General features: G+C 37.2%; 2 protein-coding genes, 1 non-coding gene and 1 pseudogene across 13 annotated transcripts in view; 2 read left to right on the top strand and 2 right to left on the bottom strand.

The window, feature by feature from the left end:
- NBEAL1 (neurobeachin like 1) overlaps window positions 1–27,073 on the top strand; it is a 192,830-nt gene extending 165,757 nt beyond the window's left edge. For 5 of the 9 annotated variants that reach the window (XM_035007337.1, XM_035007333.1, XM_035007336.1 and 2 more), the window contains 8 exons: window positions 2,755–2,844; window positions 6,651–6,760; window positions 8,220–8,392; window positions 10,159–10,253; window positions 13,909–14,025; window positions 14,870–15,031; window positions 16,539–16,687; window positions 17,814–18,149. In XM_035007337.1, the coding sequence (XP_034863228.1) occupies window positions 2,755–2,844; window positions 6,651–6,760; window positions 8,220–8,392; window positions 10,159–10,253; window positions 13,909–14,025; window positions 14,870–15,031; window positions 16,539–16,687; window positions 17,814–18,090 (1,173 nt within the window). In that variant the 3' untranslated portion in view covers window positions 18,091–18,149. Of the gene's footprint in view, window positions 1–2,754; window positions 2,845–6,650; window positions 6,761–8,219; window positions 8,393–10,158; window positions 10,254–13,908; window positions 14,026–14,869; window positions 15,032–16,538; window positions 16,688–17,813; window positions 18,151–20,076 lie in introns of those variants that run through there. The other 4 variants (XM_035007342.1, XM_035007340.1, XM_035007339.1 and 1 more) reach the window with 2 other exon arrangements.
- Window positions 27,074–38,426: 11,353 nt separating this feature from the next.
- LOC118012711 lies at window positions 38,427–38,533 on the bottom strand. Its single transcript, XR_004679783.1, has one exon. It is a non-coding gene; the product is annotated as a U6 spliceosomal RNA (small nuclear RNA).
- A 4,891-nt stretch (window positions 38,534–43,424) lies between these two features.
- On the top strand, window positions 43,425–117,473 carry LOC118012125 (cytochrome P450 20A1). 3 transcript variants are annotated; one of them, XM_035007330.1, is made up of 13 exons: window positions 43,425–43,621; window positions 52,154–52,203; window positions 52,975–53,141; window positions 56,198–56,340; window positions 78,681–78,848; window positions 85,621–85,699; window positions 97,354–97,469; window positions 98,473–98,527; window positions 101,229–101,349; window positions 104,912–105,023; window positions 106,225–106,289; window positions 116,873–116,962; window positions 117,100–117,473. In XM_035007330.1, exons 1-13 carry the CDS (start codon window positions 43,550–43,552, stop codon window positions 117,248–117,250), a joined length of 1,389 nt encoding a protein of 462 aa, XP_034863221.1. In that variant the 5' UTR covers window positions 43,425–43,549; the 3' UTR covers window positions 117,251–117,473. The 3 variants fall into 3 exon arrangements, with proteins under 3 accessions (XP_034863221.1, XP_034863222.1, XP_034863223.1); XM_035007331.1 differs by lacking the exons at window positions 116,873–116,962; window positions 117,100–117,473 and adding an exon at window positions 116,539–116,659; XM_035007332.1 differs by lacking the exons at window positions 52,154–52,203; window positions 52,975–53,141; window positions 56,198–56,340 and having other exon boundaries at window positions 43,476–43,621.
- Window positions 112,741–113,282, bottom strand: LOC118012127 (annotated as a pseudogene).
- Window positions 117,474–123,730: the final 6,257 nt, after the last annotated feature.

The raw sequence follows: 123,730 nt of genomic DNA, 5'->3' as shown, positions 1-123,730 counted from the left end.
TACATATTGAAAGTACTTTTTTTAAATGTTTAAATATACATATTGAATTACTTTGGTTCAGCATGTGAATATGAAATGCATTTATACCTATAAATTTGGTTAAGACATAATATTCTTGGCAAGAAGAAAAAATGATGATAAAAAGTTATTAAGAATAGCTTGGAAAAGTGTGGAACAAGCAATAACTCTCATGCAATACAACAGACATTGGTAAACTTTTCTTAAAGGGCCAGATAGTAAATATTTTGGACTCTGTAGTCAAAAGGCAAAATCAAGAATGTTGTGTAGGTACATATGTAACCAGTTTAAATAGAACCATTTAAAAATGTAAAAACCATTCTTTGCTTACCCACAGCCTATAAAACAGGTGGTAGGCTGCACTTGTACCATAGGCCAAATTTGTCCAATCCTGCATTAGAGCATCATTATAATGTGTTTCTTAGGTTCAGTGTCATGGGAAATCTTTATAGAATTTTTTGATAATTTGGTATAAAAAAATTTTAGGACATTTCTATTATAGTTAGCTTTCTACTGAGTTTTATTCAAATGAATAATGTTGTAGTATCCTCTGTAGTAGTTTAATGTAAATGTTTTCCCATGTTTCTGAAAGTACTTCATAATTAATTCTTGCCGCTCCTTTCCTAGATTCATGTTTAGTGAGATATAGTTATTTAGTGTTTAACAATACAAACTCTTCAGAATCAGTTGTTTTCCCAAAGTATCTAAGTCAGTTGCCTGGAACTCAGCATACATAGAAACAGTGCTTAGAAATGATGACTAATTTGGGGCCCCTGGCTGGCTCAGTCAGTAAAACATGTGACTCTTGATCTTGGGATGGTGAGTTCAAATCCCACATTAGGTATAGAGCTTTTAGAAAGAAAGAAAAAAGAATTACGACTAATTCCTAGATGTGTTCTGGGTCCCCAAGACCATCCTCAGGTTTGGTGATTGCTAGAAGGACTCACAGTATTCAACATATAGTTGTACTCACAATTAAAGTTTTATTACAGTGAAAGGATACAAAACAACATCAGCAAAGGGCAAAGGCACATGAGGTGTAGTGTAGGGGAAACCAGGTACAAGCATCCAAGAATCCTTTCCCGGGAGAGTCACATAGGACATGCTTAATTCTCCCAGTAATGAAATGTGAAAACACATGTTTTTCTAACCAGGGAAGCTCATTGAGACTCAACACCTAGGGTTTTTATTGGGGGCTGGTCACATAGGCATCCTCTGCCTAGCACATTCCAAAATTCTAGACTCCCAGGAGAAAATAGGGTCTTCAGCATAAACCATGTTGTTTGCACAAATAGTCTAGGAATAGCGAACCACTTTTGTCATTGAGGACAAGTTTTATATCAGTGCAGGGAACTCTACCCACCAAGTTCCCAGATGCCAGCCAAGGGCCAACCTTGCAGGAAGGCCTTTCTGAGAGTTGTTTCGAGCCTGCTGTGTTTACTCTTTACTGCACATAGGGCAACCCATTATTTAACACATAATCTGATGGACATGTTGTACTATATTATGCAACAGTGATAAAATGATTTCATCATGTCTAATCATTTATGACATTGTTTTTATAGAATAATGCATTCCAAGTTCCATCTGCAGATTCAGTGACATTTGTCCCTTTGTACCTACCATGTCACAGGGTAGCTAGCTATTCCAAGGACCAGTATCTGGAGCAGGACAAAGAACATAATAGATATCCTGGGGTACTAATAATCTGTTAATCCCTTTTTGTTATCATAGGGGAAGGTATTTCCTCACTCATTCATAAGAAAAGAGAAGGCCTCTCTGTAGGTTATCTCTTCCTCATTGTTAAAATGGTGAAGAAAACAGAGGTAGCAGTTAAAGCAAAGGCCTAATAAGTGGATTTCTTCAAATGCCATGTTCATTTATGTTTGTTCGAATGGAAGTTCTCTTGATTCACAGAGTGAAGAGAAAAGATAGGGACTAATTTTATATGGTTTATAATTCATTATTTAATTATATAAGACTCTTAGAATAGCACCTGGCACATAGTATATACCCAATAATGTTAGGTTATTATTTATCTAATAAATGTGAGGTATAATATATGAACTATTGTTATATCAAAAAACTTAGTTCAAATCACTATTCTCTTTCATGTTGTAATAAGATAATGGCAGATATTTTCTGAGAACTGTATTTTCTGGCCCTATTGTTACAGCATTCAGGGATTGCCTCACTTAATGGAATAGATCTATGTTTTAAAAGTTAAACCCAAAAGGAAATTCTATAAAAAATATAGCCAGTTGTCGTATTTGACTTAATTGAGCAATATACTCTTATATGGTCTGTATTTTCTACTTTATATTCATGTCAGTATGGCAAGGGAAAAGGAAAGATTCTAAATCACTGGCTGTTTTAAATGGTTGATGCTCCTTGAAATCTGCATTTCTGTTTCACAGCAGAGTAGTAGAATACAAGAAAATGATGGGTTTTAGAAGTTTCAAGTATGCCACCCAAACATGGTACATAGTTCCTTTCCTACATTTTTTAGCCTTTTTTTAAAAATTAAAGTATATTTGACACACAGTGTTACATTAGTTTCAAGTGTACAGCATAGTGATTCTCCTTTTCGACATTTTAATTAACTGGTATGTTTTGGTAGAATAAAATGCTGTATCACAGGGTTCATTCTTATTTAAAGAAATAGAAGTTTTCAATAATTTAAACCTAATAAAGATAAGCAGAACCAGCCACTAAGCCTCTGTCTTTATTTTATAGGGAATTAGTGATGGCATTCCACTAATAAAGGCCATTGTCCCCAAAAATCAGTCTCGTTCTTTTATGTCTCAAGGCAGTCCTGAGTTACTGGTAAGTCGATTTATAGTTTTTTCACACTGCTACATCCAAATATATTACAACTACAAAAGAAATTGAGAAAATACATTTTTAAAGACTTCTTAAAAATAATAAAGAAGATTTTTATGGAATTATTTTGACAAATATAAAAATGTATTTTCTGTGGGTGCCTGAGTGGCACAGTCAGTTAAGCGTCTAGCTCTTGGTTTCCTCTCAGGTTGTGATGTCAGGGTCCTAAGACGGAGCCCAGCATAGGGCTCCACACTCATTGTGGAGTCAGCTTGAGATTCTCTCTCCCTCTCCCCCTCCTGCTCATGTGCTCTCTTGCTCTCTCAAATAAATAAATAATCTTTTAAAAAGAAATGTCTTTTAGATACATAGCTTTTATTTCAATTCCTTAACTGTAATTCTTTTTTTTTCTTTCAATAAATATGTCTGAATTTATTATTTGCTTTTGGTCAGTTTGTAGAACCAGAATTTTTTTTTTTAAGTTTTCATTTAAATTCCAGTTAGTTAACATACAGTGTAATATTAGTTTCAGGTGTACAATATAGTGATTCAGCACTTCCATGTATCACCCGGTGCTCATCAGAGCAGGTGCACTCCTTAACCCCCTCCCCACCCCCGGTCACCTGTTTAACCCATCTCCCCTCCCACCTCCCTTCTGGTAACCATCAGTTTGTTATCTATAATTAAGAGTCTGTTTCTTGGGCACCTGGGTGGCTCAGTTGGTTGGGCGACTGCCTTCGGCTCAGGTCATGATCCTGGAGTCCTTGGATCGAGTCCCGCATCGGGCTCCCTGCTCGGCGAGGAGCCTGCTTCTCCCTTTGTACCTTCCCCCTCTCGTGTGCTTTCTCTCTCTCTCATTCTCTATCTCTCAAATAAATAAATAAAATCTTAAAAAAAAAAAAAGTCTGTTTCCTGGTTTGCCACCCCCCGCTTTTCCTCTTCGTTCATTTGTTTTGTTTCTTAAATTCCACATGTGAGTGAAATCATATGGTATTTGTTTTTGACTGACTTATTTTGCTTAGCATAATACTGTCTATCTCCATCCATGTCACTGCAAACAGCAAGATTTTATTCCTTTTTATGGCTGAGTAATATTCCATTATGTATAGATGGATGGATGGATGGATGGATGGATGGATGGATAGACCGACAGACCACATCTTTATCCATTCATCAATTGATGGACACTTGGGCTGTTTCCCTAATTTGGCTATTGTAGTAATGCTGCTATAAATATTGGGATACATGTATCCCTTTAAATTAGTGCTGGTTATCAGTCTGTTCAAATTTTCTGTTTCTTCCGGTTTCAGCTTTGGCAATTTATGTGTTTCTAGGAATTTATCTGTTTCTTTCAGGTTGTACAGTTTGTTGGCATATAGTTTTTCATAATATTCTCTTATAATTGTATTTCTGTGGTGTTTGTTGTTATTTTTCCTCTCTCATTTGTGATTTTATTTATTTGAGTACTTTCTCTTTTTTTAAGATTTATTTATTATTTTAGAGAGAGCAAGCGAGCAAGGGGAGGGACAGAGGGAGAGGGAGACAATCTCCAGCAGACTCCCCACTGAGTGGGGAGCCAGATACGGGGCTTGATCTCACAATCCTGAGCCAAAATCAAGAGTTGGAAGTTTAACCAACTGAGCCACCCAGGCACACCTCTTTTCTTTTCAATTGAGTCTCTCTACAGGTTTATCAGCTGTATTATTTTTTTCAAATAACCAGCTCCTGGTTTCATTGATCTCTTGTATAATTTTTATTTATTTATTTATTTTTTAAAGATTTTTATTTATTTGAGAGAGAGAGAGAGAGCACATGAGAGGGGGGAGGGTCAGAGGGAGGAGCAGACTCCCTGCAGAGTGGGGAGCCCGATGCGGGACTCGATCCCGGGACTCCAGGATCATGACCTGAGCCGAAGGCAGTCGCTTAACCAACTGAGCCACCCAGGTGCCCCTATAATTTTTTTTTAGCTTATCATTTATTTCTGCTCAAATCTGTTATTTCATTCCTTCTGCTCACTTTAGGCTTCATTTGTTCTTTTTCTAGCTCCTTTAGGTATAAGGTTAGATTGAGATTTTCCTTGCTTTTTGAGGTAGGCCTCTGTTGCTGTATACTTCCCTCTTAGGACCACTTTTGCTGCATCCCCAAGGTTTTAGACCGTTGTGTTTTCATTTTCTTTTGTTTCCGTATATTTTATTTCTTCTTTTATTTCCTGGTTGACCCATTCATTGTTTAAGAGCCTGCTATTTAACCCCCATGTATGTGTGGTCTATTCCAGATTTTTTCCTTGAGGTTGACTTCTAGCTTCATAGTGTTATTCAAGTAGTTAACTGTAATTCTAAAGTTTATTTGGAATAATAAATATCTGAAAATACCAGAAAATTTTGTACAAGAAAAATAAGATGTAACATCATCTGTTACAATATATCATAAGGCAGTAAAAGAATGAAAATAAGAAATAATACAGAATTGATTAAGGTATACACTCAGGACTTGTTAGTGAGTGCTTTACGTGAATTTTGTAATTTAATCCACCTGACAATCCTGTGAGGTAGGCACTATTATTATTTCCCTTGTACAGATAAGAAATTAAAACTCAGAAGTAATTAATTTGCTCATAGTTGCAGAGCTAGCAAGTAAGGGATCTGGGACCCAGGCACACAGACCAAACCTAGGTCTGTCTTATTCTCATTTTGTCATGTACAAATTATAACAATAGAGTATAGCACAGGGAACAGTAGAGATTCCAGAATTAAACCTATTTTTCTAATTATGCATATTGTTTGCTTAGAAAAAAGGTCTAGAAAGATATATAAAAAAAAAAGTGCCTTTCAATGGTAGAATTCTTGTGATTTTCACCTTTAATACCTGTATTTCTTTAAGTTAATCTCTTTGGTAATCTTTTATAATCTATGGGGGGATCTTTTCATTTTTCAAAAGAATATTCACTGTAGGGGGCACCTGGGTGGCTCAGTTGGTTAAGCCTCTGACTCTTGATTTTGGCTCAGGTCATGATCTTAGGGTTGTGAGAGAAAGCCCTGCGTCAGGCTCCATGCTCAGAGGGGAGACTGCCTGGGATTCTCTCTCACTCTGCCCCTCCTCCCTGCACTCACTCGCTTGCTGTCTCTCAAATAAATAAATCTTTAAAAAAATATATTCACTATAACTGTCACTAAGAAGAGAGAGCTTCTTAATTTCTTTTAATGACTTTTAATGTCTTCTGACTGCCAACTAATAGATGCTAGTAAACTTTGAGAAATGAGGAAAATCATCTCACTAAAGAAAGATACAGAGGCGCCTGGGTAGCTCAGTCAGTTAAGCATCTGACAGTCTCAGGTCATGACCTTAGGATCCTGGGATTGAGCCCCACGTTGGGCTGTCCACTCAGTGGGGAGTCTGCTTGTCCCTCTCCCTTTGCCCCTCCCCCTGCTCATGCTCTTTCTCTCTCTGTCTCTCAAATAAATAAATAAAATCTTTAAAAAAAAAGATACATTGGACAACTTTTCTTGCCACGAGATATAAGATAAACTAAAAATAAAGATAAAAATAAAGAGCTTTTGACTTTATGCAGGGCACCTGGCTGGCTCAGTCAGTAGAACATACGATTTCAGGGTTGTGAGTTTGAGCCCCACTTTGGGTGGAGAGATTACCTAAAAATCTTAAAAAAAGAATTAATGAATTTTGTGCTTTAAGTACACAATCCCACATTATTCCTTAAATGATAAATGATAACATCATGTGAGCATTTGGTTATTTTGTGCTGCTTTCTTTAATCTTTTATTTCATTTTTGTCTTCATGTGTTCTTTTCCAGATAACAGTAAGCATGAATTACATTGTTGGAACCCATGGATGGCTGCCTTATGACAGAAACATTTCTAATTACTTTACATTCATCAAAGATCAAACTGTAACAAATCCAAAGTAAGTAAATGAACATTTAAAGCAAAACAGGTGCAGCTGGTACCTTATTGCCAGGAAAAACAACTAAATTGATTGGTGTCATCTTGAAAGTAATACAGTAGACCTGCAGATTTTCTTCCCTCTTTCCCTCTTCCTGACTTGAATACTGGCTTAAGAATAAAACAATTTCTATAATATCATTATAGAAACAGAAATTAGGGATACCTGGGTGACTCGGTTAAGTGTCTGCCTTTGGCTTGGGTCATGATCCCAGGGTCCTGGGATCGAGCCCTGCATCAGGCTCCTTGCTCAGCGGGGAGCCTGCTTTTCCCTCCACCTGCCGCTTCCCCTCTCCCCCTGCTTGTGCGTGCTCTCTCTGACAAATAAATAAAATCTGAAAAAAAAAAAAAAAAGAAACAAATTATTAGGAGTAGTTTTTAGGCTTGATTGTATTTTTGTTGTACAATGTTACTTATAAGTAAGCCTTGTGTGTTTTATATAAGAATTTATTATTGCCTTAGTTTATTTTTTAATTTTTAATTTTTTTAATTTTACTTTATTTTTTAAAGATTTTATTTATTTATTTATTTATTTATTTATTTATACCTTAGTTAATTGTTTAAATATCCAGAGGTTACATTTTAAATTAATGTTTCCCTTACTCTGAGTTGTTTTAGCTGTATGTTTATTAGGAGCAATGTCTTTTTTCCTTCTTATTCCCACATAGGCCTTAGTATTGTTGTGCTTGGCACAAAGCATACCTCCAGCAAATTAATATTGAATAATAAAATTCTAGAGCTGAACTGTCAGAATTGGCCCTCATTCTCTGTACACACACTGAAGCGCAATCACTTTTTATTTTTTTATGTTCAATTAGCCAACATATAGTACATCATTAGTTTTTGATGTAGTGTTCAACAATTCATTAGTTACATATGACTTCTTTGTGTCTTTCTGCAAAATCTAGATTGGCTGACTTCACGGGTATTTATTTAACTGGAAAGCAGATAAAACCCATATGCTTGCTTTGGTTTGAGTGAAAAATGATCTTCATGAATATTGTTAGATATACATTTATCTGCCTGTGCAGTAGATTCCTGGTTTCAGTTGATTTCCAGGTTTCCCTATCCTGTCATATCCTTATCTTGTCCTTTATACTTTGATACTACCATTTACAGAATTGACAATCTTCCTAAGTTGGCTTTGAAAGGCAAGATTTAAATCTTCTCCACACCTTCACCAGTCTCAACTTCTTTAGCTTAACCCTTGAGACTATTTGTTATGTATCTTTTTATATAATGAAAAATATGAATACGATTAATGTATTTTCTGAAAGTCGTTATCATTCATTAATGGACATTTCAAATTGAACAGTTGAACAGATTTATTTTTCTTTATTTTTCCGAGAGATTTAAAAAATAGTTGATATCAGTCTAAGTGGTCTTTTAAGGAAAAGTCTAATATTTAATTGTGTTTACAGAACTCAGCGTAGTATGAATGGTCCTTTTGCTCCAGGGCTGGAGATCACTTCTAAGCTATTCATAGTATCACATGATGCGAAGTTGCTTTTCAGTGCTGGACACTGGGATAATAGCATTCAAGTGATGTCACTTACAAAAGGCAAAATTATTTCACACAATATCAGACACATGGGTAAGTATTAACTTTTTTTCCCCAAAAAAGAAGTTTTCTCTGTTTCTTCTAACTACAAAAGTAGTACATGGTCCTATAAGGAGCATTAAAATTTACCTTCAGAGCTAAGTAAACTTTCTGATAGAGCAGTGTTATGAACATTATGCTTTATGAGTATTTAATGTATTTAGGTTATACTAAATACCATACAAATTAAATAGAGCTTCATAGTATCTGAACAATGTTAGGCTAAGTCTTTTTTTAAAAATTAGGTGATACAAGGTGCCTGGGTGGCTCAGGCAGTTGAGCATCCAACTCTTGATTTCTGCTCAGGTCATGATCCCAGGGTGGTGGGATGGAGCCCCACGTTGGTCTCCACAACTAGCAGGGAGTCTGCTTGAGATTCTCTTCCTCTCCCTTTACCCCCGCCTCTCTCTCAAGATAAATAAATCTTTAAAAAATAAAAATAAATAAAAATTGGTTGATACAAATAAGAATTTTAAGACAAATGGTATAAAAAAAAATCTGTCGTAGTTGAATAAGACATCACCTGCCCTATTAGTTAACAGTTAATCATGAGGGAGGTAAATTACTGAATGTAGTTTAACCTGGTGCTCCTTAGTGTTTCAGCCTTCAATATAAGAATAGAACATTGTGGGAGTGCCTGGGTGGCTCAGTAGGTTAAGCATCCAACTCCTGATTGCAGCTCAGGTCATGATATCAGGGTTGTGAGATCAGCCCTCGTCGGGCTCTGCACTGGGCTCCGCACTGGGCATGGAATCTGTTTAAGATTCTCTCTCTCTCTTTCTCTCTCTCCCTCTCCTCCTCTCCTTTGGTCCCTCCCCCCCCCACCCCCCCACTGGCTGTCTCTAAAAACAAAATAAAACATCCATCTTGTAGATTTTCCCCTAGTAAACCTATTAAGAAAGGGAAATGGAATCTGCTACTACTTCTATACTGGTGGCTCCTGAGATGCCACTTAGCTCAGGTTTTTACCGTTTAGCAAAAATGTTTTCCATATTGGGAATTTGTAGTGTATTTTGTACTATTTTGGTTAGGGGCACATATTCCACAGGATTGCGGTTCCTAATGGGAGTAGAACGTGAATGGAAATGAGAGAGTGAGAAAGCAGAGAAGCATATCAAAACTTCCTGGGGATCCATTCCAAGCCACCTAACCCACTGCCAGGACTCCAACCGACATTTCCCTGTCCCGTGTGTATTCTTCACTCTCAAAGCAGGGTGGCCTCAAAGAAAACTCTCCTACTTGAGTTTAATACTGCTGCTTTCCTGGGGCGCCTGGCTCAGGTGGTGGAGCATGTGACTCTTGATCTCAGGGTTGTTAAGTTTGAGCCCCACATTGGGTGTAGAGATTACTTAAAAATAAAATCTTTAACATATTTGTTTTTTTTTTTTAAGATTTTATTTATTTATTTTAGAGAGGGGGAAGGGTGGAGTGGCAGGGGGAGAGAGAGAATTCCAAGCATACCCCATGCTGAGCACAGAGCCCAGCTCAGAGCCTGCTCTCACAACTCTGAGATCACAACCTGAGCCAAAATTTGGGGTCGGGGCATATACACCCAGGCGCCCTAAAAATAAAATCTTAAAAAAAAAAAAATACTGCTTCTTTCCTGTGTCACACTTTTCCAGTGCTTTTTCCATTGCCATTTACATTTCTCCTGCTAAACAACTGATTGAGTAATAGAACATAAACTAAAATTGCCCTTATAGTTCTATTCCTGCAAAATGACACCATTTTCATTCTTTGTAATTCCTTTTTTCTTACAGATATTGTGACTTGTTTAGCTACAGATTACTGTGGAATACATTTGATTTCTGGTTCCAGAGACACTACATGTATGATATGGCAAATAACACAACAGGTAGTTACACATTGTCTTCCTTTCTGGTGGGACTACTAAAAATTACAGATTTATCATTTTTATCAACTGTATTGTACTCTCATTATAATGTTGCTTCAAGGAAGTGTCTTTTTTCTTTATGGCTTTTAGGTTTTCTACTTAGCTTAACAGGCTTTCTGCTCCTCCAAATTTATTAAAATAATTACCTAAAAATTTTCTTGTAATATTTTTCTTGCTTTTTTTTTTTTACATTTTAATCTTTAATCCATTGGTAATTAACTTTTCTATAATTTTTAATATAGAATAAGTATTAGATATATACTGTGTAGCTATATATGATAGAATATAGAGTATATAATATATATTTTATAATAATATAGAATATTAAAATATATGATTTTGTTTACTTCTGGGTGGAAAGTCATTTATGCAAGCATAAATGATTACCCACTGGATTGGATCTTTTTCTAGATTCCCCATATTTTTACACTTACCTATTTCTATGGCAACACCCAGATGTTTTTATTTTAGTAGTTTTAATATTTGGTAAAACTAATTTCTCACTGGGCGCCTGGGTGGCTCAGTTGGTTAAGCGACTGCCTTCAGCTCAGGTCATGATCCTGGAGTCCCGGGATCGAGTCCTGCATCGGGCTCCCTGCTTGGCAGGGAGTCTGCTTCTCCCTCTGACCCTCCTCCCTCTCATGCTCTCTGTCTCTAATTCTCTCTCTCTCTCAAATAAATAAATAAAATCTTTAAAAAAAAAACCAAACTAATTTCTCACTGTGTTGCCTTATAAAAAATGTTCTCAGCTATCTTATATTAGCGTTTATTCTTCCATACGAACTTTAAAAATATTTCAACCATATCTTCCTCAAAAATTCTATTTTAGTCTTGATGAAATTATATTTAATTTATGTGTTAATTTGGTATGGGTTGACATTTTTATAATCATGTCTTTCCAGAAATAGAAGATGTCTTTCCATATTTATTTCAGTTCTCTTTTTAATGTTCTTCAATAAAATCTTCTAGTAATTTTTTTCTATTAGGTTCTGTACTTTTTAATGTTTATTTCTAATTATCATAATATTTTGGTGGGATTTTTTAAAATCATTTTTACTTCTAATTGATTATGGTTACTGTAAAAAAAAACAAACTTTTGATTTCTATACAGTTATCTAATTGGTTTACCAAATCTTTTTATCCAGTTCTTACAATTATTAGTATTTCTTAGATTCTCCAAAAATAGATACACAGTCTTATGATGAAAATAAAGATGGATTTATCTTTTCCAGTATACTAATGATTTCATATTCTTACCTTGTTTCATTACTAGCTAATGCAGTAGGGTAAAAAAATTATAGTGAGCATCCCTGTCTTATGTCTGATTTTGATGAAAGTGCCTTCACTGTTGTGCTATTTAGTGTACCATTTGCTGTTGTATTGCACTACACATTGTTGTTGGGTTGTGTTTTTTTATATTTAAGTAGTTAGCTTCTGTTTTTTTTTTTTTTTCCCTTTGGTAGCTTTTTAGTAAAATTTCAGTACAAAAATACTACAGTTTTGCATTTGTGTTATTATTCTCTTCTGATGTCTTTCTCACAGCATCTTTTTTTGGGGGGGGAACAATTTAAAAGTTGTAGGGGCACCTGGCTGGCTCAGTCAGTAGAGCATGCAACTCTTGATCTTGGGGTTGTGAGTTGGAGCTCCACTTTGGGTATAGATTACTTAAAAATAAAATCTTAAAAAAGAAAAGGTTATAGATATTATGTTCCTTTACCCCTAAACACTTCAGTGTGTATTTTCTAAGAACAAGTCTTTTTTATATATAACCAGAGTTCAGTTATCAAAATCAGAGCACTTAACATTTATACAATATACAATACAAATTATCTAATCCACAGTTCATGTTCTGATTTTGTCAGTAGTTCCCATAATGTCCTTTTCAGCTGTTTTTCAGTTTCTCTTCCTTTTTTTTTATTCATAGCTTTTCTCTTTTTCTTAATGTATTATGTTGAAAAGTCTCCTAGGTTTGAACCAGTCTTGAATTCCTATAATAAACCCATATAATTCACGACATATTATATTTTACTACAGAATTATATTTGCTAGTACTATATTTCTCTACTCAGATGTGAAATAAATCTGTATTTGTTCTGTCTTTGCCATGTTTAGTGTAGGGATATGCAAACTTTATAAAATGATTTTGAGAAGGGTCCATCTTTCTCTGTAATTTGAAATGCTCAAATATTATAGGAATTACCTGATTTTTATAAATTAGAGTGCACGAAGCATTCAGACTGACAATCTTAGAGGAAGACAAATGTGTCCCAGATAGGAGTATTGATGGGAATTCATCTACATTATATAGCACAGGTAAATGTTATCTACCTATCCAGAGTTATCTAGGATAATTATAAACAAATACCATGGCAACTACTCATTCTATATCATAGAAAGTAATGTACAAACAAAACATGCTAAAAACAGGTGAAGACAACAACTCAAGTGTAGAGAGATTCCCTGCGATAAAATTGTGCTATTAGAAGAACATAAGAATATCAATCAGTAAAACAGGCTTAAGCACCTCAAAGATGAAATTATATAGTGGCATAGTAAGATGAAAAGGAGAGGTGCCTGGGTGGCTCAGTTGGTTTAGCGTCTGCCTTCAGCTCAGGTCATGATCCCAGGATTCTGGGATTGAGCCCCGTGTCAGGATCCCTGCTCAGTGGAGAGTCTGCTTCTCCTTCTCCCTCTGCCCCTGCTCGTGCTCTCTCACTCACTCTCTCTCAAATAAATTAAAAAAAAAAAAAAAAAAGATGAAAAGGAGTGTCACCTGGGTGGCTCAGTAGGCCAAGGGACTGACTCTTGATTTTGGCTCAGGTCGTGGTCTCCGAGTTGTGGGATGGAGCCCTGCGTCCATATCCACACTTAGTGGAGAGTCTGCTTCTCTCCCTCCTTCTGCCCCTCCCCCCCACTCGCTCATGCATGTGTGCTCTCTTTCTCTCTAAAGTAAAAATAAATCTTAAGATGAAAAGAATGATTGCAGAAGAATCAAACCAGTATTAAAACCAATACCATTATAAATATAATAAACGCAAAAGTAGAAACAGTAAGCAACAGATTTGGTGTGGCTGAATATCAAATTATTAATATGAAATAAAGATTTAAAAGAATTAAGTTCTATAAAATAAGTCACAGAAATACAGCATAGGGAACATAGCTAATATATTATAACAACATTGTATGGTGACAGATGATAACTACACTTACCGTGGTCAGCATTGCGTAATTTATAGAATTGTTGAATCATTGTTGTATACCTGACATTTTATGTCAACCAAAAAAAAAAAAGTATTCACAGAAAGAATATGAAGTTTGTTTGTAGTAAAGGAAGAGCAAATCTGTAGATGAAAAGGGCAAATAATATATACCTGTTAGAATTAATCCAAAGCAATCAACTTTGGAACTATTCAGATTAAGTTTTAGAGCTTCAGAAGACTGAGAATAATTTGAGAATCCAAGGAGGAACATAAGAATGAGTCCTGTTATGAATAGATGCTGTGGTAAGAACTAGTTGCAATGTTACTTTGTGATTAGACAATTTAAATATAGTATAAACCTTTTTGCAGAAAATAGCCTACTAGAAAATTAACCTTTGCTTCTCTTTTAACATTAGGGAGGTGTTCCTGTGGGCTTAGCATCTAAACCCTTTCAGATTCTGTATGGACACACTGATGAGGTATTGAGTGTCGGCATCAGCACTGAACTAGACATGGCAGTGTCAGGATCAAGGGTAAGATTTCACCTTTAAGAAATGCTAATTTTCAGGGCGCCTGGGTGGCTCAGTCGGTTAAACATCCGACTCTTGATTTCGGCTCAGGTCATGATCTCAGGGTCATGAGATTGAGCCCCACTTTGGGCTCCATGCTCAGCAGGGAGTCTGCTTGAGATTCTCTCTCTCCGTCCGCCCCTCTGCCCCCCACTCTCTCTCTCTCTAAATATAAATAAATCTTAAAAAAAATGCTAATTTTTTCTACAAATCAAGAAATAATATATTTAAATATTTTCATGCTTTGGAGGCACATGTGTTAAAATTAGAATGATAAATTTTTTTCTAGGGGCACTGGTAAAAGTATAGGAATTCTTTATTGTTTGTGTAGAACTTTGCAGAAGTAGCATAACACAGAAAGAAGAAACTTAAAGAGACTGGATTCTAATTTGGTATTTTACTGGTCTTATTAGTTAAGGAAAGAGGGCATCTTATGAAATAAAATACTATTTCAAGGGATGCCTGGATGGCTCAGTTGGTTAAGCATCTGCCTTTGGCTCAGGTCATGATCCCGGGGTCCTGGGATCAAGTCTCGCATCCAGCTCCTCACTCAGTGGGGAGCCTGCTTCTCCCTCTGCCTGCTGCTCCCCCTGCTTGTACTCTCTCTCTCTGACAAATAAATAGATGAAATCTTTAAGAAAATAAAAATAAAATAGAATACTATTTCAGATTTCAAGGTTGGAATTTTTCCTAAGATACATGTGTCCTTGGTAGAATAATCATTTTCTGAGTTCCTTTCCCATATTTATTTATGTGGCCTTCTTTTTTGTTGTTCTCTTTTTCATATTCTAATATTATCTCTGTGTAGGATGGCACTGTGATTATACATACCATTCAGAAAGGTCAATACATGAGGACTTTACGGCCACCTTGTGAGAGTTCTCTGCTCCTGACTATTCCTAATTTGGCTGTATCTTGGGAAGGACATATTGTCATCTATTCCAGCATTGAAGAAAACACCAATCTCAAGGTATTATATATAACAGTTACATGCAGTAGGGCTAGACTATAAGCCATCTTTTCCTTTCTATATTATACTGTATATTTGAGGCATTTTGATGAAGAACACCATTTTTTTGACAAGGGTATTTTCCTTTTATCTTTCAGTTTGTTCATTCCTTATCATTAAATGGACGCCTATCACAGTCTTGGCCTCATGTTTATATTTTGTTTTAGGGATTTCTATTGACCTATATAATAAGTGATTTCAAAAAGAATTTCTGGTTATGTGGGACTTCAGAAGCTTAAGTGGAAATTATAACCAAATTAAATTCTTCTTATACATGCTGGGTATAAATAAGCCATGAATTATGTTCTCTTTCTTTCCATGATAAAGCTTTTTAAAAATTAGAGCATCAGTGGGGCACCTGGGTGGCTCGGTTGGTTAAGGTCATGATCCTGGGGTTCTGGGATCGAGCCCCAAGTTGGGCTTCCTACTCAGCAGGGAGTCTGCTTGTCCCTCTCCTTCTGCCCCTCACCCAGCTTATGCTCCCTCTGTGTTATCTCTCCCTCTCTAAAATAAATAAATAAATAAAATCTTTAAAAATTTTTTTAAATAAATAAAATAAATAAAAATTAGAGAATTGGGGGGCCTGGGCGGCTCAGTCAGTTAAGCATCCGACTCTTGATTTTAGCTCAGGTCATGATCTCAGGGTCGTGGGATTGAACCCTGCATTGGATTTCCCCGCTGAGTGGGGAGTCTGCTGGGGATTCTCTCTCTCTGTCTTTCTCTCTCTGCCCCTCTCCCGCTTGCGTGCCCATGACACGCGCGTTCTCTCTCTCTCTCTCTCAAAAAAAATTAATCCTTAAAAAAAATTTAACAGAATCTTGGCTGGCTCAATTGATAGAGCATGAGGCTTATGAGTTTAAGTCCCACATTGGGCATAGAGATAACTTAAAATAAATTTAAAAATTTACAAAGAACTGTAGCTTTAAAAAAAGTTGAGAATCTTTTTGTTCTGTGTTAAGAATGTGGGGTTTAAAAAAATATATTGTGGGGCGCCTGGGTGGCTCAGATGGTTAAGCGTCTGCCTTCGGCTCAGGTCATGATCCTAGGGTCCTGGGATCGAGTCCCGCATCGGGCTCCCTGCTCAGCGGGAAGCCTGCTTCTCCCTCTGCCTCTCTCTCTCTCTGTCTCTTATGAATAAATAAAATCTTTAAAATATATATATATATATATTGTGAGGTTTTTTAGACTGGATGAGATTTTCATTCTTTTGGAGAGATGAGAGTCCCTGTTTAGTATTTATTTACTTGGCAATTATTTATTTAAATATTTTCTTAAAATATATAATTTCTTCTCATTTAAAATCACTTTAATAATATTGTCTACACACTTTCTCTTTAAACGTAACTGTATGTTTATTCCAAAATTTTAAATCCAGTATTTTTTCTGTTATAGTCACAGTTTTAATTGTCAGTATTAAAACTCCATTTTCATTTGAGATCATTAAATTTTCTTCACCTAATCTTTATAGGATAAGAATGCATTACATCTGTTTTCCGTAAATGGCAAGTATCTAGGGTCCCAAGTCCTGACAGAACAAGTATCGGATATTTGTATCACTGGAGAACATATTATCATGGGCAGCTTACAAGGCTTCCTGTCCATAAGAGATCTCCACAGGTAAATAATAAGAATCATTGAAGTCTCACTTAAGAAAAGGTGGTAATAGGGGCAACTCATTGGCTCACTGAGTGGAGCATGCAACTCTTGGTCTTCAGCCGAGTAGAAATCAGCAATCAAAGATTTCTAATCTTCTGGTTTATCATTTATTATGAACATGTCATTTTTGGCAACTCTGAAAAAAATTTGGGAAGCTGAAGTATTTCTGGATAAGTAAATGAAATATAGATGTACATTTTTAAAATGTATAAAATTTTATGTTATGTGTATTTTACCACAGTAAAATTTTAAAAGCCAGAAAAAGAATTTTCATGGTGCCAAACCTGGATTATGGATTTGGAAATTTGTTCAATTATAGTTTGAATTTTTACAAACTACAGTTAGGGCTTAAAACTTTTTTTAAATTGTGGTAAAACAAACTAAAGTATTTTTAAGGCTAATGTACCTGTTCATGATTGTGTATATGTATTTGTAAAATTGGTTGGGAGTCTTGTTATTTAAACCAATGAAGGAAAAGGATTTTCTTTTATGGTATTGTTAAGAGAATCCCAGATCAGTGGTAAGGAAAAAAAAAAGAATGCCAGATTCTAAAATTGAATGAGATCTTTTAGCAGGTTAGTCCAAACATAGTGTGTACATCAGAGGATTCTTTGTTTTCTAATCCTAAAAGCCATGGACATTTTCCATAATTGAGTATTATGTCATGTTTTTATATCATATTTTTAAATATTTATTATTTTATGTATTTATATATTACATCTTCTAAGACAAGGCAGATAGAACAGTTTTATCAACCTTACCCCCCAACATGAACACACTTTTTGAACTTTTGCCCTTTTTGTCCTACTGTCACTTTTTAATCAACAAGGTAAAAATCATTTAGTGAGAGATCATATATATGGTTAGAAGAAAAACAGATGTTGAGAATAGAAAAAAAAATGTATTTTAAGTAATGCTATTATGTGGGCCCTTGTGTGAGCCATTCAGGCTTCCTGAATCTAAGTTACACATCTGTAAAATTAGAATGCAGAATCAGATGATCATTAGGTTATCTTCCAAGTACAAAATTCTCTGAATCTATTATGTATCCATGTAATTATGTGTGTGTGTTTTATTTCTCTTCTAGTTTGAATCTCAGCATGAACCCATTAGCCATGCGAATGCCTATCCACTGTGTTTGTGTAACCAAAGAATACAGCCATATTCTTGTAGGATTAGAAGATGGCAAGTTGATTGTAGTGGGTGTTGGCAAGCCAGCTGAGGTAAAACATAGCATCAAGAACTTCTTTTCCCATACTATTGGGGATTCCTTTGGTTCTCCTTTGTTCCAGCTGAATCAGAAGTCTCCATTATGGATGAACAAATTAAAAACCAGGTTTGATTTTTCAAAGGGCAGTAAATGAAAAGGGGATAAAGCTAGTATTCAAGAGTGATGTTTTTATGATATAATTGAAAGCACACATTTGGAGTTTCTATCACTCTATATGAATAAGAAAGTTCTTTTATTATCTATCTTTTATTATCTATCTTTCCAAATCTAGATTCAAGACACTACTTGGATTTTTAATACATAAAAGCCTTTATAAAAAATGAAATACAGACTCAAACAATAAAACTATGTATTTTACTTTCAACAAAAATACCAGAATTAGCAGAACAAATATGCTAATTCTCAATGAGTTTCCGGTACTTACTATAGATTTGCCAGTGGTTTATCAGTTACTGAATATTCAGATAACCTAAATCTGATGTTGTTCCTTCAAAAACTTAGTGGCTATATTCCAAGTAATTTAGTGATTCTTTTAGAAATTTCTTTTATTACATAGAGTCAAATTAAGCATTATAAAGTTGTATTGATACCGTCAGTCTTTTCTGAGAAATCTAAAATACGGCCTCTGTTGGAATTGTTTCCAGAGAAGACACTAGTGAATAACACATTGTCACTGGTTTTAATAAATCTACCAAGGAGATATTTTAAGATTTTGTTAGTTCTTATTCTCTTTTTCTCTGTTTCTTATTCTCTTATTCACCTTTGGATGTATCAGCTGGAAGTATGGGTCTACTTTATTATGTAATTGAATACTTAGAATCTTGCATAATTAAAATATAATTGTATATGACAGTATCAAAATTAAATCAAGATTTAGGTATGAAAAAATTTCTATTTCAATATCTGAATTTATCTAAAAGATCAAAATCTTGATTAACATGTATTTTAAATCATGTATCAGTTTTATGTATTACATTCTCAGCACAAAATTTGTATTTATAAATAAGATCGTAAAGTGGTAATAGATTAATGGAAATAATGTTTCCGGAAATACATCTGGAAATGAAAATGCATAACAAGCATGCCAAAGTGTCTGTGCATGAGGCTTGATTTTTTTATCCCTTCAATAAATGTACCTTAGAGAAGGGTAAATATTGAAAAAGGGTGGCAGATGAATTGCCATTAAAAAGTAGATTGCTTGTGTTCCCTCTCTCTCTGTGTCTCTATCAAATAAATAAAAAATCTTAAAAAAAAAAAGTAGATTGCACTTGGGAAAGTAATTCTGACATCATAATCATATGCTTAGACAGAAATGTTTCCCACATGGGTTCTTTTTTTGCCCTGCCTAGAAGTGTAAGCACTTTTAGAGGGGCATTTATTCACCAATTGGATTAATATTTAATTAATAATTATTATATGCTGAGAAGTGTGCTAGGTGGTATAAATTAATGGTGGACAAAATGTGATTCTTACCTTCAGAGACCTTAGGCTATTCTTGTTTTCTAAATTACATTTTATCATTCTATTGTTAAATATTATTTTTTGAAATTCTTATATCAAAATATCCTAAAATTTTTTTCTCTTCATCTGAACATAATTTTACTTTCTTCTTATCCTTGTGATAAGCATTAATATTATTTTAAATACAAGAGGAGAAAATCCTCAAACTTAAGTGTCTTATTAGCTAAAGTATAATTTCAGAAGATTATTTTAATGAAGTGAAATATATTTTTATTTTTTAACCTTTTTTTATGATGTTCAGTTGGCCAACATCATTAGTTTTTGATGTAGTGTTCAATGATTCATTAGTTGCATATAACACCCAGTTTCGTTAATTTATAAAGAAAGGGACTCTGGTAATTTGGACAAACTGGGACATTTAATTTTAAAATTAACACTTCGGCATTAGACTCTCAATTGAAAGACAACCAACATAGAGAAGCCTTTCTTTAATTATTATTAATCAAGAATCACTAAAATGTTAATTATTCTGCTAACAAAATTTATATTCTGCATTCTACAAAATCAGTGTCTTGCATATCAATTTCACGTATTCTTTTTTTTCTTTCTTTTTTCTTAATAACATCTATTCTTCATTTCTCTGGATTACTTTAAACAGATGCGTTCAGGTCAGCTTTCTCGAAAATTGTGGGGATCTAGCAAGCGACTCAGCCAGATTTCAGCTGGAGAAACTGAATATAATACTCAAGATTCCAAGTGATTACTATTTCCATCTTCTGTCATGGATAAATGAAACTTGATTTATTGCTTTGTCACTTTAACCACATCTCTCAACTATCTGAAATATATCAGGGCTTTTATCACTGAAAATCATTTAGCGATTACCAAAATTCAGTGTGCCATGTGTGTATAAAGACACAGGTTGTATTATTATCCACTTTAAAAATTTCTGGTTAACAATGAATCCAATCTTACTAGTTCTTGATCTACATCAAGGTGGATTTGAGAAAATACAATTGAATTAGATTTGTGGTTCATTCCTAAAGATCATTAGAGCCATTGGGGGAAAAAACTTCCAAAAATGAAGAAGTTGGATATAATTCCATTATTATTCTAAACACCAAAATTTAAGGTATTTCTAAGAAGAGTACAGATGATGGGACAGTTGAGAGACATGGCTTTTAATGTATTCTTTAGTTAATCATTTTCCTATTTACTGACCACCATATTTAAAAATATATAAGCTTATTTATGGAACTCCTGATTGGGGTAATATTTTAAAGGCATCTGTTGCACACTTGGATTTTCAAAACTCAGTGTAAATTCCAGGTTTTCATGATAAGTTGAATATAAGACAGTTGAAACCGGTACATTGGGTCATTCCACTACTACTTAGCTTATTACTAAAGAGAGCTTACTGAAATACATTATTATGCTTAAATAATAAAGGTTAAGTAGGAATAAGAGAAACTAGAGATATATTTTGCAGATGTATTTCATTAGTAGTATAATTAAGGAAAAATGCTGATTATGATTTTGACAGGTGGACCCTTTAAGTATTAGCATTTGCAACACAATTTATATCTGCCAAGTTCAAATTTTCTTGGCTTATTCTTTACTAAGCAAATACTTTATCTTTCCCCATAATTAGAAATGTTAGCAATGATACCCAAATACATTAACATTTTTACCTACAACTTCCATGTGATTGATAAATGAAAAGATATGCATCACTTAAACTAGTCATTTAGATACAGTAATTTTTAAAAACATTTCTATTTCATGTTATGTATAACTTTTAAGATAATTTTATTATACATAGTTAAGTATTACATATGCTTAATGTTCAATATTTTAAAGTAAAAAGCTGATAGATTTATTTTGGAATTCAAAGAGATTGTTAAACCTAGTGCTTTTATAAGGTCATCTTTTGAGTTAGGTCAGAGAGCTTTTACAACTACAAGTGTCCTTAAACTGAGATTCCATGGGTTTGGGGGAATTTATGAATCCCCTGAAATTGTGTGGAAATTCCATGTGTTAACTGTATTTTTTTCAGAAGTGAGTATGTGGCTTTCATAAAGGGGTCTGTGATCAGAAGGAAAAAAAAAGACTTCTCACAGTAATAGTTGCTTATAAAATAATAATATTCCTTTTTATTCCACATAGATTTCCTTACATCTGGTTGTCTTCTCAATGGCATCTTTAAGAAACTTTCCCTCTGTAATTCTTCTCTTCAGTTGTCCACAGTATCCAATACCATTCTCTTTATAATCCTATGAGTGAGTAAAAAAAATTAAGAGAAGTACAGGGTTCAGTTTAGGGAAGCTTTTTGAATAGATGTGATCTGTTTGAGTCAGGACTAATAACTTATAGAAGAATTTTTCCTTCCAATTATTTAAAATCCCCTGTTTTGTTCAGTAAAAAAAACCAAACAGTTATGTTTTAGGTAAATAACACTGAAATAAACTGGTGCAGCAAGTGTAAAATGGAGCATATGTAAATGTAAAGATTTCCTTTTTAAGGACTTCAGAAATTTGTGATGAAAATGTCTCAAAACAAGTCAATAGAGATAATTATGATTTATTGAGATTTGTTGCTTCTATTTAATTCTATTTCTGTTTTTTATATTACATTTTTTAGGAGGTTTCAAGTCATCAGAACCAACATGATTGACTTTTGGTATTTTAAATGTTGATTTTTAAAAAAAACTTTTCTGAATCAAAATTTTGGAAATTTTTCTTTTGCTTACTTATCCAGAGATTTTGGTATAAGGATGCCTTATTTTTAAGATTACTTAATACTGGCTTTGGAATTATTTTGGATGGATGCTTACAAATTACAAAGAAGTTTAACTTATCAGGGCAAAATTCCTAAATTTATGGTGTTTTACTTTGCTGCTCTTTAGATGGAAGAACTGAACAAGCAGTATTCATTTTATAGCACAAATAGAAGACCCTTTGTTCACAGTAAAATAAATATCCTACCTAGACTAACAGTAGATGCTCAGAACTGTGGAATTCTTCCTATATTACTTTTTCCAAAAAGTAAAAACCAAAAATGTAAGATTTTCAGGGAAATCTGAGAATACTAGCATTAGTCTAGAGGAATGGAACTTGAGTTTATCTATTAAAGTAAGCAAATATAGTAGAACCATTAGCTGAAAAATATAAGCCTCTTTTAAACGGTGTAGCCCACTAAATTAAAAATGACTAGATAAAATCACTGGAAAGATATACTTTGGGGGATTCTGGTGTATTTAGATGTTATCCGTAGAAGATGTTTCTATTTATATAATGGGATAAATGAACAACAGTATGATTAGAATGGAATAACAGGTGATTTCAGTTGATCAGTGTAATAACTTAGTATAATAACTTAGCTGCTATGAAGTTTGTTATGTAAAGAAATTTTCATCTGCTTTTGTTTCTTGACACTGGTGATGATGGAAATAAAAAATCTGGTGATGGGTAGAGATTTATACTAGGATAATGATTTTGCTCTTACAAAGTGAGGTCTCAAGTATTAAAACATAACAATAGCTGTGTTCATTTAGAGAATAAAGAACCAGTTTTTCACTCTCCAATCAGTATTCTGTTATAATTAGAATTGGAGGAGAGAAGAAAAAATAGATCAGGGCATGGAAATTAGAAAAATATAAGATGAAAGTAAAGCTTGTCCAGTTGGCTTACATTAAGCCTGTGAAGCTCGTGTCAGCTATTAATAAGTTTCTATCTATTAGTTTCCATTAGGTCACAGTGCTTTTTTAGGTCACATCCTTTTTGTAGGGGAGAAAATGCCGGGTATTCATGTCATTAGCAAGGAATGTCAGTGAGGCTTCCTTTTTTTACTCAATGTAAGGCATATAACAATTATCCTTAAAGAACTGGTATTGAAAATCAGTTTTATGCATCTGAAGGGAGTAAGTGTATCCTCATAATTAATTAGAATTTAGATTTGAAAGTTGAATCTTAACCTAAGATTGTTTATATTTTACTCGAATAAGAATAGGCAGAGAAAATTTTAACTTGAATACCAGATTTTTATTTAATGATGATAGACACATGGCCTTTGCCTTTAGGTATATTTTTATTGTTGTTACTAAAGAAATCACTAATGGAAATCTTTTAAATTTAAAGAGGTTAGCCCCTTTTATAAATATTTACATTTATAAAAATGAGTAGCATTGTTTTTATTACCCTTCCAATAAAAAGATGCAAGTGCATGAACTATATTAAATATAAATATTAAATAATATATATATAACATGTACTATCATAGGGTGTGTGTGTGAATGAGTGAAGGTTGGTCTCTTCAAATACATTAATACAATTGTCTTCCATAAATAAGTTCTTAAACCTGTCTGTGGGATACAATTTTTGACTGATAAAAATGCATATGTATTCTTTTTCTTTTCTAAATCGAATCTGTTGTTTTCCTCTATCACCCAGACTGCTAGCTTGTCCTAATTATTGTTAATCAGCTGACTCTGTTCTTTCCAAGTGGCCAATCTTAAATATTTTTATTACTCCCAACAAATATCCATTCTCAATATTCTTTTTAACCAAATTCCTTTATCATATATATGCAACATTTGTTTTGCTTTAAATTTAACCCCATCCAGAGCATTGTTCTGAAGAGCTTTCCTATATCAGAGTCCTGGTGTGCTTCTTCTGATGACATTACTGCAACAACAAATATAATGTTATCACTCATCATTTCAATATTATTAAAATGTTGGCCACAACTTCTTTAATTTGAATCTAGCATTTCTAAGCCAGTGTTTCTTAAAATTGAGATTGCAGATCAGACTTGTCCATGAAGTTCTATAAATATACAGAAGTCTAGGCACTACTCTGGACTTTCTGAATTTCTTTACTTAGTATAAAAAAAATTGTCTCAGAATTCTTATATTAAGTCTTAAAATATTTTCCACTATGGAAATTATATCCATTTTTATAAATCAGATTGCTTATTCACAGACATATATGAAAATAGGTTTAATCATTATCCTTGGAGACATTTTTCTAAAATTTGCTTGGAATGGCTTTCTTTGTTTTGCTTGCCACTGAAACAACCAAATTTCCTTTTCAGTTGCATTATTATTATAACTTTCTTCAGACCTTTCACATTTGAATATTATAACTAACATTTGCTTCCAAAAAAGTGTGTTTGCTTTTATTACTTCCTAGTGAGTCAGTGAGTATTTGCATATTTGAATTAAGTAACATTTTAAAGTATTAATAAAAAGCATGAGTTACAAATGCTAGGTTTAAAAATAGAATTAGGTCTTTCATAGCCTTGAAGGTAGTAATCAATAGAATTTTTCTAATTAAAAAGCATTGGATATATTCCCTAAGTACTTCTGATGACTTCTCAATATGGAAATAATCTTTAATTTTTTCATATAAAAAGTCCTAGTATTACAGAAAATAAAGGATTAACATTTAAAATATTTAGGCCTGTATTGGAAATGATGTAATTTTCTATGTTAAAAATATAAAGCCATCCTACATATAGGAGTTATGTGATTTTCTTCAGTTTAAGAACCCTGTCTAAAAGTGGCTATGTTATCATAAACTTTTGGGCTAGATTGTATAATTCATCAGACATATCTTAGATTATCTCACTGACATTTGTCACATGTGGGTGATTTCTAAACACATTACAAGATTTGGACTTATGAAGCTAATGGCTGTAGTGAAAAATAAAAGGACAGATATACAACTGTATTTACTTTTATCTTAATGCCTATAATCTTATAAACTGAAAATTCAAGGGAAAAGAACAAATAGAAAGTCACTAATCTAGTATCTGTTTTCTGTGGTATAGATTTTTAATGTTTCCCTGGAAACTTATTTTGCAAATATTACCATAACAACAGCACAGTTCTGTCACTGAATTACCCATTCATCTTTCAAAGTTGACTGTTAGTGGAGTTTTGGGTGTGTTTGTGTGTGTTTTTCCACTTATAATATGATGGCTGTCTCATTTAAAATTTAAACCTATTTTTGAATGTACAAATGATTAGTTACTTGTAATACTACAATGTAGCACTGTAATTTAAGAATAAAAAATTTAGGTAGGGTTGAAAAATAAAATTATATTTTTTTGATTAAAATATAAACTTTTTTAAAAAGCCTTATTCCAATTGGACCTTTTAAAATTTTATTTTGGTAATAATATATTTCAAAATAATAGATATTAAAACCAGAGGTTCTCTGGTAGCCAGGGTACTAACTAGTTAATGTTAAAATGCTATTTTTGATGTTTCTTCCTTTGGAAACATTTCATACACTATCCAAACAATGTGTTTTAAGATTTAGTGGGCTCAACCTATACAACAAATGCCCGTCTTGAATTTTGGAGGAAAAAAACTTACCTGTGATTGGCATTATTTTGCTCTTCAGAATGTTAAAATCATATTAATCAATAAACACTTTAGAAGTGGTTCTGGTAAGGAGATATTGTTAGACCTAACTGAAAAAAAATCAACCTCTTAATTTCTTATATAGGGATTAAAGAAAATAACTTTATTTCTTCCTTTGGGATTTTGATTGCTTTTAAAAGTATCATAGTTTCTACCTTCTTCTGAAATTATGATATATTACACTAGATCTTGCTGTCAAAGATCTTTTACATTTTAGACTTTTTTTCCCCCTCTTCTAGCATTTTACTGCTCTCTGTGATTCAAAAATACTATCACCAAAAATATTTGTGGATACTGTTTATTTTATAATTAGCTTTCTGTAAGAAAAATTGTTAGCAAACTGTATGGCTGGTCTGTTCTCTTCAGAAACTCCTAAGGAGTATCGTTTTCCTTCCCCCAGTTGTTTGCTTTTATATACTTGGAGCAAAAAATTTAGCAAAAAATCAGAGATTTAGCTAGACATTTTCTATCAGGTGCACTGCTAGAGAAATGAATCCATTAAGACAAAAAAATATCAAACACACATGATTTGTCTCTTACGTCAGTTTTTCTGGGACCCAGATTAAATAGGAACATTTCAGTGTTATCATAGAGGGTGACAATGACTTGAATGCATGTGAACACACATAGAGGATAGCTGAAAATTCAGAATTACTTGTTTAAAAAAAATACTTGCAAATTGTGCTGCTACTTAAATATTTAAGGAATTCAAAAGTAGTTATCATAAAACGTTCCTGCTCATTTATTCTGATGGAATTGACATGAAAAAGAGAATATTAAGTCTTATTTATATCTAATTATTGACTGTGCAAACTGTGACTCAATGAATATTTGTATGCCAAAAAATGGTCTTAAAGTTGAGAAAATTTTAGATTTAATAAAGATGTGTAAATAATTTTGATTAGTCTTCTCATTATAATGAAGTTACTGTTAATTTGGTGCAATACGTTCTTTCCTTCCTCATCTTTTTAAGATTAAATATATAAGATGTATGTTTTGTTTTATTACATTGGGTGTCTTAAAATTTTTCACTGTGTGTATATGAGCTAATATTTGATTTGTTTCTGTATAGCATGATCGAAGATAATTGAGAATTTTGCACTTTTTTTAGTCCTTTGGAAATTTGTATTCTAACAGTTTTGAAGAATGTACGTTTATTTTGTACATAATACATTAGCTTTGTATATGAAAATGGGTTTAAATCAAATAAAAAAATGATGTTACTTTCTTCAGTTGATTTGTAATTCTCACTTCATAGTCTGATTAGAATTTAGCCTTGGCTAAGTTATTTGAGTAAGCAAGAGATTAAATACAGTTTTTGTTAAGCAGCAAATTGATCACTGTTTTCGTATGAGAATTTCTTCTTCAGCCCTGTGTGTACAAGATAAATGTTAGGTTAATTGACCAGTTTTTGTCATATTATATAACAACAGATATTAAGCCTTTGGTTTCTTAAGCCACCTCAGAAACAGGTTACATTTCTCCCCTCGAAATGATCGTAAGCCAGAGATATCCATTTGTAATTCATTGAATAATACATTAAGCTGGGCTTTTTTTTTTTAAACTTTTCTTTCCTTTCACATAATTAAAATCTTTTATTCATCAACTTTTGACAGTCTAAATGTTGACCTAATCCTTCTGTGTTTGTTAAGGTTAATAAATCCTAATCCATAATAAAACAGAATCCAGGCTCTGTTCCAGGTTCTTTCTAAGTACTTTTGTTTAGATCCAGAGTAACAACACTGCAGAAATGAACATTAACCTTTTTCTAGCCTGATACCATCTGTATATGATGCTACACTTTTATTGAAGACAGTGCTAGAATTGGAAATTTCCTCATTAATTTCATCTGGTGAGATTTCACAATCACAGGACAAAGCCAGGTCAGTAAAAGGCTTAATTAAGACTGCCTTGCTAAAAAAAAAGACTTCCTTGCTTTTGTGAAACCCATCCATAACACCATACCAAGCAGTATATTAATTTCTAGTGGTTTTTTTTCTTAAGACAACCTTCATTCTTGGGGCGCTTGGGTGGCTCAGTAGGTTAAGCAGCTGCCTTTGGCTCAGGTCATGATCCCAGGGTCCTGGCATCGAGCCCCCCATCCAGCTCCCTGCTCGGTGGGGAACCTGCTTCTCCTTCTCCCTCTGCCTGCCGCTTGCCCTGCTTGTGCTGTCAAATAAATAAAATCTTAAAAAAAAAAAAATCAGAACAAAGAAATGAGGGATCATTGCCCTGTGAGTGTAAATTGTAGGCCTGGCATATTGTTAATCAGAGCAGACATAGACAGTCATCTGAAGAATGATGAGATGTAGCAGGATGGTTGTTAGGTAAGTTGTGATTCATAAGATCATAAACCAAAAATTTTTTTAAAAAGGAAATATACCAGGGGCGCCTGGGTGGCTCAGTTGGATAAGCGACTGCCTTCGGCTCAGGTCATGATCTTGGAGTCCTGGGATCGAGTCCCACATCGGGCTCCCTGCTCAGCAAGGGGTCTGCTTCTCCCTCTGACCCTCTTCCCTCTTGTGCTCTCTGTCTCTCATTCTCTCTCTCAAATAAATAAATAAAATCTTTAAAAAAAAAAGAAAAAGGAAATATACCATTGTAAAACACAATTTTAATTTCACTTTAATGAAAGGCCAATTGACATATTGGTTATAAGGATCCAGATTATTTCTACATGTTTAAATGTTGGGTAACAAGTATGGGGTTCTTCATAAAAATGTACTAAAAGGTTAATAATAAATTATAAATTATTAAAGAAGGGACTATGTGATACATATTATGCTATGGAAACAATTTAAAATACAGAGAAATCTTATTCAAGGAGCTCAGTGCTTAGATTATCTTTCACAAGAAATCTCTATACTTGGCAAGGAATAATCTTAATAAGAGGGGCAAAGTAAGTTTCTTTGAAGTGAATAGCTGATACCTTGAATCTAATTACTTTTACTATGAAATAGTATTTAACTGATGGATATTATTGATCACAACATTAGATAACTTGCCTCTTCTCCCTTTATGTCATTTCATTTAAAGGGTGATTATACCACATTCCTGTTGCTGCTGTAACAAATTAGCACAAATTTAGTGGTTTAAAATGACATAAATTCCCCCTTACAATTCTGGAGGTCAGAAATTCGAAATCAATTTCACTGAGCTAAGGTCTAAATGTCCAGCAGGGCTGATTTCTGGAGGCTCTGTGGGGAAAATCTGTTTCCTTGTCTTTTTCAGCTTCTCGTGGTCATCTGTGTCCCTTGGTTTATGGTCACTTTCTCCATCTTGAAAGCGTATCACCTTAACCTCTGCTTCCATTCATCTCATTGCCACCTTCTCTGCTTCTGACTCCTCCTGCATCCCTCCTATTAGGCCTATTGTGATTATATTGAGCTCACATGGATAATCCAAATTGATCTTCCCCATTTCAAGATTCTTAGCATAATTGCCTCTATAAAATTGACTTTATTTTACCATGTAAGATAACATTCACAAATTCCAGAGATTAGGGTGTGGACATATTTGGGTACCATTATTCAGTCTGACACTGTAATGAACACAAAAAGCCAATAGTACATACCAGTTTGCATTCTTTCCTCTTTTGTTACCTGAGCCAAATTATTTCCTTACAAAATGATATAACTAGTTTAACTTTGCAGTTAGTGTTCTTATGCAGTAAAATGGAGATTTGAAATGGGAATGTGTATCATTTATGAAACATTTTGTTTTTAGCTAGTAAGCCAGCAAGTTAACCAGCGTGAAAAGGTGTTTGTTAAAGAAAATCTGAGGGGTTTTTTTAAAGATTTTATTTATTTATTTATTTGGCAGAGAGAGCACAAGCAAAGGAAGCGACAGGCAGAGGGAGAGGGAGAACCAGGCTCCTGATGCAGGGATTGATTCCAGGACCCTGGGATCATGACCTGAGCCAAAGGCTGACACTTAACTGACTGAGCCACCCAGGCAACCCAGAAAATCTGAGTTCTATCAGTATCCAAAAGGCAGAATTTAATTTTGAGTATTTTAAAAGATATGAACTATTTGGGATGCCTGGGTGGCTCAGTCAGTTAAGCATCCAACTCCTGGTTTGGTTCAGGGTCATGATCTCATGGGTCATGAGATCAAGCCCCACATCAGGCTCCACACTCAGCAGGGAGTCTGCTTGAGGATACTCTCCCTCTGCTCCTTCCCCCACTCTCGCTCCCTCTCTCTCACTCAAATCTTTAAAAAATATAAATGATATGAACTATTTTACTTCTAGGTTTTTGGAATCTGAAGTAAGTAAAATAGTGATCAACTACAAGGAGCTCTTACCATTTAACATTTGCCATAGTTGGTTCTGTTTGCACAGATCTTTGAAAAGACTACACACTTTAGGGATGATGGATTGAATACAAGTAACTGTATTTAGTTTTGCTCCATATTAAAATTCTCTCAGAACAATAGTAAACGCATAAGCCAACAAGGGCGAAAAGAAAATAGAGAAGATAAGCAATAAATTTTGGCAAGTGGAGCCACTTGGCCAGCTCAGTTGGTGGAGCATGCAACTCTTGATTTCAGGGTTGTAAATTCAAGCCCCATGTTGGGTGTAGATTGCTTAAAAATAAACTCTTTAAAAATTTTTGGAAAAGTAGAAAATTAACGGATGAATAATAAAGCAGACCCAAATGGATGAATCTGGATTACAGAGTGCCTAAGATAATGATAGGTATCCAAAATCCAAATCTCTCCACATGCTCTCCAAGAAACCATACAGTTAAACAAGAACAAATAAAACCTCAAAAAGCCCATGACTTCAAGATACTAGAAGGCAGCACTACAAACTTCAAGTTCCTTAAAAATAGAAATTAAAAAAAAAATTTCAGCAGAGTCATCTCTTAAGTCTCTACAGTAATCCTTTGTGGAGAACAAAGAGTCCAGAAAAATTGAGAGAGAGTAGGTAATTAGAGGACCTAGGATTGGGCTAAAAACAAGACTCCTGGAAAAGGCGCCTGGGTGGTTCAGTCGGTTAAGGGTCTGCCTCTGGCTCAGGTCCCAGGGTCCTGGGATCGAGTCCCACGTCAGGCTCCCTGCTCGGCAGGGAGTCTGCTTCTCCCTCTGCCTCTGCCTGCCGCTCTGCCTTCTTGTGCTCTCTCTATCTCTCTGTCAAATAAATAAATAAAATCTTTAAAAAAAAAAAAAAAGACTCTCGGAAAGAGAAAGCTCATCCAAAGTGCAAAAATATTGAAAAAGAATTTCAGTGGATCAGAATACTGTATACAAAAAACTGGACTTTCTGTGAAAGTTGATGTAGCAATCTCAGAAGTTACTGCTTCTTGAGTATGAAAATGTGGTCACTCTGGAGATTGAATGGTGAAGGAAAAAAACAAAAGGGAAATTTAGGATTTAGGATCCTGCATGCAATAAAGAAATAAAAATATTGAAAGACATGTTATCCTACCCCCAACTCTCAGCCAACAAATAGTATAAAATTTTTTAATTTTGAAACAAAATTTTTTAAATTTGTTCATTAGCTATTATGAACAAAATTTTTAAATTTGTTCATTAGCTATCATGAACAAAGACACAAAATTCCTTAGGAGAATATTAGAAGATCAATTCTAGCAATGTGCAAAAAAGATAACATCCTCCCCAAGTGTGGTTCATCTCATGAATTTAAGATTGCACTAAGATTTAAAGTCGCCTGTTCAAAAATTCTCAGCAGACTAAATACAGGAAGGAACTTCTTAATGAAGTATTTATGAAAAAATATATAACAATATTTAATGGTAAAAGACGGAATTATTTCTCCCTAAGATTAGGAACATGGCAAGAATACCCATTCTCACTACTTATGTCAACATTTTACTGGAGGTGCTAGCTACTGCAACAAGGTAGGAAAAAAGAAACAAAAAACAGTATATATTTTGGGAAGGAAACAGTAAAAGTCCTCTTTTGCAGTTAACATAATGTATATGTATAAAAATCCTAAGATTTCTACACAAACTACTAGAATGATTGAGCCTAGCAAAGTCATAGGATACAAGGATGATATTAAAAAATGGGTTGTATTCCTATATAGTAATGAAGAATTAAAATTCAAAAAAGACAATTTACAATAGCATGGAAAGTATGACATACTTAAGGATCAACGCAATAAAATATTTGTAGGACATGTACACTGAAGCTATAAAATATGGCTGGAAAATTTGAAGAAAATTTAAATCAATGTAGATTTGAAGAAACTGAAAAACCTATTGTAAATTTTATAGGGAAATGCAAAGGACCCAGAATAGCCAAAACAATTTGAAAAAGGACAAAGTTGGAAGACTTATACTCTCTGATTTCAAGATTCACTATAGCACTATGGTAATCTAGACATTGTAGTATTAGCATAAATATAGACACGTAGAGGGGCACCTGGGTGGCTCAGTTGGTTGAGTGGCCAACTCTTGATTTTGGCTCAGGTCATGATCTCAGGGTCCTGAGATCGAGCTCTGTGTCGGGCTCCACACTCAGTGGGGAGTCTGCTTGAGGATCCTCTCTCTCCCTTTACCCCTCCCCCCGCTCTCTCTCTAAAATAAATCTCTCTCTCTTTTTTTAAGATTTTATTTATTTGACACAGAGAGTACAAGCAGGGGGAGTGGCAGAGGGAGAAGCAGGCTCCCCAGTGATCAAGGAGCCCAATGTGGGACTCGATCCCAAGACCCTGGGATCATGACCTGAGCTGAAGGCAGCCGCTTAACTGACTCAGCCACCCAGGCACCCATAAATAAATCTTAAAATAAAAAAAAAACATGTAGATGAACGGAATAATATAGAAGCCCTTTAGATATATCCATACATAATATGATGAATTAGTTGTCTACAAATGTGTCAAAATAATTCAGTGGGGGGTGCCTGGGTGGCTCAGTCGTTAAGCATCTGCCTTGGGCTCAGGTCATGATCCCAGGGTCCTGGGATCGAGCCCCACATCGGGCTCCCTGCTCGGCGGGAAGCCTGCTTCTCCCTCTGCCACTCCCCCTGCTTGTGTTCCCTCTCTCATTGTATCTCTCTCTTCAAATAAATAAATAAAATCTTTAAAAAATAATAATAATAATTCAGTGGGGAAAAGAAGTCTTTTCAACAGATGGTGCTGGAACTAGTTATCCATATAGAATAAAAAATCTCTCACCTTTACCTTACAAATTAATTTGAAGTGAATGATAGACCTAAATGTCAAACCTACAACTGTAAACTAGATGAAATCATAAGAATACATTTCACAATCTTATGTTACAGCTGAAGAATCTGAGTTTAGGAAAGTTGAATCTTTTGTAATGAGCTGCAAGAAAACCTGTCTGACCTTTGCCCTGGAAGGAGACTTATACTGATAAGTAAGCAAACCTGCCTTCTCTTCCAAAGGAAGACTATCTTTACCTTCTAATGTTGTTGCTGTACAAACATCATTGAAAAGATATGTCCAGAACAAAATGGCAGTTAATACCTTTCTTGTAAAGACTCAGTGTGCTGATACTACCCATCATCGATTTTAGGTCTTGTTAGACCATCAGGTCTTAAGGACCACAGGGCAGAGGCAAGTGGCATAAGCAAGCAGCCTTGATCCCCAAAGTATCCACTATTGTAGTACCAGTACCCCTTCCTCAGCTGACATTTTATTTTATAGGTGATCCTGTATGACGAGATGGAGAAGGAATAAAAAGCCTTTAAGCCTGATTTACAGATGAGATGGCTCAGTATATGGGTAAAGCCAAAAATGGGTAGCAGGTGAATTGAAACCTTACTTATGGGTGGTCTTGAAAGACAATGGCAAGGGAAAACCATCTCAATGAACAGATCTTCAGTGGTGCACCTTGTCATTCACTTTGTGTAGAAAGAGAAGAGGCCTTAGGATTGAATAGATATGGAATCATGGGCAGCGATGAAAGGCCTGGTCAGCTGGTTAGAGGCATGAATGGGGAAAAATTTTAAGATTAAGGACAAAAATGTCTGCGTTAGAGGTATGTAGATGGACACACGGGAGTGGGAAAGAAGTGTTAAATCTTTGAGTCACATATTAACACTAAGAGCACACCCGCCATGGAAGAGGCATTGAACAATCAAGTGGACAAAACAACCATTCCAGTTAAAGTCAGGTAGCCCATGCACTGGCCACTCCAGCGCTGGCACAATGGGTACATGAAAGAAGTAGCCACAATGATAGAAATGGAGGCTATACATGGGTTCAACAGCATGAACTCTCCATTTACGAAGGCTGGTCTAGCTATTGCCACCACTGAATGTCCAACTTATCAGCAACAAAGAGCAATGCTTAGCACTCAATATCATTCCTCAAAGAGCTCAATGGGCCACTTGCTGGCAAGTTGTTATTTTAGGTCCTTTCAATTCTGGAAGAGCTACAGATGCATTCTCATAGGGACAGACATGTATTTTATATATTTTTACCTTTTCTGTCTACAGGACTTCAGCCAGCACCATTGTTTTAAGGGCCATGGAGTATGTGATTCCCTGGCATTCCCTCTCTCGCTGTGTCTCTCTCTGTCAAATAAATAAATAAAATCTTTAAAAAAAGAAAAAAAAGACTAACCACCACCAAGCAAGCCCCGGGACTTGGTAGCTGAGTAAAAGGAATCTAGCAGGGATAGAAGAGAAAGATTATGAGTATCAGTGGTGGCCCTGAGACAAACTGCAGAGGCTAACTTTTCCCTACTAAGTTTTCCCTCAGGAACAGAGCAAGGTGGGTGCTTTAAAAAAGGCCCAGCAATATCTAACCCTCATGGGTAATTCTCATTCCAGAACTCCTCACTAGTTTGGCCAGGGAGTTGCTGGGCCTGCATCATAGTTCCATTTCCTTCTTGTATCTTAAACTCCATCTCAGAATCTGCTGATGCCATGTGCAACAACCCTATACCACGGGAACTCTAGAAACTTTATCAGTATGACAGACTCCTAAATAATTTTTGTGAGATTTATCTCCCACCTTCTGGCATGCATTATTTTACTTAGGCATCCAGGAAACTTCTACTTCATGCTCCCTAGGTCCCAATAGTATAATGCCATCAAAATAATGAACAAGATGTTGTATGGAATTTCATAATAAAAAGTAAGAAACTTTATTTTACTATGTCACAGAGGAGGACTGACATAGCCCTAGGATAAAATACTAAAGGTATAATGTTATCTCTACTAGGTAAAGGCAAACTGTATCTGATTGCCCTTATTCATTAGAAATGAGAAAAAATTTTGCACCCACCCAACAGATAAGTTAATGGGGATAATAATTACCACGTGGATGAAAGTCCAAGCAGGAAAGAGATGACATACTGAAATTGAGTGATTTATTTTTTTTTAAAGATTTATTTATTTTAGAGAGAGAGAGAGCAAGCGAGTGCATGGGGCAGAGGGAGAGGGGGAGCAGACTCCCCGCTGAGTGCGGACTGCATCTCACAACCCTGAGATCATGACTGAGCTGAAAACAAGAGTCCCACACTTAACCAACTGTGCCATTCAGGCGCCCCCTGAAACTGAGTAATTTAAAGATTTATGAAGATGTGGGAAGGGTTTAAGGTATCAGTAGCAACAGAGGTGAGCTGTTACCAATCCTGGGCCTAAAGTGATAAGAGGAAGAACTCCAATTCCTAGAAAGGGTATCTACACAGAGAAGGCCTATGACAGGAGCTGTGGCCAACAGTGAGTCCACAACATGAAAGCCAGGAGAATGAATATCTTGAGTTTACTTTCCTGTCATCCTCTTATCTTATGCTACTATTTCTGATTGGCCAAACTTAACCAGAAGTCAGAGGGCTAGGGAACCCACTGAATATCCTTCTATATAGACAGTATTACCTGTAGACCAGAGCAAGGCAAGACCCACCTTGGGTCCCATGCTTGAAAAATATCCACATATCATGAATCCATTAAAAAAAATATATATTGGGGCGCCTGGGTGGCTCAGTCGTTAAGCGTCTGCCTTCAGCTCAGGTCATGATCCCGGGGTCCTGGGATGCAGCCCTGTGTCTCGGGCTCCCTGCTCCGCGGGAAGCCTGCTTCTCCCTCTCCCACTCCCACGCCCCCCTGCTTGTGTTCCCTCTCTGTCTCTCTGTGTCTCTCTGTCAAATAAATAAATATAATCTTTTAAAAAATATTAAAGAACACATGGATAAATCAGGATTTGTGCTATCAGGATTTAGTGGTCAGGATTTAGTGGTATTTGTACAGTGAAACTAAACTTTCAACATCCACTCTCATAGTGAATACTGCTCAGGCTTTTGGGAAATACTTCACATCTCATGTCTCTTATCTTTGAAATAAAATGTGGGTGCATCTAAATGCTATAAAGTTTGTAGGTTGTGCTCCTGCTAAAGTTGGAGAAGAATATATGAGTGGAAAGAGGATTTGAGCAAGCAGATAAAATAGATAAATTAATTTGTCAAGTCTTTGTTCTCGGTAGCATAAACACAATAGATTCTTGCATAATGAAGTATCATTTCCCAGCAGCGTTGAGCAATCATTTTCCTCTTCTCTTTGGGTTCCAATTAATGAACTAGAAGCACTCAAGAATTATTGTGGTGACCACAATGATTACAACAGGCAGCTTAGGAACAATTTTCTATATTAAACTATTCTTACGTTTTAAATAGTATAGATGCAGATCTAGACATAATATAAGCAAAATGTGGTACCAGTTCTTTATATTACTGCACAGATACAGTTATTGCTTTGAGAAATGGTGAAAAATCACAATGTGAGTGATACAACTGTTATGAAGAATTTAAACTATTTTATAATATTTCCTGCAATAAAAATATTACCATTTGCAATAATTCCATTACAGTCTAATACAATAGGTAAAATTCATGGTTCATTTCTGAATCTAAATATTACTTTTAAAATTTTATTGATAGGGACACCTGGGTGGCTCAGTCGATTAAGCATCTGCCTTCAGCTCAGGTCATGATCTCCAGGTCCTGGGATCGAGCCCAATGTCAGGCTCCCAGCTCAGTGGGGGGTCGGTCTGCTTCTCCCTCTCCCTCTGACTCTCCCCGCTTGTGCTCCCTCACACTCTCTCTCTCAACATGAATAAAATATTTTGAAAAATAAAATAAAATTTTATTGATAATTCCAGTTGCTATTGACTCAACAGAGCAAAATTTCTCCAATTTAAAAGAACTAGGGGCACCTGGGTGGCTCAGTCGTTAAGCGTCTGCCTTCAGCTCAGGTCATGATCCCAGGCTCCTGGGATAGAGTCCCGCATCGGGCTCCCTACTTCCCGGGAAGCCTGCTTCTCCCTCTTCCTCTGCCATTCCCCCCATTTATGCTCTCTGGCTCGCTCTCTGTCAAATAAATAAAATTTTAAAAATAAACAAATAAATAAACAAATGAATTTAAAAACTATCCTTTCTATGAATTATGCCTCAATAAACCTGAAAAGATTATTTTAAAAAAATCTATCCAAGAAATACTATGACCCAAGGCAGGCTAATTTGGCATTAGTGCCAATAGAACAGAAAAGATGTGAAATCTTGATTATAAAAATAGGGATATTGCTGAAATGAAGGGAATAAAATTAATTTTATAGAATAAATAATTTATGAATTATGTGTCTATATGTGTCTATATTTTGGTTTTTCCCCAAACAAAATGAGTGTTTATAGAACATTCAGACATGTGCAATAGTTATGTTAAGCTGTTTTTGTTAGTTTATTGACTTTCAACCATAAAAACCATAGCTTTACATATGTTTTAATTTTGTCATTATGAAGGTATATTTTTAGGGCAGAAAGATAGAATATCATTTATGTAACAGTTTGTTAACTTCCTTTGTGAGTTGTAAGTATTTTGACATGTCAACAAAATCCATACCAACATCCCCATCCCCCTAAACCTGTAGACTTCTTTCCTCTACAGCAGGAGCCCATAAGCCTTTTCCTATAAAGGACCAGATAATAAATATTTTTAGGCTTTGAGAGCCATATGGTCTCGGTCACAATGACTCAGTTCTGCCATTGTAGCATGAAAGCAGCCATAGACAATACATAAATAAATGAGCATAGTGTCTTCCCATAAAACTTGATTTAGAAAGATAGATGGGGCCCCACAATCCTTAGTTTGTTGACCCCTGTAAAACACTATGCCAGGATATATCTGGCATCTCAACTAGAATGTCTTGGCCAGTACTGAATCCAGGCTTCAGTTAACCAAATAAGCACATTCAGATCCAATATCAGGTGCTCAAGCTAACACTAAAATCTCATATCCTGAATGAATGAAACTATATAAATATACTTGGCCCTTACTAGCCTTTATTTATTTATTTTTTTAAGTTTTTACTTAAAAAAACTTAAGGTTACTTAAGTAATCTCTACACCCTACACCCAATGTGGGGCTCGAACTCATGACCCTGAGATCAGGAGTTGCATGCTCTTCTGAGTCAGTCAAATGCCCCTGTTTTATTCTTTTTAAACAGATATACCTAGAATCCACCCCAATACATGCTTCCTAGGTTCTCTCTGACACAAGATCTTACCCTTTGTTTGATGCATAAGCCAGTGTTCTGCCCCAGGTTCAGACAAAAGGGGGTGCACTGTGTGTAGAGAATTTTATTATTTTTTTAAAACATGGAATACTTCACGAATTTGAGTGTCATCCTTGCTCAATGGCCATGTTAATTTTCTCTGTATCGCTCCAATTTTAGTATACATGCTCCCGAAGCAAGCAAGTGTAGAGAATTTTAAAGCAATAATAAACCAACTAAATGTCTTCTGCTTTTTTTTTTTTCTAAGATTTTGTTTATTTATTCATGAGAGACAGAGAGAGAGAGAGAGAGAGAGGCAGAGGGAGAAGCAGGCTCCCAAAGAGCAGGGAGCCCCATGCGGGACTCGATCCCAGGACCCCGGGATCATGACCCGAGCCGAAGGCAGACGCTTAACCATCTGAGCCACCCAGGTGCCCTGTCTTCTGCTTTTTATTATCACAATGTGCTGGCAATTGTAAAAATGTCGGTAATAAAGTCCTCCATTCTGCTGGGGGTGCTCCATCAGCAGCCTCTTTTTCTTGAAATGCCACTGTTAGGTTATTTCCTCTAGGAACTGAACAGGCATTTCTCTTCATGGGTCATGAGGAGTTTAATTTTCTTTATGGGCCTGGAGATAACGAGGGGAAATCGAGTTCTTCTTCAGGATAATAGGCAGTCCCTTGTGATATAACTGACCCAAGAGAAGTTTCTGAAAGACTTTTCTGTGAGAAAAGGTAGCTTCCTTGACAACAGGACAGATAGTGAGGTTCAGAGGAACTTGGGGTTTGGGCTGTGTCTTGCACTGACCAAATGTCCTGATCTCAGAGTTCTATTCCTTTTCCAACAGTGTTCTAACTTTAGAATAAGAGACTTTGACACTGTTGTGCTTTTAAGTAGGAATTGAAACTCTACAACCTGTACAATTAGATTTTGGGGACTTACATTCAGCCATATCAGTCCTGCAGCTGCACAAGATAAGAAATCCTTTTGAGAGCACCATAGAAGGTTTCCGGTTCTTCATCTCTATCTTATTTTGAGAATTCATGGCCTTAAGTTTCTTTTTCCCCTTTCATAAGATCTGTAATGCAGTTAGAAAGAGCCATCCACTTCACAGTCTTTTGGAATCCCTACTGTTGTCATCAAGAGTTATGTGACCACCCAAAGTTTTATCCCCTACCTGAATTCCATCCCATGCCACCATCAGTGATAATCTGAATAATCTTGTTGCCATTGCATTCCACAGACTATCAAGGGCGGATGTCTGTCATTCATGAGGTTGCCAGATATGTGTTTAACCTGGCCCAGGATTGATGTTTCAAGGGGCCATTCTTGTTTTGAAAACAGTATTTAACTCAGATGGTTCAAAAGATTTTAATGAAGGAACTATATACAGAGGTGTGAGCAAGGTTAAGAGACAACAAGGGATGCTGAAATATCCAGAGACTAGCAGCAGGGGAAACCATTATCAATCCTAGATCTGAAGGGTCAAGGGGAGAAAATAATAGTACTGTTGCTCAGAGAGGGCTGGAGGATCACAGGAGGAGACTACCTCAAAAGCTGTAGGCAGAGAGGGATATGGCGCCTGCGGGATAACATGGCTCAGAGCTGAGTGAGGAGCAAAAAGGAAGCTTCTAAACCTGCTTTCTTCTCAGCCTCAACGTACTGATGCTTCTTATAGGTGGAACCCAACTGGAGGCAAGTTTATAAGGGAGACCAGTTGGTGTAGTCTGCAGGAATTAGCTCCAAGTCACAATACAGGACAAAGAATGCAGAGAATGCTCTGAGGATATGTGGGAGGGTGGAGAGTGGTGAACAATCAGCAAAAAGATGTTTCCATTTCTAATTCTTTCTTTTCAGTAAAAGAGAAAGAGGACCTAATTGAGATGTGAAGGTGAGGTAACAGACCATTAAATATAAAATAAACATGGGGCGCCTGGTTGGCTCAGTCGGTTAAGGGTCTGCCTTCGGCTCAGGTCATTATCTCGGAGTCCTGGGATTGAACCCCACGTCAGGCTCCCTGCTCAGCTGGGAGTCTGCTTCTCCCTCTCTCTCTGCCTGCCATTCCCCCTGCTTATACTCTCTCTCTCTGTCAAATAAATAAATAAAATCTTAAAAATATATGTATATAAAATAAACATAGTCGTATATATATAAAATCCTAGTTAATCTTATTTTTATATGATTTTTGGCCTGTCCAAAGTACTGCAAAAAAATAATGTTGCTATAAAACAAATAATGTTGCTATAAAAATGTCCCATCTTACTATTTTTGTGAAAAAGTTTTCTTAGGGCTTACATGTATTAAAACAAAAAACAGGAACAGTTGATATTGAATCATGGCTAATATTAGCAACAAACAATATTCACTCATAAATACATGAACTAATTGAAAAAGGGCCCATCCATCTGGAGAGATGCATTTCCAATAGAATTTTACTTACATTTACTACTTTATCAAATTTTGTTATTATTTTTTTTTTTACCAATTGTCTAACAAAATTGTAATGACAACTTGATCCTGAAGAAATATTTAAGAGTTTTAAGGGGTGCCTGGATGGCTCAGTTAAGAGTCTGTCTTAGGCTCAGGTCCATGATCCCAGGGTTCTGGGATCTCTGCTCAGTGGGGAGTCTGCTTCTCCCTCTCCTTCTGCCTGCAGCTCTGCCTGCTTGTGTTCTCTCTCTGTCAACTAAATAAATAAAATCTTAAAAAAAAAAGAGTTTTAAAATTTTAAATATTTTATATTTTAAAATATTTTATTCAAAAGTTTAAATCTTTAAAAAGTATTTCCTAAGAGTTTTAAAACACGAGTTTAGGGGCACCTGGGTGGCTTAGTTGGTTAAGTGACTGCCTTCGGCTCAGGTCATGATCCTGGAGTTCCCGGATCGAGTCCCACATTGGGCTCCCTGCTTAGCTCCCTGCTTAGCTCCCTCCCTCTGACCCTCCTCCCTCTCATGCTCTCTCTCGCAAATAAATAAAATCTTAAAAAAAAATAAAATAAAATAAAACATGAGTTTAAAGTCACAGAATTGAAGTGTATTTTAAAATTCAAAATGTATACATGTTGAGAACTATGACTGGTGATGAAAAAATTACTTTAAAGAATAAACATACTTTAGGATAAAACTCTGTAGGATAAGTGAAATGGAAATAAGTTCAAAAAAAGGAACCGTGGGGGGAAAAAATGAAAGAAAAAGGAGCCATGGAAAATTTCCAGCTCTTCACAAAGAATGTGTTTATTTAAAAAATGTTTGATGATAGTCATCACATCACTATAGTATTTAAATTCCTTTTTATACATTTAAAAGAGATATAATTTTAAAATGTGAATATTTATAATATACTGGAAATTTAATCCTTTAAAGTCAAGATAAAAATTTTAGATGTCAACACCAAAATGTGTGAAAGCATACACATGGTTTCACAAAATATTTTTAGGTAGTATCTGGGCAAAAGTTTGAACACAAGAGGAGGTAGTTACATAGTTTTAGAGACTCAATCTCTAAAATATTGTGTGTCTTGCTCAGCCTCTGTAATCTTTGTCTCTTTTCACAGACCCTCAAAGTTCAGAGGGTCTGTGGCAATATAAAGGTTAATTTCGAACCTAAAGGGGAGTCCAGATATCCTTGAATATTAGTGTCTAGGATTACTGTTACTTAACTCTACTAGGCATTTAAAAAATCTGATGTTTACTGTTTTGAAAACCTATTTGGAATATGATTTACAGGGGAAATGTCTTTAAAATTCCAAAGAAGATATTTAAAAATGAACGATGGAAACACATCTATACACAGGGAACTAGAGTTAAAAGTACAATTTCTGCCAAATGAAATATCACATAGCAACATTTTGTTCCATTTGCTATAGATGCCAAAAGAGTTGGCATTTTCAGTGAGAGATGTTTCATGCTTAAGCAGTAAGTCATTTATCATAGATGTTCTAAAATGCAATCTCGAATGATTTCTCTTACCGAATTGCTGCCTTTGTGTGTATGTGAGACAGAGTGAGAGAGAGAGACAGACTTTATACCGTTAAAACTATGAAATCTGTACTTTTAGGAGCGTTCACTAAATGGAGCACCAGTAAGTAATGGGCCTTGCTTTACATTATCCATAATCAAAACTTGAATCATGTGACAGAGAAGAGGGATCTTAGGGTTATGCTCAGAACAACCAGTGCTAAATACTAACGAGCATTTTGCCAGGAGCTGTGCTAAGTACTTTTCATAAAATATCCGATTTATTTCTGCGGGCAACTCTGTGTGGTATTATTTCCATTGTTTTACACGAAGGAGATGGAAGCTTAGAAATTTCAATTTCCTGCAACTCTAGCGGAAGTTACCCATCACTGAACAGTTCACTGCCTTCACTCATGAGAAAAAGTGTCGAGGAATCACATTTATTAGCACATCAAATATAATTCTTTCGCGAAACAAGGAGCATCTAACAGCGCTTGACTCTGACATTTCCCAGCCCAGGTTAGCTTGGGTCAGTGGTTCTCCCTGAGGTCAACAGCTTTGTTAAATAAAACACATACCCCTCTCGCTCCCAGAGTCCGAGTCCGTAGGTCTAGGATACGGTAGAGAAATCAGCGTTTCTAGCAAGTTCCCCGGCGCTGCTATTGGTGCCGTTGTTCCGGGGGCCACACTGCGAGAATCTCTGGTTTACGGGTTTTTTGTTTTTTACAGATTTTATTTACTTATTTGAGAAAGAGCATGGGGGGGGGGTCAAGGGAGAAGCAGACTCCCTGCTGAGCAGAAAAGCCCCACGCGGGACTCGATCCTAGTACTCCACGATCATGACCTGAGCCGGAGGCAGTCGCTTAACCGGCTGAGGCACCCAGGCGCCCCTGGTTTACGGGTTTTAATCTTAAATCCACTGGGAAAGTGTTGGTCAGGGCAGAGCGATGGTAACCGCTAACGTGTTTTAGGAGCCCGGACTCCGCTTTCCCCTGCGGCTCCGACCCCAAGGCCTGGGGACGCGCCATGATGCCGCGTCGGCCGTCACCTCCGCCCTGGGGTGCGTCCCCAGCCTCGCCGCCCAGCCTCGGCGCTCCATTGCTCTCCCCGCCAGCCCCGCCTGTCCCGGCCCCGCCCCCGGCGGCCCATTGGCTCGCAGGTCCACCGGGCGCCTCCGCGCACACGCCCATTCCGCAGAACTGGCCAGGCTGAGGCGCTGCTCCCCGAGCGCGGGATCCGAGACGTGGCTCCCGGGCGGAAGAACCATGTTGGACTTCGCGATCTTCGCCGTTACCTTCCTGCTGGCGTTGGTGGCAGCGGTGCTCTACCTCTACCCGGTAACCGCCGTCTCGGCCTCTGGGGCTCTGCCCGCTGCCCCAGCCTTTGTGTTTCCCGCACCCACGTCGCTCTGCACGCAGTGGGCCGCAGGGGGTGGGCCGGAGGGGAGGGTTCCCGCCCTCGCTCCGGCTCCCGCTACGCGCGGGGGCCGCTCGCGAGCAAGTGACGCTTAGCGGGCGCGCGCGCGCGCGGGCGGCGCTGGGAAGCGAGCGGCGCGGGCTGCTCCACGACCCCTCGGGCGCCGCGAGCTCCAAGGCCCGTGGCCGCCTGGGTTCTTAGTGCCCTGCTCCCGGAATTGCCACGCCTCTGTTACAGCCTGCGCGAAATGTACTTTGGGTGGTTTTTTGGCAATAACTGTGCCAAACCCAAATTATATTTTCCAGTGTGTCTGGGAGGAAACTTGAGGATGCTCCTCTCCTTTGTCCTTTCCCGAGGATTCTCCCAGCATTTTTTTGCGGCTTCTGCCTTCCCATCCATCTTTTCATCTGTTCATGACTGAAATCCAGAGTCCTTAAGGTCCAGACCGGTCTTGCTCTTCGCAGGGCCTCAGAAGCAAATGGAGCCGTGGAGTGAGCATTGCCGTGGGTTAGTGCGTGAGCTTGACGTAGCAGCTGGGCTTCAGCTCTGAATCTCGTTCTAGCCTCCTTTCTCTGCTTGCCTTTGTCAGCCTCAGAGGGTGATTCTGAGAAAGAAAGGAGCTAGTAGGTGAGCAATCCTCTCTTCGCCTGTCTACAAAACGAGGGGGTGTTTTTGTGGAAAAAGTTGTAAAGTAACGGAACACGCCAAAACATCACTGATAATGACCTAACACCTTCTTAAATGTCCTTTTCAGAGCTGGTAAACAGATCAGATTGGGATATTGTAACTACACAATCCGGAACATCCGGTATCTTTTTTTTTTCCTGAGAAACGAGACGTTTAATGGTTCCAGATCTTGAGTTTTTTATAATCTTTAAGTGAGACTGTCCTTTGATTAGTTAATAGAAGGCAACACTGTTCATTTCAACCAAATACGTGTGCCAAGTATGGTTCCATGTACTGGGAATACAGCAGTGACAGCCAGGCAGGAAACTCCTGACTGAATGTATATTCTGGTGAGAGGAAATAGGTAATCTAAACCAGAAACACAAATGGTATTTTAGTATTAAGCATTATGGAGCAAAATAAAGTTGGTAACAGGTAGGGTTGTTACTTTAAAGTAGGACGGTCAGTTTTCCAGAGTGGCCACACTACCTTGCATTCCCACCAGCAGCGCCAAAGGGTTCCCTTTTCTCCACATCCTTGCCAACACTTCTTTCTTGTGTAGAACTACCCTATGATCCAGTAATTGCACTACTGGGTATTTACTCCCAAAATGCAAAAACACTAGTTAAGGGGTGTACATGCATCTCTATTCTATAGCAGCATTATTTATAATAGCCAATTTATGGAAGCAGCACAGGTGTCTGTCAATAGATGAATAGATAAAGAGGATGTATATACACACGAATACTATTCAGCCACAAAAAAGAATGAAATCTTGCCATTTGCAATGACATGGGTGAAGCCAGAGGGTATAATGCTAAGTGAAAGAAGTCAGAGAAAGACATACCATGTGATTTCACTTATATGTGGAATTTAAGAAACAAAGCAAAAAAAGAGAAAAGGAAAAGAGGAAGGCAAACTAAGAAACAGACTCTTAACTATAGAGAACAAACTGATAGTTACCAGAAGGGAGATGGGCAGGGGGATGGGTGAGATAGGTGATGGGGATTAAGGAGTGCACTTGTCTTGATGAACACCAAGTGTTGCACAGAAGTGTTGAATCACTATATGGTATACCTGAAACTAATGTTACACCGTAGGTTAATTATACTGGAGTTAAAAGAAAAAGTAGGATGGTCAAGAGATAAGGAGAAATTTGAGTGGAGACCTGAAGGGGATGAGGGAACAAGCCATTCAGGTATCTGAGAAAACATTCCAGACAAAGGGAATAGCAAATGCACATCTTCAGGGGGAACCATACTAGTGTGTTCCAGGAAAACAAGAAGACTAGTGTGGCTGGAGTGGAGTGAGGAAGAGACTAGTCAGTTAAAATCAGAATGATGGGGAGGGAGGGCAGATTTTTGTGGCAGGCCGGTCTATGGACTTGGCTTTTATTCTGAGGTAAGCCACTGGAGGGTTTCAACAGAAGAGTGACATTTTAAATGTAAGGGAATTAAAATTTAGTTTTACTAGTTAAATTTTATTTTTTATTTATTTATTTTTTTTTTAAAGATTTTATTTATTTATTTGAGAGAGAGAGAATGAGAGACAGCATGAGAGGGGGGAGGGTCAGAGGGACAAGCAGGCTTCCCACCGAGCAGGGAGCCTGACGTGGGACTCGATCCCGGGACTCCAGGATCATGACCTGAGCTGAAGGCAGTCGCTCAACCAACTGAGCCACCCAGGCGCCCTACTAGTTAAATTTTAAAAGAATCATTTTGACTGCTATGTTAAGACGAGACTTAGGGGCCTGGGGCAAGGGTAGAAGTGGGCAGAGTAGTTTGGCTGTTATAATAATTTTGGTGAGATAAGGAGCTGGCTTGGACCAAGGTAGGGGTAGCAGAGTGGTAACAGAGATAGAGGTAACAGAGGAGCAATGAGGGGAATGTTTCATTTGGAGCATAGCCAGTTCATCCACGGTAACAGGAAAGAGGGCGGAATATATGGGCACACATGTAGGCAGATGGTAGTGTGGTGTGGAAGTTATCTCCTGATTGTTTTCATTTTTTCAGTGGAATAGAAGCAAGATTATCAGTTAATGGTGAGGATAGGGGATTTAAAGAGAGAGAAGGAGCAAAATAGCCATCTAGAAGATTATGGAGTGGACTAGGGAAGTGTATGACTTCCAGGCAGCTCACTTGAGGTTCATGAAATTAAAATAAGACTCTTCAGCGTGGTTGTGTTTTTTTCTTCAGCTGTGTGGGTTCAGGGGCAGTTGATCACATGTTGGATTTAATTAGAATTGGTGTTTGGCTATGATACCAGGATACAGGGCGAAGTAATGTTTCTAATGACAGACCATGGAATCTGAGCTGGGTAAAGTGGAAAATGAATATATGAGTGGGTGATTTAAAAGTACTTTTGGGGTAAAAATAGTTTTTGGAGTGAAGATACTAAAAATAAAATAGTGAGAAGGAAAGATGGGAGGTGCTTGGAGATTCGGATGCTTGATGTTAAAACTCTGGAGATGTTGAAGTTTTTGGTCATGTCAACCCTGCACCCATCCTTTCTTCTTCTTTTTCTTTCTTTTTTTTTTTTTTTTCCCCTGAATGTACCTTTTCTTAAACTAAGATTGTAGAATTACAAAATTCCTTCAACCTTGGAACCTTAAGTAGGATGCCGTCAAATGGACTGATTTTAGTCCTTAGGGAGACAATGCGTGTTGCTGCCTATTTAAATACAGTTCAGCTGGAGCCCCAAGAGTGTCCGTGTACTGCCTTGCTGTCCAGATGCCTCCTTCCTGAGCCACCGGGAGAAGTGGGCACCTGAGCAGGGACCTTCAGGTGACTTAATTTGGTTCACCATTGCCTACTCAGTTGAAGAACGGGATTTCATTCTTGAAGAAACTCGCGGAAGGGCATGTTTCTCACAGGTTCACATACCAATTTCTACAAAAATGTCCTTGGTGCAGCTTATGCCAGGTTATTATGGAGATTGTTCTTGAGTATTGCATGACGGCTACGAAGTTGGAACAGGCAAGCCATGAGTGTGAAAGCTTTAATTTATCTGCCTCATTTATTTTTTATTTTTGTAGCCATAGTGTCTATTTTCCTATTTTCTGACCACTGAAGTTTTCTGATGTCTGTCTTAAACCTGAGTTGATGTGTGATGGGAGCAGCTGGACGTTTAAGATATTTTCGTGATTCTCTTTTTTTTTTTTAAACTCCCCCCTTTTTGTATATGTAGTGCTGAAACGTGGTCTAATGGTTTAACAAGGAAGGAGAAAGAAGGACCTTAATTTCTGAATGGAGAAGTCTCTCTCTTTGTGGAAAAGTTGTTCTAGACTGTTATCAAAAGTTTGTGTTGTTGCATCTGACTTTAAGATCCAAAAAAAAAATTTTTTTTTTTGCTACATTGTGCCTTTTCTCCTGCAATTGTAAGCGAACACAATGCTAGTACCTGTTTACACTGTGAAGTGGATATTGTTACAGAGAACACACCCGAGGCTTTCTCACTGTTAAGGAAATAATGCCCTTGTGAATGTATGCTCTATGGAGAAACCCCTGTAGTTTTACCTGCTGACGCTGTCTGTCTTGTTGAAGAATAAATTTTGGATGTTTTTTTCCTCCCCACCGCCAAAAAAAATCTAACGTATGACCATGGGAATGTTGCTCAGGTAAGGTAGAGGCTTGAGTAGGGGAGAGATGGATCAGGGAAAGAGGATAAACTTCTGTAGGAATAGGAGTGCGGGATGAGGGAAGACCTGGGGATGGTAGTCCTGGCCTTTGTGTGGTGTCTAATATAAATAAGGAAAAAGGTCATAATAACATTGTGGATAGTCTCAAGGCAGATGGTAGGGTGAGGCTCTGAATTGGGGAGATTGAAGTTTTGCAGGGTCTTGTCCGGGTGCATGCCAATTTGGGGATCCCTCTCATCGTTTTGGCTCTTTGAGAGATGTGGATGTCGTAAAGGGCAGGAGAACATTTTACCTGGCGTTCTGGGGTTCACTCTTCATTTTTGCTGATGAAGTGTAGATAGAGGTTGATATAGGAGCCATTTTATCCAGAGTATATACAGATTTCTAAGGCTCCCTCTTCCGGTTTGCTGATGGAGTTGTAGAAGGCAGTATTAGGCTAGCGGGGAAGGATTGTACGTAGTATTTCCACATTGTTAGAGTTTATTCACTCCTGCCTATCAGTAGTTTTTTTTCCAAATATTTCAACATTTCTGTCATAACACTACTTTGTGAAGCTGTCCAAATATTCAAAGGCATCAGTTGCATTTTCTTTCCCATGAACATATCCATTCTGGAGCTTTCCATCATCCTTTCCCAGTTGGTACTGGTTACAATCTCCTTCAGTTTAGCTCTTGTCCTTTACTATCATTGTGGGTATTCTCTTCACCTGTGTTGTATACTCTATTTCCTATTTCACTACTGTATATGCTGCAGCACATCAATTTCCAGAAGCTTCCTAAGGACGTGTGCATGGAAAATACATCTTATGAAACCTAGCTTGTTTGAAAATCTTTCTGTTCAAGCTTTACACTTCAATACTAGTTTGGCTTGGTATAAAATTCTAGGTGGGAAATAATTTTCCCTTAGAATTATAGGGACTACCACCCTCCCATCCTGTTTTTCCTGAGTCTGGAATCTCGAAGTCTCCTTTTAGAAGCTTGGTAATCACAGGAATGGAGAAAGACACCTAAGGTGTCTCAGGGATCTGTACACCAACTTTTCAAGAATTGTTAGAGTCTGTCTTGCCTTGTGTCTTATTTTTTTTTTATTAAGATTTTATTTATTTGAGAGAGAGAGAATGAGAGACAGAGAGCACGAGAGGGAAGAGGGTCAGAGGGAGAAGCAGACCCCTTGCTGAGCAGAGAGCCCAATGCGGGACTCGATCCCGGGACTCCAGGATCATGACCTGAGCCGAAGGCAGTCATTTAACCAACTGAGCCACCCAGGCACCCCGTCTTGCCTTGTGTCTTATCCTGTCTTTTGGTTACTGAGAACAAATCTGATTGCTTTTTTGTAGGAATTCTCCTTTCTCCTCTGCAGACCCCCAGAGGAGGCCTCTCAACTATGTCAGTTAATCACTTCTCCAACAGCTTAACACTTCCAAAAAAAGTGTTGAATTGTTCCTCTCCCATTCTCTTTATCCTTGTTTTCTCCTTTTTTATTTCTTCACTTTCATTTAGTGGGATTTCAGGAGGAAGAGATAGTTGATGAATGTTATCAGTCTATCATGTTTGAAGAGAAATCAAGAAGCTTGTTTTGTTTTGTTTTAAAGATTGTATTTATTTATTTGACAGAGAGAGACACAGCGAGAGAGGGAACACAAGCAGGGGGAATGGGAGAGGGAGAAGCAGGCTTCCCGCCGAGCAGGGAGCCCGACGTGGGGCTCGATCCCAGGACCCTGGGATCATGACCTGAGCCGAAGGCAGACGCTTAACGACTGAGCCACCCAGGCACCCCAAGAAGCTTGTTATGTCATTAATAATTTTAGCCAGGGGGAAAAGTAGGATTTTTTTTTTTCTACCACTGACTTTATCTTTCTAATTATGGAGTTCCTTCCATCCTTTCCCTACTATTTATAAAATTAAACTTGACAAGTTTCCGTCATTGATGAGACTGTAGGACAGAATACAGTGTAGATTTAATTATCAGTTAAATACAAGTTACACATACTGTTATCTAGGTAGCATTCTTGTAGCATTTAACAGAAACAATAAAACTCTTCAGTTAGTACCATTCAATCTAGTATTTCTCTTTTGGCATACATACCCCAAAGGAGGAAAAAAGTAAAATTGTATAAAGATTTTTATAGTACTACTTATATTAATGAAAAAACAAAAGAAAGAAAATAAGTAGCCCATAATGATGTAATGTATGGTGATTAACATAACAATAAAAAATTTTTTAAAAATAGCCCAGATGTTTATAGCAGTATAGTAGGAAAATGATTAAGCAATTTCAGCTACATGATGGTAGCCTTTAAATGTTCAAGTATGTTGAATCAGCAGCACCTGGGTGTAGCAGTTGGTTAAGTGTCTGTTGGTTTTGGCTCAGGTCATGATCTCAGGGTTGTGAGATCGAGCCCCACATCAGGCTGCATGCTCAGTGTGGAGTATGCTTGAGATTCTCTCTCTCCTTCCCTCTCCTCCTCTGTGTGCATGCATGCATGTGCCCTCTCTCGCTCTCAAAATAAATACATCTTTAAAAAAAATATATGTTGGAGCGCGTGGGTGGCTCAGTCGGTTAAGCGGCTACCTTCGGCTCGGGTCATGATCCCAGGGTCCTGGGATCGAGCCCCATGTCGGGCTCCTTGCTCAATGGGGAGCCTGCTTCTCCCTCTCTCTCTCTCTGCCTCTGTCTCTCTGTGTCAAATAAAGAAATAAAATCTTTTAAATAAATAAAAATATGTTGATTCACTATGTTGTACACATGAAACTAATATAACACTATGTTAACTGTACTGGAATTAAAATTTTAAAAAAGAAACATTTTCCTTTCATTAAGATATAAAAAAATAAAATAAATGCTCAAATAAGGAAATACTTATTCATTTACTTATATAATGTTAATTAGGTAAAAAAGGGCAGAATGCCAGATAGGTAAACTCTGATTAGTATTAGTCAAAATTACTGACAAAATTCAGAATTGATTCTGGAGTAAATATTTTAGGTTATTTTCTCTGTAAATATTTAGTTTATTTAAAAATTATTTTCTAAAAATCCTATTATAAGAATAGTATGATTGTCATAAAGTTAAATAAAAAATAACACTGATCCCAAACACAGCAACTGTAAACCCAGTACAAAATTGTTAAATATTAAAATTCCCCAAACTTTTCCCCAGTTCATTTCTTTTTTTTTTTTTTTTTTAATTTTTATTTATTTGACAGAGAGAGAGACAGCGAGAGAGGGAACACAAGCAGGGGGAGTGGGAGAGGGAGAAGCAGGCTTCCCGCCGAGCAGGGAGCCCGATGCAGGGCTCGATCCCAGGACGCTGGGATCATGACCTGAGCCCAAGGCAGATGCTTAACGACTGAGCCACCCAGGCACCCCTCCCCAGTTCATTTGTTAGAGGTTGTTACTTGAACAATTTGCTATGAATTATTTTGTTATTTGTTTGTATGCCACACATCTCTCTGACAATAATGACTACATTAAAGCAAAAGATGAGTATCATATTGTATTTTGGTAAATTCTTTGACTAGGAAGAGGAGAACTATTTTAGGAATGAATCTGTTGTAAGCATGACATTGATTTTTTTTTTAATTTTACTTATTTATTTATTTTTAAAGATTTTATTTATTTGAGAGAGAGAATGAGAGAGAGAGAGCATGAGAGGAGGGAGGGTTAGAGGGAGAAGCAGACTCCCCGCTGAGCAGGGAGCCTGATGTGGGACTCGATCCCAGGACTCCAGGATCATGACCTGAGCCGAAGGCAGTCGCTTAACCAACTGAACCACCCAGGCGCCCCGATTTTTTTTTTTTAAACTAAGACAGATGGGACCATTTATAGACTCAGAAAAACAATAAAAATGGTGCTTAATTATGTATTGGTTGATGTAGAATGGATGTTAAATTTTTCGGCTTGTTAATTGACACAGGAAGGGTATTAAAATTATTCTTTTATTATTCTTTTAAATTCAATGAACCCAGTTTTTGTATTTTAATACAGAAAGCATTCTTGAGATTCAACGAAATTGGAAAGCCATCACTTAAGGTCTTGTAGATGTCTTGGCAAAACATATGATTTATGGGATATACGATTATGTATCATATACTAAATTATGTATTATATACTAAATCATTATACTAAACTATTTTTAAATTTCTCCTAAGGCTTCTAGACAAGCTGCAGGAATTCCGGGGATTACTCCAACTGAAGAAAAGTGAGTAGTTATTTTTTGGGGAATTCAGTAGAGTTAACTCTTAATTTTTGGTATTAAAACTAAAACCTATTTTTAGATTACAGAGGTTATTTAATTCCATTGTGTACTCTAAATTTATCTCTGGGCATATAGCCTGAACTTTGTTAAGAACAGAAAAGAGGGCTGTATAAATAAAAAAACTTTAATTGCTTTTGGGGTATCTGGCTGGTTCAGTCAGTAGAGCATCCAACTCTTGATCTCGGGGTTGTGAGTTTGAGCCCCACGTTAGGTGTAGAGATTACTTATGAATAAATAAATAATAAAAGGTTAAAACACACACATAAATCTCGAAAAAGTTTGTTTTCACTTTCTCTAGCCAGAGAGTATTAAAAATGGAAAGATAAGATAGAAGGAAAGAAGAAAAGAATGCCATAGCTGATCTGATATTTTAAATTAGCCTATGATGATGTTCATTGCCTTCTCAGAATGAGATGTTGCAAAAATTAGATCGTTTTCCATTGTCTGAGTCAGATGTTCCTTGTGTATCTTTCTTACTTGGCTTGAACTGTTATAAATCCTTAAAATATCAGACAAATCCATATCTGAATATAACCACAGAAACGAGAAGTCAAATTTAATTAAGTTTGGGATTTTGCAGTAATTTGTATTCCATGCACCTCTGCTCTCTTCTGTTGACACAGTTAATTCAGAATCAACTATTATTTTTCTGATTCTTCAAGTTAAATCTCTTATTTTTCCAAGTTATTTTGTCAAATGTTGCTCTTTTCTCAGGGATGGTAATCTTCCAGATATTGTGAACAGTGGAAGTTTGCACGAGTTCCTGGTTAATTTGCATGAGAGATATGGGCCTGTGGTCTCTTTCTGGTTTGGCAGGCGCCTTGTGGTTAGTTTGGGCACCGTTGATGTACTAAAGCAGCATATCAACCCCAATAAGACATGTAAGTTTAATTATTTTTCTAATTAGCTGATCCTTATCTTTTAAGAATAAACGTCTGGGGACGCCTGGGTGGCTCAGATGGTTAAGCATCTGCCTTCGGCACAGGTCATGATCCCAGGGTCCTGGGATCGAGCCCCACATTGGGCTCTGTGCTCAGCAGGGAGCCTGCTTCTCCCTCTCCCTCTGCCTGCCTGCCTACTTGTGATCTCTCTCTCTCTCTGTCAAATAAATAAATAAAATCTTAAAAAAAAAAAAAGAATAAACGTCTGTTAGGAAGAGCCATACGTTGTTCATGGGTAAGAATAGCTAACATTTATTGAATGCTTTATATTATGTGCCAGGCATTATGCTAAGGTCTTTATAATTATTACCTCATTTAAGGCATAGTATTGTAAAATGATTATTTTTTCCTTCAATTTATAGGTATATTGTAATGTAAATTCCAAGAATGTAAATTCCAACAGAATTTTTTTGGAAAAAATAGTTCCAGGGTGGTTCTGTAATAGTAAAGGTACCTGAGCAGTCAGGAAACATCTAGAAAAGAATATTAATGAGGGAATACTTGTACCATCAGGTAGAGCAATGTGCTATAAATCTAGATTAATTTAAAGGCTCTTGTACTGTGATAAGGCTAGACAGATTGATGGAATAGAGTAGATAATCCAGTAGACAAACCAAGTATACATGATAAAGAGAGCATTTTATGATAAAGGGGAAAAGTAATACATGGTTTTGGAAAACTGGTTAGCTATTTGGAAAAAATAAATCTGCATCCCTGCCTTACTCTTTACATCAAAATAAAGTCCAAATGATTAAATTTGAAGTCATAAAAGTATTAGAAGAAAACATGGTGAAGTATTAAATTGGGGGTGGGTGTTGATAAACCTTTTCTTACCATAACTTGAGATCTAGGGGCCATCAAGCACAAGACAGGTAAAGCTGTCTACATAAAAACGAGAAATTTCAGTACAATAAAAAACACCTTGAAAAGGGATGAAAAAGAGAGAGGTGGGAAAATGTTGGCCACATATTACTACACATGATGTGTAGTAGTTGATTACTGTATTTCTATAACATAAAGGTACCATGACAAAGTTTATAAGAGAAATGGGGAAATTATTTACTACCCATATATAAAGTAAATAAAAACTAGTGAGAAAATAAAAATAAAATGCAGTTGTAGAAAAATGGGCAAAAACAAGTTAATTAAGAAAGAAGAAATAAAAATGCCCAGTAAGCAAATGAAGATTTCAGCCTCATTAGTAATTAGTGGGATGCAAATAAAAATGAGAGTTTTACCTATCTGACTGGAAGAGATGGAAAATATTGGCAAAACTCATTGTTGATGAGGGAATGGAGAAACGTGGGATGTAAATATTTTACAAACCTGGGAGAGAAGGTTGACAGGATCTTTGACTTAGTGATATCATAAGGAAGTTATAAATTGATATTCATGTGAATGAGAAAAGACATATTAGTATTATTTACAATAAAAATTTGAAGCAAACTTAAATGTTTTTCAGTGGCTGAGTAAAAATATATTCAGGCTTTAATATGATGACACAGATTTATTTTGTTTATCAAATATGCCTACTGTATGCCAACACTGTTATAAGCCATTTATACATATTAACTTACTTAATCCTTAGGACAACCTTATGAAATAGATATTAGTGAAAACTGAGATACAAAGAGAGTAAGTCATTGGCCCAAGGTTGCACAACTAATTAGTGATGGAGCTAGGACTTGAAGGTAGACAGTCTGGCCTAAGTTTGTGCTCTTAATCACTAAGTTTTCCACAACATGGAAGCATGGCTCTGTCAGGAAATACACGGATGAGTAAAACCAGACATGGTCTCTGCTTCTGTGGAGTTTATAGTGTAATTTGGGGAGTAAGGGAAGCATGTAAACATTATTTAAATGCTCATGCTAATGCACTGGTAAAGTGCGCTGAAAGAAGGGATTGTATTCTTTGCAAAATTTGACATACGTTTTGTCTGTCTCTGTTAAGTAATGTTGACAGCTGTAAAAAATCTTGAAAATGTTTAGCGGTAATCTCTGTAGTGACATTTAGATGAATTTTATTTTCTTTCTATTTTACTGTTGTTTTAATTTTTTTTTTTTTTTTAAGATTTTGTTTATTTATTTGACAGAGATAGAGAGCAAGCACAAGCAGACAGAACAGCAGGCAGGGGGAGAGGGAGAAGCAGGCTCTCTGCTGAGCAGGGAGCCCGATGTGGGGCTCCATCCCAGGACCCTGGGATCATGACCCGAGCCGAAGGCAGCCGCTTAACTGACTGAGCCACACAGGTGCCCCAGCGTTGTTTTAATTGTTAATGTTAATTGTTAAATTGTTAATTTAATGACAATGTATTTTTTGTATGAAAACAACAGTCATTAAAGAAACACTTAAAAAATGGAAGAAGAAGAAAGAACAAATTTCTGAACTCGGCTAAATAATTTTAACTGTAATACTTGACCATTACACACAAACAACAATTTTGCTTTAAAATCAGTGGAATGAGGGCGCCTGGGTGGCTCAGTTGGTTAAGCGACTGCCTTCGGCTCAGGTCATGATCCTGGAGTCCCGGGATCGAGTCCCACATCAGGCTCCCTGCTCAGAAGCAGGGAGTCTGCTTCTCCCTCTGGCCCTCCTCCCTCTCATGCTGTCTCTCATTCTCTCTCTCGCAAATAAATAAAATCTTAAAAAAACAAAAAATTAAAAAAAAATTAAAAAATAAAAATAAAATCAGTGGAATGAGCTTTTTATAAAGTCAAAGATATTGTTGTCATGTAGGTAGGAAATTTATGTAAGTATTAATGATTTATAGTGCAATTACCAATCAGGATATTGTATTCTTGCCAATTTTTATTGCCTCTTGAACTGTTCATACATAGGAAAAATAGTGAGGGGAGTTGGGAAGAAAGTTGCCATGCTCTCAGCTGCAACCCCCTACCTCCCTGATCTGTTTTTCTGCTAGAGTTTTTATTGTTGTTGTTTTGTTTGTTTTCTGAGTGATTACTTTGACTCAGAAATGTTTAATTTGTCTGTTTCAGCGGACCCTTTTGAAACCATGCTTAAGTCATTATTAAGGTATCAATCTAGTGGTGCAAATGTGAGTGAAAACCACACAAGGAAAAAATTATATGAAAGTGGTGTGACTAATTCTCTGCAGAGTAATTTTGCTCTCCTGCTGAAGGTAAGGTGGTAAGTTTGGCCCAGAATTCTATAATACAGATAAAGGTATATCTTTGACTATTAGTGTATCTTGTCTTTGGTACTTTTTTTCTTACTTGTCTTTTTTTTTTTTAGATTTATTTATTTATTTTAGCGGGGGGAGTATGCATGGCAAGGGGGAGGGGTGGAGGGAGAGAATCTCAAGGAGACTCCTTGCAGAGCATGGATTCCCACTGCCAGGCTTGATGACCTGAGCCTAAATCAAGAGTCAGATGCTCAACTGACTGAGCCACCCAGGCACCCCTCTCACTTGTCTTTCCAAGCTGATTTTTATTCTCCTGAAGTTCTGAAACAAAACAACAACAGAAATCTTAACACCTATACTCCCTGTGTAAGTTGGAATGATGGGATTACTGGGCGTTTTCATAGACAGACTGAGTCGTACTGGGAGAGGGACCTGACATTTTTAAGAAGTCCCACAAATTATATACAAAGATTGAGAACAATACTAATCCATACTATTTTCCTTTTGACCCTAAAGATCCGTGGCTGAGCCCTGTGTGCTACCTGACAGTTCTGTGTGTCCCAATAGGACTGTTCCAAACCTTCACCCTTACTTTAGTATTGCCAGTCCTAACCAACCCCTTTCCTTGTTATAGGTGGCCTTGCCTCCTGCTTTGCTGAGACCAGAGTCCCTTACCTGTAAACTTCCCCACCAACAAACTGTATCCCTCTCAATCTTTTGTTCTTACTTCTCATTTTAAATCTTAAAGAATCCTTTCTTCTGTCCAAAACTAATCCATCCATTTGTGCCCTTTAAAAATAATGGAATTTATAAAATTAATACATGGTTGCTGTAGAAAACACGGAAAATCTAACTTTAAAAAATCATCCATAATTTCACTATAGATGTATATATGGATGAAATCATACTGTATGTACAATTTTATATGCTTTTTCACTTTAAAACATATCATAGGGGCACCCGGGTGGCTCATTTGGTTAAGCAGCCGACTCTTGATTTCTGCTCAGGTCATGATCTCAGGGTCCTGGGATTGAGCCCTGCATTGGGCTCCACACTCAATGGGGAGTCTGCTTGAGGATTCTCCCCCTCCCTCTCCCTCTGCCCCTTCCCCTGCTCGTGCTCTCTCTTTCTTTCTCTAAAAATAAATAAATCTTTTAAAAAATGTATCAGAAACATTTTATCATGTCATTAAAACTTTTCCAAAAATAACTAAAATTATGCTTACTTTTTTTCTGATAGTCATTTATAAACTATGGAAAAATTAGGGAAGTCTTAAGGAAAAAATAAACATTTTTAATGCTATTACTCAGTGATAACCATGTTTAACATTTTATTTTATTTTATTTTTTTAAGATTTATTTATTTGACAGAGAGAGACACAGCAAGAGAGGGAACACAAGCAGGGGGAGCGACAGAGAGAGAAGCAGACTCCATGCTGAGCAGGGAGCCGGATGCAGGGCTGGATCCCAGGACCCTGGGATCATGACCTGAGCCGAAGGCAGACACTTAACAACTGAGCCACCCAGGCGCCCCCATGTTTAACATTTTAAAATCCTTCCTATCATTTTTAGTCTTTTACGTACATGTAGAATTTTAGTCAGCATCATACTATATGGATAGTTACAGACTCTGTACCTTTTTTTTTTTTTTTAGATTTTATTTTTAAGTAATCTCTACACCCAGCATGGGGCTTGAACTTACAACCCTGAGATCAAGAGTTACATGCTCCACCATCTGAGCCACCCAGGCGCCCCTATTCAATGCAGTTTTAAAGAACATTTGTGATTTAGCTTGCCTGCTTTTCCAGTCTCATTTCCCATTCTTGTTTGCTTATACTGTAGCCACACTGGTTTTCTTTTCTATACCTTGTTCTTTCCCATCTCAAGACCTCTGTATATGCTGTTCCCAGTACTTGGATTGCCAGTTCTAACCACCCACACACCTAGTAAATGCATGTTCATCTTTCAGCTCTTAGTTTGAATGTCACTTCCCCAGGGAAGTTGTCTCTGATCATTGCACTGTCCCTAGGTAGGTCCCCTTTTAGTTGCTGTCATAATAGTCTGTACTTAACCCATCACAACACTTTTCACTTGTTAATTACATTTTGTGTAATTCTTTGAATGTCTGTGCCCTAAATTGTATGCTCCATAAAGGGAGGGTCTATTTTAATTATGTCTGTATACTTGGCTCTTGGTGTAGAATAGACCCTCAGTAAATATAAGTCTAGCTCTTTTCTTCCAAGAAACATTTTTCTCATCTTGCCTGGCTAACTCCTCCTCTAGTCCCCAGTTTAGTTACGTACCCTTCTCTGTGCACCTTCTCTAACCTACAGTAACAACCTGAACATATTTATATGACAAAATTAAATGGATTTTTTTCTCTCTCTCCCTTCTTCGATTGTGTTTTCCATCTACTTTTTCCTAATATACGTGCCTCACGCGAAGTTACTTATTTTGTTGTATGTTTAATGAAGTTCATTGGAAATAGCATTATTTTATAGTATGAAGATTACGCTTGGGCACGAAGCTTTGAATCTTGCTTCTGCCATTTAGTATCTGCATGATTGTGTGTTACTTAGCCTTTGTGAGCTTTCATTTCCTCATCTCAATAACATCTACATTACAAATTTGCTGTGGGGATTATGTGAGACAATGATGTTAAATACCTAACAACAGGTCTTAGGACACAATAGCTACTCAAGAAATACCTCTCCTTTTTTTTTTCTTTTTTTTTTTGCTTGAGAAGTAGATTTTCCTATCGCTTCTCGGCCTTTTGGCTAAGATCAAGTGGAGAAGTAGATTTTCCTACCATTTGTTTGTTGTTCATCCTCCTCCCCAATTCTTCTGTTCTCTTAACATTTCTCCTTGCTTATGTTTTTCCTGCTTTTCTGAAACACTTCCTTTTTAATGTTTCCAACTTTCATAATGCATTCCCTCTTTTATGTGAGTTGTTTTTGTTTGTTTGTTTGTTTTAGTAAGCTCTATGCCCAACATGGGCTTGAACTCATGACCCGAAGATTGGGGTTTTATAGTTGATGGGCCTATATCTGTCTCATTTGGAGGGTTATATAGAAGTCTTTTCTGTTCTGTAGAGTTTAAATCCACATTCACTCCCAAGAGCACAAACACACCCCACTTATTCTTGCATTACATAAAGTAAATCACTTTTAAAATCATGGAAAATTTAAAGGAATAACTGTAGAATAGTATAATGACCATCCATGTCCTTATCACCAAATTTTAATAGTTATCAAATTAGACTCAATCTTACTTTATCTCTGCCCGTACTTACCTCCCTTATCTTCTCTCTGGATTATTTTAAAGCAAATTCCAGACATCATACCAATGAGGACATGCTTTTTAAATGGCCTAGCAGTGTAACTTTTTTGAGTCATAGAATACCTGATAGTTGTTAAGAGAATGTATTATTGACTCTTAGCCACTTTTTAAAAATAACATTTGATAAATGCTTAATGCCATTTTTTCCTTATCAGAGTTTTAATTGAAAATCACACTTCCTAATCAAGACTTGAGACTGGCTTGCTGAGTTTACTGGAAGCATTAATTAATACATTGGCTCCTCTCTGGACAGTTTTCCTCCTAAAAACAGACCAAACAAGGCCTTTAACCATGGCTGGATATTGATTAGTCTCTCTCCTTCCAGTTCCTATTTCTTCAGGGCCCTCAAGAGACTTATATACCAAATCTGCACCCTCTCATTGTTCTCATTCCTGTTTGGTGTCTCAAGGTTCTGTATTGGCTGTGTTCACATCATGGTCTCTAAGCCTGTCAGGCTGCCTGCTTGGGTTGTCATGGCTCTTCTGTCATCCCTCATTATCCTCCCTGGAAACAGTTATGTTGCCTTTCTCTAAGCATTCACCAGTCAGAATCTTCTTTTCTGTTCTGTTTAAACACGTAACATTTGTCAGTAAGCAACATCTTTTTGTATTTAATTGTATATCTCCAAGGAGTTTTGCCCATTTCTCTTTTGCTTTCATTGATAGAAATACCTTTTTCTTTTTAGTAATATTTATTGTTAAGAGCCTTAATTATTCTTTCTTCTCTGCATCAAACTAAGTAATTCTAACTTTTTAATCTTTTATCATAGGCTCTATTTCCCAAGCTTTCACTCTTTTGTGTTGTTGCTTTGTATTCCAGATTTTTCTCCTCCTGCCCAATTAAAGGCAAATCAAGATAGAAAATTATTTCCCAATTTTCACATTTCTTGCCGTCATATTTTTAAGTTTTGGTTCATAGATTGGGTCCAAATGTAAGAAATGTGTTTCAGGTTTATATTGTCAATCCCATAGTACAAGCCAGTTACTTAGCTTAGGCATTAGTCAGAAATATCAGCTAAATGTTGAATCAGGAAGAACATGATTGAATAGTGCTGCTCTCAGAGCACCTTCCTCCTTCCTACCGAGAGTTTTCTTTGAGAGAATAGTGCTATTACCAGAGTTATCACCACAAAATAAGTTGTACCCTTCATATTGACATAATAAACTTTTTGCCTTTTTTTGGTTTTTTGTTCAGATCTGAGTTCTGTGTTCTGATTCTTCTCTAATCCTCTCAAACCTCGTCCTCTGACTTCTCGCTCCTTCCTGTCCTGGCCATCTCTGCTCCAAGGCTGTGTGTAAACCTCCACTTTAACTCTGTGAGTGTAACTTCTCTCTTCTCTATGCTAAAACCCCATATTCTCCTGTTACTTCTGGGAACAATTCTGATTTAACAAGTATTTCTGGATTTTAGGATTTAGGACTGTTGTCCAGAATCCTCTTGACAGCTTAGTAATAGTTAATAGCGAAAATTATTGAGTTTGTTGGTTTAATAGCTTGTATGGACTCATTTAAGCCTCACAACAATTTGTGAATAAGTATTGTTATTTGCCCCTTTTTACAGGTGGTTAAATTAACTAGTCCAGGGTCATACAGCTAGTAAAGACTAGGACCAGGATACCATCCCAGTCTGGCACATTTTTTCTCTAGCTCGGTTCTGCTACCCTGGGATGTAGTTTTGCTTGGCTAGTTTTTTTCCTTTCTTTTTTCAAAATCTTTTTTAAGCTTGTGGTCACAATAATACCCTAGTGTAAGGTGGGAATTGAAAATCGTTTGCTTCTCGAAAGTTCTAATAAGTTCACAATAATTACCTAGGGGCACCTGGGTGGCTCAGTCATTAAGCGTCTGCCTTCGGCTCACGTCATGATCCCAGGGTCCTGGGATCGAGCCCCGCATCCGGCTCCCTGCTCCGCGGGAAGCCTACTTCTCCCTCTGCCCCTCCCTCTGCTTGTGTTCCCTCTCTCACTGTGTCTCTCTCTGTCAAATAAATAAATAAAATCTTTTTAAAAAAATTACCTAAAGATTTTTTTCAAAAAGAACGTTTGTATTCTTTCTGAACAGCTGATATAAACTCTAAAATCTTCTCTCTTAAATTGTAAGTCTGCCTCCAGGTGCACTTTTATCTCAAGCCTTATTTTTCTGTAATATAATTAATTTTATGTTAGTTGAAATTGGTTTGATATTTTAATATGAACATTCTGAAAAAGTCTAAATTATATTGTATCCTTATTCATGACACATGATAAGATTGATAGTATACATTTTTCAGGTCTTTATAGTTTGTATATCAAAGATATGTATATCATAGATAGTCTTTATAGCTTATGTATCATATAAATATAGTTGGTGAAAGAATAGTCTAGCATAGACACATTCCTGTCATTCAGCCACTGGGTAATTCTGTCGTACATGTAAATGCACATCTGCCACACATGAAAAAATTGGAAGGGATTGTCTTAAAAAAAGCAGTCTATTAGGAATGAAAGGATTTATCACAGAGTTAGACATTACCAGCGGTAATAAGTCAGTATGTAACACTGAACTATCAAATGAAGCTCATCAACAGGTAGTTAGAATTTTCACCAACTATAAACTGGTCAAGATTCACAAATTAGAAGAGATTCACATAATCCTCTAGCAGATGTACTAGATATGTGCCTAGAGAAAAATCCTGCATAAGTCTTTTGTAATATTTGCATTGTTTTATAGAGGACTGTGCAAACAAGTAGATGAAGCCATGGGCAAATCGCTATACAGTAATGTGATACAAGGGACAGTATTCATAACAAAATTTTTGTGGCTGAAAGAGAAAGGAAAAAAGAAAAAAAGACTTTACCAGCACTTAATCTGTTAGTTATATAATCAGCAGTAATCTGATACTGTGGGGAGATAGTCACAATTCAAATCTCTGATAAGTAACACATTGTCCTAATAGGTTTGAGGATACCATTTGGGTCCCAAATTTGGTGTTCAGAAATACCATGTATAGCTGTTTTTTTCTTTAATGTGTAATGTCTCATATAAGAAGGCTCACCAGAAAACTGCCTACCTATCACTCAAAACTGAGGAAAGATACACCCTGGATTTCATTTAAAAACCAGCTGTGTATAAAAGCTTTTATACACTATTAAGAAATATAAGCTCCAAAAGAAAAATGACTGAAGTGAACATGCAGAAGAAAACGTGTAAATGGCCTTTAAATATTTGAAGCTTGTCTAAACCCTACCAATAATTAACAGAATAATCCAATTAAAGCAATGTTGAGATATTTTTTACGTGTTAGGCTGACAGGTTTTTTAAAGATTTTTTTTTTTTAAGATTTTATTTATTTATTTGACAGAGACAGCGAGAGCAGGAACACAAGCAGGGGGAGTGGGAGAGGGAGAAGCAGGCTTCCCACTGAGCAGGGAGCCCGATGTGGGACTCGATCCCAGGACTCTGGGATCATAACCTGAGCCGAAGGCAGACGCTTAACGACTGAGCCACCAGGCGACCTGACAGGTTTTTTAAAATGACGATAGCTGGTGCTATCAGAGGTATGGGAAATGGACACTTTGATATTGCTGATAAGACTCTAAATTGATAAGTGCTTTCTGCAGGGCAGCATGGCAATATATATCAAAAGCTTAAAAAATGACTACTATTTAACTCAGCAATTTCATATCTAAGGGAAGCCAGTTGGAAATACATGTATGTACAAAGACGACTACTGAAGCATTGTTTATTAGCAGAAATTGGAAAATACTTAAATGTCCAATAGTAGAGGATTATTTAAATGATAGTGAATCCATAAAATGGATTGGAATAAAAACATTAAAAAGATGGCAGAGACATTTATTTATTAATTATTAATATAGGGGGATGATTTTAAGATGTACTAGTTTGCTGGGGCTGGCATAACTAAGTATCTCAAACTTGGTGGCTTAAACAAGAGAAATTTATTGTCTCACAGTTCTGGAAGCTAGAAATCCAAGATCAAGGGGTCAGCAGGGCTGGTTCCTTCTGAGGGCTGTGAAGCAAAATCTGTTCCATGCCAACTTCCTTGGTTTCTCGTGGTTTGCTGGCAATCTTTGGTGTTCCTTGGCTTGTAGATGTATCACTCCATTCTCTGCCTTCATGTTTGGAAGGAGGTCTCTGTGTGTGTGTTTGTGTGTGTGTGTCCGTCCCCTTTTTATAAGGACACAGTCATATTGGACTAAGGCCCACCCTAATGGATTCATTTTAACTTGATCATCTGTAAAGACCCCATTGCCCAAAAAGGTCACATTCACATGTACTGGGACTTAAGACTGTAAGATCGTTTTTGGGGATAAATTTCAACCCATAACATAATGGCAAGTGAAAAAACCAGCATACAAAACAGTTTGTATAGTATCATTACATTTTCCAAAATAGATCTATATACACACATATATGCACACATATAGATGGATGGATGTACATATAGAAAAACTAATGAAAAGTTATATACAAAAATGTTGTAAGTTATCTTCATCTGGGTTGAATTTAGGGTGATTTAAATTAATTTCTGTATTTTCATTTATATTACTTGATTTTCTTTTCCATTGACCTGTATTACTGTATAATTCAAAAAAACTATGAACTACTCACCTGTCAGTTATAGTCTGAATATTTGAATTTTCATTAGGAACAACGCTTAGTAATCCATTGAATAATTAAAACCAAAACTCAGTTTATTGAATTTTCTCTAAGAACAAAGCCTTTTATTCATGGACTTTTTAGGACTATATGTTTGGTTTCTTTGATTCTTCTGGAAGCTGCTAATATGCAGTAATTGATTTGGGGAGAATTATGTTTCCTGCTGGTGTTACTGCATTATTCAGTATTTTTCATCAGATTTTTTTTTTCTTTTTAAAAAATCAAAAACCGTTCTTTGTTTTATAAAGTGAAAGATCTGATGTTCAATGACTTTACATATATGGTCATGACATACATTACTAGTAAGACAGAATTGAATGTTTAAAGAAGTATCTAATAACTTTTTTTAAAGATTTTTAAATTTATTCATTTGAGAGAGAGAGATTGAGAAAACAAGTGGGGTGAGGGGCAGAGGGAGAAGCAGACTCCCTGCTGAGCAGGGAGCCCAATGCGGGACTTGATCCCAGGACCCTGGGATCGTGACCTGAGCTGAGGGCAGAGGCTTAACAGACTGAGCCACCCAAGTGCCCCAGTATCTAATAACTTTTGAGAGAGTTCTTACTCTCTGTCAGAAACATAACTTATTCTTTGTAGTAGAGACAGGACAGTCATTTTGAAAAAGAGAGTTGGTTATATTCACTAAATATTTATTGAGCACCTAAGGTTTGCTGGATACTGCTAGGTGCTAAGATTACCAGTATAAAGAGCTGCCCTCAAGAAGGTTAATGTCTAGGGGCGCCTGGGTGGCTCAGTTGTTAAGCGTCTGCCTTCGGCTCAGGTCATGATCCCAGGGTCCTGGGATCGAGCCCCGCATCGGGCTCCCTGCTCGGCGGGAAGCCTGCTTCTCCCTTTCCCCCTCCCCCTGCTTGTGTTCCCTCTCTCGCTGTCAAATATAAATAAAATCTTAAAAAAAAAAAAGGTTAATGTCTAGTGGTTATCAAGTACTGGGTCTTTAACTAAATAATTAGTGATACTACATAAAAGCATTCCTTTTGTTAAATGTTGGAACCAGTCTCAACTCTGAGTTTCTGACAGCAAACTTTTTACCACTTTGTATTTGTCTTACTACTAAATCTACTCTTGGCCCACATCCTGACCCTTAATCTCAGAAAAACCTTCTTTTTTTTTTTTTTTTAAAGATTTTATTTATTTAGGGCACCTGGGTGGCTCAGTTGTTAAGCGTCGGCTCAGGTCATGATCCCAGGGTCCTGGGATTGAGTCCCACATCGGGCTCCCTGCTCAGGAGGAAGCCTTGTTCTCCCACTCCCCCTGTTTGGGTTCCCTCTTTCACCGTCTCTCTCTCTCTGTCAAAAAATAAAAATAAAATCTAAAAAAAAAAATTTATTTATTTATTTGAGAGAGAAAGAGCATGAACAGGGGAAAGGGTAGAGGGAGAGGGACAAGCAAACTCCCCACTGAGCATGGAGCCCAGCTCGGGGCTCAGTTCCAGGACCCCAAGATCATGACTGAGCTAAAGTCAGACGCTTACTGAGCCACCCTTTTTTTAAAAGATTTATATATTTGAGAGAGAGTGCACCTTGGGGGAGGGACAAGGAGAGACAGAATCTTAAGCAGACTCCCCACTGAGTGCAGAGCCCGATGCTGGGCTCACTCTCACCACCCTGAGATCATGACCTGAGCCAAAATCAGGAGTCCCGACACTTAACCCACTGAGCCACCCAGGTGCCCCACACTTTCTGTTTTTGAATTTCACCAATCTTGTGGTTTTAGTTTCCCTCTTACCTAACAAGAACATAGTTGGTTACTCTATGGATATACTTTCTTACCTTTTTTACTTACATAGAGGCATAGTGGTTGATAGCACGGGCTCTTCATCAGACAGCCTGGGTTAGAATAGGAATTCTGTGATTTTTGTTGTGTAGCCTTGGGCATCTTACTTTTTTCCTGACGCATTTCCTCATTTGTAAAATGAGTCTAATGATTACTTGTCAGGTGCCTGGGTGGCTCAGATGGTTAAGCGTCTGCCTTCGGCTCAGGTCATGATCCCAGGGTCCTGGAATCGAGCCCCACGTCGGGCTCCCTGCTCCTTGGGAGCCTGCTTCTCCCTCTGCCTCTCTCTCTCTCTCTCTGTCTCTCATGAATAAATAAAATCTTTAAAAAAAAATAATGGTTACTTGTCTCGTAGTATTAAGGATTAAATGAATTCATACATTAGAAGATGCTGCTGGGGTGCCTGAGGTGGCTCAGTTGGTTGAGCATCTGACTCTTGGTTTCAGCTGGGGTTGTGATATCATGGGTTGTGGGATTGAGCCCCCCATTAGGCTGTGTGTTCAGCAGGGAGTCTGCTTGGGATTCTCTCTCTCCCCCTCCCTCTGTCCCCCCAACCCCCATGCACATGTGTGCTTGCTCACTCTCTAAAATAAATAAATAAATCTTAAAAAAAAAAAAAAGATGCCTCCCGATAGTTTTTCAGAGTGGTTTTACCATTTACAGTCTAACAGCAGTGTGTAAGAGTTCCACTTTTTCTGCGTCTTCCCTGTTCTTTGGTATTGGTAGATGTATAGAGGTTTCTCACTGTGATTTTAATTTGTATTTTCCTGATGGCTAATAAAAATGAACATTCTTTTCATTTGTTGGATATTCACTTTGATGTAGCATTATTTCACGTCTTTTGCCTATTTTTCTTTGGGGTTTTCTCTATTTTTATTTTTAAGAGGTTTTTAAAATTTCCAAATTAGAGAACTTCATTGGCTATATTAATTATCTTCCTCTGTGGCTTGGCTTTATATGCTCTTAAACTTATGTTTTGATGAGCAGATACTAATTTTAGTGTAGTTCAACTTATTATTGTTTTGCCTTTATGGTTACTGCATTTGTGTCCTATGTAAGGTATCTTTATTTATTCTAATGTTACGAAGATATTTAAGTTTTGTTTGAGACTTGTTCTGAGAATCATCCTTCTTCTATTGTGCTGTAATGTTACCTTTATCATAAACCAGGTGATTGTGTATGTCACTTGATTTATGTAAAGTTATCTTCATGTATAATGGAAACTTGTAAGTGTCCCTTCCACTTATTTTGGTCTTTAGTTTTTCTTAATAATAATTTTTTTTTTCTTTTCAGTGTAAAGGTCTTGTACATTTTTAATTAAATTTACTTCTAGATATTTGGTGGGGTTTTGATGCTATCATAAATGGTAATGTTTTTAAATTTCGTTTTTTGTTTTTTGCAGATATATACAATTGATTTTTACATATTGACCTGGTAGTCATTAACCTTGCTAGATTTCCTTCTTAACTCTAATGGTTTATCCTAGTGTCTGAAATTAATGGACAGTTTTTATTTCTTTTCCAATTCTAATACCTTTTCTTTTCTTGTTTTATTGCCAAACATTCTGTTATATTTTTAATGTCTTTAGGCTCTGGAGTACCTTCCCCAAGAAAAACTTGGTTAGTGTTTCTAAAGGTCTTTATCATTATGGGTCCAATCAGGAGAGAGAAAGCACATAATTACTTAAATAGGGGAAGTTTAATATAAAGAATTATTGGGACGCCTGGGTGGCTCAGTTGGTTAAGCATATGCCTTTGGCTCAGGTCATGATCCTGGGGTCCTGGGATCGAGTCCCACATCGGGAATCCCTGCTCAGCAGGGAGTCGCTTCTCTCTCTGCCTGCTTCTCCCTCTGCCTACCACTCCCCCTGCTTGTGCTCTCTCTCTCTCTCTGACAAATAAATAAAATTTTTTAAAAATATATATATATAAAGAATTATTAAGTATAACAGGATTGGAGAGTGAGAGATTGACTAGTCAGAAGTAAAGAGAACTCTAAAGAATTTAGGAATAGCAGGTATAAGGAGCAGTCATCAGTTCTAGGGCTGAGAGGGCCCAAGAAAGATCCCATGTCCTGAGGACTGAGATTCAGACTGTTGGAGGGGGCACAGCTGTGGATGGCAGCTCTTGAAATTAGATTCTTTATCGTTCTCAGAGTTTGTTCTTGCTATTTGTTGTGGGATATTGATGCTTGCTTATTTAATGTCTTTCCTGAACTGTTTTTGTAAGGTCTGTATTCTCATGTGTGGCCACTGAAGCATGTTTTGTTAGATTAATGGTCAGCTGGTGTTTTGACAGATTTACCTTAAACACTTGACAAAAGAAAAGTAAAAAGAAAAAATACTCTTCTACTATTTGTAGATTGGCTTTGCCTTTGGGCCTTCCTTTAACACTTGTCTGGGCCTTTTATAAATCCACCTTAGCTTTTACTTCCTACTTCTTTGGAGCCAAAAGACCTGGCATATGTGAAAGTTTATTCTTCTCAGGCCTTCTCTGAGCATGTATCCTGCTCTTTGGTATGTGTGTGGCTTTCTTAATTCCCTGGTATATGGAGAAACTTTAAAAAGATTCCCACATTTATCTCTTTGCCTAATCTCTTCCTTCCAGGCTTCTTGGCCTGTTTATTGCTTGTTCTAAGTGTTGTTTCTTGCCCCAGCTGCTGTGGCCAATATCTGTGCCTTTCAACGTTTTTGGCAGAAGCCACCCAAGACGTGTCCTGGGAACACTCTGGGAATGTTGGGTTGTGCAAAACAAAGGGAGGCCTTTGCACCAGTCCGTGATGGGAGCTGCCAAGCAGGTTGAGACTCATAACTACAATTCTTGGAGAATAATGTCTTTATTTCTTCCTGGCACTCTGCACCAGGAATATGGACTGCTATTCTCACAGCTGCTGCCTACCTGGGGTTTGGGGATGGTAGGCAGGTTGTTTAAAATGCCACAGTGCTTACTTGCCACAAAGTAGCAGCTTCTTTCTTCTTCAAGCTTTCCTCTGGCTGTTGTAAGTTTTTTACTGCATTATAGAGTTTGTTGGAAGCTGATTCTGACAACTTTAGCCAGCTCATTACTTGCTTTTGGAGAAGGAGAGAGTCTTGGGATTCTCTACTCCATTTTCAGTGACCGTTTTGGTGACCAGTGGTGATGAAGCTTTTAATAACACTCGAAAGATGTCAGGTTTCTGCAATGCTGTTGGCTTTTGGCCACCATGCTACTACTGAGCTGGGGGGAGAAGAGAGCTGGAAATAACCTTGAGTTAAAACATCACAGACTCCACTGTTTTACCGAGGTTCAATTGCTGTTGAATAGACACTTCTCAGTGGGCACTGGGTTTTGGTTAACTGCCAACATGTTACAACATGTTTGGTTGGTTTGCATGTGTTTGCATTATGTTATTTTATTTATTTTATTTTTTTAAAGATTTTTATTTATTTGAGAGAGAGAGCATGAGAGAGGGGAGGGTCAGAGGGAGAAGCAGACTCCCTGCGGAGCAGGAAGCCCGATGTGGGACTTGATCCCAGGACTCCAGGATCATGACCTGAGCCGAAGGCAGTTGCCTAACCAATTGAGCCACCCAGGTTCCCCTGTGTGCATTATTTTAGAGGGAGAGCAATATCACTGAGGCCCTCATTCCACCATTCTGGAAGTCAGTCTCTCTTCTGGAACATTTTGAAAGAGAATAGTAGGAGTTAAGATGGCAGAGGAGTAAAGGGACCCTAGGCTTGCCTTGTCCCTCAAACATAGTTAGATAAATACAAAATCATTTTGAACACCCAAGAAATTGATCTGAGGACTGAGACAGCAAAACTGCACAACTGGAGGTAGAAAAAACCACCATATCATGTAAGGTAGGAGCTGTGGAGAGTTGGTTTGAGGGAGGGAAGAGCTGCAGGTACTGCAAAGCAGAGGGAGCCCTGATCATGGAGAGAGGAACAAGAGAGAAAGGACAGAGAGAAAGTGAAAGCACATGCAGGGAACTGCACAAGAGAAACTCTTTCCTCAAAACCATTGACTGGGAAAGAGAAAGGAGCTGAACACTGCAAGTTTTATAGACAGTGAAGAGCAGAGTCTGACATTCAGAGGTCTGTGCCATCATTACCAGGGGCATGCCTGGTGGGCTTAGCAGTGCTAAGAATACACTAGAGACTCCTTACTGCAGAGATAAAAGAACTAAAAACTAGTCAGGCCGAAATAAAAAATGCTATAACCAAGATGCAAAACTGACTGAATGTAGTGATAACAAGCATGGATGAAGCAGATGAACAAATCAGTGATATGGAAGATAAAATTATGGAAAGTAACAAAGCTGAAAAAAAGAGGGAAAGAAAGGTATTGTATCAAGAATGTAGACTTAGGGAACTCAGCAACTCCTTAAAGTGTAATAACATTCATATAATAGGAGTCCCAGGAGAAAGAAGAAGAAGCAGAAGGTTTATTTGGGGAAATTATAGCTGAAAGCTTCCCTAATCTGAGGAAGGAAACAGACGTTGAAATCCAAGAAGCACAGAGAACTCCAATTAAATTCAACAAAAGCCAGCCATCGCCAAGACATACCATAGTCAAATTCATAAAATACACAGACAAAGGAAAGAATCCTGAAAGCAGCAAGGGAAAAAAAAGTCCTTAACCTCTAAGGGAAGACAGATCAAGTTCACAGCAGATCTCTCCACAGAAACTTGGCAGGCCAGATGAAAGTGGCATGATATATTCAACATGCTGAATGGGGAAAATGTGCAGCCAAGACTACTTTCTCCAGCAAGGCTATCATTCAGAAGAGAAGGAGAGAGAGTTTACCAGAGAAAAAATACTAAAGGAGTTTGTAACCACTACACCAGTCCTGCAAGAAATATTAAAGGGGACTCTGGGGGAAAAAAAGACCAAAAGCAACAAAGACTAGAAATGAACAGAGAACATCACCACAAACACCAACCTTACAGGTAACACGATGGTGCTAAATTCATATCTTTCAGTAATCACTCTGTAAAAGGACTAATGCTCCAATCAAAAGACATAGGGTATCAGAATGGATTTTAAAAAAAGACCCATCTATATGCTGCCTATAAGAGACTCATTTTAGACCTAAAGACATCTGCAGATTGCAAGTGAGGAGATAGAGAACCATTTATCATGCTAATGGATGCTGAAAGAAAACCAGAGTAGCCATATTTATATCAGACAAAGTAGATTTTATTTTATTTATTTATTTTTTTTAAAAAAGATTTTATTTATTTATTTGAGAGAGAATGAGAGAGAGAACACATGAGAGGGGATAGGGTCAGAGGACGAAGCAGACTCCCTGCCGAGCAGGGAGCCCGATGCGGGACTCGATCCAGGGACTCCAGGATCATGACCTGAGCCGAAGGCAGTCGCTTAACCAACTGAGCCACCCAGGCACCCGACAAAGTAGATTTTAAACCAAAGACTGTAACAAGAGATGGAGAAGGGTATTATATAGTAATTAAGGGGTCTATCCATCAGGAAGATCTAACAATTGTAAATATTTATGTCCCCAACTTGGGAGCACCCAAATATATAAATCAGTTACAAACAAAGAAACTCATTGATAGGGGCACCTGGATGGCTCAGTCAGTTAAGCGTCTGCCTTCAGCTCAGGTCATGATCCCACATCGGGCTCCTTGCTCAGCGAGGAGCCTGCTTCTCTCTCTCCCTCTGCCTGCCACTCCTCTTACTTGTGTTCTCTCTCTCTCTCTGTCAAATAAATAAATAAAATCTGGATAATAATACAATAATAGTAGGGGACTTTAACACCCCACTTACAGCAATGGACAGATCATCTAAGTAGAAAATCAACAAGGAAAAATGGCTTTGAGTGGTACACTGGACCACATGGACTTAACGTATATTCATAACATTTCATCCTAAAGTGGAATACACATTCTTTTCGAGTGCACATGGAACATTTTCCAATATAGAGCACATACTGGGTCACAGATCAGCCCTTAAGAAGTACAAAAAGATTGAGATCATACCATGCATATTTTCAGACCACAATGCTATGAAACTTGAAGTCAACCACAAGAAAAAATTTGGAACGACCACAAATACATGGAGATTAAAGAACATCCTACTGGAGAATGAATTGGTTAATTAGAAATTAAAGAAGAAATACAAAAATACATGGAAGCAAATGAAAATGAAAACAGGACAGTCTGAAACCTTTGGGATACTGCAAAGGCAGTCCAAAGAGGGAAGTATATTGCAATACAGAGCTAACTCAAGAAGCAAGAAAAGTCTCAAATATATAGCCTAACCTTACACCGTAAGGAGCTAGAAAAGGAACAGCAAATAAAGCCTAAAGCCAGCAGAAGAAGGGAAATAATAAAGATTAGAGCAAAATTCAATGATATAGAAATCAAAAACCAGTAGAACAGATCAACAAAACTAAGTGTTGGTTTTTTGAAAGAGTTAATAAAATTGATAACCCCCTAGCCAGACTTATTAAAAAAAGAGAGAGAGAGAGAGGACCCAAATAAAAAATCATGAATGAAAGAGATACAACCAACACCATAGAAATACAAATAATCAAAGGAGAATATTATGGAAAATTATAGGCCAAAAAACTGGGCAATTTGGAACTACCAAAACTGAAACAGAAATAGAAAATTTGAACAGACCCATAACCAGCAGAGAAATGGAATCAGTAATCAAAAATCTCCCAACAAACAAAAGTCCAGGGCCAGATGACTTCCCAGGGGAATTCTACCAGACATTTAAAGAAGAGTTAAAACCTATTCTTCTCAGGTGCCTGGGTGGCTCAGTCGTTAAGCATCTGCCTTCATCTCAGGTCATGGTCCCAGGGTCCTGGGATCGAGTCCCACATCAGGCTCCCTGCTCGGTGGGAAGCCTGCTTCTCCCTCTCCCACTCCCCCTGCTTGTGTTCCCGCTCTCGCTGTGTCTCTCTCTGTCAAATAAAATCTTAAAAAAAAAAAAAAAAACCCTATTCTCAAACTTTTTCAAAAAATTGAAATGGAAAACTTCCAAACTCATTCTGAGGCCAGCATTATTTTGATTCCAAAACTGGACAAAGACCCCAGTAAAAAGGGTAATTGCTGGCCAATATCCCTGATGAACATGGATGCAAAAATTCTCAATGAGATACTAACAAATAAAATCCAATAGTACATTAGAAGAATTATTCATCACGACCAAGTGGGGTTTATTCCTGGGCTGCTAGGGTGGTTCAGTATTTGCGAATCAATCAACGTGATACACCACATTAGTGAAAGAAAGGGTAAGAACCACATGATCTCCTCAGTAGATGCAGAAAAACTTGACAAATAGAGCATCTATTCTTTTTTTTAAGATTTATTTATTTACTCATTTGAGAGAATGAGAGAGAGAGAGCACATGGCGGGGGGAGGGTCAAAGGGAGAAGCAGACTCCCCACTGAGCAGGGAGCCCAGTGCGGGACTCGATCCCGGGAGTCCAGGATCATGACCTGAGCCGAAGGCAGTCGCCCAACCATCTGAGCCACCCACACGCCCTACAGCGTCTATTCTTGATAAAAACCCTCAACAAGTATGGAACATACCTCAACATCATAAAAGCCATATATGAAAGACCCACATCAAATATCCTCAATGGGGAAAAACTGAGAGCTTTTCCTTTATGGTCAGGAACTATACAGGGATTTCCACTCTCACCATTACTATTCACCTTAGTACTGGAAGTCTTAGCCTCAGTAGTCAGACAACAAAAAGAAATAAAAGGCATTCAGATCAGTAAGGAAGAAGTCAAATTTTCACTGTTTGCAGATGACATGATACTGTATGGAGAAAACCTGAAAGACTCCACCAAAAAATTGCTAGAACTAATACATGAATTCAGCAGAGTCACAAGCTATAAAATCAATGTACTGAAATCTGTTGCATTTCTATACACCAATAATGAAGCAGCAGAAAAAAAAATCAAGGAATCAATTCCATTTACAATTGCACCAAAAACAATAAGATACCTAGGAATAACCTAACCAAAGAGGTAAAAGATCTGTACTCTGAAAAGCATAGAATATTTATGAAAGAAATGGAAGCGCTCAGAAAGAAATGGGAAAAAATTCCGTGCTCATGGATTGGAAGAACAAACATTGCTAAAATGTCTATACTACCCAAAGCAGTCTACACATTCAATGCAATCCCTATCAAAATACCACCAACATTTTTCACAGAGCTAGAACAAATAATCGTAAAGTTTGTTTGGAAGCACAAAAGACCCCGAATAGCCAAAGCAGTCCTGAAAAAGAAAAGCAAAGTGAAGCATCAGGATTCCAGACTTCAAGCTATATTACAAAGCTGTAATCAACAAGAGAGTGTGATACTGGCAGAAAAACAGATACATAGATCAATGGGACAGAATAGAAAACCCAGAAATGGACTCACAACTGTATGGTCAACTATTTTTTTTTTTTTTAAAGATTGCATTTATTTATTTGACACAGAGAGACACAGTGAGAGAGGGAACACAAGCAGGGGGAGTGGGAGAGGGAGAAGCAGGCTTCCCGCTGAGCAGGGAACCCGATGCAGGGCTCAATCCCAGGACACTGGGATCATGACCTGAGCCAAAGGCAGGCGCCTAATGACTGAGCCACCCAGGGGCCCCTAAACTAATCTTTGACAAAGCAGGAAAAAATATCCAATGGGAGAAAGAATGTCTCTTTAATAAATAGGGTTGGAAAAACTGGACAGCGACATGCAGAAGAATGAAACTGGACCACTTTCCTACACCATACACAAAAATAAATTAAAAATGGATAAGAGACCTAATTGTGAGACGGGGAATCCATCAAAATCCTAGAGGAGGGGTGCCTGGGTGGCTCAGTCGTTAAGCATCTGCCTTCGACTCAGGTCATGATCCCAGGGTCCTGGAATCGAGCCCCGCATCAGGTCTCTGCTCAGCGGAAAGCCTGCTTCTCCCTCTCCCACACCCCCTGCTTGTGTTCCCTCTCTTGCTGTCTCTCTCTCTGTCAAATAAATAAAATCTTAAAAAAAAAAAAATCCTAGAGGAGAACACAGGCAGCAACCTCTTTAACTTTGGCTGTACCAACTTCCTATAAGACACGCCATTGGAGGCAAGGGAAATAAAAGCAGAAATCAACTATTGGGACTTCATCAGGATAAAAAGCTTCTGCCCAGCGAAGGAAACAGTCATCAAAACTAAAAGGCTGCCTATAGAATGGGAGAAGATATTTGCAAATGACATATCTGATAATGGGTTAATATCCAAAATCTATAATGAACTCATCAAACTCAACACCCAAAAAACAAGTAATCCAGTTAAGAAATGGGCAGAAGACATCAATAGACATTCTTCCAAAGAAGACATCCAGATGGCTAACAGACACATGAAAAAATGCTAAACATCACTCATCATCAGGAAATACAAATCAAAACCACAATGAGATACCACCTCACACCTGTCATAATGGCTAAAATTAACAACACAGTAAAAAACAGATGTTGGTGAGGATGTGGAGAAAGGGGACCCCTCTTACACTGTTGGTGGGAATGCAAACTGGTGCAGCCATTCTGGAAAACAATATGGAGGTTCCTCAAAAAGTTAAAAATAGAAGTACCCTACGATCCAGCAATTACACTTCTAGATATTTACCCAAAGGATACAAAAACAAAGATTTGAAGGGGTACATGCATCCCGATGCTTATAGCAGCAATATCAATGATAGCCAAATTACAGAAAGAGCCGAAATGCCCATTGACTGATGAATGGATAAAAAAGAAGTGGTGTATACACACACACACACACACACACACTGGAATATTACAAAGCCATTAAAAAATGAAATCTTGCCATTTGTATTGACATGGGTGGAGCTAGAGTGTATTATTCTAAGTGAAATAAGTCAGAGAAAGACAAATACCATATGATTTTACTCATGTGGAATTTAGGAAACAAAACAGATGAACATGTGGGAAGGGTGGAAAAAGAGGAGGAGGAGGGAGGCAAAGCATAAGAGACATTTTTTTAAAGAGAGAGCATGAGCTGGGGGCGGGGGCAGCAGGAGAAGGAGAGGGAGAGAAGCAGACTCCCCACTGAGCGTGGAGCCTGACTTGGATTGATCTCACGACCCTGAGGTTATGACCTGAGCCGAATTCAAGAGTCAGATACTTAACCAATGGAGCAACCCAGGCACCCCAAGAGACTCTTAGCAATAAAGAACAAACTGAGGGTTGATGGAGGGAGGTGGATGGAGGATGGGCTAAATAGGTGACAGGTATTAAGAAGGGAACTTGTTATGATAAGCACTGGGTGTTAATGTAAGTGATGAATCACTAAATTCTATTCCTGAAACCAATATTACACCATATGGTAATTAACTAGAATTTAAATAGAAATTTGGAAGAAACAAAAAAGAAAGAATGTAATAGGATGCATAAACATAACAATAAATTTTCAGAGTTGTGATAGTGGCATGTGTAGTCAACAAAATAGATAATGTCCAGAAAAAATCCCAAGTTCTTAATGGGAATCCGTGTATGATGAGTGGCATTTCAAATCAGTGGAAAAAAGACATGTACTTAAGTGTGAGACAACAATGGAAGCATTTTGAAAATTAAGTGAACAAATAAATCAATGGAATGCACACTTTATACCAAAGTAAATTCTCCTTTAAATGTAAGGATCAAGGTAAAGGCTTGGCATTGACATGTGATACTTGGAATAAATTTAAAAAAATGGCTCAACACTAAGATCATAAATTATGAGTGTGTAGCTTTGTCACATGGTGTTTGGCCTGACAACTTACTTAAAAAGGATTAGATATTCAGGAGTAGACTGAGTGATGAAGAAGGTAAGGTCTGGCACTTTAGTATCTTAGTGGGTGAACACTTAACACTCAGTTGGGTTTCCCAGTTCTATGCTGGAATCTGAGATGGTTGCAAGTTACATACTTTTGCTAGAGTTTTGAGATAAAATCCCATGTTTATTAAGGAAAATAATGTTTTCTGAAGCAAAAGAACTTTGATATGTGACAAAGGAAATCTTACGGGTTTATTTTATATCTATTAATATGTTTTATTTTTTCTTACAAGAAAGCTTGTTTACTGCCAATATTTACCTTCCACATTTGGAACTTACATGGTTATCTATATTCAAACTTAAATTAGCTCTTCTAATTTTGCCAAGAAATAGCCTCACTTTAATGGTTTGTTTCCAAAATCTTTTTTCACCTTTTAGTATAAAGTTATGTGAACTTCAGTAATAACTATAGAATTCTAAGTTTTTAAAGTATCTGGGATTATTTTGTTCATAACCTGAAAGTAATTTTAAATTATGTAATTATGTTCTGTTTTAATCATTATCTTCCTGTTTTCTTCATACTTCACCCATCTCAAAGAGTTTCCTTAAGGTATATTAACTGGTTCGGTGGCGCTTGGGTGACTCAGTCAGTTAAGCGTCTGCCTTTGGCTCAGGTCATGATCCCAGAGTCCTGGGATCAAGCCCCACATCAGGCTCCCAGCTCAGCAGCGAGCCTGCTTCTGCCTGTAGCTCCCCCTGCTTGTGTTCTCTCTTTCTCTGTCAAATGAATAAATAAAATTTTTAAAATAAAATAAAAAAGTATATTAACTGGTTCAACTCATTAATCTTGATACTATGGAATTATTAAAACTTCTCTTTCTCAAAAAAAAAAGTATTCCAGATACGTCACTTTAAATTGGTATAAACCTATGTAGTGTGATTCTTTTCATTTTGAACATTTATTTTCTGAATCATAACACTTAATTTTAATCCTTTATACTGTGACAAAATTTCCATGGATTTGATATGGGAAGGGAACTTAAATTTAAGTATATTACCTCACAAAACCTTTCCTCCATATGACATGGGTATAATTATCCCTATCACCCCAGCCACACAAGGTATATGTCATCTGCTTTTACCTGTTGAGACACCTGAACCTTGGAAGAGTCAGGCAAATTGCTCAAAGTCACATTGCTTCTGAGTGACAGAGCTAGAAGGAAAACCAAGGGTTTTCTGACTCCAAAGCTTTTGATCTCTTTACTACCCATTGTTTTTATTCCATAAGGAATTTAATAAATATTTGTTGAATGAAGGAATGACAGAGACTGAGAGGTTTCTGTCATTGAAGCATGTGTAAGATTTTACATACTCATGTTTATTGATTACCGTATCACAGGCACTGTGATGAATCTTTATTTTTTATTTATTACTATTTATTATATATATTTAAATTTTAGAACTTTTTTTATTTTTAATTAGAGAATAGATTTTAGTCTCTTAATTTCTTTTAGGTTTAAGGTTTTTCCAGCTCTTGAACTTTTAATTTATCTTTTTTGTTTTTATTATTGTGGTAGTTGTTTTGTTTTGCAAATCAACCCTTTGATAGAATCTGAACCAGAACCATTGAGGGTATAACTATACGCGAAGCCAGTGTTAGCCAAATTAAGTAAACACCTGATTGTTTACTTTGATTAGAGTTGAACTGTGAAATTAATCTGCTTGCTGAATTTTTCCAAGATTTAGCAAGAAGAAATAATAAATCGTTGTGATTTTCTGTTCTCTTTCAGCTTTCAGAAGAATTATTAGATAAATGGCTCTCCTACCCAGAGTCCCAGCATGTACCCCTCGGCCAGCATATGCTTGGTTTTGCTATGAAGTCTGTTACACAGATGGTAATGGGTAGTACATTTGAAGATGACCAGGAAGTCATTCACTTCCAGAAGAATCATGGCACGGTAAGTCTTGGGACAAGTTTAAAATGATTCTTTCATCAAATTGGATAGTTTAATAATGTAGGCTTTACCTTTCAAGAAGAAGATTTAGGATCTTGTAGTGTAGAATTTCCTTGTTTTGGGCTAAAATAGCAGTGCAAGCAAAGATAATTATATTTCTAAAAAATGTAAGAATTACTTTTTTTAAGCAATTTTTGAAATTTAAAAAGCATCTAAATTTCCTAAAGAAGTTTCCCCTTAATACTTACCAAGTATGTTATAAAATAATACTGAATTCTAGAATAAAGAGAAAAACTAATAGAACTAGGCTATGTCCCATATAGAAAGAAGTTAAAGCCAGTGGAACATTAAAATGTTAATGAAATGAATATGATTTAAAGAAAGCCTAATTCAGTCTAAAATTGATTTACTTTTTTTTCTAGATTCACATATGGAATTTATTTTATTCTCTATTTTTATCAGTTTCAGTATTAATTTACTTAATCCCAATATTAATTTATTTGGTTCAAATAATACTTGGGTCATTTTGCTGCATTTTGGGTCTCTGAGAAATTATTCCTTACTTTATACAAATCTACAAAAAACATTTTGGTTAAATAATCAAGATAATGTGTTTAGAACAAAAATCACTAGAAACTGTGGCTTAACACTCTGTTATTGTTTAATATACTTTTCCCCATTAAAATGGTTTATTTACATATGTCTGATGATTACAAAATATTTTTTTTTTTTTTTTAAGATTTTATTTATTTATTTGACAGAGACAGTGAGAGAGGGAACACAAGCAGGGGGAGTGGGAGAGGGAGAAGCAGGCTTCCCGCAGAGCAGGGAGCCCGATGCGGGGCTCGATCCCAGGACATGGAATCATGACCTGAGCCAAAAGCAGACGCTTAACAACTGAGCCACCCAGGCACCCCCAAAATACATGTTTCTTATCAACATATTCAGGAGTGTAAAAATAAAGGTGGAAAAATCACTCTAAAATGAAGAGAAAGAACATACCAGCATAAAAACATACAGAATAGGTCATCCTGGAAATAATACTGGATGTCTTTTTTTTTAAAAAATGCTATCTTGGGACGCCTGAGTGGCATTCACTTCCTAGACTAAACTAGTCTATGTACCCAGGCAAAATAAATTGGTTAAGGAATTCCTAAAATGTCTTCATATTTTAACAAAGAATCAACTCTTGACTCAGTTATTGTTGTCTGATTTTTTGTGCATGTTGACAAGATAGCATTTTTTTTAAAGATTTTGTATTTATTTGTCAGAGAGAGAGAGCACAAAGCAGGGGGAGCGGCAGGCAGAGGGAGAAGCAGGTTCCCCACTGAGCAGGGAGCCCAATGTGGGACTCGATTTTAGGCCCCTGGGATCAAGACCTGAGCCGAAGGCAGACGCTTAACTGACTGAGCCACTCAGGCATCCCAAGATAGCATTTTTTAAAAAAGACATCCAGTATTATTTCCAGGATGACCTATTCTATATGTTTTTATGCTGGTATTTTCTTTCTCTTCATTTTTCATTCTTTCCTTAGAACTGCAAAATGGAAATAATTTCAAACTTAGAGAAAAGTTGCAACTAGTATAAGGAACTCCCATATATCTTTTACCCAAGTTCATCATTTGTTTACATTTTGCCCCCCTTGCTTTTGTCATTAATTATCTACCTCTTTATCTGTCTGTCTTTTCATTGCTCCCACCCTTACCTGAACCATTTGAGAGAGAAGTAGACATTTTGCCTTTTTTCCACCTAAATACTTCAGTCTGTATTTCCTAAAAACAAGGGTATTCTTTTTTTTTTTTTTAAGATTTTATTTATTTATTTGACAGAGAGAGACACAGCGAGAGAGGGAACACAAGCAGGGGGAGTGGGAGAGGGAGAAGCAGGCCTCCCTCAGAGCAGGGAGCCCGATGCGGGGCTCGATCCCAGGACCCTGGGATCATGACCTGAGCCGAAGGCAGACGCTTAACAGTAGATCCACCCAGGCACCCCAACAAGGGTATTATCTTATATAGTGACAACACAGTTTTCAAACTTGGGAAATTGAACATTCATACAATACTGTTATCCACAGCCCATATTCAGATTTCTTCACTTTCAGTGGTCAGACCTCTTTAATGTGGAATAGTTCCTCAGTTTTTCTTTGTTTTTTGACCTTGACATTTTTCAGAAAACACAGGCCGGTTATTTTGTGCAGTGTCTCTCAATTTGGGTTTGAGTAGATTCAAATTATGTATTTTTGGAATCTGGTATTCTCTTAACAATACTAGAAGTTGTCAAAGGGAAGTTTCCAGACCATAAACATGACTTAAATTCCTTCTTCAAATGATGTTTTAATGTCTGAAGCACCATAGTGTTGCTGTTGTCCTATCATGCCACCAGGAATAATAACCAATTTATGCATGCAGAGGCAATGACAACTGCATCATGACTACTGCTTGGTTGACAACAGTTGAGATGCCATCACTTGTAGGACGTATACTGAGTTCACAGGTGTCAAACTGAAAAACGTACTCCTCACATATAGTTGTATACTCTGTTTCTGGAATGCGCTCTGAAAACTTGTCCCAATTATTTTCCCACCAACATTAGTGTGCTCGTTCCCTGACATTTAGAGTTATTGATCCTTTAAATATTTGCCTATGTAATAAGTCAAAAATTGTATTTCATGATTATAATTTTATTTTTTATTGTTTACAAGGTTAAACATCATTTAATATTTTTATCGAACATTTGTGTTTCAATTTGTGTTATGTGGGATACTTTCATATGTTCTTTGCCATATTTCTATTGATGTGTTTTTTAGTAATCAGAAAGAGCTCTTTATTTTTTTTTTATTTTGTCTTTATTTTTTTTATTTTTTTAAAGATTTATTTATTCATTTGAGAGAGCGAGAATGAGAGAGAGTACATGAGAGGGGGGAGGGTCAGAGGGAGAAGCAGGCTCCTTGCTGAGCAGGGAGCCCGATGCGGGACTCGATCCCGGGACTCCAGGATCATGACCTGAGCCGAAGGCAGTCGCTTAACCAACTGAGCCACCCAGGCGCCCAATTTTGTCTTTATTTTTTAAAGTAACAGGGGCGCCTGGGAGTCTGCTTCTCCCTCTGACCCTCCCCCTCTCATGCTCTCTCTCTCTCTCTCTCATTCTCTCTCTCAAATAAATAAATAAAATCTTTAAATAAATAAATAAATAAATAAAGTAACCTATACACCCAACGTGGGGCTTGAACTCATGACCCGAGATCAAGAGTTGCATGCTCTACTGACTAAGCCAGCCAGATGCCCTAAGAGCTCTTTATTTTTATCTCAGTTTTCATTTATAGGGCTTTAAAAAAAGAAAGGCTTTATTTTTTATAGCAGTTTTGGGTTTATAATAAAATTGAGAGGAAAGGGGTGCCTGGGTGGCTCAGTTGGTTAAGCAGCCAACTCTTGATTTCAGCTCAGGTCAGGATTGTGAGATTGAGCCCCATATTGGGCTCCATGTTGAGTGTGGAGCCTGCTTAGAATTCTCTTTCTCCCTTTCCCTCAAAAAAAAAAAAAGGGAAGGAGGAAGATACAGAGATTTCATATACCCCTTTCATTTACCCTGTGCTTCCACAAATGCATAGCCTTCACCATTATTGACATCACTTACCAAAATTGTGCATTTTTTTCCAAGGATGAACCTATATTGACATATCATAATTACCCCAAGGGTTCACAGTTGGTATTGTACATTCAGTGGGTTTGGACAAATGTATAATAACATATATCTATCATTATAATGTCATACAAAGGATTTTCACTGCCCTAAAAATCCTCTGTCTATTCATCTCATGCCTCCTCTTTCTGGCAAGCACTGACCTTTTTTAAAGATTTTTTTTTTTTTTGAAGATTTTGTTTATTTATTTGACAGAGAGAGAGATAGCGAGAGCAGGAACACAAGCAGGGGGAGTGGGAGAGGGAGAAGCAGGCTTCCCACCGAGCAGGGAGCCTGATGTGGGGCTCGATCCCAGAACCTGGGATCATGACCTGAGCTGAAGGCAGACCCTTAACGACTAAGCCACCCAGGCGCCCAAGCACTGCCCTTTTTATTGTATCCTTAGTTTTGCCTTTTCTAGAATGTCATATAGTTGGAATCATTCAGTATGTAAACTCCTCAGATTGGTTTATTTTTCACTTATATTTAAGCTTCATCCATGTCTTTTCATGGCTTGATAGCTCATTTCTTTTAGCACTGAATAGTATTGCATTGTCTGGATGTACCACAGCTCATCCATTCATCTACTAAAGGACATCTTGGTTGCTTCCCAGTTTTGGCAGTTATGAACAAAGCTGCAGTGAACAGCTGTGTGCAGGTTTTTGTGTGGACATAAGTTTCCAGCTCCTTTGGGTAAATACCAAGAGGTGTGATTGCTGGTAAGAGTATGTTTAATTTTGTAAGAAACGGTTTTTGAGGATTCTATTGATGTATCCTCTGGCTCAGAGGTTCTTTACTAAGCTGTGACCAGTGTACTAATAAGCCTACAAAAGGCATTCATTTCTGCTACAGTGTTTTTTATCTCTAACATTTCTTTCTGGTGGTTAGGATTTCCATCTCTCTGCCTACATTGCCTATCTGTTCTTGCATGCTGTGTGCTTTATCCTTTACCTAAGGATCCTTTAGAACCCTTAGCAGCATATTAAGCAGAGTTGTTTTAAATTCCTGGGGGCGCCTGGGTGGCTTAGTCAGTTGGGCATCTGACTCTTGGTATTGGCTCGGGTCATGGTCTTGGGTTGTGAGAGCAAGCCCCACGTCAGGCTCCGTGCTGGGCGTGGAGCCTGCTTGAGATTCTCTTTCTCCCTCTGCCCGTCCTCCCAACTTCCCCCCCACCCCCTCTCGCATGCTCTAAATTAATTAATTAATTAGTTCTTCATCTGATAATTCCAATGTCCCCTCCATATATTGTTCTAATACTTGCTCTGTTTCTTCAAATTGTATTTTTTACCTTTTGGTATCCCTTGTAATTTTTTTATTGATCCCTGGACAAACTGGGTAAAAGAAACTGGTGTAAATACGCCTTTAGTAATGTGATGGTGAGGTGTGAGGAAAGGGGAAGCATCCCACAGTCCTATGATTAGGTGTCAGTCTTTTAGTGAGCCTGTGCCTCTGGATCGTGAACTTCATAAGTGTTTCTCAGTTTTTTTTTCCCCTCCCCATTTGGGTGGGACAGGATGGCTTCCTTCTTCCTTCTTCCACATGAAACGCTAGCCCTGACTGGAGTTGGCTATTTCCCTTCTCCTAGGCAGTTAGGCTCTGACAAAACCCCAGCAGGTTAGGCTCTGAGGGCAGGCCTTGTTAAGAACAGAGTGCTCTGGTTTATTTCAAATTAGGTCCTTTTTCAAGGAAATTTTTTTCAAGCTTCCCTGCTAGAAGCCCAAGGGGGAGTTTCTTCATTATTTACTGTGGGAACCTGGTTGAGCTCTTAAAGGTAAATCTCACAATATTTTTGGGGGCGGGGGTTGGGACTATGATTGGGTCTCCCTGGAGTTTTTAATTCTCAGAGTTGTGTATACTGAACCTCCAGCTATTTGTTAATTACAGATTAGGTTTTCCTACCCCAGGACTGGTTCCTGAGGTGGTTTCTGCTTGTGGGTCTCTGCTTAGGTAAGAGGTAACTCCCTGATTTCACCTGTCTCTTTAATCTGGGGCCCTTTCCTGTCTTCCTGTTTTCCCTAGTTTCTTTAAACCCTGGGTCCTCTCCTGTCTTAGGGTCCAAGAAGAGTTGTTGATTTTTCAGTCTGTTCAGCTTTTTTTCATTGGAATGGAGTTGCTAAATGAATTCAGCTTTCTCATCATTAATTTATGCCTTCTGCTCTGTGTCATGCTTAGAAACTCCTTTCCCGGGGCTCCTGGGTGGCTCAGTCAGTTAAGCATCTGCACAGGTAATGATCTTGGGGTCCTGGGATTGAGCCCCACATTGGACTCCCTGCTCAGTGGGGTGGTCTGCTTCTCCCTCGCCCTCTGCCCCTCCCCCCCACTCATGCGCACTCACTCGCTCTCTCAAATAAATAAATAAAATCTTAAAAAAAAAAAGAAACTCCTTTCCTGCTTTAGGGGTATTCCTAATATAAACATTTACTATACATTTCACAGTAATTTTAATAGTTTAATTTTTCACATTTAAAAAATGTGTAAGGTATCTTTGTAAGGTAAGAGTTAAGGACTCTTACTATTAATAATTATTCAAATATTTAGCATTGATTAATGAGTGTTATATTCTTTCCCTACATTCTTTCACAACTTTTAAATAAGCTAAAGTTTTTTTCAGGGGCTAATTATCTAGTTTTGAAACAACTGGAAGCCTGTTTTATTGTATACTATCTCTATACCCTAGACTAATTTTTAACCTTTTTTCTGGTTCTCAGCCAGTGCTTATCAGTATCACAGGTGAAGTAAAAATTTGGATTTCCCTGTGAATTTTATTCATCCACTGGTGCTGTTATAGTAAAAAATTGAAAATTGACTCTATTGCCACGTCCTTTTCTTCCCCATTCCTACATCTTTTAAAGAAAAGAAACTTTTGACTTTCTAGTTATAATTAGTTTTAAAGTGCCCTGACTGAAATTATTAAAATATACTTGCACTCTATCCTCTGAGACTATGGAGTAAATCATTATGCAGGCCACTTAAAAGGGAGAACTTAATTATCAGATCTGTTGGTAAGATAGGAATTTCTCAATTATTGGCTTAGATTGCTTGGTATTACTTAGAAAGTCTACTTTACTAGATAATAAGTATGTTTTCCTATTTTCAGGTTTGGTCTGAGATTGGCAAAGGCTTTTTAGATGGATCGCTTGATAAAAGTACAACTCGGAAAAAACAATATGAAGATGGTAAGTTTTGCTACTCTTAAATTATAGTAAGGATATGTGCCCCAATTTTAATAAGGTTATCTGTGAATCATGAAATTATAGGTCATGTATATTTTCTATCTTTATGTTTTTCTCCTACATTTCCTATAATAAAGGTTCTTCTTAAAAGAGAGGAAAAAGCAGTACATCAATGAAACTCTAGTATTCACTATAGAATGAGGCTGGTATAGCCTACAGGAAAATGTTAGGGTGCAATCCTGGGAAAGCAATTTGATAACACATATTAAGAGTCATAAATAATGGGGGTGCCTGGGTGGCTCAGTCCATTGAGTGGCTGCCTTCAGCTCAGGTCATGATCCCAGGGTCCTGGGATCAAGCCCCACATCGGGCTCCCTGTGGGCAGCCTGCTTCTCCCTCTCCACCATTTGTGCTCTCTTTTGTTCTATCTCTCTTGCTCTCAAATAAATAATTTTTTTAAAAGAGTGCTTTAAAAAAAAGAGTCATAAATAATGGATAAAATTATCTAAGAGAAGACAAAAATCATGAATATTTTTTTGTAGTGCTGTTTCTATAAATAGAAAATCAGAAGCAATCGAAATGTCCAACAATATAGGAATTGCTAAATCATACCAGCTTAAATATTATATAGATATTTGTAAAAAATGTAGGAACATAAAAATTCTTGCTATTATAACATTGAGTAAAAATATTCTCTGGTGCCTGGGTGGCTCAGTCGGTTAAGTGTCTGCCTTCGGCTCAGGTCATGATCCCAGGGTCCTGGGATTGAGCCCCACATCAGGCTCCCTATTCAGCAGGGAGCCTGCTTCTCCCTCTCGCTCTGTCTCTCTGTGCTCTCTCTGTCTCTGTCTCTCTCTCAAATGAATAAATAAAATATGTGAAAACATATTTTCAGGGGTGCCTGGGTGGCTCAGCTATTAAGCATCTGCCTTTGGCTCAGGTCATGATCCCACGGTCCTGGGATCGAGCCCCGCATCGGGCTCCCTGCTCAGCAGGAAGCCTGCTTCTCCCTCTCCCACTCCCCCTGCTTGTGTTCCCTCTCTCGCTGTGTCTCTCTCTGTCAAATAAATAAATAAAATCTTAGAAAAACACAACATATATTTTCAAAATTTGCGGGCATTGGTTACAACTTTATAAAATCTACACAGAAAAATAGTAATTTTAGTTTAAGATAGCTCCACAGAATTATTCTTTCTTTTTTTTTTTGGTTGTATATCTTCTGTCAGTAAGTTAATGATTATTATGCTTTAATACCTTTATTTTGAGCTGCTTCAATTCTTTTTTTGGAAGTAGGGTAAATTAAAATACATGGGCTGTGTTGGAACAGTGGATTATTTTCCATATATAATAGTGTTGCTTCCTATTACTGTCATCCTTCATTCCTTAAATAAATGTTTGTGGCCTCTATGTGCTAGGCACTATTTTATTTTGTGTGCAGGAGACAAAATTCCCTGCCCTCATGGGGCTTACAATTCTAGTGATTCCCTTGATGTCCAGCATAAGTCCAAAAAAGCCAATGCACTCTGGTTTTTATTGCCATTGTGATTATCTTGATGGATGCATTAGGACTAACTCCCCTTAATAAAAAATGTATTTCACAAATACTGGTTCAATTAATCCAAAATGAAAATTAATAATTTATGTTCTGTGATTCTAATAAAAGTAGATTATCTAACATGATATGTTTCTCGGGTTGTAACATTGGCATAAATCAAATTTTTATTGAAAATGATTCTTTTTTCATATTTATGTGAGTAGGAAGCCATGGCTGGATCAGTGCATCCTTTGATAATGTGAGTCATTCTTAACCTGGTCTGTACATTAAAGTCACCTTCAGAACTTAAAACAAAAAAAACTGAAGATCAGGCCCCACCGTAAACCAGTTTATTCAGAGTCTAATAGAGAGGCGCCTTGGGCATCAGATATTTCTATGAAAGCTGTGCAGATTATTCTGATGTACTTGTAGGGTTGAGAATGTACAGCAATAGTTACCAAGCTTTGCTACACACTGAATCTTTTAAGAAATATGGGGGTGCCTGGCTGGTGCAGTCAGAAGAGCATGTGACTCTTGATCTCAGGGTCATGAGTTCCAGTCCCATGCTGGGTGTAGAGATTACTAAAAAAAATTAAACTATAAAAAAATAATAAATATTGACATCAGGCTTCCATTCCTAAACATTTGGATTTAATTTGTATGAGGTGTGACTCGTACTTTATGATTTCTTTTTTTTTGAGAGCGAAAGTTGGGGGTGGGGCAGAAGGAGAGAAAGAGAATCTTAAGCAGACTCCATGCCCAGTGTGGAGCCCAGTGCAGGGCTGGATCTCACAGTCCTCAGATCATGACCCAAGCTGAAATCAAGAGTCAGATGCATAACTGGCTGAGCCATCCAGGTGCCCCTACTTTACAATTTCTTTAAAAAAGCTTCCTAGGTGATTCTAATCTGTAGCAAAATTGGGAACCACTGCATCACAGTGTTAATAATTTTTCATTTTAATCACTAATGTGTTACATTCATGCAATTCTATAACTAGTGAGTATCTATAATATTCTGGTATGTTTTTGGTGCTGGGGAGATGTCGATAAACAAAACAAACAAAAATTATAGTGGAAAGCAGCAGACAATAATAAGTAAACCGAATAGTGGTTTTTTTTTTTTTTTAAAGATTTTATTCATTCATTTGCCAGAGAGAGAGAGAGGAAGAGTACAAGCAGGGGGAGTGGCAGGCAGAGGGAGAAGCAGCCTCCTTGCTAAGCAAGGAGCCTGATGTGGGACTCGATCCAGGATCCTAAGATCATGACCCAAGCCGAAGGCAGACGCCCAACCATCTGAGCCACCCAGGCACCCCCAAATAGTGTTTTAAAAGATGGAAAGTGCCTATGGAGAAAATTAAATCAGGAAGGGAGATAGGGTGTGCTAGGGATGGGGAGGTTGCAATTTTGAATAAGGTTATTAGGAAGGGCCTCACTAAGATGAGGTGACTTATGAGATAACACTTGCAAGAGATAAGGAAATCATTCAATGCAGATCATGTGGCTATCCACACGTCCAAAGGAAGAAGATTCTATGTAGAGGGAAAGTAATTGCAGAGTCCTGGAGGTGGGAACTTTTTTGCAGGAGTCGTCAGTCAGAAGAGGAATAGAAGAGATGAGGCCAGAAAGACTGGGGAGGAGGGACAGATTTTGTCTGGCTTGTATCTCATTGTATGACTAGGTTGTTACTGTGAGATAGGAAGCCACTGGAAGATTTTAGCTGTTATAATCTGAGTTATTTTTTTTTAAGATTTTATTTTTAAGTAATTTCTACATCCAATGTGGGGCTCAAACTTACAACCCTGAGATCAAGACTTGTATGCTCTACTGACTGAGCCAGCCAGGCACCCTAATCTTAGTTACGTTTTTAATGGGTCACTCTGGCTGCTGTGATAGATTATAGGCACCTAGAGCAGAACAGTGAGACTAATTTAGGGGCTGTTGCAATGAACCAGGCAAGAGAAAAAATGTGACTTGGACTAGGTGGTAGGCAGCAGAAAATAGAGAATGAAAAAAAAAAAGGAATAGTAATTTTGTATTTTGAAGTTAGAACACAGACATTAGCTGACAGGTTAGTTGTATGGTATAAGAGAGAAGGAGACACCAAGGTTTCACGCCTGAGTATTTGGAAAATGAGGTTGTTAGGGAGATAGGACAGACTTGGGAAAATCCAGTTTTGCTGGTGAAGATCAAGAGTTCATTTGTAGATATGTTTAATAGACTTCGATGTCTAAGTGGAGATGCTAAATTGGTTGTTAGATATATGAATCTGGAGTTCAGGGGAAAGTCCCGACTGGAAATATAAATGTGGAGTGTTTAGTCCATAGATTGTATTTAAAGCCTTGAGACTAGTGACCATCAAGGTAATGAATATAAATAGAAAGAGAAAAGAGGTCCAGCAGGGGAGGAGCAAGATGGGGGAGGAGTAGGAGACCTAAATTTCATCTGGTCCCAGGAATTCAGCTAGATAGGGATCAAAGCATTCTGAACACCTACGAACTCAACAGGAGATCGAAGGAAAGAATAGCAGCAACTCTCTGAACAGAAAAGCGACCACTTTCTGGAAGGTAGGACGTGCAGAGAAGTAAATCTGAGGCAATATTCAGGAAGATAGATAGTGGGGGAGGGGGCCTCCATCAGCCGCTACAGGCAAGTGATAGAGCAGCGGAGCACAAAATTGGAAATTTTGGTAGTCGACTCTGCTGAGGGATGTTGCTCCAGTGGCTGAGTGGGGGGGTGGAACCCTCGCTGGGACAGTGTGGTCTCAGGACCCTCGGGGTCACAGAAAATCCGAGGGTGCCTGAGTGCAGCAGAGCTCCCAGGTATCAGAGCGGGGAAGCCGGCTGTAGAGACGGAGCTGAGGAGTGGGCCCTCAGCTCGGGGTTGCCATAAACTGTGATCTGCGGCACAGTCGGGCCACTGCTCTTCCAGCAGGGACCCAACAAGCGGCAGATCCGGGGAGACTCCCCTACCTTCCCCGGGAGGAGTGGCACAGGAGTGCACTGCAGGGATCTGCCGGGTTTGGAGACTCCAAACGGGGTCGTGTGTCAGAGATAGAAATGCTTGGTCACAGGTGGGTGAGCACGGAGTGTGGCCGGAGACCGGGGAGACAGGAGTGATCGACTGCTTTTCTCTGGGGGTGCACTGAGGAGTGGGGCCCCAAGTTCTCGGCTCCTCTGGGTCAGAGATTGGGAGGCCTCCATTTTCACTCTCGTCCTCCAAAGCTGTACGGAGCTTGCAGGGAACAAAAGCTCCCGAGAGCAAAGCCGAGCAGATTACTTACCCGGACTGGCAAGGGTGGGGCAATTCCGCCTCTGGCAAAGACATCTGAGAACCACCACAACTGGCCCCTCGCCCAGAAGATCAGCAAGAACAGCCAGCCAAGACCAAGTCTACCGATCAATGAGACCGGCAGAACTCCAGCGCTAGGGGAATACAGCACATAGAATTTATGGCTTTTTTTCCATGATTCTTTAGTCTTTCAAAGTTAATTTTTTTAATTTTCTTTTTTTACTTAAAAATTTTTCTTTTTCCTTTTGTTAACCAACATCTTGTCAATCCCTTTTTTAAAATATCTTTTTTATTTTTCATTTTTAGAGTCATATTCTATCTCTTCATAGTAGTTAACCTTATTTTTGGTATATATATATAAGTTGTTCTCGCTTTAAAATTTTGGGATACAGTTTCTTCTAACAGACCAAAATATACCCTAAATCTCTATAGTGAATGGCTTTATTCTAGTCTCCTGTCTGATCACATTCTCCCCCACCTTTTTTTTTTCAATCCTCTTCTTTCTTTTTTCAACCAACTTCTTATCAATTCCTTTTATAAAATCTTTCCTAATTTTCATCTTTACAATCATATTCCATCCTTCATCATATTTACCCTTATTTTTGTACATATATAAGTTTTCTTTCTTTAAAATTTGGGGAGGCACTTTATTCTAACAGACCAAAATATGCCCAAAATCTAGTGTGTGGCACTGATCTGTGCACCAGCCTGATCATATTTGATCATATTCTGTTTTTTTTGTTTGTTTGTTTTTATCTTTTTCTGTTTCTTTTTTCTTTCTTTCCCTTTCTTTTCCCCTGGTTTCAGGTCTCTTCTGAATTGTTTAGTGTATATTTTTCTGGGGTCATTGTTACCCTGTTAGCATTTTGTTCTCTCATTCATCTACTCTGGACAAAATGACAGGACAGAAAAAATCACCTCAAAAAAAGAACAAGAGGCAGTACCGACTGCCAGGGACCTACTCAATACAGACATTAGTATGATGTTGGAACTAGAGTTCAGAATGATGATTTTAAAGATAGCTGGGCTTGAAAAAAGTGTGGAAGATATTAGAGAAACCCCTTCTGGAGAAATAAAAGAACTAAAAAATCTAACCAAGTCGAAATCAAAAAGGCTATTAATGAGGTGCAATCACAAATGGAGGCTCTAACTGCTAGGATAAATGAGGCAGAAGAAAGAATTAGTGATATAGAAGACCAAATGATGGAAAATAAAGAAGCTGAGGAAAAGAGAGATAAACAACTACTGGATCACAAGGGCAGAGTTCGAGAGATAAGTGATACCATAAGACAAAACAACATTAGAATAATTGGGATCCCAGAAGAAGAAGAAAGAGGAGAGGGGCAGAACGTATATTGGAACAAATTATAGCAGAGAACTTCCCTAATTTGGGGAAAGAAACAGGCATCAAAATCCAGGAGGCACAGAGAACCCCTCTCAAAATCAATAAAAATAGGTCAACACCCCAACATCTAATAGTAAAACTTACGAGTTTCAGAGACAAAGAGAAAATCCTGAAAGCAGCTCAGGAGAAGAGATCTGTAACCTACAATGGTAGAAACATTAGATTGGCAACAGACCTGGCAGGCCAGAAAGGACTGGCATGATATATTCAGAGCACTAAATGAGAAAAATATGCAGCCAAGAATACTATATCCAGCTAGGCTGTCACTGAAAATAGAAGGAGAGATAAAAAGCTTCCAGGACAAACAAAAACTAAAGGAATTTGCAAACACAAAACCAGCCCTACAAGAAATACTGAAAGGGGTCCTCTAAGGAAAGAGAGAGCCTAAAAGCAACATAGACTGGAAAGGAACACAGACAATATACAGTAACAGTCACCTTACAGGCAATACAGTGGCACTAAATTCATATCTTTCAATAGTTACCCTGAATGTAAATGGGCTAAATGCCCCAATCAAAAGACACAGGCTATCAGATTGGATAAAAAAACAAGACCCATTGATATGCTGTCTGCAAGAGACTCATTTTAGACCCCAAAACACCCCCAGATTGAAAGTGAGGGGGTGGAAAACCATTTACCATGCTAATGGACACCAAAAGAAAGCTGGGGTGGCAATCCGTATATCAGACAAATTAGATTTTAAACCAAAGACTGTAATAAGAGATGATGAAGGACACTATATCCTACTTAAAGGGTCTATCCAACAAGAAGATCTAACGATTGTAAATATTTATGCCCCTAACATGGGAGCAGCCAATTATATAAGCCAATTAATAACAAAAGCAAAGAAACACGTTGACAACAATACAACAATAGTGGGGAACTTTTACACCCTCCTCACTGAAATAGATCATCTAAGCAAAAGATCAACAAGGAAATAAAGACTTTAAATGACACCCTGGACCAAATGGACTTCACAGATATATTCAGAACATTCCATCCCAAAGCAACAGAATACACATTCTTCTCTAGTGCCCATGGAACATTCTCCAGAACAGATAACATCCTAGGTCATAAATCAGGTCTCAACTGGTACCAAAAGATTGGGATCATTCCCTGCATATTTTCAGACCACAATGCTTTGAAACTAGATCTCAATCACAAGAGGAAAGTCAGAAAGAACTCAAGTACATGGAGGCTAAAGAGCATCCTACTAAAGAATGAATGGGTCGACCAGGAAATTAAAGAATTTAAAAACTTCATGGAAACAAATGAAAATGAAAACACAACTATTCCAAATCCTTGGGATGCAGTAAAGGCAGTCCTAAGAGGAAAGTATATAGCAATACAAGCCTTTCTCAAGAAACAGGAAAGGTCTCAAATACACAACCTAACCCTACACCTAAAGGAGCTGGAGAAAGAACAGCAAATAAAGCCTAAACCCAGCAGGAGAAGAGAAATAATAAAGATCAGAGCAGAAATCAATCAAATAGAAACCAAAGAACAGTAGAACAGATCAATGAAACTAGGAGCTGGTTCTTTGAAAGAATTAACAAGATTGATAAACCCCTGGCCAGACTTACCAAAAAGAAAAGAGAAAGGATCCAAATAAACAAAATCATGAATGAAAGAGAGATCACAACCAACACGAAAGAAATAAAAACAATTATAAGAACATATTATGAGCAACTATATGCCAGCAAATTAGATAACCTGGAAGAAGTGGATGCATTCCTAGAGATGTATAAACTAACAAAACTGAACCAAGAAGAAATAGAAAACCTGAACAGACCTATAACCACTAAGGAAATTGAAGCAGTCATCAAAACTCTCCCAACAAACAAAGGGGAATTCTACCAAACATTTCAAGAATTAATACCTATTCTTCTGAAACTGTTCCAGAAAAACAGAAATGGAAGGAAAACTTCCAAACTCATTTTATGAGGCCACCATTACCTTGATCCCCAAATCAGACAAAGACCCCATCAAAAAGGAGAATTACAGACCAATATCCTTGATGAACATGGATACAAAAATTCTCACCAAAATACTAGCCAATAGGATCCAACAGTACATTAAAAGGATTATCCACCACGACCAAGTGGGATTTATCCCTGGGCTGCAAGGTTGGTTCAACATCTGCAAATCAATCAATGTGATACAATACATTAATAAAAGAAAGGATAAGAACCATATGGATCCTCGTAATAGATGTGGAAAAAACATTTGACAAAGTACAGCATCCTTTCTTGATGAAAACTCCTCAGAGTATAGGGATAGAGGGTACATACCTCAATATCATAAAAGCCATCTATGAAAAACCCACAGCGAATTCTCAACAGGGAGGAACTGAGAGCTTTCCCCCTAAGGTCAGGAACATGACAGGGATGTCCCCTATCACCACTGCTATTCAACATAGTATTAGAAGTCCTAGCCACAGCAATCAGACAACAGAAAGAAATAAAAGGCTTCCAAATCGGCAAAGAAGAAGTCAAACTCTCACTCTTTGCAGATGATGTGATACTTTATGTGGAAAACCCAAAGGACTCCACTCCAAAACTGCTAGAACTCATACAGGAATTCAGTAAAGTGGCAGGATATAAAATCAATGCACAGAAATCAGTGGCATTCCTATACACCAACAAGACAGTAGAAAGAGAAATTAAGGAGTCGATCCCATTTACAATTGCACCCAAAACCATAAGATACCTAGGAATAAATCTAACCAAAGAGGCAAAGAATCTGTACTCAGAAAACTATAAAATAGTCATGAAAGAAATTAAGGAAGACACAAAGAAATGGAAAAATGTTCCATTCTCATGGACTGGAAGAACAAATATTGTGAAGATGTCAATGCTACCTAGAGCAATCTACACATTCAGTGCAATCCCTATCAAAATACCATCCACTTTTTTCAAAGAAATGGAACAAATAATCCTAAAATTTGTATGGAACCAGAAAAGACCCCGCATAGCCAGAGGAATGTTGAAAAAGAAAAGCAAAGCTGGTGGCATCACAATTCCGGATTTCAAGCTCTATTACAAAGCTGTCATCATCAAGACAGTATGGTGCTGGCACAAAAACAGACACATAGACCAGTGGAACAGAATAGAGAGCCCAGAAATGGACCCTCAACTCTAGGGTCAACTAATCTTCAAAAAAGCAAGAAAGAATATCCAATGGAAAAAAGACAGTCTCTTCAAAAAATGGTGTTGGGAAAATTGGACAGCCACATGCAGAAGAATGAAACTGGACCATTTCCTTACACCACACACAAAAATAGACTCAAAATGGCTGAAAGACATAACTGTGAGACAGGAATCCATCAAAATCCTTGAGGAGAACAACTCTTTGACCTCAGCCGCAGCAACTTTTTCCTAGAAACATTGCCAGAGGGAAGGGAAGCAAGGGCAAAAATGATTGGGACTTGATCAAGATAAAAAGCTTTTGTACAGCAAAAGAAACAGTCAACAAAACCAAAAGACAACTGACAGAATGGGAGAAGATATTTGCAAATGACATATCAGATAAAGGGCTAGTATCCAAAATCTATAAAGAACTTATCAAACTCAACACCCAAAGAACAAATGATCCAATCAAGAAATGGGCAGAAGACATAAACAGACATTTTTCCAAAGAAGACATCCAAATGGCCAACAGACACATGAAAACATGCTCAGCATCGCTCGGCATCAGGGAAATCCAAATCAAAACCTCAGTGAGATACCACCTCACACCAGTCAGAATGTCTAAAATGAACAAGTCAGGAAACGATAGATGTGGTGGGGATGCAGAGAAAGGGGAACCCTCCTACACTGTTGGTGGGAATGCAAGCTGGTGCAGCCACTCTGGGAAACAGTATGGAGGTTCCTCAGAAAGTTGAAAATAGAGCTACCGTACGACCCAGCAATTGCACTACTGGGTATTTACCCCAAAGATACAAATGTGCATTGGTGGTTCAGTGGTAGAATTCTCACCTGCCAAAGATAGAAATGTAGGGATCCAAAGGGGTGTGTGTACCCTGATGTTTATAGCAGCAATGTCCACAATAGCTAAACTATGGAAAGCGCCAAGATGTCCATCAACAGATGAATGGATAAAGATGTGGTATATATATACAGTGGAATATTATGCAGCCATCAGAAGGAATTAAATCTTGCCATTTGCAATGACATGGATGGAACTAAAGGGTATTATGCTGAGCGAAATAAGTCAATCAGAGAAAGACATGTATCATATGATCTCACTGATATGAGGAATTCTTAATCTCAGGAAACAAACTGAGGGCTGCTGGAGTGGGGGGTGGGGTGGGAGGGATGGGGTGGCTGGGTGATAGACATTGGGGAGGGTATGTGCTATGGTGAGTGCTGTGAATTGTGTAAGACTGATGAATCACAGACCTGTACCTCTGAAACAAATAATGCAATATCTGTTAAAAAAAAAAAAAAAAGAAGTTAGCCGGAAGGGAAAAATGAAGGGGGAGAAGGCAGAGGGGGAGAAGAACCATGAGAGACTATGGGCTCTGAGAAACAAACTGAGGGTTCTAGATGGGAGCGGGGTGGGGGGATGGGTTAGCCTGGTGATGGGTATTAAAGAGGGCACATATTGAATGGAGCACTGGGTGTTATACGCAAACAATGAATCATGGAACACTACATCAAAAACTAATGATGTAATGTATGGTGATTAACATAACATAATAATAAAAAAAAGAATAGTGCATCAGCAAAAAAAAAAAAAGAAAAGAGGTCCAAAAACTGACTCCTGACTTTAGACATTCTCTCATTAAGAAATAGGAGAGATGAGAAGGAATCATTGAAAGGAGACTGAGAATGAGCAGGCAGGAAAGTGGGGGAAAGTATGGGGTCCAAGAGGGCATGGAATCCCAAGATCTAAATGAAAATCTTAACACCTGGATAGTGTTTGATCAGGGTCCTGAGATCGAGCCCCACATCGGCCTCCCTGCTCTGCGGGAAGCCTGCTTCTCCCTCTCCACTCCTTGTGCTCTCTCGCATTCTCTGTCTCTCTCTCACATAATAAATAAAATCTAAAAAAAAAAAAAAGAGGACAGACTTTAGAAGGGAAGTAGGTAGTATCAGGGGAGACGTTTATGTGTGTGGAGGCCTTCAAGGTGTTGGCGTTAGTTCCCGTTCTTGACCTGGGTGGTGATATTATGGGTCTTTGCTTTGTAATTATTCCTTAAATTGTACATAGATGGTATTTGCAGCTTTCTGTATGTAAAATTTAGCAAAAAAGAAGGAAAATAAAATTGATGAATTTAAACAAATTAGCTTTGAAAAATTGTTGGTTACAACTCTTTTTTTGGAAAGTTTTATTCTGCACATAGCAACATTGTACAGAAATATTAAAAAATGTTCAATTTTTACAAATGCTTATATTCTAAAATCTTTTTTGTATTTTTTCTCTTAGCCCTTAGACAACTGGAATCTATTTTAAAGAAAATCATAAAAGAACGAAAAGGAGGAAACTTCGGTCAACATATTTTCATTGACTCCTTAGTACATGGGAACCTTAATGACCAACAGGTGATGTAATTGTTAAATGTTTATCAAGTAAACAATAATGACACATGTATAGTGTGCTTTGTATTCACTTTAATCCAGATGCACTCCCAAAATTCAATGGCTTCTGTTTTATTGTACATCATCTGTAAATAGTACAGGTATTTAGTCTCTTGTTATTTAGCTCTTTGAAGCAGCTGTATATTATTTAATATTGTGTAAGGAAATGTTGAATCAAAATTCTCTGATCATAAAAGAGGAGGACTCACCTGACTAGGTTGGCAGCTTGGCTTGTTCCCAAAGCGCTCGGTCAGCCCCAACATACCACTGTGTTTGCGGTGTTGTCAGGCAAAGGACAAGAGTGGAGCCATTATTACCACACCTGTGGTTCATTATAGGAACCTTCTGCCCACTCTACACATGTGAGTCTTCATAGACAGAATGGGTTTCTGGATGTGTGTAGGTGCAGAATTGAATAAGGCTCCAAGGATAGTGGCAGCCTCTTCTCCGCTGTTCCTGAGGCTTTGTTGCTGCACCAGGCCAAGCCAGAAAGATAGCACTGAGGCAGTTTGTTTGCAAAAACAAAGCGGGGCGCCTGGGTGGCTCAGTTGGTTGGGCGACTGCCTTCGGCTCAGGTCATGATCCTGGAGTCCCGGGATCGAGTCCCGCATTGGGCTCCCTGCTCGGCGGGGAGTCTGCTTCTCCCTCTGACCCTCCTCCCTCTCATGCTCTCTGTCTCTCATTCTCTCTCTCTCTCAAATAAATAAATAAAATCTTTAAAAAAAAAAAAGACAAAACACAAAGCATGAGCCAGTGAGAACTACCAATAAATGTTTATTGCATCAAAAAGGCAATGCAGTATTTAGGTTGGTTTTTACATTCGATTTTTTTAAGTGAAAACATTATAAAGAAATAATATTCATTTTTCCTTTCCTTGACCCTAATTCTATACTATAGGTTATTTTGATAGGGTCTAATACAGGCCACCTTATATTTTACACTTTCTAAACTTAGTTTTCTCTCCTAGATCCTTGAAGACAGTATGATATTTTCTCTGGCCAGTTGTGTAATAACTGCAAAATGTAAGTATAATTGATTTCTTTTTGAGATAGATTATAAAATATACATGGCTAAAATAAAGGAAACATTGTTTGCAAGACCTCTTTATAATTTCCCTTTTCTTTTCTTTTTTATTCTTGTTTGAAAGGCTTGATTCACACAGCTACCGTTTTTTTTTTTTTTCTTAACCCCAGGTGCTCTATGCCACCTCTGAACATTGCCATAAATTTCTTGACACGGTTTATGGATTGTGAATTCTAGTTAGTGCCTTTAAAATGAACTGTTATTGACACCTTTCCAACCAGAGCAGTGAGCTTTTCAATTTCTTGCTGCGGCTTTTCACTTTGACTCCAATCCAGTTTGCTATTATTAAGGTCTACCAACAGAGGATATAGGCCACAGAAATCACGATTTAAAAGAACTCCTCTCTTGGTGGAATCGAAGGTGATTTTTATTTAAAATTCTAAAATGTGTGATATGTTTCTAAGTTTCCTTACTGCTTTTTAGTTTAGCAGAGTACCATTCATTCATATGGTATTTATAAAAACTTGTGTATGTTTATAAAAATATACTGATATAAAATGCTAAAGGAAGTATCAGAACATCAGTTTGAAATAGAAGAAATTTATGATCATTTGAAGGATTTCATTTACAACTCTTTCTGTTTAAAAACAGCGATTAAAAATGTAAACTTCCCATAAGTTTTTCTTCTTTATAAAATTTTTGACATCTAGAGATGTCCAGGTATTATAGGTTAAATGGGATCTGGGTGTGTATGTGTCAAAATAATGTATTGAACTTCTTTAAAGAGTGCTTACCTTGTTTTTTTAAAAATTTACTACATTATTAAACTATATCTTTGCTAAAGACCTTCAGAAAATCTGAAGCAGTTGTGCTCTGGATACAGAGCAAAAAAGTGACCATTTCCAAAGTTGGTTTAATATTTTAATATTATTGCAGCTTTTAGGGAGGATTTCAGACTATCACTGTTTCTTTGCATATGGGTTAGTTATTTTTTAAGGTACCTCTGAATTTTTTTGAGAGTCAAGATAGGCAGGAAACTTTAATCCTCTGCTACTTATTAGCCTTGAGCAAGATAGTTGCCTCTGCATTTTTTTCCTTTTCTAAAATAACAGTTTAGGTCTAGATGACCTCCAAGGTATTCTCAAACCTGCAGTTGTGTCTTTGGTTCAGTATCATGATTAAAGAACATTCATGACTTAAAATATTATTTTTAAGCTATGCTCAGTCATACTTCAGAGTTCTACAAAAGAACCAATGTTTGAGATTATTAAACCATATAGTTATGTTAATTTTAAGTGATAATATGGTGAAGCAGGGTTTATGAGTGCCTACTGTGTGCATATCCTTGTAGTAAATCTTTCAATATTGTATATTACTGTATTTTGTAATATTACAAACATGTACATATTGTACACTGTCTGCACAAGTTTTCATATCACTTGTGAAGCAGAAATTCTATAGTTCATTCAAAAGCCCTAATAAAGAAGTATACGTAGGAAAAACTTAAGACAGGCAGTTACTCGTGTGCCTTTTTATAAACTCTGAATATGAATAAATTATAAAAAAAAGTTGAGTACCAGGTAGGTATTAATTTTATTGATAATACCATTTAGTACAGAAAATGAATTATGTCCTTTCTAGGCATAAGAATTGGATACGTGAATTAGGCAAACATTAAAAAAAAAGTAACTGAGACAAATTTAAGTCAGCCCTTAGTTCAAGAAGGAGATCATTAATAAGTAGAAGTAGAAATTACTAAATACGTTTTTAAAAGTGGTTGACACAGAAGAAAGTAGTATAGATAGAGTCATCTCAAGCATAATCTAGGGTAAGAGGTACTAGTATCTGGAAGGTATCTGGATAGTTCCATTCTTTGAATAATTATAATCCCAGTGGATTTCTACAGGAAATATAACTTCTCTTATTTTCTCTGTTTTATGTTCATCATGTAATTTTCTTACCTTTTCATTTCCTCAGTGAGTATAATCTATAAGCCATTTTAAGCAAAAGTAAGCCTGTAAGTTCAGTGATCTTCCAATCTTGGTGTTCATCAAAATAATTGTGGTATTTGTTGGAAGTACAGATGCCTGGACTCCACCCTAAACCTATTGAATCAGAGTCTGTGAATGTGGGGTTGTGCCATCAACCAATTCCCAGGTGATTTTAGAGAACTATTGTCCTAAGCAATAACCAATACCAATTCCTGAACCAGTGTATCTACCATTACAAGTAAAAATTTAGAATATTGATTTATAGGTAAATCTCCTGCTACTCTGATTTGTATGAATCATTTCATTAGGTCTCCTGAAGGAACTAATAAATCAGTATTTTTATTACACAGGGTTGGGTGAACTAGACAATCCATTACAGTTACCAACATTTAACACTCCTTCAGATAATGAAGTTTATTTATTATCATTACTATTTTACCAAAAATAAAATGCATTTTTGTCTTCAGTTACTTGCCAGTTTTAAGAAAGCAATTGTAGATCTCTTTAGGAGTATTCTATAAATATTCATGTTATGTTCAATGAGGTACAAATCCTGTGAATAATCGTGGTATTTTTTTGGTAGCATTTATGTGTCTTCCATATCAGAAGAGAAGGAAAACACAAGAAAAAAATAGTATGTTTTATCTTATTCTGCACCCAAACTATCAATTAGCTATTTTCATTGTTATGAATGTAAATTTTTACTTAGTGTGCACCTGGGCAATCTGTTTTTTAACCACCTCTGAAGAGGTTCAGAAAAAACTTTATGAAGAGATAGACCAAGTTTTGGGGAAGGATCCTATTACTCCAGAGAAAATCGAGCAGCTCAGGTAAGAATACAATAAAAAGAAGAGGATATCATTAACAGGTAAATTTGAGTTGGTTTAACTATCTTATTTAAAGCTAATGATAATATCTAGGAAAGGTACATATTTTTAAAGGACTTAAAATGTTTACATACAGATTTTATTAGATAATTTAATTTGCTCTTTAAAATCATAAGGTAGGTAGTTGGTTAAGCATCTGCCTTTGGCTCAGGTTGGGATGGGGCCCCTCATCGGGCTCCTTGCTTAGTGGGGAACCTGCTTCTCCCTCTCCATCTGCCATTCCCCCTGCTTGTGCTCTCTCTCTGTGTCAGATAAATAAGTAAAATAATAAGGTAGTTTTGGGAAACCTTTACATTAGACTATATAAAATAGTATCAGTGATGTTCAAGTAAGTAAAGCACTCATATCTTGTTGATGGAAATGCAAAATTGTACAGACCTGTTGGAAAACAGTGTGGCAGCTAAACATACACTTACCATACAACCCAGAAATTCTCCAAGGTATTTACCCAAGAGAAGTGAAAAAATATGTCCACACAGAGACCTTTATGCAAATGTTCATAGCAATATTATTCATGATAGCAAAAAGCTGGAAACAGCCCAGATGTTCGTCAGAGTGAATAGATAAACCAATTGTGTTATATCTGTACCATGGAATATTATCAAGTGGTAAAAGATAATATCTTATCAATATATACAACAATGTGGTTAAATGTCATTATGTTAAGTGAAAGAAGTCAAACACAAAGACTGCATACAATATAACTTCCTTAAGGTGAAATTCTAGAAGAGGCAAAACTGTTGTGGTAGAAAGGGGATCAGTGGTTGTCTGGGGCCAGGAATGGGGAGGGTATCAACTAGCAGGGGGAATGAGAAAAGTTTTTAGGGTGAGGGAACTGTTCTGTATCTTGATGGTGGTTGTGGTAACACAATTATACACAATTACTAAAATTCATCACATTATACAAGTAAAATAGATGAATTTTTATATGTAGATAATCTTAATTAAAAAGATTTTTTTCTCTTTATTTTTATAAAGATTTTATTGATTTATTTGAACAGAGAGAGAAAGAGAGAGCAGGGGAGGGAGAGGGAGAAGCAGATTCCCTGCTGAGCAGGGAGCCTGATGCAGGACTTGATCCCAGGACCCCGGGATCATGACATGAGCCAGACGCTTAACCGACTGAGCCACCCAGGCACTCTAAAAGGATTTTTTAAAATAACAACTGTGACTGCTTAGGGTGTTGGAAGTCTGAGCCTGGACAGCAGGCAACCAACCGTACTTTGGAGCCTCTTTTAATTATAGAAAAGAAGATAAGGAGACTTCTGTTACAAATTCTTCAAAATCTTGGAAGTTTTGTTTATTACCTTGAATATAACTATTTTTCATTTTAGAAGTAACACTTGTTCTTTGAAGTTTTTATAATACAGAAGTGTATGAAGTAGAAGGTGAAGGGTTTTTGTAAATATATCCTAAAGAGATGACAGTTGTTAACTATCTTTACTATTTTTCCAGATTTTTTCTATGCCTATATACATATATATTCAAAGTAAAAAATTTCAAATGTTCTAAAATATAAAAAAAATATAATTCTTCTGTAAATTCCATCTTTTCTCTAAATATTTTGTGGACAGTATTCTTATATGTATAACTCTACTACACTCAGTGATTAAGTTCTGTTGATTTGACTTTCCAAATAACTTTTAGTTGGAAGTTTGTTGTTGTTGTTGTTGTTTTTAAAGATTTTATTTATCTGTCAGAGAAAGAGAGAGAGAGAGGGCACAAGCAGGGGGAGAGGCAGGCAAGCGGGGAGCCTGATGCAGGACTCGATCCCAGGACCCTGGGATCATGACCTGAGCCGAAGGCAGATGCTTAAACGACTGAGCCACCCAGGCGTCCCTGGAAGTTTAATTTTAGTTCTTTTTATTGTCCCCACTATTCAGACCATCAGCTTGCCTGGGATATTTCAGCAGCCTTGGATCTTGCAGCCTTCTAATCCAGTTTTCAAATTGCTACTGGAGCCTGTGACTGCACACAGTAAACACTTTGGGTGTTTTAACCATAAAGATAACCGAGGACCAATTCCAAATCAACAGTCTTTGGGCATCAGAAGTTTTCAAAAGCTTCATAGATGATTCCAATATGCTCTAATTCTAATGTTGAGAATCACTGTACTAGTAATCTTTCTGTACCTGAGGAGTCAACATCTGGGCAGATGACTCCCCAGTTTAAAATCTTTCAGTGATCTCTGGTTGCCCTTAAGATAAAATTTAAACTCATCAACATGGCTTAGGAGGCATTTCAAGAGCTGGGCCTTATATTCCTTTCCCACCTTATCTCTTGTTATTTGTGCCTCTTCATACCTTAGTTTTAGCTATACTGAAAATCTTTTGTTTCTTCAAAGCTATAGTACTCTTTCTCATCTCTTGGCTTTTGCAGACTACTCCTTTGTCTACATTCTTCCTTTCTCTTCTACCTAGCTCCAGTTTTTTCTGCAGGTCTCAGCCTAAAGTGCTGATTTCTCTGCAAAGTCCTTTCTTTAGTTATGTGCTCCTGCCGTATGTTCTCCAAAATCCTGACCTGCCTTTATCATAACACTTACTGTGCTTTTTAAATTGTTACCCTTGCTGGCCCTACCTCTCTCGCTTTCCCTGCCAAGTAGACCTTGAATCCCTTTGTGGGTATCTGTCTTACTCACTGTTGTAGTTCAGTATCTAACACGGTGCATCTAATGTAGTAGGTACCCAATAAATAGTGGTTCAAAGAGGAAAGGAAGGATTTTCCTTTTTTGTTTTTGTTGTTTTTAAAATATTATAAACAATCAACAGTCCTATGCTTGGCATTTTTTAAATATTTCCAGTTGTTGCTATTAATAAAGTCCTGGAAATGGGATTATTTTTTAATGATATATACAATAGTTTAGTATTTATGATTACGGGCTATGGAATAAGGTAGACCTGGGTTTGAATCCTGTTGATACCACTTCCCTGCTATGTGATCTTAAACAATTGCCTTATTTCTAAAAATCTATAAAATTAGAATAATAATAGCATCCCTGAGGTTCTTATAAGGATTAAATGAGATACTACATAGAAAGTATTTAATAGAACTGGCTTTTGGTAAGATTTCAGTACATTTTAGCTTTTATTCTTATTGTGATGTACGCCTAATATTTTTTTAAATATGCAAAAAAATTTTCCATAGTTGGATTACGTGTATTTTTCTTTATGGTTTCTGTCATTGTGTCGGTATTTTTATAATTTTTGAGTAGGAAAGTTCTTTATTAACATTTTTAAAATTTATTAACAATAAAGGACTTTCCTACTTAAAAATTATAGAAATACTGTTTTGAGTTTTCTTCTGGTACTTTTAAAGTTGTTTTTATTTGTTTAAATTTATACCTACCTGGACTTTATATACCTCTAATATATAACTTATTTTCAAGCAAATTAGAATTATGATGTGACTATTTCCAATTAGAAAGGTTATTAAAGTTGTTAAAAATGTATGTACATTTCAAACTGCCTTTCCCAGAGTTAAGAACTGTAAAAAAACTTTAAAACAGATATTGTCGGCAAGTACTTTGTGAAACTGTTCGGACTGCCAAACTGACCCCAGTTTCTGCCCGCCTTCAAGATGTTGAAGGAAAGATTGACAAATTTATTATTCCTAGAGAGGTAGGAAACATTCGGTATACTTAACTCATTCAGTTATTCTTTTCAACTCTTTTAGCGTGTGGTTTTGAATTGTATTGTCTAAAATGTCTAATAAATGATACCTATTATTAAATCAAAGACATAGTTATTTTAAATGAGAATAATATATGCTGTTTTAGGGTATAAGCAATATAAAAGAAAGGCTCCCTTCCTCGCATGTACTACTGCTAATACTTTACTGTGTATTTTTATAGGTCTTTTTCTATGTATATATATTACTCTGTATGTGTATATACACATGTGTATTTTAAAAACTGAATTTATATGTGAAAAGTTGCTGTTCATATATCATTCATTAATTTGCTTTTTTCATTAGGTGTGGTTATTACTTATTAGTACAACTAGTACTTGATACAGATCCAACTCATTTTTTTTTCAACTCATTATTTTTAATGGATATATAGTATTCCATCGCATGAGTGTGTTACAGTTTATTTAAGCAGTCTCCATTGATGGAAATTTAGATTACATTAATTTTTTTGTTATTACAAATTATATACTTGTATAGGTATTGAGTAGAGCCTTAGAAATAGAGTTTTGGGGTCAAAGTGCTATTTATGTTAAATTTAAATTGCCCTCTAAGAGGCAATTTATATTTTCAGCGACAGTGTATGAGAATGCTATTTCTCTCCATATTCTCACTACTTCTGGATTTATGATTTTTATATATATTTCTTATATGAAATACTGTCTCATTATTTTAATTTGCTTTTCCCTGATCATTGGAGAGATTGAGCAGCTTTTCGTACATATTTATCAGTTTGTATTTCTTCTTTTGTGAATTATGTGCTTGTAACTCACTTCTTTCTAGTGAGCTTATACGTCTTTTTGTATATTGTACATACTAACGGTCAGTTATATGGAAAACATATTTTTCCTATTATTTATCTTTTACTGGTGATTTTGGTGTGTTTTGTTTTTACTGGATGCAGGTTTTAAATTTTCATAGTTAAGTCTGTTATTCCTTTATGACTGCCAGATTTTGACATGCTTAGGGAGGCCTTCTCCGCTGTAAAATCATCAAAATAATGACCTGTGTATTATTATTTCCTGTTTTTATTTTATTCTCATCTATATTAAAAGAGCATTTAGGATGAGTTGGCTTTTTGGCAGTCATTTTGTCTCTGTTAGGCCTTGACTAACTAGAGTAATTTTTTTGCAGACCCTTGTTCTTTATGCTCTTGGTGTGGTACTTCAGGATCCCAGTACTTGGCCATCACCACACAAGTATGAAATATCTATCTTTATCTTTGTGATTATTGATTTGTATGTGTTTGTGTGTTTTGCATTCCTTTTCTAAGTTTTGAGGAGAAAATTTAATATGTGACAATGATATAAGCGAGCCACCACCTTCTCTTTGGTATCTTCTGTTCACTACTCTTTCTTTCATGAATCTGCTATCTGCTACTCTTTGTCTCTTCTATTATCACTTCTATCCTAAGATCTATTTAATCTCTACAACTATTCTTTAATTTCAATAGAATTTTGGAATTCTTTTTTGGTAATTGGGTTTTCTTTTGGAATTTCTTTGTTTTCCTGCCGTTGGTCTTGATTATTAATCTCTTTAGTCAAATTCAGAAAGTATATGTTGTCTCTATATGTGTTATATGTGAGAATGGCAGGGGAAGGAAAAGGTGAAGAACAAAGCTGCTACTGTTTGCCTAGAAGATAGGCATCAAGTAAAATTTACCTTAAAGAAATAGGTTCAGATTTATTGCCCTGGTAGAAGGTTATATATTGAGTTGATTGGGGTTAAGACAGGTGTGTAGGGGTGCCTGGCTGGCTCAGTCACTGGAACATGCAGCTCTTGATCTTGGGGTTGTAGGTTTGAGCCGCACGTTGGGTGTTGAATTTACTTAAAAATAAAATCTTTAAAAAAGATACAGCTGTGTGAAGTGCAGTGGGACACGGTTGGTGGCATGGTTGAAGTATTTTTACCTATTTCTGGAGTATAATGAGGGGTTTATTAAGTGTTCTTATCATTTCAGTTTTTAATATTATAATGATATTAAAAGAAATCTATTAATAAATGAAATAGCAATCCTTCAAAATTTGCTATAAGTAAAAAGTAAATTTTATATTTCAGATGACTTATAACAAAATTGAAGATATACATTAGTAGAAAAATTTATGCTTATAATTTAGAAAAACTAATATTTCCAATTTTAAAATTGTTAAAAAAATTAGCATGTGGAAAATGCCAAATTTTTGATAAATTTGAAATGTAATGTGAAAAATATAAGAAATTTGCTGGAACTTTTGACACTGTTCCTTCCCTCAAAACAGAGAATCTAGGTTACAAATTGAAAATATTAAAAAAATACATATGCTGGGCGCCTGGGTGGCTCAGTTGGTTAAGCGACTGCCTTCGGCTCAGGTCATGATCCTGGAGTCCCAGGATGGAGTCCCAGGATGGAGTCCCGCATCGGGCTCCCTGCTCGGCAGGGAGTCTGCTTCTCCCTCTGACCCTCCTCCCTCTCATGCTCTCTGTCTCTCATTCTATATCTCTCAGATAAATAAATAAAATCTTAAAAGAAAAAAATATATATATATATATGCTAAAATGTGGAAATAATTTTCAGGAATCAAATATAATCAGATTTAGGAAATGTTAGTCGTAATATTTTGTCATAATGAAAACTTTCTGAAATGGGCACCTCCCCCTTGAGAGACAATTCACACTAACAAAAATGTACGTAAACTGAGATAGTTAGACCCTGTAGAGACAATTGATTAATTACTGTTTAAATATAACTTTCACACAGACAAGGATGACAAGATTAACTTTTTTCACTAAACTAAATGCTCTTGAGGTCAACATAGTATGATTCATACCATTTTATAGCTGCATAGTATTCTATTAATATGGATATACCAGGGTTTTTCAACCTTTCACCCACTGGAGAACATTTGGGTTGTTTTGGTAATGAAGCTGCTATGAACATTCATGTAAGGGTTTTTGTGTGAACAGAGGATTTCCTTTTCTTTCTTTTTTCTTTTTTTTTTAAGATTTTATTTATTTATTTGACAGAGAGAGACACAGTGAAAGCAGGAACACTAGCAGGGGGAGTGGGAGAGGGAGAAGCAGGCTTCTTGGTGAGCAGGGAGCCTGATGTAGGGCTTGATCCCAGGACCGTGGTATCATGACCTGAGCCAAAGGCAGACGCTTAACAACTGAGCCACCCAGGTGCCCCAGGATTTCATTTCTTTGTAATAAATGCCCAAGGATGCAATTGCTGGGTTATATGGTTAGTGCGTGTTTAGTTTTGCAAGAAATTGCCAGGCTGTTTTTCAGAGATTCTCACCAGCAGTGTTTGAGAGATTCATCTTCTCTGCAGCCTCATTAGCACTGACTACTATCAGCTTTTTATTTTAGTTCTAATAGATATGTGGTGGTATTTCGTTAACGGTTTTTAGAAGTTTTCTTTTTGAGTGAGTAACTGACATTAACTATTAACTATAGGTATTCTCCCTATAGAAAAAATGTCTGGATATAATTTATTTATAAAGAAATGATAGAGGGGCTCCTGGGTGGCTCAGTCGGTTAAGTGTCCAACTCTTGAAGTTGGTTCAAGTTATGATCTCAGGGTTGTGAGTTTGAGCCCTGTTTCAGGCTCTGCACTCAGTGGGTTGTCTGCTTGAAATTCTCTCCCTCTCCCTTTGCCCCTCCCCCTGCTCACACTCTCTCTCTTTCTCTCTCTCTCTCTCAAATAAATAAATCTAAAAAAAAAAAGAAATGATAGAAATACATTATAACTGTTACCATATTGGCTGTGTTTCAGAGCAAGAAAACTGGGTCAAGTTCTATGATTTAAATACACAATAATGTAAATATTACTCTAAATTATGAAATATTATCAACTTTAAAAACCAGACTAATACAAAATTCTCCACTGAAAAGGAGGAGGGCAAATATCAAAAACCTCAGAATGGACTGGGACCAAGATGGTGACATAGCAGCCTCCTGAATTTCCCTCCTCTCCTGGGCACACTCAGTGTTGCTATGCATGGAGCAGTTCCCTCTGAGAGAAATCCAGAAACTAGCTGAGTGACTTCTACACATTGGGAAAATAAGAAAATACTCTCTCTTACAATAAACCTGCTCCCAGCACAGTGCCATATAATCAGGAGGGAACCCCCAACTGCCAGCTTCTCCCTGAGAATTGAAGAGTTTGGACTGCACAGTTATTGCCCCAGATTGAAGACTCCCACTGAAGATACGGATTTGCAAAACACTTAGTTCTGAAAGCCACCAAGGCATGTGTTCATGAGTCCCACAGGCTTATAGAAAACAAAGAAGTAGTTCTTAATAGTGTATGATGGGAACACAAACATTTCCTCTGGCTTTTCTCCCAGGGCTCAGCAAAGAGGTAGCACGCAAACACTCTTCTCCTGGAAGGAGGTTGACTGCATATTTTAGAAGCTGCTGCCTGAGGGTCCAGCTTCTAATAAGCACACATCTCCATGTAATGGCCATGATCCTCCCTGAAGCCTGCAGGAGCCAGTGGGCATGACCTGCACCCAATTCACTCCAACAATAAAACCAAGCCATAGGCCTCTCCCTTGTGTACACATCTAGTGCCTCAATTTTATAGCTGCTATCTGAGGGACATGCCCCAAATTACCTAACTCTGATAGCCAGGGCGTCTTGTATTCATAAGTACCATAGGACAATAGCAAACAAAGAAGTACTTGTTACTAAGCATGCAGGTATTTACTGTGGCTAGCCGCCAAGGTTAATCCCAAGGGTGCAGGCAAATGCCCATCTTCCAGTCTTTCTCAGGAAGGGATTTGACTGCTTCCACATTAACGAAGTACAATCCCTATCAAAATACCAATGGTATTTTACACAGAACTAGAACAGATAATCCTAAGATTTGTATGATATGATAAAAGACCTCGAATAGCCAAACAACATAACTCAACATAATAAAGGCCATATATGACAAACCCACAGCCAACATCATCCTCAGTGGTGAAAAGCTGAAACTTTCCCTCTAAGATCAAGAACAAGACAGAGATGTTCAGTCTCATCACTTTTATTCAACATAGTACTGGAAGTCCTAGCCACAGCAATCAGATAAGAAAAAGAAATAAAACGCATCCAAATTGGTAAGGAAGAAGTAAAATTGTCACTATTTGCACATGACGTGATATATATGGAAAACCCTAAACACTCCATCAAAGAACTATTAGAACTAATAAATGAATTCAGTAAAGTTTCAGGATACAAAATTATTACACAGAAATCTGTAGCATTTCTGTATACTGATAACAAACTAGGAGAAAGAAATTAAGAAAACAGTCCTATTTAAAATTACACAAAAAACCTCTAAAACCTAGGAATAAATTTAACTGAGTAAAGGACCTATAGTCTGAAAACTATAAGACACTGATGAAAGAAATTGAGGGTGACAAATATAAATAGAAAGGTATACCAGGCTGCCTGGGTGGCTTCGTTGGTTAAGTGGCGGGCTTATGATTTCCGCTCAGGTTCATCCATGTTGTGCAAATATCAGGATTTCCTTTTTTTTTAGGGCCCAATAATACTGCAATAAACATGAGAGTACAGGTATCTCTTCAAGATAATGACACTGTTTCCTTTGAATATATATGCAGAAGTGGCATTGTTGGATCATACGGTAATTTCGTTTTTAATTTCTTGAGGAATCTCCATACTATTTTCCCTTGTGGCTGTACTAATTTACATTCAGACCAGTAGTATACAAGAGTTCCCTTTTTTAAAAAAATTTTATTTTATTATGTTATGTTAATCACCATACATTACATCATTAGTTTTTGATGTAGTGTTCCATGATTCATTGTTTGCGTATAACACCCAGTGCTCCATTCAATACGTGCCCTCTTTAATACCCATCACCAGGTCAACCCATCCCCCCCAACCCCTCCCTTCTAGAACCTTCAGTTTGTTTCTCAGAGTCTATAGTCTCTCATGGTTCGTCTCCCCTTCTGATTTCCCCCCCTTAATTTTTCCTTTCCTACTATCTTCTTCTTTTTTTTTTTTTAACATATAATGTATTATTTGTTTCAGAGGTACAGGTCTGTGATTCATCAGTCTTACACAATTCACAGCGCTCACCATAGCACACACCCTCCCCCATGTCTATCAGCCAGCCACCCCATCCCTCCCACCCCCCACCACTCCAGCAACCCTCAGTTTGTTTCCTGAGGTTAAGAATTCCTCATATCAGTGAGATCATATGATACATGTCTTTCTCTGATTGACTTATTTCGCTCAACATAATACCCTTTAGTTCCATCCATGTCATTGCAAATGGCAAGATTTAATTCCTTCTGATGGCTGCATAATATTCCACTGTATATATATATACCACATCTTTATCCATTCATCTATTGATGGACATCTTGGCGCTTTCCATAGTTTAGCTATTGTGGACATTGCTGCTATAAACATCAGGGTACACACACCCCTTTGGATCCCTACATTTGTATCTTTGGGGTAAATACCCAGTAGTGCAATTGCTGGGTCGTACGGTAGCTCTATTTTCAACTTTCTGAGGAACCTCCATACTGTTTCCCAGAGTGGCTGCACCAGCTTGCATTCCCACCAACAGTATAGGAGGGTTCCCCTTTCTCTGCATCCCCGCCAACATCTATCGTTTCCTGACTTGTTCATTTTAGACATTCTGACTGGTGTGAGGTGGTATCTCATTGAGGTTTTGATTTGGATTTCCCTGATGCCGAGCGATATTGAGCATTTTTTCATGTGTCTGTTGGCCATTTGGATGTCTTCTTTGCAGAAATGTCTGTTTATGTCTTCTGCCCATTTCTTGATTGGATCATTTGTTCTTTGGGTGTTGAGTTTGATAAGTTCTTTATAGATTTTGGATACTAGCCCTTTATCTGATATGTCATTTGCAAATATCTTCTCCCATGCTGTAGGTTGTCTTTTGGTTTTGTTGACTGTTTCCTTTGCTGTGCAAAAGCTTCTAATCTTGATCAAATCCCAATAGTTCATTTTTGCCCTTGCTTCCCTTGCCTTTGGTGATGTTTCTAAGAAGTTGCTATGGCTGAGGTCGAAGAGGTTGCTGCCTTTGTTCTCCTCTAGGATTTTGATGGACTCCTGTCTCACATTTAGGTCTTTTATCCATTTTGAGTCTATTTTTGTGTGTGGTGTAAGGAAATGGTCCAGTTTCATTCTTCTGCATGTGGCTGTCCAATGTTCCCAAGACCATCTGTTGAAGAGACTGTCTTTTTTCCACTGGACATTCTTTCCTGCTTTGTTGAAGATTAGTTGACCATAGAGTTGAGGGTCCATTTCTGGGCTCTCTATTCTGTTCCATTGATCTATGTGTCTGTTTTTGTGCCAGTACCATACTGTCTTGATGATGACAGCTTTGTAATAGAGCTTGAGGTCTGGAATTGTGATGCCACCAGCTTTGCTTTTCTTTTTCAACATTCCTCTGTCTATTCAGGGTCTTTTCTGGTTCCATACAAATTTTAGGATTATTTGTTCCATTTCTTTGAAAAAAGTTGATGGTATTTTGATAGAGATTGCATTAATGTAGATTGCTTTATCCACATCCTTGCCAGCATTTGTCATCTCTTGTCTTTTTTTTTTTTTAGGACACAAAGTTTGCTTTAAATATTTTTTTGGTGGAAAGGACACCACACTTCTACTCAATTAAGAGAAACATTTTTACAGTCTTGAGGTCTTTTATTTTCTTTACATTTATCATGCCATGAATTCATAGGGAATAGGTTCCAGCAGTTCGGGTTCCTTTCCATTGGTCCTAATCAAGTGTGCTTCTCTGGGTGGGGCAGGCTGGTGCTTCAGTTGAACCCAGGTACCTTTCTCTTTGGCTTCCTTCTTTTTCTGATCATTTTCCTTCACACGCTTCAGGAAGCTATCTCCGCCCTTGAGTGTTTAGTATGCTCAATGCGTACATTAATTCTCTTGGCAAGAATCTTGTCCTTAATTTGTTTGTTTACAACAGTACCAACAGCATGCTGAGTAACATTGTCGACTCTTCCAGTTTTGCCATGGTAACATTTGTGGGGCATTCCTTTTTGAACAGTGCCCATTCCCTTGATGTCCACAATATCATCTTTCTTATAGATTTGCATGTATGTGGCCAAAGGAACAACTCCATGTTTTCTAAAAGGCCTAGAGAACATATAGCGGGTACCTCTCCTCTTTCCCTTTGTGTTGGTCATTTTGGCGAATTACTGGAAGATGGCAGTTCCGGCCGAAAGGCTGTCATCTCTTGTCCTTTTTTTTTTTTTTTTTTAAGATTTTATTTATTTTTTTGACAGAGAGAGACATAGCGAGAGCAGGAACACAAGCAGGGGGAGTGGGAGAGGGAGAAGCAGGCTTCCCGCAGAGCAGGGAACCCGATGTGGGACTCGATCCCAGGACCCTGGGATCATGACCTGAGCCGAAGGCAGACGCTTAACGACTGAGCCACCCAGGCGCCCATCTCCTGTCCTTTTGATAATAGATGTCCCAACAGGTGTTAAACGGATAAAGAAGTGAATATTCCACTATATATGTGTGTGTGTGTGTGTCTGTGTGTGTATCTATATACATATACATATATCTATATCATCTATCTTATCTACCTATCTGTCTATATAGTGGAATATTATTGAACCATAAGAAAGAAGGAAGTCCTGCTATTTGCACAACATGGGAGAGCATTATGCTAAGTGAAAAGAGCCAGACAGAGAACTGCATTGTAGCACTTATATTTGTAATCTGGGAGAAGAAAAAAAAAGTCAAACACATAGAAACAGAGAGTAGAATGGTCCTTGCCAGGGCTGGGGGTAGGGGTAGGGGGAATAGGGAGCTGCTAGTAAAAGCGTACAAATTTTCAATTATAAGATGAGTAAGGTCAGTGGATCTCATGTATAACATGGTGACGATGTGTGCTAATACTGTATTGCATAACTGAGATTTGCTAAGAAAGTAGAAATTAAGTGTTCTCATCACACAGACACAAAATAATAACTCTATAATGTGGTAGATGTGCTAATTAACAAGAGTGGGTCCTTTCACAATGTGTATGTATATCAAATCATCCTATTGTATACTTTAAATATATTACAATTTTATTTGTCAAATATACTTAGTAAAGCTGAAAAAACAAAATCCCTCAGTATTTAGGATGAAACTGCTTTTAGTTTGGCTTTCATTTTATTCTTAATCCTTAAAATTGTGAGGTTTTTTGTGGGATTTTTGTTGTTGTTGTTTTTAAAGATCTTGTTTAGGGATGCCTAGGTGGCTCAGTTAGTTAAATGTCTGCCTTCGGCTGAGGTCATGATCCCGGGGTCCTGGGATTAAGTCCAGCATCGGGCTTCCTGCTCGGTGGGGAGACTGCTTTTCCTTTGTCCCTCCCCCCACTCGTGCTCGCTCTCTCATTCTCGCTCTCTCTCTTTCTCTCTCAAATAAATAAAATCTTAAAAAATATATCTTATTTATATGAGGTAGGGAGGGGCTGGAGGGGAGGGAAGAAGAATCTGCACTCAGCACAGAGCCCAACATGGAATCTGAAGCAGACGGCACACTGAACATAGAGCCCAACATGGGGCTCAATCCAATGACCAGGAGATCATGACCTGAGTCAAAACCAAGAGTCAGACACTTAACCGACTGAGCCACTCAGGCACCCCAATTGTGAGGTGTTTTACAAAATAATTGGAAAAATTAAGTTTGATTCTTTTTTTTTTTTTAAGATTTCATTTATTTATTTGAAAGAGAACAAGCAGGGGGAGTGGCAGGCAAATGGGGAGGACGAAGCAGCCTCCCTGCTAAGCAGGGAGCCTGATGTAGGGCCTGATCCCAGGACCCTGAGATTATGACCTAAGCTGAAGGCAGATGCTTAACCAACTGCACCACCCAGGCACCCCAAGTTTGATTCTTGTTCAATCTAAAAATACATAGATACCTTTGGGTAAAATTTAGGGTCTCAATTTTCAAGATAGTTGATAAAAGGAAAAGCTGATTGGGGCGCCTGGCTGGCTCAGTCAGAAGAACGTGTGACTCTTGATCTTAGGGTTGTGAGCTTAAGCCCCACTTTGGGTGTAGCGATTACTTAATTTTTTTTTTAAGATTTATTTATTTAGGGGCGCCTGGGTGGTTCAGTCAGTTGGGCATCTGCCTTCAGCTCGGGTCATGATCTCAGGGTCCTGGGATCAAGCCGCACATCAGTCTCTCTCCTCAGCGGCGAGTCTACTGAACCCCCTTCCTCTGTGATTGCTTTTGCTCTCTCTCAAATAAATAAGTAAATAAAATCTTTAAAAAAAAAAAAAAGTTGGTTTTTTTGGGGGGCGGGGGAGAGGAGCAGAGGGAGAGAAAGACTCCCAAGCAGACTCCCTGCTGAGCATGGAGCCTGACACAGGGCCCAATCCCAGGAACCATGAGATCATGACCTGAGCTGAAACCAAGAGTTGGATGCTCAACCAGCTGAGCCACCCAGGAGCCCCAAGATTATTTAATTTTTAAAAATCCTATTTTATTTACTTTATTTTAAGTAAGCTCTACTTGCAACATGGGGCTTGAACTCATGACCGTGAGATCAAGAGCTGCATGCTCCGCCAGATGAGCCAGCCAGGTGCCCCAGAGATTACTTAAATAAATAAAAACTTAAAAGGAAAATTATTTGATACAATTTTTTGTGGACTATAATGTGAGTCTAGTATATTCCAGTAGTAAAAGGTAATTTACACTTTTTCAAAAGAAAATGAAGTAGAATTCTTTTTTTTCTCATAGCACGGTTTAGGTCTTTTAACATTGGTTTGGTTTTTTTTTTAAGATTTTATTTACTTATTTGTCAGAGAGAGAATGGGAGAGAACGGCAGGCAGAGGGAGAAGCAGGCTCCCCACTGAGTCCCGATTTGGGACTTGATCCCAGGACCCTGGGATCATGACCTGAGCCAGAGGGAGATGCTTAACTGACTGGGCCACCCAAGCGTCCCTAACATTTTTTTTGAGAGGAATTTTTATGTTCCATAGTGGGTGCGTTTTTGGTTGTTTCTATATATCCCATTTCACCAGTGACTTTTTACAGAGTGAAATTCTGTACAATAAGAAAAACCCTCTTAGCCTCTTCATTTCCCTCACTTACTAGTAAGTCTGGATATAATATAATTGAATATAATTTTAAGTCTGGTATATCCAGTTTTAGGAAATACATTTTAATTGAAGAGGCAGTATAAAATGCTTTGCATATTGATGAGATGGTCTCATGTAACAGATATTTTGAACACTCTTAAATTTAAATATTCATTATGTGATTTTGTATGATTTATCCTTATATCTCATAAAATGATGCACACCCATGTCACAGTTTCATTCCTTGCTGGTTCCAGAGAAATGTATTCTGTATCTATTGTTTAGAAATAATACATTTAGTGAAAGAACCTAAATACATGTTTAATAGTTTGAGAACATAATAGGTAAAACTTATTAAAGATTTTTATTTATTTATTTTAGAGAGAGAATGTGTGTGCCTGTGCCAGGACTGTGCCCTATCCCTCAGGACAGAGGGAAAGGGAGGGAGAAAATCTCAAGCAGACTCCCTGCTGAGCACAGAGCCTGACACAGGGCTCAATCCCATGACCCTGAGATCATGACCTGAGCCGAAATCAAGAGTCAGACGCTTTTACCAACTGAGCTGCCCCTAATAGGTGAAATTAAAATATAATTGTGACAGCAGTTTTTATCTTCAGTACTTTTCAGACTTTATTATATACCTATGTTTTTATAGTACAAATATACAAAATGCCAATGGAGCTCTGTTGTGATTTGCTCCAAACCTTCTTTTTAGATTTGATCCAGACCGGTTTGATGATGAATCGATGATGAAAACTTTCTCCTTGCTTGGATTCTCAGGCGCACAGGAATGCCCAGAATTGAGGTGAGTGATAGAGAAAGGAAAGATGCCAGACTTTATACTTAGAATTTTGATGATGACTGCTGATGAGAATGAGCAGTCTGTATAATTAAAGCATAATTGTTAATCTTTAGTAACCAGTCAACTTTCTTCCTGACTAGGTTTGCATATATGGTGACCACAGTACTTCTGAGTGTATTGGTGAGGAGGCTGCACCTACTTTCTGTGGAGGGACAACTTATTGAAACCAAGTATGAACTGGTAACATCACCCAAGGAAGAAGCTTGGATCACTGTCTCAAAGAGATATTAAAATTTTATACATTTAACTTTCTTGAGGATATTGATGGTTTAAAAAGTTTATATTGAATCCTTTTATAAATCAAGTAATACTATGGAATATAAATACCTACTAGTACTTCATTATGTAAATTTGGGTTTTTGCATGTCAGACTTAATGCATTAAATACATTCATACTTATTGCATCAATATAATGATAATTTTAACAGGAAGCTCTCTGTTTTAATTTTTGTTTTATCACGTTCTTTTTTTGTTGTATTTTGGTTTTTGTTTTATCACTTTCTATGCCATTATCTTCATTTTATTTTTCTTAGTTTGATCTCTAATATTCTTGAAGAGAGACATTATTTTCCACACTTTGGGGAATCATGTTTTCTGAATATTCATAAAAGGGAAACATAATCCTAACTTCTTTTCATACTTTAAATCACTTCAAAGGGGGAAAACAAGGACTTCCCATAATTTTATTTCTTGGGTAATTTTATTTCTTGGACTAATATTTTTATTTTCTAAATATAAATTAGCTTATGTTTAATCATTGTTATTAGGTTGAATAACCCACCTTGTATTTGCTTACTTTGATGCCTCCCAGATAATAGTGTTCATTTCATGACTTATACAAGGCTCATCATTTTAAATGGTTCTGAGTCATTTGGAAATGACTGAATGTGTTTTGAAGTGCTCCTTCTAAGTAACAAACTAAAATTGAGGCTTGTCTTTCCTTCTGTTTTGCTGCAAATTTTAGTAGCACTATATTACTTCACCAATTCTCATTGTGGGACAAACTGAATTCCTAATTTGTTACTATTATGTCATATTATGTCACATAATGAACTTAATGATTAAGAAACAAGAAAGCACTAACCACAAACCAAAACCAAATTAAAAAAAAAATTGCAAAATATATGACAAGGATGATATCCATATGATATATAAATAGTTTGAATAAATTGGTAAGAAAACATAATAGATAAATGGCCAAAAGACATGAATAAACAACTTTTAGAAGGGGAAATAGCAATTCAACTTTTAGAAAAAAGGGTCAGCCTCACTAATAAGCAAAGAAATATTGGGGCTATTTAAAAAATATTTTTAACTGTCTTTGAAAATTTACACTGAGTACTGATAAGTTTTATATTTAATACTTTTTTATTGATAGCACTGTAGTTTAGTTCACTTTTTTTGGTTACATTGTTCTTGAAAGAAAATTTTTTTTTAAGACAACAACTTGAGGAAATGCCAAGTGCAGATAGAGAGGAAAGGAAGAAAAATGATAACTGCAAGTGGGTTTATTTTTGACACTGCTGAATTCCTCTTGTAATTTTAGTTTCAAGGGCTCTTCCACACTTTGTACCCTAGTTATTGAGTTATTTTATGCTGTGTTTATGGTCAGATAGCTAACATTTTAGAACTAGTTAGGAGTGATTAAGACAGAATTTAAGTAATTAGATGCAGCTTTTATTTCTGACAAAAATATTTAATTTATGGAATAATTTAAATTCTAAAACTGTAAGTGAAATGTATTCTTAGTTCCCAGCATCACGTTGTTTCCAAAAAGGCACACTGTTAAATTCCCTCCCATCATTTTGTATGGTTTTGTGGATATAGAGCATCTTCCTTTGTTATCCAAGTACCTTAACTGGTTTGGAAACTGGCAGTGGAAAGTTAGGAGTAGGCACTTGATATGTAAACCAAGTGTCAGTAAAATCAGATGAGATAAGTGGAATTTTAAAGCAAGTGAGACCTGATCAGCAATGATCAAGGCAAAAACAGGGCAGCTGAGCCAGAGAGTGAGAGAATTGGCATATTGCCAATATATGAGCCAATGTATAATTACTAATAATGATTTGAATTGAGGAAAATAAGAGAATCAGCTAAATAAGCACGTTTTATCCATGGTTACGTGACCAATTTAAAACATTACACATAAATTATCTTCTAGAGGATTTTTTAAAAATAAAAATACTGTCAGTCCATTCACTGTTGTTCTTACTTGGCCCTTAGTGTTTATCAAATGACTGGAATTGAAGTAGCCTCAGTGTCACTAATGGCTTGTAGCTTGACTGTAAGCAGGACTCTTAAATTCTGTAGCTTTTTGGGTTTTTTAAAACTATTTCTTACCTGATTTTGATCTGCATTCTTTTCAACTGTTGAAAAGTTTACTGTTAAAAACACCAGCGCAGGGCACCTGGGTGGGTCAGGCGGTTAAGTGTTTGGCTCTTGATTTCAGCTCAGCTTGTGATCTCAGGGTTATGAGATTGAGCCCTGGGTCAGGCTCTGCGCCAGGTGTGGAGCCTGCTTAAGATTCTCTCTCTTCCTTTCCTCCTCCGCCCCCTTGCCATGTCTTAAAAAAAAACACACATTTTTTTTATGGAAAGAAAGGGCTCTTCCACACTTTGTGCTAATAAAATTCAAGGCAGAATTGATTCTGTGCATGTGTTTGGGAAAAATGAAAAACTCATGTGCTGTTTTATCTAGCCCATAAATGTGCAGTTCCATTTTCTTATATAAGTAGATTCTATCTTATTTATAGACCCTATGTAAAAATTTGTTTGTCTTCTTTATCTTAAAATAGTTTATATTTTAAAAACAAAATGTTCTATTTTTTGTCATGAAAATTATATAGGCTTGCTGTAGAAAAATCTTGGAAATACAGAAACACAGAAATAGGAAATTTGGTCACCTGTAGTCCCACTACTTGGAGTTAGTCATAAACTTCTGGGGTAGATGCTTCTACTCTCTTTTATATCCACTTGTAATTTTTACAGACATACTACATATAATATTCTCTTCATGTAATATCTGATGAACTAGTAGTGTTTTCTACAATTGAAACGTTAATATTCTCACTCAGAACATAAGCACAGATTTTCATCATTCTTTTTCTCTCCTCTTTCCCTTTGTGGGTATTGTTATTCTTCTCAACTTTAAGATTCTATTTATTTATTTATCTGTCAAAGAGAGAGAGAGCGAGCACAAGCAGGGGAGCAGCAGGTAGAGGGAGAAGCAGGCTCCCTGCTGAGCAAGGGCCCTGACGTGGGACTTGATGGGAATCATGACCTGAGCTGGAAGCAGACATTTAACCGACTGAGCCAACCAGGCATCCCTATTCTTTTCAACTTTAAAAATGGCTTTACTTCTTCCTCCATTTATCAAAACAGTAATTTATATGTTTGTACATCTGAGTTGCTAAAGCCATAGACCAGCCTATGGTGTTGCAATGAGCGTTTAAAAAATGAAATTATTCTTCTGTCCTAAGAAAAATATAATTTCAGATTGAGGTGGCATTTCAACTTTTAAGAGGAAATCTTAAGAATTTCTATTTTTTTTTTTAACTCTGGGGCGAATAGATTAAGATTCTTCCCTTGAAGCCATCTTCAGTTTTTTTCCTCCAGATCCATGAAAAGTGCAGTTAACCCATGAAGTGTGCTTTTTCACATGTGGTTATGCTGACAGATTGAAAACTGCCTAAACACAATTCTACTGAGTCTATAAAGTGGGGACGTGACCAGTAAACATCCCGGAGTAGGTTTAGTAGCCCTGAGAGGATGGCTTGTAAGAGAAATGGACACTGTTTTCAAGGGCAGGCTTATATAATATCAACAAATTGATTGAGTGACCTTATTTCTCTTCTTAGCCAGTCCTTTGCCTGCTTTCTAAGTTACTAAGACCAATTATTAAGGTAGAAGGGGAGGGCAGAGTGGGGCAGGTAGGACAACAAAGCAGTTACTGTTACTACAGAAGTCAGAGGAAATCAGCACAGCCAGAAAGGCTTCGTACAATGATGCTTTGAGGCACCTGGAGTGACCTCCACTGACACAAAGGAATGAGACTGGACGTTGCAGCAAGAGTTAAGTTCAAAGTGGAAAGGGGAGTGGAAGGAGTGTTTGTTATAAACCAAATACTTTATATACCTATCTCATTTAGTCTTTTAGAGCTTGACAGTAGGTTCAGTGACAAGCTAAAATAGTTCTTCATTCCTGCTGGAAGAAATACTATAAATGAATACAGGCATATATTTGCTAAGAAATAGAAAGTAAAAGATCTAAATTTCAAATTATCTTAGTATCTTCAGTGGGGTTTATTGGTGTATTTTGTTATTTAAGAGGGAATCAAGCAATAGTTTCAAATGATACAGTGTTCATAATAACTAAAGAAAATGACTAAAAAGGGTATTGTAAGAGCAGTATTAAAAGAAATCTTAAAGAAAACTAATGCTACCAACTCAACCGTAGCTGTATAACTGATTAAATTTTTTCCTATTTCTACATATGTATATTTTTACACATTGCAATCATAACTATATGGTTTGCTTAGTGAGTTTTCAACATTTTCCTTTGTTACTTTTATAAGGGCTTTGGGGAAATGATTTTGGGGGTGGGATGGGAATAGATTTGAAAATCTGTCAATCAAACACTACATTTATTTTGATGACACCGAGTGAATGGATAATTGTAAAATTGGAGTTGGGAGCCATTTTGTAAAACATCCAGGCGATAAACCAAAGGACAGGAAATGACATTCCTCTTCCAGTTCCACTCCCTTGTTGAATCTAGAGACTAGGAATGGATCTTGTTATATAGCAGGTGATAAGATGGCATGAGCAAATAATATCCTGTTTGGTAATTTTATTTTTTAATTTTTGTGTTTGGTAATTTAAAAAAAAACCCACAAATTTATTTATATCTAAAAGACTTGCAAATTCTTGTTACAATTTTTAACACAGAAGAGTAGGAAATAAAACTGTGTACTTGACCACTGTAACTATGTTCTAAAGTTGTAAAGTGCCTGTCTCCAAAAAGACAATCAATAAATATTTTTAAATAAATGAGTGAGATCTTCATTGAGGTTTTCTGTGCATGTAGAATAAAGGTGATTATTTAATAGTTCAAAAAGTTTTCCAGGTAGCCAAACTACCTCTAATGCTAATAATACTTTGTTGATATGCTAAGTATCCCATTACTAGAAGTATTTAAGATGTTATGTGTACATCTTTCAGTGATGCCTGTATCAGGTGTGAACATAGATTTAGAATAGGCTGTAGTTGTACAAAATATCAACCAAAATATTGGTAAGCAAGTAGTCCTTTCTCCCTTCTGTATCTATCACCAGATATCATTAAACCAGGAAATGTTTAAGGAACACAGTTTTGTTTAATTAGGTTAGCGAGAGCATTATTTCCCAAAGTGTGTTTCATGAAACACTGTCCTGTGAGATACTCTGAGGAAAAGTTTACTTGATCATATTCACTCTCAGATTCCTGATACTATATTCTTTCCCAGATATTTAAAATACTAATATATTGGGAGTGCTGAGAAGTTCAACTGTAAAGAAACCTATTTTAACTTGATATAATAACCCTGATTGTTCCTAATGTATTTGATGTAGGTTCCCCTCTTTTCAGTTACACCTTTTATCCTGTAAACCCACTGTTTTCATGGAAGGAGTCTTCTATAGAACAGAACCCATTTTATCCAACATGACCTAGAGACAAATAGGAGTCTCAAGGAACATCTGTCTTGGCTAGTTCCTTAAACTATGCATGGTCCACAGTTTCTCTGGACTAGGAACAACTATAGTCTTAGAACCAAGCCACCTGAATTCCATATTCTCTCACTCCTTTATCTCTACCTTTTTTCCCTGTGAGAGCACAGCACCCTGTAGCTCTACTGATTCTCCCTTATGCTCCTGTCCTGACTTATATTCCTATCCAAAGAAATGGGACTTACTTAGTCCAGCAACAGTTTTTTACTGAGCATGCCAGGTCTTATGCGAGGCACTGGGAATGAGGCAATGAACAAAACAGACATGACATTATAACTGTGTTCTCTCTCTTCTGAGCTCTATACCAGGAGAGAGAAACCTAAGTCTTAACATTCCAAAGTTTAACCTTCTAGCACTCAACTCTCTAGGCCCTGGGTTTGGAAGTAGCTCAAGAATCCTTTAGGTTAGAGGCTGAAAGGGACATAGGGAAGAACTTATAGATGATTACATGACAACATAAAAGGCTTCAGTTATAGGCTGTTATGAGGGAAGAAGCACAAGAACAGTTAGAGGGCAAACCATTATTTTTGCTATTTTTAGTGCATGAAGAGAAGAATCTAGGGGTCTTATCAAGGAAAACTGTCAACACTAATGCCAAATAGCAATACTGTAGAACTTTCAGAGTGAGATGAAACAATACTAAGAATTGGTTTGAGTAGATTAAGAAACAATATTTACTGTAGTCATTTGTATGAATTGTTGTGTAATTATCCGGCAGCACTAGGTATGTTCAATTTTCATGATTTGTTACTTGTGTGGCAAGGTCATCAGCTAATACAGAATTGATCTTTAGAGCTTAAAAGGGCCTTGTAGAGATTATATGGCATAGCCTGCTCACAATTTTAAATTTTAGAGGGAGAAGCCTAGGGCTTCTGGAACTAGTAAGATTATTGGTCTTTTACTTAGGATTTTTCGCATATTCTTCTGAAAATACGTGTTTAAGTATGC

The sequence above is a fragment of the Mirounga leonina genome, unplaced genomic scaffold (genome assembly GCF_011800145.1).
Source record: "Mirounga leonina isolate KUSES-001 unplaced genomic scaffold, KU_Mleo_1.0 Mir_151, whole genome shotgun sequence".
Lineage (NCBI taxonomy): Eukaryota > Metazoa > Chordata > Mammalia > Carnivora > Phocidae > Mirounga > Mirounga leonina.
The sequence above is the reverse complement of the archived record's forward strand: the minus strand, read 5'-3'. Positions and strand labels throughout refer to the sequence as shown.

Bases quoted from the DNA above. Each gene is read 5' to 3' on its own strand.
- LOC118012125 (XM_035007330.1), top strand. From the start codon at position 43,550: ATGTTGGACTTCGCGATCTTCGCCGTTACCTTCCTGCTGGCGTTGGTG. The intron at 78,849-85,620 runs GTAAGTCTTGGG...TCCTATTTTCAG, and splicing joins TCCAGAAGAATCATGGCACG to GTTTGGTCTGAGATTGGCAA. The intron at 106,290-116,872 runs GTATGAAATATC...CCTTCTTTTTAG, and splicing joins ACTTGGCCATCACCACACAA to ATTTGATCCAGACCGGTTTG.